General features: G+C 44.2%; 4 protein-coding genes across 4 annotated transcripts in view; 3 read left to right on the top strand and 1 right to left on the bottom strand.

Moving 5' to 3' along the window:
• The window catches only part of LOC137893571 (cytosolic carboxypeptidase 4), a 32,326-nt gene extending 5,429 nt beyond the window's left edge, over nt 1-26,897 (top strand). Inside the window, exons 3-26 of the mRNA XM_068738981.1 lie at nt 904-919; nt 1,024-1,155; nt 1,977-2,070; nt 7,919-7,956; nt 9,341-9,549; nt 9,838-10,003; nt 10,291-10,361; nt 11,626-11,742; nt 12,162-12,348; nt 12,434-12,515; nt 12,625-12,891; nt 13,479-13,562; nt 13,668-13,748; nt 13,909-14,057; nt 14,585-14,672; nt 14,870-15,002; nt 15,095-15,248; nt 16,637-16,817; nt 19,101-19,230; nt 20,898-21,029; nt 21,132-21,194; nt 21,290-21,403; nt 23,207-23,361; nt 25,624-26,897. Of these exons, the coding sequence (XP_068595082.1) occupies nt 904-919; nt 1,024-1,155; nt 1,977-2,070; nt 7,919-7,956; nt 9,341-9,549; nt 9,838-10,003; nt 10,291-10,361; nt 11,626-11,742; nt 12,162-12,348; nt 12,434-12,515; nt 12,625-12,891; nt 13,479-13,562; nt 13,668-13,748; nt 13,909-14,057; nt 14,585-14,672; nt 14,870-15,002; nt 15,095-15,248; nt 16,637-16,817; nt 19,101-19,230; nt 20,898-21,029; nt 21,132-21,194; nt 21,290-21,403; nt 23,207-23,361; nt 25,624-25,888 (3,108 nt within the window). The 3' untranslated portion in view covers nt 25,889-26,897. The remainder of the gene's footprint in view (nt 1-903; nt 920-1,023; nt 1,156-1,976; nt 2,071-7,918; nt 7,957-9,340; nt 9,550-9,837; nt 10,004-10,290; nt 10,362-11,625; nt 11,743-12,161; nt 12,349-12,433; nt 12,516-12,624; nt 12,892-13,478; nt 13,563-13,667; nt 13,749-13,908; nt 14,058-14,584; nt 14,673-14,869; nt 15,003-15,094; nt 15,249-16,636; nt 16,818-19,100; nt 19,231-20,897; nt 21,030-21,131; nt 21,195-21,289; nt 21,404-23,206; nt 23,362-25,623) is intronic.
• Nucleotides 26,898-40,049: 13,152 nt separating this feature from the next.
• Nucleotides 40,050-100,417, bottom strand: LOC137893570 (NT-3 growth factor receptor-like). The gene is made up of 18 exons (XM_068738980.1): nt 100,149-100,417; nt 83,688-83,762; nt 83,284-83,355; nt 77,267-77,338; nt 71,312-71,466; nt 70,577-70,719; nt 69,225-69,369; nt 67,070-67,182; nt 64,784-64,967; nt 63,368-63,391; nt 62,532-62,578; nt 61,548-61,650; nt 51,276-51,464; nt 48,394-48,524; nt 43,169-43,341; nt 41,405-41,648; nt 40,970-41,128; nt 40,050-40,235 (listed from the first exon to the last, which is right to left on the bottom strand). The coding sequence occupies exons 1-18, from the start codon at nt 100,415-100,417 to the stop codon at nt 40,050-40,052; spliced, it is 2,484 nt and encodes an 827-aa protein (XP_068595081.1).
• A 6,247-nt stretch (nt 100,418-106,664) lies between these two features.
• Nucleotides 106,665-109,032, top strand: LOC137893569 (serine/threonine-protein kinase pim-1-like). Its single transcript, XM_068738979.1, has 6 exons — nt 106,665-106,884; nt 107,061-107,155; nt 107,247-107,294; nt 108,205-108,417; nt 108,564-108,744; nt 108,860-109,032. Exons 1-6 carry the CDS (start codon nt 106,665-106,667, stop codon nt 109,030-109,032), a joined length of 930 nt encoding a protein of 309 aa, XP_068595080.1.
• Nucleotides 109,033-123,133: 14,101 nt separating this feature from the next.
• Nucleotides 123,134-126,342, top strand: siah1 (siah E3 ubiquitin protein ligase 1). The gene is made up of 5 exons (XM_068739744.1): nt 123,134-123,219; nt 124,491-124,547; nt 125,002-125,183; nt 125,403-125,699; nt 125,971-126,342. Exons 2-5 carry the CDS (start codon nt 124,538-124,540, stop codon nt 126,340-126,342), a joined length of 861 nt encoding a protein of 286 aa, XP_068595845.1. The 5' UTR covers nt 123,134-123,219; nt 124,491-124,537.
• Nucleotides 126,343-129,268: the final 2,926 nt, after the last annotated feature.

The following is a 129,268-nucleotide window of genomic DNA, read 5'->3' as shown; positions in this document are numbered from 1 at the left end:
GAGGAGGGACGGGCTGGAACGTCCAATAGGAAATACTAAAATCACAGCCAAAAGAAAATCAAGATTACCGAGGGACAGGCGAGAGACAGCGGGATAATCCAGTCTGATGATAGGACGATGGGTCACAGGTGTGTCTGCCAATCTGTGCTAGAGCTGCCACGCCCACTACAGAGAAAAGGGGCGGATACCAGGAACACACCCGATTAAAATAATGTGATAAACTAAACAAAGAGCCCAACCCTGACAGAGATAATATGCAAATGTTTGATGCTTTCTGCTGCTTTTTGGTGAATTCCTTCATCAACATCACAAATTTATAAGATGCCCATTTTTGTGTAAACTTGATTTGAGCTTTACTACGGTAGATTTTTATTCTATTTAAAGTAACAACTTCCAAAGTTAAACAGCCAATGCTCTGTTTTAGTGTTAAACGTATAGATTAATAGATTACATTTCATAACAGTGTCCGCCTGCTGAATAAAAACAAAAAAACAAATGGAATAAATTAAATGGCATTCAGTGTCTAGTATCGATACAGATATCCAATGATGTCTCACCGAAATATCACGTTGTACACGGACGATGTCCTGAGTGTACATGGTAACGTTAAGGAAGAATTTGATTTGCACATGTTTTATTTGCTATAACGCTGCTATGTCCCCGCCCAGCTCTGAGTAGCTGGGCGGGGACATAGCAGCGTTTTTCTGTGTGTACTAAATGTAGGTCACAGGTCCTCTCCCTTTGAACTGGACCGAGGGAATGTTGGTTTTGAGGCGGTGGGGATGGAAAGAGCAGTCACACAAAAAACAGTTATTAAAAGCTTACCAGTTGATCTCCATTCGGTTTATAAATGTATTGTTACGAGACATGCTGACTGAGCATATTTCATTCCACCTCTTGCAGGTAGAGATCAAAACCAGCTGGCATGTTATTATTTTATTGTAATGTTTTTATTTGCATTGAAATAGGCACAAATCAACAACAGACGTTAGTTTGACGTGTGAATAATTGTTTTTTCTGCAGACCGCCACATCGGTCTGAAGGCGGAGGCGGCCGGGGCCGTGCTGCCGACCCTGAATCTACTGAGAGACAACAGCAAACATGCCCGGCGAGCATCGGCGTGTCTCTGGGTCATCCAAGTACTTTCTTCAACAGGTACCCCCCCCCCACACAGTGTGTTTGTTTTTCCCAGAATATTTACTGTAAATAATCAAATCAAATAACATGTTACGTACAATTTATACAAATATCAATAAATAAGCAGCTCGTTCCCCTCCTACCTGGATCTACACAGTCCACATGGTGATCTGGATCAGCACCAGAAGGTTCTAGATTGGTCTTGGTATCTTTTTACACCAACCAGGAATAGTTCAAGTGAATGTTCATGTTTATTTTTAACTGATTCTTGAATCCATAAATGGGTTTTAATTTTAAGATGTAATATTTGTTCCTGACCTCAGTCTGGATCAGAACCAGAAGACATGTATTACAGTACAAGTACAGTCAAACAGTAGTATGTATTACAGTACAAGTACAGTCAAACAGTAGTATGTATTACAGTACAAGTACAGTCAAACAGTAGTATGTATTACAGTACAAATACAGTCAAAAAAAGATAAAAGCCATTCAAGAAAGTCTTTCGCCATCAAAATCCTAATGAAAGACTTTCTTTAAAAGAGAATTCTCGCTCAAAGTACCAACAGAGTTATAAACCTTCATCCCTTTATTTTCACCTCAAAGGCTAAAAGCTCCTGACATCATCAGGAATGAGCAGACAAAAAAAACAACAGAAAAACTATTTTGGTTGCTACCTGAAAAACCTTGCTGCACCTGCAACAAGGGGGGGGGGGGGGGGGGGCAGTCCCAGGAGAAAGCAGTAGGCTCGACTGGAGTGGGAATCAGTTCCCAGAGACCAGAAGGGTTTCCCGAAAAAGGTCACTTTGATGCTAGAATTCATGTTCTTATCCTCCTTACAGGGTCTACAGCAAAGCTGATCGGAGAACGCCACGGACTGGATATCATCTACTGCCTCCTGCCTCACTATACCACCAGACATCTGCTCACGCTCAAGTACGTATGCCTTTCTGCTCTTCCCAGAGCGCCATCGGGTCATTGTCGCCAGTGTAGAGACTTGCTTCCACGTGGATGTGTGACGTCACCTGGCTCCTCGTGACCGTTGGGTTGGACACTGCTGATGTGCATTTACACGTCCAGGGTCTGCTTCCCGTTGCATCCGTCCACCTCTCGGAAATGTGGGAAGGCTTATGGTCATGTTACGAACGAGCGTGCCCGAAACCCAGAGCCAGACCACGGAGATGGGTTTCTGACGTTCGATGGCTATTTATATTTATCCAGTCTGCCGAACTCAAATTCCTGCGGCTGGAACTGGAAAAACGTCCATTTCATCGATGTGACCTCATGACGTCCTTCATTTCAAATGGGAGCCAAATGCCAGCGTGTACGGTAGCGGCATTCTAGTTTATTTTAGATCCTGAATTCTTCAGTTTTAATCTCTATATACTTACTCAGACTGCTGGTTGTTGTCAGTATTTATCAGACTGAGGTCGTACAAAGTGTGAACTTTTGCTTCCTGGTGGATAAACTGATCAATTCTTGTGTCTTTAATGTTGTAAATTCTAATTTTGACTGAAGGATTGTTTTTCATCCTAAATCTCATTATCAGGTTGCAAAGACACACAAAAGTTATTTGGTGTGTTTCATTCACTGATTTATGTGTGAGAGCGTTTCTGACGGAGCTGTTTGAGACAGAAAAGAGGGACGCTGTCCTGCAGCATCTGTTTGAGACAGAAATGAGGGACGCTGTCCTGCAGCATCTGTTTGAGACAGAAATGAGGGACGCTGTCCTGCAGCATCTGCTAGAGACAGAAATGAGGGACGCTGTCCTGCAGCATCGGGTTGAGACAGAAATGAGAGACACTGTCCTGCAGCATCTGTTTGAGACAGACAAGAGGGACGCTGTCCTGCAGCATCTGTTTGAGACAGAAATGAGGGACACTGTCCTGCAGCATCTGTTTGAGACAGACAAGAGGGACACTGTCCTGCAGCATCTGTGTGAGACAGAAATGAGGGACGCTGTCCTGCAGCATCTGTTTGAGACAGAAATGAGGGACGCTGTCCTGCAGCATCTGTTTGAGACAGAAATGAGGGACGCTGTCCTGCAGCATCTGTTAGAGACAGAAATGAGGGACGCTGTCCTGCAGCATCGGGTTGAGACAGAAATGAGAGACACTGTCCTGCAGCATCTGTTTGAGACAGACAAGAGGGACGCTGTCCTGCAGCATCTGTTTGAGACAGAAATGAGGGACACTGTCCTGCAGCATCTGTTTGAGACAGACAAGAGGGACGCTGTCCTGCAGCATCTGTTTGAGACAGAAATGAGGGACGCTGTCCTGCAGCATCTGTTTGAGACAGAAATGAGGGATGCTGTCCTGCAGCATCTGTTTGAGACAGAAATGAGGGACACTGTCCTGCAGCATCTGTTTGAGACAGACAAGAGGGACGCTGTCCTGCAGCATCTGTGTGAGACAGAAATGAGGGACGCTGTCCTGCAGCATCTGTTTGAGACAGAAATGAGGGACGCTGTCCTGCAGCATCTGTTTGAGACAGAAATGAGGGACGCTGTCCTGCAGCATCTGTTAGAGACAGAAATGAGGGACGCTGTCCTGCAGCATCGGGTTGAGACAGAAATGAGAGACACTGTCCTGCAGCATCTGTTTGAGACAGACAAGAGGGACGCTGTCCTGCAGCATCTGTTTGAGACAGAAATGAGGGACACTGTCCTGCAGCATCTGTTTGAGACAGACAAGAGGGACGCTGTCCTGCAGCATCTGTTTGAGACAGAAATGAGGGACGCTGTCCTGCAGCATCTGTTTGAGACAGAAATGAGGGATGCTGTCCTGCAGCATCTGTTTGAGACAGAAGAGACGGATGGCTGCCTGTCCATAACCTCTTTGCATAATAGATTGTCAACATGTCCTCATTGTCCAGGCCCACAAGCTGCCTTTCAGCATCTTTGGGTGATTAAAGCCGAGACAGACAAAACATGAAATTGCACAAAAATGACTTGTGTTGTGCATTTCAGGTTAATTTATGTTACATTCTGATTTGATTCTGTCCACCTCGGATCACCCTCTCTTGGAGGAGTTTGCTCTCCTACGCTCTGGGCGGAGATACAAGCTCCCCAGGATAAAGAGCAATAGATTTAAATTTTCATTTGTCCCAAGTGCAATAAATGTTCTTAACCTGCACTAACCTTCACTTGTCTGCACTGCTCAGCAGCACTTTATTCATTAGGGCCTCCATCCCAGAGATAGGACAGATTTATTTTTTATTTTTTTAAGGTTGTTTTTATTGTTGTTTTACTTTACATGTTCCATGTCGTCCTGTGGCATTGTTGTTGTTGTTGTGACCTCTGCTGCAAAGCAAATTTCCCCTTGTGGGACAATAAAGCTCTGAACTGAACTGAACTGAACTGAACATATTTTGTGAAACCTGATCTCTTACACTAACATCAGATATAATGCAAGAAAGGTCAAAATGTCTTTGGCAGGCCGGACTGAAATTTGCTGACATGGGTCAGAAGAGTATCAAAACAGGTCATCAACTTATCCCTGGTCTCAACACATCGTAATTCCTCCTGGCCTAATGGCTCTTAAATAAACCAGCAACCATCTTCTTTCTCGTCTGGATCATATGTCTTCTTCCCATCTGTCTCTGTCAGAAAGGATGGCATTTGACTACGATATTAAGAGTCCCCCAGCGTACCTCAGCAGCATGCCGAGAGCGTCAGGGCTACCAGCCTCTCGGCTTGGGCCAACGCCAGGCATAGCGGTCCCTGATCAGCCACGAGGGAACCTGAAGCTCCATGGCGGTGTAGGGAAATCAGATGCTGTGAGCTTTCTACATTCCTTTCATACAGAAGCCAGCTGCCTGAATACAATCAAAAGACCGGGATTCCAAATTTCAAACCCAGCGGCCACTTTGGATAATTTGAGAGAAATTGTGACACCCACAGCCACAACACTAGAGGGAGCTCACACAACAACCTGATTACCCCCTCCTACAGGACTAACATGGGTAAATCATATTTTTATAATACTGCCCCCCAAGGGTGGAACTGTTTGACTCCTGCCCTCAAAACATGCACCTCTTTGGCCTCCTTCAAAACGGCCCTAAAAATACACCTACAGGGGGACAGAAACGGAGATAGTCATCACGATTCTCTTCGGATCAACCCCGCCCCCCCACCCCCTTTTGTCCACCTACGTTGCACATATTAAGTGTCTTTTTAATTTATTGTTAATTTATGTAATCTATTGCCATTCGTTGTCATTTTGCATCAGTGGTGTAATTTATTTTAGATTTATTGTTAGTTTGCATCGGTGGTGTAAAATCATTTTATTTTTCTAATGTTACTTTGCATCAATTGAGTTATTGAATATTGGTTGGTTTTATTTTTATTTGTATTGTTACATTTGTATTGTTAAATGTCGATGATTTATGTACGAAGGACTTTCAACGGAAACAAGACCGCAAGGGCTTTTTTGAAATGCTCCTCTTAGACAGGATGTTTGACTTTATTCGTACTGTAATACATGCTACTGTTTGACTGTACTTGTACTGTAATACATGCTACTGTGTGACTGTACTTGTACTCTAACATTCTATCTAATAAATATATTCATCATCATCATTGGTAGATTTGAATATCAAGTATTTAATTAATAACAACAACAACCTAGCAGGAGACATTTTCCAGAATTTCTGAATTAATGAGATATAACTTCAGAGCATTTTTTAACATTTCAGAGCAGCCATTCAAGGTTAGTCAGACAGCAGATCATTTCCCAATGTCTTAAACCAAGATGAAAATAAAAGTGAAATCAACGAGCAAGATCAGCCATTACTGGACTTAAAATAAATAAGCCTACAGAATTATTTCAACATTTCAGAAAAACAGAAAAAAAAACGGAAAAAAAAACTGTGTAGGTTCTCAGTCACGGTAAATAACAAAGTGTAAAAAAGAAGAATCAACTTGACTTGGGATAAATAACGTTTTCTGAACTGAACTGATTTGTTTGAGCTTTGTCTTCTGCTCCAACAGGAGTTTACATATCGGGACCCTCAGCCAGCCATTTAGAAGTTAAGACGCCTCTTGAATGAGAGGTGAAATGTCTTCAATCAAACAAAGAATTCTAGTTGATTCTTTGTTTTATACTCTTCGTGATTTACCTTTAAAAGAATGGTCAAGCTGTGTTATGTGAGATGAAGAAGATGAATGCTTGGAAAAGTTCATTCGGGAATAGAACTATTTTATTAAGCATATGAACAGATGACATGTTATTGATCGACTAGCTGGATATCATGGTCTGAGGATCTATGAGAGGCCAACAACTACTCCCTCTCTTTATGTGCTTTTCTAACCATAACCCGGGGTTGACGGCGTAACAGGGATTGTCCTTGAGCCGGAACACTGGATTCTCCGGAATGGTGGCTGGCACAGAAAAAGAAAAACTTCCCAGAGCAGCAACAGTGGGTGAGGTGGAGGCCATGACCAAAGACGTAGTGGCATAAAGAGTCATGCCTTGTTGAAAGTGTTCACGGTACCGCTGCTGTTTTCCCACCTTCATTTACAGATATCCTAAAATTCAGTGATCTGGCAGTTTAATTCCTTTGTCCAGTTAAAAGAAATAGTTCAAAATAACAAAGATCTAAAATAAATACCAAAATGTATTTTGTCTAAAAAGTGGATAAAACATTCATTTCTGAGAACTTTTTACATGAATCCAACTCAACATACAGCGCAATGGTCCCAGTGTTCCCATCAAGATACTTGATCTGTGTAGACACACGTCTGGAAAAATTCTTATCCGGTTTGACATCAAGACGGGGGAACGTGCACATGATGTGCGTGCACATGCGTGTGTTTGCGCCCTGCGGGTCCACGATCTACCATTTTCCCTGCTTAAAGTTTATTTTTGGTGGTAATGTTCCGGCGAAAATTGGCAACAATTGTGTGGTAAACACTTGAACCAGACGCTTTATGGAGATCCGTCATGATGAAGAGGAAGTTGAGCTGCAAGGCAAAGCTCTCGATTTACCGGATCGATCTCCGTTCCTACCCTCGCCTGTGGGCACGAGCTCTGGGCAGTGACCGAAAGAAGAAGATCGCGGGCACAAGCGGCTGAAATGAGCTTCCTCCGTAGGGTGGGTAAGGGGACAGGGTGAGATGCTTGAGAGGAGCCAGATGAGGTGGCTCAGGCATCTATTTAGGATGCCTGCTGGACGCCTCCTGGACGCCTCCTGGACGCCTCCCTCCGCCAATTTGTGAAAGAGATAGAAAGAGGTAGAACGGAGAATTATGCAATGGTGGTGTCTAATCTTAGCAGCAGGAAGCCAGCATGTAAGATCTCCAAAAATCTCACGTTAGGTCACGCAACAGTCACATCAGGTCCGTCCTCCTTGTTTGTTTGCAAGATAACACAAAATGTTCAGGACGGATCTTGATGAAATTTTCAGGAAATGTTGGGAATCTTACCGGTAAGAGCGGATAAAATTTTGGTGATGATCCAAATTTTCGGTAACATTGCAGTCAATAGAGCTTGTTTATGGAATTTGTCAGAATCATGTAGGGTGGGGAGGGGAATGTTCTTGAAGGATTCTCTGGGTTGTATAGCCTTAAGTAAGTACAGTACCCACCAATAGCCTACTTGTGTGTATTGTGATCCTCTGTAATTTAGTGTACATAATTTTTTTTTATATATCTAAATCCAAAGGAGTGACACACACACACACACACTCACACACAGTGCTGGTGTGCTAGCTGCAGCAGTGTGTCACACATACGTATGTTGGAACTTGTCTGAGACGCTGTCTGCTTCCTCTGTTTTTCTTTTAGGGCAGCGCTTCATGCCTTTGCTGCTCTGCTGCACACAAGTAAGTTTTCAACTTTTTAAAAGCGTTAATCTTCATCATTAGCCAGCCTAGACATCATCATCACAACACAACTCAAACTATCAGGTTTCTGTAAGGAACCGGCATGCAAGAGGACCCCACAATGCGGAGACAGAGACAGAAAACAGTTCAATGTTTTTAATTCTACCAAACTCAAACACTCAGAAAAAGTACTGAGGGGGGGCTGGACGTCCAAGAATGTACCAAAAGACCGCAGCCAAAGGAAAACCAAAGTAAATAGGACTGGAGATGCATAAACCAAACTCACAGTCAAAACAATCATAAAGGGGAGAGCTGGACTAATAGCAAAACAAAAACTCACAGGCAACGAAAAACCAAGGTAAGTTTCAATGGAAGTAACAAAATAAAAATTAAAAAACAGTCGAGGTAATCAGGATCAGACAGGATTATGCAGTGACATCACTGCATGTAAAAACAGACAACATTTAGTCTCGAGTCAAATCTATGTGTGACTCAAGTACAAGTTGCATAATTGAGAGTGGAGAAGCTCCATGGACAGACACGAACAGTAGTTATTGTTGTTTTCGTTAATGAGAATCCTTTAACGTAGCATCCAGGCATGCTGAATCAAGTCTTTATGTAACATTGGCGATTATTTGTTGGTTTTGCTGATTCATGGATTAATTAATGCGATTCATCAAAACACTGGAAGTCAAAAGGCAAATTGTGAGTCAGCGATTGTTAGCGGTTCAAAGTCTCGAATGCACATGCTCTGCTTCCTTCTGCCCCCCCCATCTTTGATTTCCTTATCTTATCTATTATTATCTATATTCTAGTCCCTCCAATTCCTGTCCTATGAAACTCTAAAGAAAGTTCAGTCAGGAAGAGTCTTCCTTTTCAACCTCCTCTCACAAATGCTGAGTCATAATTTCCCATGGCTGTCCGTTGGAATGTTTGCTGTTCTCTTCAGGTCATGACATCTCTCTGGGAAAGCTCGAGTCATCTGTAATCTCCCTGCTCTCTTTTCAAACATGACAGCTGCACCTTTCTTTTGTTTGATGGTCAGCTGACATTTTCATCATTTTGTCATACACAATGCAATTCTCAATTTGGAAAAACGCAGACCTCCGCCAAGCAGCTTGTTCCCCTCCGAACTGGATTGACACCGTCCACATGGGGATCTGGATCAGCACCAAAAGGTTCTAGATGGTATCTTTGGTATCTCTATACACCAACCACGAAAAGTCAAAGTAATTAACCGAGCTCATAATGTTTTAAACTTTGGGTCAGAGGAGGAGTTTTGTCGCTAAAGATGATTAATTTCATAGCCACATGTAGACGTAAACAGTAAACATGTAAATAACTGTCCTCGTCCTCCCCATGTGCTTCTCTGTGTCCCTCACAGAGGCCAACGTTTGCCTGGCCGTCTCTAAGGGTTACATCGCCGGTCTCTTACGGCTTTATGAGGACTGGCACAGCAAGGACGGCCAGCACAGTGCCACGGCTATTTGCCACGCCCTGTTGCGCTGCCTCCATGAGGCCACCCACAGAACTGCAGGCAGAAAAGCTGTAATGTCCCAAGGAGGCCTTAGAATACTCTACCAGGTTACACAGGTACAAATGTGACCGTTTCCTTTTCTTTACTGTCCTGAATGTAACTCTAACTCTCGGAACATGACATGACGAGCTCTGAGGTCTCCCAGTCAGGGAGTCCAGGATCTAACGCCTCCTTAGTCAGCCGTGATCACGAACACTGATCTAAGTCACACTTGATCCAGTTTCCTGGATGTAACTGTGCGCACGCTGACCCAGGTTTTCCTAACGTGCATCTTTGCATAATCAGACCATTTTTAGTTCGTGCTATCGCAGGAATCCTCATTAGTCTAATTTGTGTCTTGGCAGACATGTTTATCGAGTGAAGGTCTGGAGTCTCTGCTGGAGCCCACTGTGCAGCTAATGAGAAAGTGTCTTCCCAAGACTCGTGTCCCGCTGACATCAGATCAGTCTGCATACACGTTCCCCCTGCCTGGAAGACCACATTCTGTCCCCGAAACAGAGCTGGCTTCAGGTACATCTTCTTTCTATGTCAAGATTCATGCAGATTACGCTGAGGGTTAACCCTTTATTGCCAAACGTATCATATTTGACACACATGGCCTTTCTGGATTTTGAGACTTTTAATTCAGAAGTTTGATTTTTTTTTTCTCCAGAAAAAGCTGATAGATTTTAGAACAGAAGTTGTGCGGTTCAACGCGATATTATGGGAATGTTTGGACGTGTGGGATTATTCCCAATCCGAGCAGAAATAATCCTCCTGCCAGGTTTTAGCTGCTCTTTTCTCGCTGTTGTGTCCAGGTGGAAGCAGCGAGGAGAGCGATGATGATGAGGAGGCCGACGATGGCCGAGAGGAAGACAACAAAGACGATGTAAGTGCACGTGATCCTTCAACAGAACCCGCCCCCACACAAACTGACTCCATCCTTACCCCCCCCCCATTGCAGAAGAAACAGTTTGTGAAATCGTCATCAGCAATAATAAACCGATCTTAGATTTAGCACTGACTGTAGTATCATTGAGTAGTAGGTTAACACGACGCCCATTTCCTGCATATAAATGGGAGGTCGATTATGAGTCCTTTGACCTTTCTTGAAATATTTACTGATTTGTTTATCCTTTATTTAACCAGGTAAATCAGTTTAGAACCAATTCTCCTTGCAGTATTGGAAATAAACAATTTATGAATTCACTAATGACCCCCCCTTTTGTATTTTTGCGTGGTTGACTAAATGAGTCGTGTACATAAAGCATTTACTAAACACAGCACAGTGATTCTAATATTTTCGTTGTTAATACTAAAGCATAATAAACTGATTGATCATCACTGCAGCATAAAGTCCATTACGCCTATACTAAACATCACTGCCTTGTACTCACACACTGTGTGATTTGGTGCTGTTGCTGCCTGCACCCCCATCAGGGCTCCTTGTAAACGAATTGGATCTAGTGAGATTAATAATCTGATGAAGCAAAACTGTTAAAAAAGATACATTATTTGTTGCAAGAAATACATCTTTGAATTTGTATTTATTTATTTATAGAAAATGCAATTAATTATTTGCCTTGTGCCTGCCTGTCTTTACTCAACATGTATAATGGCAGGTCCAGTACATTCTACTAAATTCTACTGTGCTGGCAAGATCTTTACTGTGAATCAATGTCTCGGCCATAAAAGAACCCGGTTTAGAATGAGGTCTCGTGTGGCAGCAGGTTCAGCTCAAATGTACCGGTAGTTGACTCACCTTCTAATATCTGATATTGTAAATATGTTAAAGTAACATGGAAAAGGGTGATACAACCCACACATTTAAATACCTGGAAAAACCAGAAAGCCTTTCGGCCTTTTGTTGAAAATGGCATAATGCTGCCCTCTAGTGTTGTCAATCATGCATGAATCCCATTCCAACATTTAATCCGATGAAGTTATGAGAATCCTTTCAAGTCCAATCATTTGAGAAGTCTAAAAAAACTTCTCCAGCATTTAAAAAGAAATGTCATATTTGAAGTGCTTCTCTCTGCCTGTCCTGGTGCCGAGGATGTAATAATAATGTTGCCATAGCAACGTTCTTTCTGTTGCCCTCCCCATCTTTCTCTCCTCCCTGTGTGTTGCTGGTGTAACCTCCGTTTGTTCAGGATGACGACCTGGAGACAGATGTGAGTAAACTTCGCCAGCGTCCTGACCCGGACCGACCCAAAGAGCTTCTGTCGCAGTACGGCCGCTTCTGCCCCGAGTTCTCATGTGACTTCCAGGTAATCACGTCTCTGGCGTCTGGAGGACGAGTGGAGAGACACGGACTGCTGGAAGTGAGATATTATGCTAAAATGCAATAAATGTTTCGTTAATTTTCGGTACAATAAAGGCAGAAAAAAACTAGAATTTGTATAAATAAATAAATAAACAAACAAATAACTAAATAAATTGGACAAATTAGAGGTTTTTAAACTATTGTATTGTAACAATTTCAAAAGCTTAATAAAATTATAAATAAACCAGTTAAAACTGTAAACTTTGAACACTTAGCAACAGCCTGAATATGACAAATGTAACTAATACTACTAGTACTACTACTACTACTACTACTACTACTAACTATTCAAGCTTAAAGGTTTTAGCTTAGGAGGACACATTGGAACGGGACTGAATCCTCAACATCGTCTGTGTCTCACAGGAGGACTTGATGTCAGAGCAGGAGGAGCGTTCAACAGCATCATCGTCTTCCTCAGACAAGGACGCCGTCTTTCTCACCAGTGTCTTTCCCCACACCGCCCGGACGAACGGAAGGAGGAACAGTTCTACCTGTGAACTGTCACCCTCCTTGTCAAGGTCCCACTCAGAGACAGGAATGTCCACCACAGGTCAGAGCTTACGTCAAGAATAGCGTGGAAAGCAACAGCTAAGTGCGTGCTATTGTTGTCCTCGCCGCTCTTTCTGTCTCTGCAGCTGCTGCTTTGTTCGAGTCCCACAGCAGCAGCAGCGTCCTCAGCTCCAGCCCCGGCGCCAGGACCGCAGCGAGACAGGCAACGTACGGCGCCGGTCTCCTCACGCAGATTTAGAGAATAACTGAACGATGGATCTGGATGGAAACAATAGTGCGACATAAAACACACACAACTTGTGTGTCCTGCTTCTAGGAAGGAAGCCCCTCGGTATCAGAGGCGGGATGGACGGGATCACATGGACAAGCGTGCTGAACAATCCCAGCGCCGTACAATGATGGATCTGCTGCTGGAGAGACGGCGTGCCTGCACCCCCAACCACGAACCCAAACTCTACTGCTCTGCTGCGGCAAAAGTCAGGTCTATTCCGGGCTTCACCATCCTGGCGTTCCCTGATTTCTGGGGTCACATGCCACCACCAGGATGTGAACCCATGGCCTCTCGCAAACCGGACATACAGAGGTACTCAGTTATACAACTGTATACCGGTACATGCAGCCAGCGCTGTGAATACTCGTGCTTAAGGGTCCCATATTCTACCCTTTTTCCACAAGTTAACGCAGTTCTCGGGTACTTCTATGAAATATCTGTGACAGTCTTTGGTCAAAATAGCAAACAGATGCTGCAGGACAGCGTCCCTCTTGTCAAAGAGGATTGGTCCAGATCAGACGTTGCCTTGGGATCACTTGGTGCGATGGCCCTAATTTATTTGGCTATTGAAACATTTTTTTTTTTGAAAATGTGTCAACATTTGTAAGAATTGATGAATTCCCTTTTGTCACGAGCAAAATCCTGAAGCTGGAGCTCCGCCGCGTTTCTGGATTCTCAACATCTGAAGTCTGTTGAACACGTTTTTATCGGCGGAGACTTTTAAGAGATTAAAGAAATCCAATTAAACGTAATTTAACTTAAGAACTAAATAAGACCACGTACATGCATGTCATCAGTTCAAGTGTAAGGGATCGTTTGTGACGTCATTTTTCTTGCTTGTTGCGTCGCTTCCACGCATCAATGGATCTGATGTTTGTGCGTGTCTCTGTCTCTACCAGGCAGAAAGTGCTACAAGACGTCCAACGCTTCCTGGATGCCGAAGACGTCATTGACAGAGTGGTGTTTGATTTAGAAGACGACACGTAAGCAAACAGTAAAATGCACGCGTGGCTGAAATGTGGATCATTGATCAATCAGCTTCTTCGCTGTTGCTAATAATGCGTCCCGCACGACGTTTCCGTCCTCAGTCTTCAGGGTCCGGCAGATTCCTTGTGGTTTTTCTCAAAGTTTGAATGTGGAAACCTAAGAAAGGCTGTTCAGGTCCGCAGGTAAAGACTTTAATAATAATAGTAACAAATACATTCAAGTCCAAATCTACATCAACAAGAAAACACTTTTTAATGATCAATCTTTGATTTCACTGCAGACAGAATGAGCCCAATAGACTGAAACTTTCGGGGTCACCTCCTCTCCTCTCCTCTCCTCTAGATTTGAATATGACCTCGTACTGAATGCTGACGCTAACTGTTCTCAGCACAGTCAGTGGTTTTACTTTGAAGTTAGCAACATGGCGGCTGACGTCTCCTACCGCTTTAATATCATCAACTGTGAGAAGAGCAACAGCCAGTTCAACTATGGTGAGAAGGTGTGTGTGTTTGGGGGGGGGGGTGAGAATGAAAGGTAAAATGATCATTGTATCACACACCCACACCTACACACACACACACCCACGCACCCACACACACATAGAGGTTCACAGGTGCAGGTAGACCAGATCCTCCAGGATGTCACTTCCTACCTGAGAGCCATCTCAAGATCCAAAAGAGAGGACGCCCAGGGAGAGCTGGACATGGCTGTAGGAGGACAATGAGAGCAGGACAGGGCTGTAGGGGGACAATGAGAGCTGGACAGGGCTGTAGGAGGACAATGAGAGCTGGACAGGGCTGTAGGGGGACAATGAGAGCAGGACAGGACTGTTGGAGGACAGTGAGAGCAGGACAGGGCTGTAGGGGGACAATGAGTGCTGGACAGGACTGTAGGTGGACAATGAGAGCAGAGAGGCCTGCTACTGAGTACTATGATGAAATATGTCCAAGTTGGACCAGCCTGTGATTAAAGTGTGTGTGTGTGTGTGTGTGTGTGTGTGTGTGTGTGTGTACTGCAGGAATGCAGCCAGTGCTCTACTCGGTAAGGGAGGCTCTTGAAGGACGACCGCATTGGATCAGGAGTGGAACTGAAGTTTGTTATTTCAGGTATGAAATGTTAAAAACAAACGAAACACCTGTTTTTTCTATGCTAGACCAATTAGTTACAGTTACAGTTACAGTTACTTGAATATAGTTGCTGGTCATGTAATACATCTAAATGTTCTCATACTGTGGGCTGCCTAGTCAGCGATTGGTGCAGAATATAACTTATTGTTTGTTTTCACTTTATTTTCCTCCATCAGGAATCACTTTTATCCAAAACGTGGAAGAATGAAAGCATCTTTTTATACTCTGACCTTTACCATCACCTTCAAACACAGCGAAGACGTCTGCTATCTGGCTTACCATTATCCCTACACATACTCTGCTCTGAAGGTATTTCTCTCTCTCTCTCCCTCCATCCATCCATCCATCCATCTCAACATTGCGCACAGCTAAACAACAAACTCGTGTTTTGTGTTTGTCAGGCTCATCTGAATGTGCTGCAGAAGTCCGTGGACCCCGCCCAGGTTTTTTTCCAGCAGCAGGTCCTTTGTTGCAGTCTGTCTGGAAACCCGTGTCCAGTGGTCACCATCACTGCCTGTCCCGCGAGCCGGGGCATGAAGGACATGCAGCAGCTACGTGAGTAGCTACCTGTGTGTGCAGCGGGTGTGACATGTTTGTGTGTATCAGACAAAATTATGGGTTGGCCATCCGTCCTGACAGCGACAAACATCCAACGTTTTGTTTTTAAGACTTCCATTGAAAGCTAGTGACCGTTAGTGATTTAAAATATCCAACGTTACGGCTGGACAACAGGGAATTTCCCTCTGTCTTCTGATTATTCTGGACATAAAATGTGCGGATCACGGTCTCACGCAATTTAATAACAAAAACTCAAATAAATACAATTAAGTACAAATGAAGACGGGCAGGCACCAGAAAATGACAACAGAAAAACACTGCCTGGATCAGGAAAACAAAGAGTCCAAAGCTGGAGCAACCAAAAAACACAGCCTTACCAAAAACTCTATGAAGGGGGTTGTCGACTTACGGCGACTTACGACAGTTTGACTTTACGACCGCACGTAGAATGATCTGAGGACACGAGTTACAGAGGATAAGCAGAGAAAAACTGATGAGAATGTACCAAATTCTAACCTAACAGCGACAACCATGAAAAGAGAACATCCGCATCAGCAAAAAAAAAAAAAAAAAATCACCAGGTCAAGATTTTCAGAATAAGAAAGTTCAAAATGTAATGTAACGTTTGCATTACTATGTTATTTTATATATACAGTAGAGCAAACTTTTATAAAGTTGCAAACTCTCTCCTCAGTTGTGCTGAGTCCTGTCTGTCCAATCTGGTTTTCCACTTTGTCCGTGGGTGAAAAATCTGCCTCGAGTCCCATTTTATTGGGTTGTCTGTTTGCACCCTTGACATGAGCAGAGGAATATTGATTTGCCTACTGTGATTCCAGTCCAGTCAGGACCAAAAAGTTTTGGATCAGCTGCGGTTCTGAGGTCTGTCCTGGGGTGCAGGTCATCACCAAAAATCTATATTTGAGGGGATTCTGGGAGCTGCTGTGTTTATTTATATCCCACAGGATCAGGCAAACTGACCAAAAACAAAAACAAATGATGACTTCCACAAAATAAATATACAAATGAAAACTTACAAAAAGTTGTTGCCTCAAAGAGAAGCAAACTGCACAATTCAAAGACAAATGCTAAGTAATGCTAAGCTAAGCAACTCGAGAGCTTTAAAAAGACTAGTCAGAAAGAACAGGACAGAGAAAGTTAAAAAGAGTGCGTTAGACAAATGTGGTTATGGTTTCCCTGGGGAAGAGGTCCGGTTGACTCTGGAATGGCACAATGCTTGTCCGGTACCTTCCTCTAGGTCTCTAAGTGGAAGGACGCTGTCCTACTCATGCACTTACGCTCACAGACATTTTAAGATTCCTAAAACTGAGATGATCAGACGCGCTTGCACAGATGTGTACTGTATGACCTCGTCTGTCTTTGTCCAGGTGATCGGCCCTGCGTCATGCTAACCGCTCGGGTGCATCCTGGTGAATCCAATGCCAGCTGGGTGATGAAGGGCACTCTGGAGTTTCTATGTAGCTGTGACCTGGTAGCTCAGAGTCTGAGAGAGGCCTTTGTCTTTAAGCTCGTCCCCATGCTCAACCCAGATGGCGTCATCAATGGCATGTGAGTGGGAGGCGTCAACGCTGGTGCAAAACATCACAGAGTGAATATAGTCATGCTTTTTGAACTCGGCAGAATTAATATGAATAAATAAACGTGCAGAATAGAAATAGACAAATAGTGACTGCTATAAAGCCTGATGTGTGAAACGCGCCTGAGCTTCTCCTCAGATAACAGACAGGCCCTATTTAACAAGATTTGCTGGAAGCCATCACACATCAGCATCATTCAATTTAAAACACAAAAGCATGTGAATCACTCAAATCTTAACGTGCACTTCATGTGCCTCACAATCTCATTGTGCACCCCAGAGCCCAGCGTAGGGGATCAGGCTGTATGTGCCTGACAGCAGCTGGACCTCTGCAGCCCTACTTAAATGACATTAAGTGAACCAGAGGCTTGATCTGTCATGGGTACGATCAGAGCTACAACCGACATCGGTTGCGGCCACCTGGCTGTAAGTCGGACAACAACAAAATGGCCGACATGAGGGATATACTTTACTGTCAGCGGTCTCCAACCCTTTTTCTGTCACGGACGGTTTCATGCCGGGCAATTTTTCGGTAAACGGTGGGGAGATAATAACATTTTATAAAAGAGGAATGTACTAAATCTTATATTATACACTAACAACAACTATCCATCCAGCCATTTTCCCAGGGGTTGCTGGAATCAATCCCAGCTTGCTATGGGTGAAAGGCGGGGGTTCACACATAGACAGACAGCCACTCACACACTCACGAACACACTGCGGACAATTTGGAGTAATCAATTCACCTAAATTGCATGCTTTTGGAGGAAACCGGAGAACCCAGAGAAAACCCACAAGGACACGGGGAGAACTTCAGATAGAGACAGATTCAAACCCGGAACCTTCTTGCTGTGAAGAGACAGCACTTAGTTAGCTGTGTTAGTTTTGCCGCACCGCAATTTGTAACAGATATTATACGATTATTACACCGATATCTACTCACGCCATTTGTTGAAGTTGAGGTCTCAATAATTCTGTCCATCATGCTCACATTTTTTTCTTTAATAAATTCCAAATTCTTGTTTTTTAACACGGGGTTGTTGTCTTTTAATACAGGGTTCTTTTTTTAAAAAATCTGGGGTTCTTGTTTTTTAATCCAGGGTTCTTTTTTTTAATACGGGGTTCTTGTATTTTAATCCAGGGTTCTTGTTTTTTATTCCGGGGTTCTTGTTTTTTAATCCGAGGTTCTTGTATTTTAATCTGGGGTTCTTGTTTTTTATTCCGGGGTTCTTGTTTTTTAATCCGGGGTTCTTGTTTTTTAATCTGGGGTTCTTGTCTTTTAATCCGGGGTTCTTGTTTTTAATCCGTGATTTTTCTTTTTTAATCCAGGGTTCTGACTCCTGGTTTGTCTGCTAAAAGAAACGTTCTTTTCTTGGAGGTTGTCGGCTCCTCTTCTTCCCCAAATGGCCTTTTTCCATTTACCTAAAAGCTCTCAAAAAAAGTTCGTCTTTTGTGCTAATTTTTGCCAGTTTACGGCTTGATTTTTTTGGGGTAACGTATTACGTGAACAAGGAGATTCACATGCGATTGTTACGTTGGAGAAAAACTGTTCGGGGATTTCAAATTAAAACAACTGTCAGACTCTAATAATCAATACAACGGAAATTATGCAAACTATGTATTTTTTCCATGTGGCTCAGGAACAAATATCTCACAAACCGGTTCCCGTCGTAACTTGGATAGTACCTGTATTTCAAGGTCTACAATGAGGTTCTTTCTTCAAATTCTTGATACGCTACAGATGTTTGTTCAAACATTAAGACACAGTTATGCTGAACAAATGGTCTTGTGTCATGATGGCTATCTAGTCTAGTTTAATATTTGTTGTGTCCCAGAATAACATCTCCTGTTTTCACAGATCAATCTCCACCTTGGCCATCAGTTCATTGCGTCACCTGTGTTGCCATGACAACCTGTCCTCCATCTGCTTAATCACATCCCTTCATATACCCAGCTCTGACACCAGTCCCTTGCCAGTTTGTTTGTGACTCGTTCCTTCTTTCCAGCGCTCGACTCCAGTTTTTGATTCATGTGTTCCTGTCCTGCCTGTTTTTGGATTTTGCCTACTTGCCTGCCCCTTTGGATTTGTCTGCCTGATTATTGGAACTGTCATATTGCCTGCCCCTATCCTGATTTGTCTGCTGGTTATTTGGATTACCTCCTCTCCCGCCATGTATTTGGGTTCTCACCATCAGTGGTTGTGACTCTTGTATATCACATGTCCTGCTTGTGTCCTTTGCTGTGTGTCTTCCCAGGAATCGTTGTGACCTGAACAGCGAGGATTTGAATCGTCAGTGGTGTAAACCAGATCACGTCCTCAATCCAACGATCTACCACACCAAGGGCTTCCTCTACTACCTAAACAGCATAGGACGAACGCCACTGGTAAAAGCACAAGTAGTACTACTGTAACATTACACTGTAAGGTATTTGACTATTGATTTACAGTACTTTACATTTATTTCACATACATTTACATATTTCTAGCTTGTTTTGTTTTGGTTTTGATTATCAAAGCTGATTAAATCAGCAGATTAGATAGGAAACTACTGCCGCATCGGCTTTGCACATTTTTCTTGGACAATGGCTCATTTATTCCATTTCCACAAGATCGTCAATTGTCAAAAATCAACAGGACCATACCCAGTTTTAAGACCAAAATGCCACAGTGTGCTCACATATGGGTGGAAGTACATTTGCTACCTCTGCAACATGCTAGTAATGACAAATTAATTAGCAGATGGAAGACTCATTTAGCTATACCAGCTTTTAACGTTTGAATTTAATTCAATATCTCCATGATGAGCTGGCATCTCATCCGGGATGCACCTTACCTCCGACCCGTATTTCAGTTCTCCAGAACTTCAGAACGGAAGAAGCCTCTTGCATGAGAGGTGAAACATCTTCAGTCCAGTTGATCCTTCCTTTTCAGCGCTTTGTGATTTACCTCCACCTGGATGACTGAGAACCTACACAGTGGTAGAGCTCAGACTTTTTCTCAGACTACCATGAATGAAATCAATTGGCCCAGCTTTCCTCCAAGGGCTCCATTCCTCAGCAGAGGACGATGTAAGCTGGTGTTGAGGAGACTCGCCTAGCACTCACTGCCACACCACTCGGAACGCCCACCCTGGCAACTCTGGTGAAGCATGCAGCAGAAAAGCCGGTTTACTGCAGATCTCTCCAGCCACGCAGTCGGTCCCAAGAATTGTTCATTTCATTGGCGAGCCGCTAGAGCAGGGGTGGGCAAACTTGTTTACGAAAAGGTAAAATGAATGAGGTTTATAATAACATTTTATTTAATTATATTATTTGGGCAAGTTCGGCGGGCCGTATTACCGGTATAAAGCCCCCGGGCCTTAGTTTGCCCATGTCTGCCCTATACCCTGGCTTACTACTACTGTGGAGCTGTCCGTGGTGCTGAAACGCGCCACTTTGTTTTGGAGGGCCCCCTGAAACAACGCTTCCCCCCACACAACAAAACAAAAGAGGCGTGTTTCAGCACCACGGACAGCTCCACCGTAGGAGTACGCTAGGGTATAGGGCAGGGGTGGGCAAACCTTTTGACTTGCGGGCCACAATCGTTTCTAAAATTTGACAGAGGGGCCGGGCCAGGCTGGAGTGTTTGTGTGAACTAATATAAATGACATGTAAAACCATTAATGACAGGATTTAGCCTTTTACAGGTAGCATTACAGGGAAAAGGTTAAATGAATGAGGTTTATAATAAAATTTTATTTAATGATATTATTTGGACAAGTTCGGCGGGCCGTATTATAAAGCCTAACGGGCCGTATATGGCCCCCCCCGGGCCTTCGTTTGCCCATGTCTGTGCTAGAGTAACCATTAAGATCCATTTCAAAGATGCCAATTTTATGCAAGCCCAAGACTTAAAAGAGGAACTATTTGACTGGCCTCTTCTTTCTGTCCCCTGATCCTCCTGCTCTTGGTGAAAAGATTTCAACATTTCTTGACAGACATGTGTTTGAAGCGGGGAGATTTGATGCAGCCCCAGAAACACTCCGTCTCGTTCTTTATTCGCCGTCTTCCAGGTTTTCTGTGACTACCATGGCCACTCTAGAAAGAAGAACGTCTTCCTGTATGGCTGCAGTGTCAAAGAGACTCTCTGGCAGTCTGGCTCTGATGTTGACACCGTTGGACTGAAGGAGGACCCCGGGTACCGGGTAAGACACGCGTTGGGTCATGTGTGTGCTTGTACCATCCGGTAAATTCAAACGATCACTTTTAATATGTGAATCATTTTCTCTGTATGTCTTTGTCTCTAGACTATTCCAAAGACCTTGGATTGTATTGCACCAGCATTTTCTTTCAATAGCTGCAACTACTTGGTACACACACACACACACACACACACACACACACACACGCACACACACACACACAGTTTTTGGAACCACATTCAGCTCTGACTTGAACTTCCCAGGTGGAGAAGTCCCGGTCTTCCACAGCCAGAGTGGTTGTCTGGAGGGAGATGGGAGTGCTGAGAAGTTACACCATGGAGAGTACGTACAATGGCTGCAACCAGGGAATATACAAGGTGTGTGTGTCATTGTGTGTGTGTCATTGTGTGTGTGTGCGCCCGAAGCACTTTATGAATTTAAATCTTGTCCCTCCTTTAACTTTAGGAAAGAAACAGCAACCTTCCACTTTGGGATACTCCAGAACAGCCAATGATTGATCAGCTTCCAGATTTCACTTTGATTAGATATAATCTGTAGTTTATTAAAGTGGAATGCAGGAAAATGTTGAACTATACAACCAATTTGCTCAGTAAAACCAGCTGGCCTTCCATTGGCTTTAGGTTCAGCACTGCAGGAGGCATTTTGTAGATGGTTATCAGGGTTTTGGTGGGACCACACTGACTGGAGCGGGAGCCAGTGGGGTCACCAGGGAGGCTGGCAGGAGGCTAGCTGTAGCGAACAGGGTTTTAGCAGGCTGGGACTTAGCAATGCTTGTAAATTGTCAACCCCAAACTATTCAAGACACTGTGCAATGAACGTTTGGCCAGGGTTGAGAGGAAACCTCTGCATGCATGGCGTAGAGCAGCTTCTGGAACTCGCCCCTGGGAAGCTCTCCTCCATGCTCTAGAACAGGGGTGCCCATTACGTCGATCGCGATCGGCCGGTAGGTAATTTGGGTCGATCGCATGACATATTTTTTGATTGACATGCACGGCAACCTGTCAGATGACAACTTAATTTTTCTGACCTTTAGGTCACCGCACATGCGGAAAAAGGTGCTCAGTGCAAAGGAACTAACAAGATAGTCACGAGTTATCGCCGATCTTAAGCCCTCGCTTTTTTCTTCAAAACTAAAGAAATTTTATCACCATCGAAAATGAGTGCGGTTGCTGGACCAAGTAAGAAGGCAAAGACATATCATTTTCATACGGAATGGGAGGTGGAAATTCTTTTCACAATGTTGTGTTCCAAGTGCGTTTGCCGGATCTGCCAGACTACCATCGCATTACCAAAGAAGGGAAATGTGGAGCGCCATTTTCGGACTGTTCATGGAAAATACGACACCGACTTTCCACCGAAAAACGTTCCACCATGACTGATGAACATTTGGAAATGTGCTTGAGGCTGGCTGTCAGCAGCTACTGCCCGGACTATGCATCCCTGGCTGATTCAAGTCAATGCAAGTCATCAAAGTAAAATGTTCATAGTTAATTAAATTGTGTTATGCAATATTGGCTCATGCGGTTACGCAGGGTACATCAACATACATTGTAAATAAAGAATCCTCAATATATTTGAAAATAATTTTATGTTTTGCATTTTTTTTAGCGGGTAGATCTTTGTGACTTGGTAATTTTATAAGTAGCTCGCATGCTGAAAAAGTGTGAGCACCCCTGCTCTAGAAAGACAGGAGGAAATCCAGGAAGCGCATCCTCGAAGCACACGTCTGCTGGTTCCATGCAGGACAGTCTGTTGTGTCAAGGTTCAGACAGAGTGTTTGGATGCAGGGGAGAGTCAAAGATTTAGAGACCGTATATGAGACATGTGAAACAACAAGAACAACAACTGAAAACAAAATAGGTCAAAACCAGTAAACAATCCCAAAAGCAACAATATCAAAAGTGTAAAAAAGTTAGTTACCTTGAGATCCAGAGCTGACTTCCCATTGGAGCAGCAGAACAGTTCAACTCAGACTGCCAACAAAGCATCCAACAAAGCATCCAACAAAGCACTGTTCAAGGGGAGGAACCCGTCACTTTACTTGAGTGTGTGCGTGAGAGGTATGTGTGGCCCCACGATGTACACGTCGGGGTGTACACATTGGTGTATGATGGATGTAATTGATTCCGTCTGATCAGTTTGTCTTTGTGTTTCTGCAGGGCTTCCAAATAGGAACTAGGGACCTGCAGGAGATGGGCGTTAAATTCTGCCAAAGTCTGTTGTCTTTGACGAGAGACACAAAGTTTGTTTACAGTCGGAGTCTCATCAAGCACGTCGATTTCGACCACAACGTCCTGGGCCACAGGTCTCACAAGTAAGACACCATGCTGATGGGGCCTGTGTCCATTGATTTCAAATGGCCATTGAAAGTCCATAAAGTCCACTTGTGGACTTTATGCTGGTCCCAGTGAGTCCCACAGGATCTGGGATCTTTTCTCATCAGCCAGCTACCAATTCCAGACTTCAAATCCATATTCAACACTTGCTTTATTCTTCTACACTATCAGCCTCTTTTTTGATGCCTCTGTTTTGCAGTTTTAACTATTTTCACTTGCACATCTTGATTCAAGCAGCATAAACGTGGTGATGCCGCAGCGGAGCGTTTAAGTCTGGTCTAAACAGGACAACATGTACTTGAACACAACTGATGTGAATATGTCAATAAATTAAGACGCACATTGTTTGGGACAGAGATTCTATGGGTTTTGGATCGATTTAAACGTAACAGAAAGTCATCTCAAGGCACTTTACAGGTGTAGCAGGAAAAGACAGGACCCAACTTGTTCGACAAGAGCAAGCACTTTGGAGACGGAGGCACGGAAAAACTTCCCTTTCACAGGCAGAAACCTTGGACAGAACCTCGGGCTCATAGTGGACGGACTGTCTGGACCAGTTGCATCAAGAAAGAATTAAATGTTCTTTTTTAATTAAGATGAAATAACAACATCTGAAGGCATGGTGGTGTAGTGGATCGCGCTGTCGACACATAGAAAAAAGGTACTGGGTTCGAATCCTCTATATGCAGTTTGTGTTTTTTTCCCGTATCTGCGTCACAGTTGAGGGGGGGCAGAACTGCAGTACAACCAACAAATGTGGGCTGTTAAGAACACGTGGGACAGGTGCAGCATTTTACAAAAACAAATGTCTGCACACAGCTCTCGTGGGCCACAGAAAGTTACTTGGAGGGCCACATTTGGCCCCTGGGCCTTGAGTTTGACACATGTGCTCTAGGGGGTGCTGTGGAGCCATGTGTCTCAGTGACCTGTCAACACCAACTTTCTATTTGATGGCAAACACAGTCCTTCCCACAAAATGCCAGTGAAAGACAGTGTAAACATTTCAGTTATCTTGCACACACACACACGCACACACGCACACACATGCGCACACACACTGCACATGCTGATGTGAAGATGCAGCGTGTGAGCAGAAACAAGCCGCCTGGCTTCATTGCCATTCGTATCACAGGGCGATGCAATCCCCAAAGGAGCTGCTGCCATTAGTATGCTGGACATAAACTCTTTGTCCGTTCTGCTTTCCTCCCTTCACCTCTCACGTGGGGGGGGGGAGCCAGGATCATTTGGTAGGCTTCAGAATCCCTCACAGATTGTTAAAAGTGTTCAGGTGCCATCATAACAGCGGTGGTGTAGCGGAGACGTTCCCGTTGATCTGGGTTCCGGCTGGATGCCTGGTCTTGTTGACTGAGGTTTGTTCAAGGCAGCTATTCTGCTAGTCTTTATGTGACTCTGGCTTTGAACAGAGTTGTTAGCTTTTGTTTTCACTGGCGCCTGTTTGTTTGTTTGTTTGCTGACAGGTTTGTTTGTCTGAGCTTTATTAGGTAACACACACTGATATTTGAATATGGATTTAGTCTCATTAAACGTGGAACACTGAACGCTCTATAAATGTTCAAAATATCTAGACATGAAATATCATCAGGACATATATAAGGTTATTTAATCAAGTCATTGTTTTGCATCTTTTAATAAATTATTAATTATATTTAATAAATTCTTTGAATTCATTTTGGCCGACAGACCATGAAGACCATGTGGCAGGTATTTAATCCTCTGTCTGCCAATCCCAATATCGCAACATCTATCGTTTTACATGTTTTACATCTGTTAAATCAGCTTAAAGGTGATTTCAATAATTAAGCGGCATTAATTCAGCATTCCCATGTATTCGGGTTCATTTACCTTACAGACCACATCAAACGGTTTCACACAGTGTTCTTTCTAATTGTTGGTCGTGACGGCACGGTGGCGCAGGGGAAAGTGCTGTTGCCCCACGGCGAGAAGGTTCTGGTTTTGATTACGTTCTGTGCAGAGTTCTCCGCGTGCCTGCGTGGGTTCGCTCCCCGCCAGTGGATGGTTGTTGGTCTTCTGTGTGGCCCCGCAATGAGCTGGCGTCTCATCCTGGGTGTGCCCCACCCCCTGCCCTCAGTAACAGGGAATGAATCCCTTCTCTTGCCACTGTTTTTCCCAGTTGTTTCTGGGTAATGAAGTCCTTTAATCACGCTTGAATCGAGGATAAACTCCTGCGGCGGTTGTAACACTCCTCTTCTCTCGTGCAGCTGCTTTGAAGACGACGAACCTCCACTCATCGAGGACATTGAGTATTCCACAGATTGCACATCGCTCGAAGGCGCAGATCTGGATTCAGACGTCAACAGCAACATGGCCAGTGCTGATGACGAGGGTGAGGGTGATGAAGGGCACACGGCGACAAAAGATTGCAGGCCAATCGCAGCAGTCGGAGGAGAAGGGCTGCACATTCCATCCAACCCAGTGGGAGGAGGAAGCTGCTTGGCGGCATCAACACCAGCAGCAACATCGTGATCTTCCGGAGTCGTCGTAGGGAGCCGGGGGTCTGATCCTCCGACTTGTGAGGGATTGTGTGAATTGTTATTGATCCTGCCTGCAGGTCCCTCTGTGTGAATGCGTGAAGGCTGGCTTGCACTGTAAATCTCTTTGAGTGGCCGGGCTGGAAATGTATTTTAAAATGTACTTGTATTCTTCTAACAAATACAAGTGAAGCGAAAGCGGAACAAGCGGCGACGCTACACCTTGTTTTTTTTTAAATTGTCTTTACAGCTTGGCCTCACTTAACAACGGTGTTGCGTTCAGAGACGCCACCGTTAAACGATCTCAGCGTTAAATGAAACCCCCCCGTCGATCGATAACTTGGCCAACATTTGTGTGGTCATTTTATGTCTATACTGTGTATTCCATTTATACTGTACACATGTATGTACTCACTCACAACTCTGCTGGCGTTGCATTCAGCGCGTGACTCTGAGCGTGCCGTTCAGTGAGCGCCAGCCGTATCCAGCTTTATATTATTATTATAATGTATTTTTTACAGTAGATTAAAGCCTATCCATTTGTCTCTATGCCCCACAATGGGCCAGCGCAGCCAGACCTCTCGCCATGTCATCTGGCATTGATGTGCACCCATATGGGTGAGATCAGCACACGACGCCCAAACACTCTGATGCTCGGCTGACAAATGGCACGTTGAGTTTTATTTCGCCACACAACTTGTACTTGTTTAAAAGCAACCTTCATTCTAATGTAGTTTGGTCGTGCTTTGCAATAATTAACCTGCATCACACCAGTTAATGAAATGCACAACCCCCCCCCCCCCCACATGGCATAGTCTTCATCATAACACACACCTCTGGCCACCGCATGAAAGGATTCCTATCATCAGCTGCTTTTTTTGAGTGTACGCCGTGTGACAGGAAATGGGACAAAGAGTCTGTTCTCAGCAGTAGAAATGAGACGTGTGTCTTTTGTATGCATTTCTAAAATGAAACTCAGTTTCAATAAGGGAAAATAAAAATCTGATCAACTTTGTGGTTGATTTATTTTCTTCTTCACATAACATAAAATGCGTTTGACCGTTATTGATTTATCATTTCTGCTACTTCAAACGATTGTATTTCAATAAAGATCCGTGGATCTTTCTAGGAGAATGTGTGTACTTGTTACGGGTCCCGGATTGGTGGCCGCATTAACAAAAAGAAAGTCTGTAAAGAGACGAATCGTTAGAGAAAGGATCAGACACACCCTTTTCCTTCTCTCTTAATTCGGAACTCGTTTATTTATTTTTTAATTATTAAAATTACGTAAATATTTATCTAGTTTATAGACTACTAATTTTGGCAATTTGTGGTTGCACATGTCTGGGTGCGCCACATACTTGAACCACTGAAAGTACACACAGGGTTCCTATTTGTATGGAGTTTGTATGTTCTCTGGCGACGCATCTAAGGTGTAACCTCCCGCTCGCCTGAGTCAGCTCGGATAGACTCCAGCAACAAGGTGGATAGAGCGGCTGCAAACGAGACCATTGAGGTTGTCAACAAGAAAATGGATGGACGGATGTATTCCTGCAATTACCTGTCTGAACCTGTCTGTAGGAATTTCAACAAACAATATCAACCTATCAAGAATCCCACTGACCACTTCCATTATGATACCATTATAATGCCTACTTGTTACGCAGAGCATTCAATTCAATTCAATTTTATTTCATTTCTATTGTGCCAGATCACAACAGAAAGTCATATCAAGGCACTTTACAGGCGTAGCAGGGGAAGACCTGCAGGGAAAGACAGAACCACACTGTCGGTGCAATATGGATATTCAACACACGGGTACAAATGATCACACTTAAAGGTGAAACATGTTGGGGGGGCTTCCTCTTGGAGAATCTCTAGATCAGGGGTGTCAAACTAATTTTCTCCAAGGACCATAATTAGCATTATGTTTTCCCTCCAAAGGCCAAATGTAAACCGTAACACAGTAAAAAATGTAACTAAATGTAATGTAATTTAATGTAAAATAAATGTAACTACACCTTAACATGCTGTTAAATACCTATTTTTTTCATTTAACTCTTTAGCTGCCACAGCAATTACAATAAAATATTCAGTTTTGATATCAATTTTTGAAAAGGTTGTAACTTAATAATTGTTAGAGATAAAGCCATACTGTAAATGAGAAAAATCATAAGTCTGAACCAAAGTTTGTGATGGGAATAAATTAACACATCTAATAATGTGGAAAAGTTCCATTCAAATGCAATCACCACGCAGGAACAAAGATAATCGATACAAAATCAAAACAAAACCCAAAAAACCACCACCTTGTCTTGTCATGGACATGCGCAAACCAAACAAAACAACCGAAGTGGGCAAGATAAAGAACATTCCCCGAGTCAATGCCACGGAGAAGACGGCACTTTCAGGATCAGCACTCAGGACAGCTCCATATGTAGCCGACTACCTATGGAGCTGTCCAGTGCTGATTCTGAATGTGAACTTCAGCACTGGAAAGCTCCATATGTAGCCGACTACCTATGGAGCTGTCCAGTGCTGATCCTGAGTGCCATATCTCGCTGGGGTTTAACATGTCAGCACATGCTGGAAAAAACAAAAAAGTTCAAATAACTTTCAATAGTCACCTGAAATTGTATAAATGAGTTATTTATTCTGTGCGGCCCGGTAACAAATGCCTCACAGACCGGTACCGGGCCGCGGTCCGGTGGTTGGGGACCACTGCTTTATGGGAGAACTGCATTCTTCAATATTGTATACTGTATTTGTTGGATTGTGAGGCACGCCGCTCATCGTGATTCAAGAGCAACTCCCCAGAGAGGAATGCTATCAGGATGGTCTGTCTCTTTCTGCTTGGATACTGACCGTCTAGATATCTAGGAGTGTATCAGGTGTATCTATTTGTGCATTTATCTGTTTGTGTTGCTCTATTTTTTTGTCTGAAACTGTGCAGTAAAACCTTGTTTCCACAGCTTTTTCACTCAGTAGAACCTGGACTTAATCCAGAATAACATGCATAAAACCAAAATCTATTTTGCTTTTCCACTGCAGATAAATGAGAAAGTATTGACAACTACTCCGTTGTCAACCACATCAGTACCAGGTCGTCTTGGTTTTCTGCCTCTCTCATCAGGGTAAACTTCCCCTTGTACTCAGCAGGATGCCCAGTAACGGCATTCATTCAGGAAGGTGAAAGGCTTTGCGGCGTCTTCCAGTTCCTCTCCTCTCAGCTCCGATGTGTTGGTGCGTTGCGACCGTTGCCACGGCGACTCGTCTAATGGCTAATTGGTGCTTTGTGTACTTACGCTGACTGAGTGTGATGAGCAAACACAACGCAAGTAATAGTTCTGGTGCTGTCTTCACCACGCGCACACACACGTGCATGTGCACACACACACTCACACATTTTGCGGTTGATAAACCCATTTGCCACATTTATCTTCTCATCTCCCATCTACTCAAGTCTGCTAGGATGTGTGTGTGTGTGTGTGTGTGCCTTTTTCTCGTCACATTATCTCATAGGAGTCTCTTTACATCAGTGACACACAATCCGCCATCAATCTGATGACCCCTCGCACACAAAGTTGCAGCGACACACACACACACACACGCACACACACATAACCAACACTATTTTTTTCCTTTGTGTATCAAATACCAACTCCAATACAGAAGCTGTAAGTACTTTTGGTCTTTTGGTACACAAAGCAAATGGTATATTATTTTTAATTACCTCTGCCGAAGCGAGGGTTGGGTGATCGCCGGCGTTTCTTTGTCCGGTCTGTTAGCAAGATCATTTGAAAAGTTCTGGATGGATCTTGATAAAATGGTCATTTTCATCTTGGGAATCTTACCAGGAACAAATGATTACATTTTGGTGATGATCCTGATCCTGGATTCCGGATCAATACATATGCTTTGTGAACATTGCAGGATCTGATTCAGAATGAAGAAGAAATATTAAATGTTACATTGAAAACTTAATTTACGCTTTCAAAAATCAGTTAAAAACTCCGATTCAATGTTACTTTTCATGGCCGGTATATAACGATAACTAATAATAATTCGTCTAATAATAATAATAATTTATTATTTGCTATTTTCCATCCGTCCAATCCATTGATCCATCCTTGCATCTTCTTTCAGAGACGATCATAATTAGATGACCAATAATTTTATGACCAATCATCATCATCATCATCGTAATATATGAAATATATGAAATTCTCTATTGTGGGCAGGCCTGCAAAAAACAAATTGTAGCTTGTGACAATTCTACTATCTCCTGCTCCGTTAGTTAAGACAGATAAAATCAGCCTTGTGAAGGGACAATATATATCCCCCTCTCCATTTCCAATATTGACCATTCCATTGTCCATAATGTACTCTATTATGGGCAATGGACCTACTTTGAGACTTAAATACATTCTGGGCCTTTGATGTTTTTCAGGCTTTTGAAGTCTTTGTCTTTGATGTATCAAAGACAGTCAACTATGTAGTCTGACTATTTTTTGAGCAAACAAATCGGAATTATTGTAAAATTCAGTTTGGTCCATGCTTATGGGGTAGAGGAAATGAACTGGAAGAAATTTAATTAACTTGGAACAAGAAATTAAATAGTTACAGATTTACCAGTGAGATCAGATAATTGTGACAAAATTTGGAAAGGATATAAGGAGACCTGGTGGTGGAACCAGGAAGTGCAGAAGTGTATGGTTAGCTAAGAAGAAGTGGGACATTGAGAAGCTCCTTGGGAGTGGACCAGGTTGGATAGGATTAGAAATGAGACAATAAAATGGACAGTGAAGCTTAGGGGTTTTGGAGACAAGGTCAGAGACCAGACTTTAAATGGTTTGGACATGTCCAGAACCTTTAATTCTGGACATGTCGAGTTATCTTGCTAACGAGTTATCTTGCTAACAGACAGACAGAAGGACAAATGGTTGCAATCACAGGTAAGATGGCTCTTTAAAGCACCTGTTGCTTTGTTCTTTTGAATCCCTAAATGGGGTTTTCAATGTTATAATTAATTAATTCATCGAATAATAATAATAATTTATAGCTTATTTATTTATAGCTTTCATCCGTTCCATTCATATGCATTACCGGCCCAGTGAAACCATCATGCCACTGGTTTATTCCCACTGCCCGCAGATTCCTGCAGCAGCCATGCTAAACTGTAGATGGTAGTTGTGTTCAGGTTGCTGCACTTGAATGAGCAAATTGTCTGATTTCATGCATCCACAGGTTTATTGTCATAAATGCATTAAAAATCACATCAACTCTGATTCACTTTTACATTTCGTGGTTGGTGTATAAAGATACCAAGAACAATCTAGAACCTTTAGGGTGATTATCTAGTTCACCATGTGGACATCCTCTTTTAAAGTTTTTAAAAAAGAAAAGTACATTTTAAAAATCAATGTAATCATAAGCGTGAAGTCAGAAGACCTTGGACTTGGTCTCTGCGGTGCGACAGCGAACTGGACTTGATAGAAATGACTTGCCGATGTCTCGGTGTCTCGGCCACTGGGGCCTGGCAGGACTCCGTTTACATGACTCACTCTGCCCCCTGGCAATAGGCCTTACCGTAGGATGGGCTTTCAGACCACTAAATAATTCAGTCATCACAAATCAAAGAACAGATTTCATACCACATGCTCCAGTTTCATATTTTGTTTTGTTCAGGTGGCATTGGGCCTCCTGGGGGGTGGGAGTCCCTCCTGTCCCTCGTCCTGCTGTCTGGTCTTCCCGTGGTAACGTGATGCTCGGGTTCTACAGCATGTTGTGCTGCCGGCGTTTTGTCGATAGCCACCACTCAATAACTGATGCTGAAACATATCTCACACTCTAGATTTTCTGACCTCTGGACAGTTTTAAGACGCCCCCTCCAGCTCTTGGTCACATGACCAGCCATGTCCTGTGGACCGTCCTTCTGTTAGACGCATTTTGCTTGAGTTTTATTATCTGAACTTTATTTCCATCATATAATTATCAAACACCCAGGACTAATGTTCTGTTAGTGTGTGTGTGTGTGTGTCTGTGTGCTAATCAAATCGACCAGTATAATATAGTGCATGCAGGCGAGTGGCATGTTTGAAGCTGTCTGGTTAGCCTTTTTACGATTGAAGGAAACCCCCCTGGCTGTTTGCGGCGGCTACGTTGGCTACTGCGGTTTCTGTGTATCGTCTCTCTGCCTCTCACACACATTTACAAACACACACATCCTGAAACAGAAGCTGTGGTGGTGAACGGGCCTCTGGGATCGGCCAGTTAAATGACCAATTAGCGGACTCGATCAATAACGCTCCCTCTTGACCGACCTAATTAACTGCTATTTCAGCAGCGGGCCGCCGCGCCTCAGCAGAGACTCGCCCTCTTTTGATTATTGATCAGTGTTTTCAACCATTCAGATTTATTTGGTGGTAGTGGTCATGCTGCTTTATCCATCACTCCATTCCACCCTCCCATCCTTCCTTCCATCCATCCATTCCTCCCTCCCTCCCTATCTCCATCCATCCATCCTCCCATTCATTCCTCCCTTCCTCCCTCCCTCCATCCATCCATCTATTCCTCCCATCTATTCCTCCCTTCCTCCCTTCCTCCCTCCCTCCATCCATTCCTCCCATCTATTCCTCCCTTCCTCCCTTCCTCCCTTCCTCCCTCCATCCATCCATTCCTTCCATCTATTCCTCCCTTCCTCCCTCCCTCCATACATCCATCCCTCCCTCCCTCTCTCTTGGCTATAAAATTAACGGCATAATTTTTTGTTTTCATAATTTTTCATTATGAAATAGAAAATGTTCTCCTTCAAAGCAAACCTGTTGAGAATAGTTCAGTCACAGAATGAAGCAGCAACGTAGCTGCCGCTTGTGTTGAATTGAATGTAAGACTGCAGAAACACAGTCAGGTTGTAGATGAAACTTTAATTAAATGGCACCAGCGAACAACTGCTAACGACTAAATAAACGTGGCAACATGATCTTTTCGCACAGTGTAAAGGGTCATATGTCTGACTGGTAAATCAGGATGATCAATTATTGATAGAGCTGATTAAAGATACATGCAACAAAAGACAAGCAAAGAGTAATGAGGCGATATTCAAAGATGAAGTAACTTTTCATGAGCCAGAATAGTAAATACAGCTGCCTTAAAAGCTCACCAAACTTTATTTAAAAAAAGACATGGTATAAGATGTAAAATGAAACGTGTTGGCGATGGACACAACATGTTATACAGAGAGACAGCAGAGGAAATACACCGACTTATCACAGAGGAAGCATGTATATTGTAAAAGTATTGTGTGTGTAACTTTACACTGCATACACAGACATGGATGAATGAGTGTGAGCCAGAGGATAATAGAAACATACACAAAGAAAGTAAAAAAAAAAAAGATCAAACACATGACAGAAAGTCAAAATAACTGCTTCCCTTCACCTTAATACCTTCCGGATTACTAGTAATAGTATACATCTGAGGATCCGTTAGTGAGAGCTGAAAGCTGCAATCACTACAGCATTGTGTTGTCCAATATTAATACTTTAGAGTTTTTTTTTCCCACTGGTTTTGTTCTCCAGGAAGTTCAGACAAGCTTCCAATGTGAGACATGAGAGCAGCCTGAACCGGGACGAGGAGATGGAATCGGAAAAACGTTCAAGCTGTGGATCAAACTGCCAAGCCTGAATGCCTGTCTAAATGCAGAACTGTCTAAATCTAGAACTGATTAAATCTTGACGTGTCTAAATCCATAATTGTCTAAATCCAGAACTGTATAAATCCATAATTGTCTAAATCTAGAACTGTCTAAATCCAGAACTGTCTAAATCCAGAGCTCTTTGAATACCATCAGGTTTTCATGGCTGTTGCACCAGCTGAATATCACAGGAATGGAAGACTGCAGATCAGCTCCGTGTGTTTGTTCAATCAGATGCATTGATGTAACTAAACATTGATCAACAGAAATCCCCTGTGAAGTAAATGGTGCAATATTTCTACTGCTATTTATATACTAACACGCGCCTACAGGAGCCAATGTGCTGACACTATGATTGTTACCCACTACTGATGCAATAGTCGCTTCTGACTGGAGAGATCCCGTTTGAAGGGCGGCACCAGCACGGACAGTCCACTGAGCTACTGCTGTCTGTCAGCCTTCATCAGCACAGTGGACTTACTCCAAATAGATACAGGGAAATATAGGTTCAAGTGACCTTTTCTATGTGCAGAATAGAAATCATTGTCTTTGAATAAGAATTATTTATCTTGCGTGCCTTGTGTATAAATGGCACAGAGGTCAACCCAGAAGACCTTTGTCAGCCTAAAACATAAACCATCAGCAGCCAGCCTCAAGTGAGTGATGGAAGGCACATCGTTGGGTAGGGTTCAGTGGGGACATGTCCAAAGAGCAAATGAAGAAGGTGTCAATCACAGAATGTCTTTGTGTGACCAACACACACACAGTGGACCCCATCATACAAGAACTGGACCACAAACTTAATGTGTCTGCTCTAAGCATGTTCACTCGTGGCCGTAGTGAAATATCAAATATTATTAAATATAATATTTAAATCAAAGTAATAAATACTTAAATAACTAAATACAACTAGATCCCCAAACACCCAACTATACGCAATCCGGGATCGACTAACTGCTCAAATTCAGAGGATCAGTGACTGTAAATATTTGAGATGGAATTTACCATTCCAGTAAGTTATTCCAGTTGTGAATCTTGGTTGTGGGGGTTGTCACGACGGCAGCAGTGATCGGTGAAGATCAATTAGTGAATTGATTAGTGAACCCAAGCAAACATGCAGAGGAAAGTTCTCGTAAAGCCGTGGCTCAAACACAGAGGAGACTTCATTTGTAAAGCGAGGCTTCCTGGAGGACATAAAAGACACTTACAATGAGACAAACAACCCACCAGAGGGTCTTGTCTTTTTCAATTTTATGCACATCAGACAAGTTCAATAATTTTAAAGACATGAAGTCATGACCGGATGAGTTTCCTGCGCCTGCTGAAACACCAACATAAATATTCATACTTGTAGAAATCAATGTTTTCATCTGGTTACAGTTCAAAGAAACATTTATCTTTACATCGTTTAGAAAGACGGGTGGAGAAATTCACACTCGGGGCAAGTCTTCATACAATCACACAACAAAATGAGCTTATTTTATGCTGCCATTGTGGTTTCATTTGTACAGAAGAATTTCATGTAAAAAAAATTAAAAAATACCCCCCCCCCCCCCCCCCCAAAAAAAAAGAATTCATCTCCCTTGGCAACAGAGATCTTTACACCTGCCAATGCATTGAGATTGTTTTGGACCCTTCTTAACTGTATTACGGTTTAAACAAAATCTGGAATGGAATTTTAGCACAAAGATGCTTTTGAGAAAATATTTCTAAGAGATCAACATCGGATACATGATATGCATCAGGAACTACGAACACGCACACACACGCACACACACCTACACACAAAAGGCTTTCTCGTAAATAGATATCTGAACGTAGCAGATTTTTGGCTTCTAATCGCTTGGGACAGAAAATCTTTCTGATACATGATATCAGTTATGTAAATCATCAATTTATGTTAATATACGTTAGATGTTTTTGTGGTTTCATATGGACACATTAAGCGAGCTCCTGAGTGGAATCCAATCCATCCCAGACTCCACGTTTCCAGTCTCAATAGTAAATCCCTTTCCTGAGAAGGTCTCGCAATGGCTCCACAAAGACAGCCCTTCTCTACGCCGTGCCTATTTACAATATAAACACCACAGCAGTGTCATGGCGCCCCCCCATGAAGAACTTAAATAGCATGCCAACGCTCCACAAGCAAAAGAGGCAAAAGATACGCAGCCGTATTACCAGCGTCCAAGCGTGGCATTTTATTTATATTGAGCAGCTCTTCAGAAACATGGCAACACGGCCGTTTACCATCGCTGCCGCATGGCGTTTGATTTCGTCCTCTGCTCCGACAGGGCTCGTCTCGCGGACGGCATTTCTGCGCAGTCCCTTGTTTCTAGACAGATGCTAAACGCCGTTAGCGGTTTACATCCTGCTAGTTAGTCACATCCCTGCCTTGAACAGACTCTGGTGCTCGTTTTATAGTTACTATGGCAACAAGCTGTTGCAGCCAAACCTAAACTTCAATTGTCTTGCAATTTCTGTGGTGCAACAGAGAGAATGGAGGAATGAATGGATATAAATCATTTCTAAATGAAAAGATATGACTCTAAGAACATGTGAAGAGGACAGTGGGGGGAGGGACAGGACGAGTGCATGTGAAGAGGACAGTGGGGGGAGGGACAGGATGAGTATATGTGAAGAGGACAGTGGGGGGAGGCACAGGACGAGTGCATATGAAGAGGACAGTGGGGGGGGAGGCACAGGACGAGTGCATGTGAAGAGGACAGTGGAGGGAGGCACAGGACGAGTGCATGTGAAGAGGACAGTGGAGGGAGGCACAGGACGAGTGCATGTGAAGAGGACAGTGGGGGGAGGGACAGGACGAGCGCATGGAAAGAGGACAGTGGGGGGAGGGACAGGACGAGCGCATGGAAAGAGGACAGTGGGGGGAAGGACAGGACGAGTGCATATGAAGAGGACAGTGGGGGGGGGAGGCACAGGACGAGTGCATGTGAAGAGGACAGTGGAGGGAGGCACAGGACGAGTGCATGTGAAGAGGACAGTGGGGGGGGAGGCACAGGACGAGTGCATGTGAAGAGGACAGTGGAGGGAGGCACAGGACGAGTGCATGTGAAGAGGACAGTGGGGGGAGGGACAGGACGAGCGCATGGAAAGAGGACAGTGGGGGGAGGGACAGGACGAGTGCATGTGAAGAGGACAGTGGGGGGAGGGACAGGACGAGCGCATGGAAAGAGGACAGTGGGGGGAGGGACAGGACGAGCGCATGGAAAGAGGACAGTGGGGGGAGGCACAGGACGAGTGCATGTGAAGAGGACAGTGGGGGGAGGGACAGGACGAGCGCATGGAAAGAGGACAGTGGGGGGAGGGACAGTGAACACTATCTGCCTTTTAGATTCCAAAAATATTTCTCATCCTCCAATAGTTTGATCTTCTATTGTTCGACTGACATTAGTATAAAATGTTTAACTAAAACGTCAATGCATAAAAGCCTTTAGAATAATTTAGGACGTTCAAACTACAGCGATCAGGAGGGAAAAACAAAAGCTGAATGACTCTCACTGAAATGTGTCAGCAACACATCGATAAGCTCAGAATAAAAACTTGGGGAAGAATAAATTAAGAATTCAAGAGGCAGAAATGTACATTATATACATTCGCTTTAAAAGAAACATGATTTTGTTCAGTTGGGACTTCCGGTCGTTGTCCAAATTATTTGTACTTAAATGTATGCTATTCGTCAGTGTCGGCCGTCTGTCGCCCACGGGGGGGGGGGGGGGGGGGGTGACTTTCTCCTGAATCAGTGCCTTTGAAGCCCGCTAGTCCCCTCTTTAAATAAATTCAATAACAATAAAATATATAGAATATGCATTTTAAAAAACAAAACTAAATATGTCGTCATCTTGAGTGTATTGACGTTTTCCTTTCAAAAGGCGAAATCTACTAAATATTTTTTTGTTTTGTTCATTTTTGCTTTTACTGCAGGTATTTTTTCTGTATTTTCTTTATTAGGCCCGAGCGCCTATCTAGGCGTAAGGGGCTATTGCTTTTGCAACGCAGAAGACGACAAGTTGACGAGCGCATATTAGCATGGAAACGTCCCAAATTTGCCACATACATTCTCACACACATGCCGGTTGAAAAGGCAATGACACCCAGGCTGCATTTTTTACGCTGTTGCCATGGCAATGGCAACCCCTCCTATGGGGAAGGGTCCGACGCCAACTTTGTCGGACAGCCACGAAATTCGGTACAGACATGCGTCATGTCAGGGCAAAAAAAAAAAGTATTATGGCCACGCCCCCAGACACACAGGAAGGCGGCCATGTTGGATTGAAACTTAAAAACTCCTGATGGCAGATGGCCATATAATCCAAATAACAATTTGACTAAACTGTGAGCTACTAATGCAGCTCAAATCTAAACACGTGAAGCACTCAGGACAAAAGCGGCGTGCGTCGGCGGGTCAGCTCAACGGCCGGCGAGGGCCTACAACGCCGCTTGCGGCTTTAATTTTATTCATGTTTTTGGTCTTTTTTCAAGCTCTTCAGTGCTGGAAGTGGGCTTGTAAGAAAATTAGGACGTTTATAGTTAATGTACATTTGTTTTAGGCAGGTAAATAAAATGTAAACTTGCTCTTATTTTGAAATTTAAAAAGAAGGAGGAGGCACTTGGGTCCATCTGCAGGGTGAGATGCTAAGATAAGAGGACAGGCCACGATAAACCTGCTGTCACCGGGTTTTAGGATGTTTAACTCGGCTAATCAGATTATCGGATTGCTTGAGTTTGCCTGTTTGCTAGCAGCATTACGTAAAAACGAATGAGATGCTTCAATTTTGATTGCGACCCAGATAAGGATTACAGCTAACAATAAATGATCACATGAACCGGGTCAGGATTCTGATCGGAGCGCTCCAAGCAGGTGGGATATTGACCAATCAGACATAAAAGAGCAAGCTACAATAAAAAATATAGAGCGATGTAAAGGTTAGTCCCATAATCCAAGGTAAGAATGTGAAATATTCACATTTCATGAAAACACCATCATTTTGAACAGCTAGATCCAATTATGACAGTAGAGTTGTGATAAAACTGTTAGTTTTGTGTCTGAGTAAATAAATGGCATCTTCTATTGTCTTGCAATGTTAGTTCAATGATTTTTTATGGCTTCATAGAAGCAACATAAAATGTTTGTTTGTTTATGTTTCTATGTTGAATGGGTTTATTGTGTGCAGATTGCACAGGATTCGTCCTGTGTCTATGTGGGCTTGCCTGTTTGCTCCAGTTTCTCCTCTTACTTACAATATTGGCTGATCTGGGAACAGCAAATGCAGCTCAAAGTGTAAAATGACAAATCAGAAAAGTAGCACATTCAAGACGGATTCATCTGAGTGAGATAAATAATTTTGTACAAGCACTTGAGATAAAATAAAGTAAATTGAAGAAAATATTTGCTTGAGTATAACTTTATTCTTTCCCGTCCAGCCCTGCAGCGCTAAACGTAACACTAAAGACATTTGAAAGCAGTCGTTTCTCGTTGCTACAGGACGATAGCGGCGTGTAAAAGCAGAATGAAAAAACGTTGAGTACCTGCAGCCAGTGAGCTAAAGAGGCGTGTCAGAACACAGCTTCCTGATTGGTCAGTCACAGGTAAGGTGTGCAGCATTGGTTACCGGGTATGACGAGTACAGGCTACCTCCTAAACGAGTTATCCCGCTTGGTATTCCAGGCCTTCTAGCCTCTGTCCGCTGTAAAAAATGAGTATCAGCCCTAACAGTTTTGATTAAGACATGGCTCATACTTCAAAAGTAAAGGGAGTCTTCATAATAATTTCCTAGTACATAAAGGACTTGAGGGACGAGTCAAGTCATGACAAGACATCCTAAATTATAATCAAATACATTTGCATCCAGCATCCAGATTAGTTTTTTTCTTTTTTCTAAGGATCAGGGAAAAATAGAAACCAAACAAGGAGTTGGACTTACTAAAGAAGTTCGATAAAATAACTACAGCCAAGTCTGAATGGACCGGGCTTCATTAAGACAGAACCAAAGCTGTGCCTGTTTAAACTGGGTCCATGGGAAGAAGAAAATAATGGTCTTTTTTTTAATGAGTATGACACAAACCCAAGCCATACTGGGCCAGTAGAAACAGGTTCATCAAGCTCACGCCCCTCAGTGGAAGCCATCACTTTTCAAAAATGAAGACTGGACAAGAACATCTCCTTTGATTATAATGTGATACAATGGTGATCCAGTTCGTTCCAATTCAGCTGAAGACACATCACTGTACTGTGGTTAATTCTTACATCATCCAGGGAGGTGGTCGGGTGTGTTCTGATTCCACATTCACATGCTTCAGTTCCGGACTCCGCCATGAGTCCAGGCCATTTCCCCTTTTAGAGCAACCTTCTCACCAACGGAACTATTTTCTACAGCTGTGATGTTCTAGTCCGACCTGAAAGCCCCCCCCCCCCCCAGTCCTTCTCACTGGTGTTCTGTCGTTATCCCAGTATATCCAGGTACACTGGAGTGGCTTTCATCAGCGTAAACAGAATTTTCTGAATGTCCTTAATGTTGAGTCGCTGTTGTGGTTCCCTCTGCCAGCAGCCCAGCATCATATCGTAGACGTCTTTGGGACAGAGCCTGGGCCGCTCCAGCACCCGTCCCTGAGTAATGCACTCTATCACCTGGGGACACAGAGAGACACAGCATATATGCATATCTGTACAAACGTCCACGTTCCAAACACTTTACGCTTTTATAAAACGTAAAAGCTAAATACTAGGCGTGTAACGGGACACTAAAATGTCAGGTTTGGTTTGGTTAATTTTCGGTACAAAAAAGGCAGAAAAAAATTACTTAAAATGCTTATCTTTAAAAAAAAATACAAATAATTGAATTTGTATTAATAAATAAAAACGACTCATTTGGGTGATATTTCAAATAAACGTTTTTTTAAACGATTGTAACAATTTAAAAATCTTAATCAAGCGTGCGTTATTCCCTGAAGAACACAGGACGTCTGTTTGACAGGCTGGAGACATCCCAGAGGACCAGAACAAACAACCTGCAGATATTTCCTGACTAATCCATTTCTGCTAAGTGCTGAGTTTGGAACATGTATGTGTTTGGAGTCAATTAATAATAGCAGAAGATGCCTGAAAGAATGAAGAAGACGAGTGTCAATTAATTACCTGCTCATGCCAAAACCTTGACGTGTCCACTGATGAGTGGTGAGGGCACGGCCGGAGTGTGTGTACGTGTGTGTGTGTGTGTGTAGATGGGTGTACACATAGAACAGGGCTGTGACTTTGATAAGTTGCTGTCAGGATGTTGAGACATTTGCAACAAACAGCACAAAAGTCTAAGTCTACCTTGAATACCGACTTCCACTGTCCATCGGCTAATACTGTTAGCTTACCTCATTATTGGCCAGCTGGAACCACGGCTGTTTCCCATAGGTGAAAATCTCCCACAGAATGACACCGAAGCTCCACACGTCGCTTTCCGTGGTGAACTTTCTGTACATGATGCTCTCTGGCGGCATCCAGCGAATAGGCAGCATGGTGTGTCCTCCCACCTGAACACACCGAACAAAAACACATGCATGAACGAGTGTACGGCAACTATCCGACACTTGAAGCCTTTGGGTGAATAAACTGTATCCAAGCAAACAAACAAGGTTGTGCAGGGTCCCACCCCGATTGACAGATAGACAGTAGCAGCAGTTTTTTTTTTTATTGATGTGAACAATGTATAGTGTATCTGGTACGGCTGCTGAGTAAACCCAACACATCCAAGTACTTGTGGGTATTTTCTTTCAGCTCAACAAAGAGACAACCGTTCCTGCTCTTACCCTGTAATAGTCCGTGCTGTAAATGTCTCTGGACATGCCAAAGTCCCCGATTTTCACCAGGAGTCCATTTCCCACAAGGCAGTTCCTGGTCGCCAGGTCTCGGTGAACAAAGTGTTGAGACGCCAAGTAAATCATCCCAGCTGCAATCTGACTGGCTATATGAAGCATCTGGGACAGACCCAACTCCCCACTGGTCTGCAGAGGCTGTCCATCCACCAGGATCATGGCATCTGGTCCATGAGCTCTGAGTGAGAATAAAGATTAGGAAATAACTCAAGCCAAAGACATCACACATGACGCATGACTGACATCATTTGGTGTCATTTATAATCATGTATGATGTAGACCATCATGGTTTGATCATAGCGGCTTATCCTTACTGGTGTGTGAGGATGTAACGCAGTGTGGTAAAAGTAACAGGGTACTTCAAGTTCTCTCCAACTCCATACTTCCTACTCCACTAGTTTGACAATGGGCTCAACGAAGCCAACAGAACTGCCTAAGCATTTAAATGGCTTTATGTTCTCAAGAACCTGCAGGTTGATTGCCCTCCATCCATCCATTGGCGAGCTTGTCCCTTCAGGGCTATAGGAAGGCTGGAGCCTATCCCATCAGATACTAGATGAAAGGTAGGCCCGGAGCCAACACAGAAAGACACACATCCATACTCACGTTCTCACTTCGAGGTGATTTGGATGGGTTAATTCACATGTATTGCGTGTTTTTGTACTAAAGAAAGGTATTCATCTAGACATTCAAGATTCAAGATACTTTATTATCATTATGCGCACATCATAAAATCTTGGACATGGGGAGACGATAGCGTTGTCTCGGGGGAAATGAGGAACAATCCAGCTGGATGGCTGCACATGCTTTTACAAAAACTCTATGTATTAAAGCAGTCTAGTTATCCATCCCATTGGCATCACCACAGCCCCACCCCCACCACCACTGGTGGTTGAACTTCATGCTGTAAAGTTCTTGATGTTCCTTTTAGCCTGGATCGCAGTTCCAAAAACCCTCTGAGATGTGGACTTGTCAGAACAGAGGACTCGTTCCCCTTTAGCTTTGGCAGATTTTTAACATCTATTTGTTGATGCAGCGATGAACCGTCTTACAATGGCTTTCCAAAGAGTCGCCAAGCCCATATGCATGCCTCATAGACTCGTTCAGTTTGCTGCTGGTACAGTCTTTGCCCATTACATGCAGCGTTTTCTCATTATACTATCATCTGTTGCCACTGAACATTGAGCACCCAGAAACTTTAAATCTATTAAAGATAAACTGCACTTTACGGGACATGAAAAACAATCGCATCCTCCTGTCTTAATGTTCTACAGATTTATCCAAGAAGGTTCCCGGTGAAACTGTTTGGAGTGTAGCAGGACATTTGGTATGTACAATGGAAGTCAATGCTAATGATGCGGGTGGCGGAGTTTCAAACCGAGTGAAAATACACAGACTGAGTAATAAATACGTATCAATACGCTCAGCAGAATGAAGTCAGGTTCCAAGTAGGCCACAGAGTAGTGTGTGTGTGTGTGTGAGTGTGAACGGTGGCTTGGCTGCCAGCTATTCTAGAAGCATCTCCTGGAAGAATTGGTGGCAGCACTTAAATGGAAATACATTTGCAGAGCTGAGCCCAGAGCTTCCCTCTGAATCGTTGTCAGACAGGCGCTGAGTTTTAATGGCAGCCGGCTGAATGTCAGGGTTCCATCGCAGCAGAACACACGGCATGCCCTCACGCCGCTCTGTGGAACTCACCTGAGAAACTTATTGAGATCTCCGTGCTTCATATACTCGAACACCATGATGAGAGGGTCTCCATCCACACACACGCCGTAAAACTTCACTATGTGCTCGTGCTGGAGGTTGGTCAACAACTCGGCCTCCCGCTGGAAATCCTTCCTGGCTGCAAGAGTGGGATCCTTCAGCGTCTGGAATAATAATAATCACGCATCGGTTTTACAGACACCCAAAGCTACTGTTGTAGCCACAGCTGCCCCGGGGTAGCTACATCTGCCCTGAGTGATTGCGGGTAAGCAACCAGCCACGGTAGCTACAGCTGCCCTGGGGCAGACTGACAAAAGCGAGGCTACCAATTCGCGCAGCCACCGACATTCACTCGCTCACTACATTCACACAGGCAATGTGGGTGAAGTGTCTTGCCCAAGGACACAACAAGAGTGAACACAAGTGGCAGATCCGGGAATCAAACAAACAACGTCTCAGACACTGGGTTTGAGCATTGCTACAGGATTAAGGAGCAACAAATTGGAACGCTGGGATACGGCGAGCCGCCTTCATGCACTGAGTGTGTGTGTGGAAGCTAAAGGGAATTTCCCTTTAGCTTCCACACAGTGGTTATACACATGGGATATGATGAAAGTCCAAACACAATAGCCATCTGATTGTCTTGTAGATAAGAGGCGTGCTGTTGGCAGTCCTCGTGTCCTGAGTGATGGTGGGTAAGCAACCAGCCATCCCAGTCTTTGCAGCCATTGCCTTTTCTCATCAGGATCTCATCAGGGAATGTCAGTGGAGTGCTCACAATGCTGTATCTAGAGGATGCGACGGCATCGTATTTTAGAACAGTGTTGTGCAGGTGCTGTTTCAGGCCACATACGGGGTCGGAATTCAGAAAATGAGAAAAGAGGCTCTTCACATCTCCCTCTTTCTTCCTCTGAACTGGGGTCCCGAAACTTTTTAATGCGTCACACCCCTAGGAAACCTTTAATATGTTCTCGCACCCCCTACAAATGTAATATCTCATCTGAAGATGAAGAATGCAATTTACACAAAATTTGAGAAACACATTTATTTAAGCTAAGTGTTTCAAGGTATTAGCAAAAAACAAATATACCGTATTTTCCGGATTATAAGTCGCGGTTTTTTTCATAGTTTGGTCGGGGGTGCGACTTATAAATCGGAGCGACTTATATATGCTTTTTTTACAAAATCTGTGAGCGCAGAGACAGTAGCCTACACATTTCTATAACAGGTGTTACAGGGAACTCTGTGACCCGTCAGAATCTGTCGCGGTTTCTGGAGGTTCAGAGTTATCTGTCACACCTGTTATCTAAAAACACAAATTAGAAGGGCTGATTGAAAATGGCGCCGAAAAGAAAGTCATATTCCGCGGCTTACAAGCTTCAGATAGTGAAATATGGAGCCGAAAACGGCAATCGAGCAGCAGAAAGAAAGTTTGGAGTGAGCGAAAAACTTGTAAGGGACTGGCGAAAAGCGGAGGCTACCCTTACTGAAATGAAGAAAACAAAGAAAGCTAATCGCGGGCGACAAGCTAGGTGGCCGCAGTTGGAGGAACGAGTTCACGCATGGGTGCTTGAACAACGTGCTGCTGGGAGAGGTTTGTCAACGGTGCAGTTGCGTCTCCACGCCCAAGTGGTTGCCAGGGCGGTGAATATAAACGGCTTTGCGGGAGGACCTTCTTGGTGTTACCGCTTCATGCAGCGCAAACGCCTCTCTATCAGAGCTAGGACGACACTGTCCCAAAAACTGCCAGCGGACTTCCAAGCCAAGGTTGACAGTTTCCGCGCGTTCATTGAAAAGCATGTAAGTGATCACAACGTGACACCGGATCATATTATTAACATGGACGAGGTCCCCCTCACTTTTGACATCCCCATGGGCCGAAGTGTTGCAGAGAAAGGGCAAAAAAGTGTGAATATCGTTACAACTGGTCATGAGAGATCACACTTCACAGTGGTGCTGGCATGTTGTGGAGACGGATCAAAACTGCCACCGATGGTCATTTTCAAACGAAAAACCATGCCAAAAATCCAATCCTCCTCAGTTGAAGTCGCCGTGAACGCGAAAGGGTGGATTGATCAAGAAATGATGAACTTGTGGCTCACAAAGTGCTACAATAAGCGACCGGATGGCTTCTTTAGAGCACGCAAAGCTCTGCTTGTGATGGATAGCATGAGAGCGCACATCACACCACAGTTAAAAAATAAATTAAAAGTTCTCAACTCCATACCTGCCATCATCCCTGGAGGCTTAACCAAAATACTCCAGCCACATGATATCTCCGTGAATAGGAGCTTTAAGTCAGTTTTGCGTAACCTGTGGGAGCAGTGGATGACGGATGGAGAGCACAGCTTCACGGCAACCGGGAGAATGCGCCATGCAACTTTCCTGGAAGTCATTGAATGGATCGACAAAGCATGGGCTTCAGTGACAACCGCAACCATCCTGTCGGGATTCAGAAAGGCTGGAATAATTGGAACTGCAACTGACGACGAGTCTGATGTAAGCGACGTAGAAGAGGAAGCGGCGTCTTGTCTACCTGCCGAGTTGGGGGAGTTGTTCAAAAGTGACACCGAGGATGAAGATTTCCTTGGATTTCGTGATTCGGAATAAAACCTGATATTTTGGTAAACGTGTTAGCATGTTCTTTGTGCTATATGTTGTTTGGTGTTGGATTTTATCAAATAAATTTTCCCCAAAAATGCGACTTATCCTCCAGTGCGACCTATATATGGTTTTTTCTTCTTAATTATGCATTTTTTGGCTGGTGCGACCTACAATCCGGAGCGACGTATAATCCAAAAAATACGGTATATACCGTATTTTTTGGATTATACGTCGCTCCGGATTGTGACGGGTCACAGAGTTCCCTGTAACACCTGTTATAGAAATGTGTAGGCTACTGTCTCTGCGCTCACAGACTTTGTAAAAAAAGCATATATAAGTCGCACCCCCGACCAAACTATGAAAAAAACCGCGACTTATAATCCGGAAAATACGGTATATTTTTTTATGCGTAAACATTAAACCTTTAACTTCATTTCTTTATTCTCTTTGCTATAATGCATTATCCATTTCGCATCCCTAAAAGATTATTATTATAGAGTGTATGAATCATTACATAATTCAAGGCCTTGCACTCCCTAAATGGTTATGTCTCATGCCACCAGGGGCTGCACTCAGTCCGGTTGGGAACCCCTGCCCTTAAATGAAACAAACAAATAAAGGATAATTTTGCCCATGCAGGTGGGAGGGGTTTGACCTTTCACATTAAATTGACATTAGAGATAGTGTTAGTGATCAATGCCATGCCTGAAGAGGCATTCGACAGCACCTGGAGCACTTGCGCAGAAAAACTCAGTGGTTCATTATTATTGAGTGCATGAAGTCTGTTCTTTAAAATGTCATTGGTTCTGCCAATCGAGTGAAAGAGCCCATAGAAGGGGCAGAGTTTACTGTTGCTGGGTGACAAAGCAGGTTGTCCGTTTGGCAAAAGAAAAAGCACGTGACAATAAAGTCTCTGAAAATACTCATCCAGAGCATGTTCGATCTCTGTGTTGAATGAAATCAAATGCACTCGTAGGAGAGAGGCTTAGCGGGTTAGCGTCTCCATTTAGCCGGTCCCGAGCCCGGATACATCCAGAGAGTTGTTGCAGGAATGGCATCCGGTGTTAAACTTTGCCAGAATTAAGCTTGCAATTGACTAGAAGGTTGATTTGCTGTGGTGACCCCTGACGGGACAAGCCAAAAGAGGAAGAAGAAGATGAAGAAGAAGATGAAGAAGAAAAAGGCTCCAGCTGTGTTCCCTCTATATCCTGATATGTGGCTTCTGCAGGTCAATGTGTTAGAGATGTTTCAAATCATGACATATTACATGAACTCCTGAATACAAAAGAGACATTGTTAATGTCATTTATATGTTTTTATACAATGTTAATTGCCTCCATCAACAACAGTTGGAGTTTGTTTCTAAATTGTGAGCTGGATCTAGATCTACTGGACTGCACTTGTATTTGGAGAGGGTAATATGTATTGGATCACAGTTGAAGGTTGCTCAATCTGTGCTACATCAGGCATTGAAATGGATGAATGTAACTGTAAATCAACTTCTTCCATCCTATCTATTTCTAGATGCAGTAAAGTCTCTAGGATGGTAAAGAAAGATTTGAGGTAAGGAACACAAAATCAAAGGCAAAGAAAGAGCAAGCCCAGCAACGCAAATCAGGAATACAATTGGAAATTGAGAAGTTGGTGAAAGAGGGTAGGCTTCTAAAAAAAAGCAATGGAAGAAGGCCACAGATCTAGAAAAGACTGGCCTTGAAGTGTTACAGCGTGACACAATTTCCCCTTTGACATTCACTATGGCAATGGAGTTGATCATACTGGCATCAGCCTGGGTGGTTGGAGCAGAGAGTGGAGAATGGTCTACGTTTGCCGCCCGATTAGGCCATACATGGACGACATGACAACCATACAACCACAAAGCCATGCACGAAACGGCTGGTAGACATCTCCACAGTAACATTAGCTGGGCTACCATGAAAATAAAATCCAGTGAGTCTCGGAACATCTACAATGTTAAAGGCCAACTAACCAATGAGAGATTTAATTTCATTGAGCAGCAAATACCAACCATCCTTGATTTACCCATCAAAAGTCTTGGAAGGTGGTACAGTGCCAACCTCAATGATGCTGAGCAATAGAACATCTCCGCAAGGACGCAATCAGTGGTATGCAATGAATCAACGACACTGCCCTTCCAGGTAAACTGAAGTTATGGTGCTATCACTTTGGTCTGCTGTCCTGCCTAATGTTGCCAATTACCATCTATGAGCCCACTAAGTCTCATATCAGTCGTTTGGAAAGAATGGTGAATGTCCAAATAAGGAGATGGCTCGGGTTGCCTAGTTGCATGAGCAGCGTTGGCCTTTATGTGGACGGTGGTCTGTCATTGCCAGTATCAAGCTTGACTGAGGAATATAAGTCACTCGAAATGACTCTGACAGAATCTAAGGTTCCAGCAGTGCTGCGCCAGCCTTGAGAACTGGAAAGACGTGGCTCCTCAAGGCAGCGGTGGCAGACTCAAAGGCTGCTCTTAGACACTGTGACATAGTAGCAAAGCTTCTTTTCTTCAAGACACAATAAAGCTGCGTTTTCGTTTGCCAGTGACCAAACAACTGCAAAAATCCACACATCCCATAATTCAATTTCAGCCTTACCTTTACGGCTACCAGCATCTTGTCCTTGCTGGGGCTCAGGTTATAACATTCAGCAAGGAACACTTTGCCAAAGGCTCCCTCTCCGAGCTCCCGCTTCAAAACGATGTCCCTCCGTTTAATATGCTGAACATCTGAGACAAATGAATTAACACCTGTTACAAAACGCTGCACTTTTTTGAATCTTGTTCTGGCGATTTTAATTTAATTCAATCCATCTGCATTTATGACAATAAAACTGGGGACAGCATGAAATCAGACATTTTACTATTATTTATTATTATTACTATTATTATTTATTATTTATTATTATGAGACCTTGTTAACTTTATACAACAAACATGAAAAGTAAAAGTGAATTGGAGTTGATGTGTATATTTAGCTGATTTTTTAAAGTGTAAATTCAGTTTCCAATGTAAAATGTAATTAATTTTCTTGACCTAATTCCGGATCCGATTTTGATTAAATTTGGTGGAGAGCTAGACATCCCCACCCTGCATGACTGTGTCAAATTCCATACAAAAATAATCGCGTGTGTACACTAATTCAATCAACAAACTGCATTCCTTGTACAGTACTGGTAATTCAATTAATGCATTATTTTGCTGACTCATCAAATAGCAGCATCCTTAAAGAAGGCTTGGATTAAGTGTCGTTACTGAGTTGGATCCTTCTGTTCATGGTCGTGATGCTCATGCTGGCATGTCGATGATGATGACGATGAAGGCAGTGGACAAAAAACACACCCAATATGTTTATTACATATAATCTAACAGACAAAATATTACATTACAACCTCTAAAGGGAATAGAAGTTGAAGAAAAAATTATTATTATTAGAAATTATTATCTTAATTTCCTCTGCCGAGGCGAGGCGGAGGTTTTGTAATAGCTGGCGTTTGTCTGTCTGTCTGTCCGTCCGTTAGCAAGATAACTCAAAAGGTTCTGGACGGATCTGGATGGAATTTTCAGGAAATGTTGGGAATCTTACCAGGAACAGACGATTACATTTAGTTGATGATCCAGAAAAGATCCTGGATTATGGATCACTTTGAGATCTTCAGTAACATTGCAGTAAAGGGAGCTTCAAAATATGTTCCTCAATATCTCGGTTGACTATTGACCAAAGTTTATGGAATGTGACACAGTCATGTAGGGGGGGGGGGGGCTCTATCTCACCACCGAATTTAATCTGGATCGGATCAGGAATGGATTCAGGAAAAATAAAAAATGTAATATTAAATGATTACATGTGATAATAATAAATATGTGTGATGTGCATGCATCACAATTCATATGATGAAGATAATATATTTACTATCATAGATAAATAAAGGGAAGAAATACACTTATCGCCCCCCCCCCCCCCCCCACACACACACATAAATTATTAAAACACACAGTGACAATGACGCGAGGCGACTCGTATGACAGAGCAGCACCGCTACTGGGAACGGCATCAGCAATTTGTGTGTCTGTATGAACAGAGGAGGTCACTAGGTGCGATTACATGGACACATGTAATCAGATTAAAATCCTGATCGGAATAAAAATGCTTCATGTACACACCCAAATCGGATTAGTCTGACCCAATCGAACTCGATCCAATCACAATTCTATCCCGATCGAGAGGGGTGGTTTACACCAATTTGTGATCCGATCAGGGCGCATGAAAACACTTATTCCGAAGTATCGGTACAAGCCGCCCTTACTGCGCATGTCTGTGACGTCAGCTATACGCGTTGCTGCGATTCCCGGAAGCTAGTTTAAGCCGAGCGAGCGAAAGACACGGCGAGTGGGAGGTATAATTGTCCGGTGTCTGCGACAAACACGTTGCTGGGTGTCCTACGATGCCTTAACATCGACACCATCAAAAATAAAAGTGCAGTCTGGAGGACACAGTGAAGCTCCGTTTGGAAGAGCGATGATTTGTTTACAACGGAAGTCGCTACGGCTTCTTCTTCTACCGCTTCCGGTGTTTTTGGTAAAATTGCGCATGTCAAAATAATGTACTTCGATCGAAAGTGTGATGCATGAACACGCAAATCCTAATCGGATCGGATTTTTAGGGTCCATGAACACGGTGCATCCGATCACAATTTTACTCTGAACTCTGATTGGATTAAAGAAATGTTGTCCATGTAAACGCACCTAGTGTTGGTGTCTGACTGTTTGAAATGAAGAACATCTCATTTGGAGAAAGGTGAAGTATTTCTCATGCTGATTTTATGCAAGCATCAAGACTGGCTCAGCAGAATTTGCAGTTTCCCAACATAGTACAGACAGGCTGGCATCTATGATCACATCCCACCATTACGTTATCAGGGGGGGTACAAAGACTGTGTGAAGTCTGGGTAAATCCATTTTACATCATCTGGATGTTGTTCAGCCGCCCAAGTTATCTAGCGAAGTGTCCATTTACTGTCTCAGAGTAGTTGTCTGCAAGAATCACACCTTTTTGGGTTATCTTGACATCAAATATGGGCAAAAACCAACTGAACCAATCTGCTGCCTTCCAAATGTCATTTCTGCAAGAAATCTGTGAGCATAGAATGATGAATATGGTACATATTAGGTTAGGGGTTAAGGTTAGGATTAGGGGGTTTACGGTTGGGGGTAGGGTTAGGTTTAAGGTTAGGGGTCGGGGGGTAGGGTTAGGGGTTAAGGTTAGGATTAGGGGGTTAGATTTAAGGTTAGGGGTAGAGGTTACGGTTGGGGGTAGGGTTAGGGGTTAAGGCTAGGATTAGGAGGTCGGTTTAACCTTAGGGGTCGGGGGAAGGGTTAGGTTTAAGGTTAGGGGTCGGGGTAGGGTTAGGGGTTAAGGTTAGGATTAGGGGGTTAGGTTTACGGTTAGGGGCCTGGTTCCGTGCGGCTGCCTGAACTTACAAGTGGTGGGTTTATTGCAGTTATGTCCATGTCTGAAGTACTGTGGGTTTTCTATGACTGGGATTCTGGTCATTCCAATGACCACAGTGTCGGGTCCAGCATCCAGAGTACAGGGGCTAATGATGCCATGGTTCACTTGGTGAAGGGGGCTTGCAGAGTCTTCCTCGCCACTTATCACTGCTACTGGTCCTAAAAAGGCAAAGAGAGATGATATAGAGTGGATGAATAGCTAATCACTGCCAAACTTACACACTGAACATCTCTGTGTAGCGTCTCAGGCATCCAAGACATGGCAGATCTCCGTCTTGAATAAAGTCAGCTGGACTTATAGGAAGAGAGAAACAGATGTTCCGCTTCTCATCCAAGAGGCAGCGTGAGTCCAGTCGGCTTCATTCAACACAGATATCTCTGGTAGAAAGGTATAAACCCACACCATGATAATTATGCATACTTCTGCAACAATTGCTGAATAAAAAAAAATCAGTTTGTAATTAAAAAGGGTTGACGCGAATATCGAGGGGACGGGCGACATGAATCATCAGTTAGCAAAACTGAATCCAAGCAGCCGCACATCCTGACACACATATTCTCACACATCCATGAATGTTGTCGTAGACTAAAGACTTTCCTTTTTAACAAAGCTTATAGTTAATCAATACAATAATCAATATGCTGTCATAGGCCAGCACTGGTGGTATAACCTCCTCGACACACTGAGCTCCCATATAAGCATGGACCATATACTGTAAATTCCGGACTATAGAGCGCACCTGATTAAAAGCTGCATGCGCTAATTTTAGAAAGAAAATCAATTTCGTACCTGTACAAGCCGCACCGTATTTTAAGCCTCAGGCTTAAACAGCCCTAAAAATGAACTAGTACTGTAGTTCACGTTCATTTGTTACATTTACATAAATAAGACACTGTGTTATTCTCCTTAAGCATTGTTCAGATATTTGTTTATCCTGAACACCTGGTTCAAGTATAGAAATGTTCAATGATTGGATGGATAAATTGTTTTCTCCTGTGAACCAAAAAACATTATTTATCTGTGGTGATTTTAACATTGACTTGTTAAATCCATCTAAACTAAATATGATTGATGATTTCATTACTACAATGTACAGTTTGTCTCTCTAGCCAGCAATAACAAAACCAAGCAGAATAACTTCACATAGTGCAACAATCATTGACAACATCTTTACTAATATTATGGGAAATCAGCAGTGGTTTAATTATTTGTGACATCACTGATCATTTACCTGTTTTTACTCTCTACGACTGTAATTTTGCAAAACCAAAAGATATTATGAAAACAATGTTTAAACGGACTATAACTGAATAAACAATAATTGCACTAAAAGACAGTTTAGCCCACCAGGATTGGGGTGCAATTTATAATAAATCTGATGTGGACGGTGCCAATACATTCTTCTTCATTCTTAGATATATTCATCGGGTTGCATGATGAATACTGTCCAGTTAAGGAATACTGTAAAAAGAAAACACATATCAAAAGCCCTTGGCTCACAAAAGGAATATTAAATGCCTGCAAAAAGAAAAATAATCTTTATAAATTATTTATTAACGTAAAAACAATAGAAATGGAACAAAGATATAAGAAGTACAGGAATAAATTAACAGACATTATAAGAACCAGTAAACAGCTGTATTATAAAAGAAAATTATATGCATATAAAGACAACATAAAAGGAACATGGGAAACATTGAATAGTTTAATTAAACAAGGCTACTCAAGACCGACATATCCGGATTTCTTTACTGATGAAAATGGTGAAAAGTATCAGAATATAAGCAGAATTGTAAATACATTCTACAATTTTTTTGTAAACGTCGGCCCTGAATTAGCTTCAGGGCCCTGAATTAGCTCCTCGGTCTGTTGTCCAGACCGAGGACAACATAAATGTGATTTGAGAATTAAACAAAATCCATCATCTCTTTTCCTCTCAGCTATAACTGAGCAGGAAGTGATCAGCATTGTACACAAGTGTAGGAGTAAGCTGTCCACTGACTGTCATGATATCAACATGACGTTGGTCAAAAGAATTATTCTGAATATTGTAAAGCCTTTCACTTACATCGGTAATTTATCATTCCAGTCTGGTTGTTTCCCGAAAGAAATGAAGACTGCAAAAGTCATCCCTCTATTCAAAAATGATAACAAACATTGTTTTAATAATTATAGACCAATTTCCTTGTTGCCTCAATTCTCGAAAATTCTGGAGAAACTTTTCAACTCTCGACTTGATAAATTCCTCGAGAAACATCACATAATAAATGAAGGTCAATATGGATTTCGAACAAATAGATCTATGGCGATAGTTGAGGCAATTGAAGAGATCACTACTGCAATGGAGCTAAAAACATATGCAACTGGTATCTTTATAGATCTAAAAAAAAGCTTTTGATACTATTACTCAATAAGCTGGATAAATATGGGATAAGAGGGGTGGCAGGGACTGTTTAAAAAGTTATTTAACAGGAAGGGTAAAGTATGTGCAAATGGGGCAGTGCTTGTCACATACACCTGACATTGCTTGTGGTGTCCCCCAGGGGTCGGTTTTGGGTCCAAAGTTGTTCAATATATATATAAATGATATTTTTAATGTATCTCAAGCATTAAAACTCATCCTGTTTATGGATGACACAAACATATTCTATAGTAGTGATAATTATAAGGAGCTTGTAAATACTGTGAACACGGAAATGCAATAAAGAAGTGGATGGACACAAATAAATTATCTTTAAATGTTAATAAAACTAAAGTAATGATGTTTAGTCATCTAAAAATGCATTCAGAACTGCAAATAACTATTGAAGGTATCCCAATTGAAAGGGTAAATGAGATCAAATTATTGGGTGTTATTATTGATAATAAATTGTCATGGAAACCTACGTCAGACAAATAAAAACTAAGATCTCCAAAAGTCTCTCAATAATGAACAAAGTAAAACCATACCGAGATGAGAATGCTCTCCGTACCTTATATTGCACTTTGGTACTTCCATACTTTACATACTGCATTGAAGTCTGGGGAAATACTTATCAGAACACAACAAATCCATTATGCATATTACAGAAACGAGCAATATGGATTATTCACAAGGTTGGACTTCGGGATCATACTAATAACTTATTTATTCAGTCAAAGTTGCTTAAATTTATGGATCTGGTGAAATACAAGGCATTTAACAAATCATTACTGATTAACCTACGTTTTTTTTTACTGTTCGAGCAGCAGTTCATGATTTGAGAGGATTTGGAGTTTTTAAACTACTGTTCGAACCACACTCAAAAGTTTTTGTTTGTCTGTACGTGGGGTAAAACTTTGGAAGAGTCTGGATACACACCATAAGCAATGTCAAAGTACTCATCAATTTAAGCGAGTGTATAGACATCTGGCCTACTCACAATATTCAAACAGAGGGTCTTGAAGGTAGATCTGTTATTTGTATCAGTGCTTATTGTTTTCATTACCATTGTTGTTATATGTTTATTACCATTGCTGGTATTTGTTTATTATTAATATTGGCATGACTGTTTAAACAGTCATCTGTTACCTGGGGTAACACCATAATGAAAAAAAATATATATAACAATTATTGTTTTGTAATTTAACTACAGTTTCATCCAATATTTTGTTGTATTTTTCAAAATCATACAGTGCATATATAGTTGTTGTTGATATGATTGAGTTTGAAATAGTGGAACTTGTTATGTTTATATATTATGATAAATAGGGGTGGGATTAAATACGTTTTCTTCTTCCCACTCCCTTTCAGGCTGAATTGGCATATTATTTATTGCGATGTGGCACGGGTTGTTTTGTTTTGTTGCTTTTTTGTCATTGCCTGAAATAAATAAATACCTAACCTAATCTAACCTGCCACTGAGGAGCTTGGTAACCACCTCAGTCCCTGCATCCCGGATGATGGATGACTCCACCTCTGAGACCTCCACCTCTGCTCCTACCTGTCTCCCTACCTATCACCTGAGCTGTTGCATTCTAGTCTTCAGGAAGCCTCTCTTGCTCACCCAAAGCCTGTCACCTCTTCCCTGAAAGCCACACAACACTCTTCGTTCTTCAGCCTCCACTACTTTGTCCTCTGCTCTGCCTTCGTCTTCTTCCTTTTCCTCACCACTACAGTCATCGTACACACCACCATCTTATGTTGGCTGGCTACACTCTCTCCTACCACGACCAACCTCCTTTAAACTGCGTCTACACAAGATGTCGTCCATGCCCCATCGAGATCTACTCCAATTATGACTCTCTCACTGATATATTAGTACATATGAACTTGGCAAGTAAAATTTTTTCCAACAAATATTGTGACAATTATCTGATCTCACTGGTAAATCTGAAACTATTTAATTTCTTGTTCCACCTCCTGAATCTTCTTTACCGGTCTGAATTCATTTTACCTTGAATTTACTTGATTTTACAAGCAAAACAAGTTAATTCAATTTATTCCAGTTCTTTTCCTCTCTCCCATATAAGCATGGACCAAACTGAATTTTACAATAATTCCAGTTTGTTTGCTCTAAAAATAGTCCGACTACATAGTTGACATATTTTGATACATCAAAGACTTTAAAAGCCTGAAAAACATCAAAGGCCCAGAATGTATTTAAGTCTCATTATGGACAATGGACCAATCATTATGGAGTATGGACAGGGGGATTTTTGCATCAGAGTAATAAGGATAACTGTCTTAACTAACGGTGCAGGAGATTGTGGTATTTTCTCAGTCTACAATTTGCTTTTTCAAGGCCTTCCCACAATAGAACATTTCGCATATGTCTCAAATTACGCTGATGTTGATGATTATTGGTAATACAATCCAACAGTAAAGCCCATCTAATTATGATTGTCTCTAAATAAGTGAAAGAAGATGCAAGGATGAATCAATGGATTGGGTGGATGGAAAATAGTAACCAAAACTAATCCAAGTGGCCGGGAGGGCCACCCCAGTCTACCAATTCAGAGGCACTGTTCTCCACCATGCAATAGTAGACACAGTCCCTGCACATCCAGAGATTAAAGGGCCCCGAATGTCATCCATCCCTGGTTCCCTGCCACTGACGGAGCTTGGCAACCACCTCAGTCACTGCATCCCGGATGATGGATGAGTCCCCCACCTCTGAGACCGCCACCTCTGCTTCCTAATGGAAGACATGGCACTAGGATTGAGGAGATCCTTGAAGTATTTGTGGTGCACCGCTTTCCCCTCCTGAGGTTGTGGAAAGCGGTGTGTCATAAGGAGCATGGTCTGCAGACTACTGACCGGCTTCTAAGAAATTCAGGAGGGGAAAACGGTGCACCACCAACACTGTTTATGGTGGAGGTAGGGAGCTGCTGACCTCAACTGGGAATATTTTTGGGCGATTGAACAAATACTTCAAAGATCTCCTCAATCCCAGTACCATGTCTTCCATTAGGAAGCAGAGGTGGCGGTCTCAGAGGTGGACTCATACATCATCCGGGATGCAGGGACTGTCCTGATTGATGCATGTCTAATATCCCATAATGGTCAAGAACAGTGCTTCTGGATTGGCAGACTGAGTTGGTGTTCCCGCCTTTCCATATCTTGGCGTCTCGTTCACAAGTGAGGGGAAGGATGGATTGTGAGATTGATAAACAGATCTGATCCAGACAGCGAGAAGGAGAGAAGGGGATGCCTATATTATCATATAATGTCTTGTTATGTCTTTTTTTCTTTCTTCAATTAAAGCACGTATTAACTTCATTTTGCCTGTAGGCCTCTTTCATTTAAGCTCATATGACTTCACTTTTTAGAAAAATGTTTGGCTACAATATATGATCAGGATCACGTGATGCCCAAAGCAGCAACTGATTCCGTTGCCTGAATGAATCTCATAACTGGTTCAGGGGCGATGGTGGCGCAGTGGTTGAGAGGGTCGTCCTATGTTGGAGGTTCGATTCCCGGCTCAGGCACATGTGTGCGCTGTCGTTGTGTCCTTAAGCAAGACACTTCACCCACATTGCCTGGGCGCCTGCCCACGCGGTGACCAGCAGCAGACTACAGTTAGACTGTAACTGCTGTAAACCAAATTGCCCTCCGAGGGACAAATCAATAAAAAGTATTTAGTATTTAGTATATTTAGTATAGTAATAACAGATAATAAATAACCTTTGGTTCATTCCCTTCCAGACTGTATTACTGCAATTCATTACTGCACGGTTGCCCCAAAAGCTCTATTAAACATCTTCAGCTGATCCAGAACGCAGCAGCTGTGTCTGATCCAGACCAATGTTCCCTATAATTTTTCATGTGCCTGAGCAAACACACAAACTCCCTGAACGGACCCTCGGACAAATGTGAGCAACATCATAATAATACATTTGATTTTCCCATTTTCCCATTTACTTATAATGGAGGCTTTAAAATAATAATAATAACAATAATAATAATGTATGAGATAAACGAGATGAAGGTCAGGAAAAATATAAAGTGACTGCAGTCAAGGTTTTTCTCGTGGTTACGTCTATTATGTGACAGTGCTAAGTCCTGCTTTAATTTCCATGAACGTATTAAATGTTTGCTGGCAGTAAGTCAAATACATTTCCAGTTGGACTCCACCAGAGCTGCTGTTTCTTACCGATTCGGTTCAGAACTCTTATGGACAGAAATTCTAGATGCAGCCAGGGCGTTGAGGGGGTTCGGTTTGGTGACCTCAGGATTGGGTCGCTGCTTTTTGCAGATGATGTGATCCGGTTGGCTTTATTAGGCCGTGCTCTCCAGCTCTCATTGGATCGGTTCGCAGCTGCGTGTGAAGAGGCCGGGTTGAGAATCAGCACCTCTAAATCTGAGGCCATGGTTCTCAGCCGGAAAAGGGTGGAGAGTAACATCCAGGTCTGGGAGGAGATCCTGCCCCAAGTGGAGGGTAGCTGGAGCTGGAGATCGACAGACGGATCGGTGCAGGGTCTGCAGTGATGCGGATTCTGCACAGATCTGTCATGGTGAAGGGGGAGCTGAACAGAAAGGCAAAGCTCTCGATTTACTGGTCAATTTCCATCCCTACCCTCACCTGCCGGTAGATCTCCGTTCCTACCTCACCTGTGGTCACGAGCTTTGGGCAGTGACCGAAAGAACGAGATCCCGGGTACAAGCGGCTGAAATGATCTTCCTCCGTTGGGTGGCTGGGCTCTCCCTTAGAGATCGGGTCATCCGGGAGGAGCTCGGAGTAGAGCCGCTGCTCCTCCGCGCGGAGCCAGATGAGGTGGCTCGGGCATCTATTCTGGATGCCTCCTGGACGCCTCCCTGGTGAGGTGTTCAGGGCACGTCCCACCGGGAGGAGACCACGGGGAAGACCCAGGACACGCTGGAGAGACGATGTCTCTTGGCTGGCCTGGTAACGTCTCTGGATCTCCCCGGAAGAGCTGGAAGAAGTGGCCGGGGAGAGGGAAGTCTGGGCTTCCCTGCTTCGGCTGCTGATTCCCTTCTGCAAGGATTTGGGAGCTTTGTGGATGATAGAATAAAATAATTTGATGGTGGACATGTTGAGTTGCTGTCCATCGCTGGATACCATATGCTATGCTAATATTTTTGCCATGTGTCACACAAGCTGGCATGTCGGCTGAACTGTTAGCCGGTCACGGATGAGCAAAGAAACATAGACACAGAGACATGGAGTGACTGACAGAGACATGAGGGGGTGATGGTGGGGGACTGAGGAACGTGAGGGAATAAGAAATGGTCAAAGGTTGATGTCTAAAGTCTGGAATTTTGTGCCTTTTGTTCCTTGCATATGTAATTATTTGCCCGTTGTAATCTTCCGTCTTTCACAATGTGCCATACATATTCAACAAGAGGCAGGTGTTGATTCCAGAATGCTGTGAAACAGTGATGCTATACCAAAGCGATCTGCTGCACTGAGCAAGGCAAGGAAAGGCGCTTTAAATTATTCATTAACCCGACTGCTTAGAAGATGAAGCATAATGTGATGAGGAGGAGGCACACAATGGAGGACTCGTAGGACGTGATTCTATCTTTATCAACATTTACTGGTCAGCACTGGTACAGGGGCACGGCACCACAACGCATGCTAGCAGGCCTCTGATTGGCCCAGACTTCTCAATGAAGATAATCTTTAGCTTTTTCAAAGGCAGATTGCAGTTTTTAGTCTTTGTTTTGGATTCGATAATCAAAATTGTCTTACAAAGACACGTTTTTCTGTTCATGTAGGATGGAGCAATGCCTGCACGGCTCACCCATGATGCTGCAGATGTTTTAGAGAAGCGCACCTTGGGACACAAACATCTGTCTGGTTAACATACACCTCGCTCTACCAGTGTCTGCATGTTCCTGAGCGAAATGGCCACACATCAGTAGCGTAATTACCTTTGATGAAGCGGAACATGCATTAACAGACTGGCCTGAATGCATCTGTCACTTACAGGCACGACAATCCAATCAGCCTTAAGAATTCATTGCTGCTACTTATTAGCAAATGCTGTTTCTTAGCTTTCACCAACATGTGCCTCCCTATAATATAATAATATAATAATAATAATTAGGGTCATCGTTTATTCCATTATAGATTTTCGCCACACGTGAATCCATAATAAAAAATATTTTAAACAAGTGTTTCTGTGGCTGGGGAATGGATCAACTGGATTTACATTCATTTAAATTGAACTTTTTTTTTTCGGTCGATAAAAGTTTGGGGTCGCAACAGAAATCAAAGAACGGGTTCAATTCGTGAACAGAGGTTCGACTGTATGACAGATGATCCTCACTTAACGACGTGCTTGTTTGACGATGACTACGACTTAAAATCTGTGTTAAGCGACAATGAATCTATGTTACACCGAGTGGAATGCACGGAGGGCGGCGTTGTGAGTACGTACATACGTACAGTGTACATGGAATATATGTATTCATTTTCATGTCTGCTTTCGCTGCCTCTCAAGATGCCCCGCCTCTAACACACACTTGGCTTGTGAAACGCTGAACTGCCTTTAATAAATGATTCAGTGATACCGGGCCTGTTATATGTTGTTCAACAACACTGGACAGGAGCGACCCAGATTTTCCTTAAACTCCTCCAGAGAACAATGGATAGGCCCACATTTGCCGCCCAGTCCACACGCGACCCTTCCCTCTCGGCATCACCGCCGTCCTCCGGGCCACAGCCGCCCTGAGAGGAAGTCGTGCATCTTTGATGAGTAACACTTTAAATTTTTCAGCACAGCATGGGTAATAGTTGTGTAATCTCATGATGACCATCTGAAATATTAATCGGAGGGTTCTGGGTGAAAGAGAGAAGGAAATTGGATGGAAGAAATCACCACCAGAGAGAACAGACTTTTCACCCTCAACTGGGAATGATTTCATCCACAAAGACAGCAGAAGGGAACTTCAATCTCCCGACGTGGTGAGAGGAGCTCAGCCTAATTATTGCTATGTGCTCCAGCCTGCCTTGGACCGATGGTTCAGGCTGGTGGTGAATGAATGAACGCCATGAATGCAGGGTGTGGAAATGTTTGAGACATTCAAGATTGAACCTTCCCATGATGCATTGCCAGCGAAGACACAAAGACATAGGATGTGAAGTTGATGAAAACGTGTCCAAATGCGAGGTCAGAAAACAATATTACATTTTAATATTAAAACCCATTTATGGGTTCAAGAATCAGTTAAAAATACACATCAACTCTGATTCACTTTTACTTTTACTTTTACTTTTCATGGTTGGTGTATAAAGACACCAAGAACAATCTAGAACCTTCTGATGATTATCCAGATCACCATGTGGACGGTGTAGATCCAGTTAGAGGCAGAGAGCAATGGCTGCTTTGAAGACCTTGTCAGAGCTATGAATATAATTGTGGACTAGGGTCTTTGATCTTTGCTCTGAAGTTCAAAATATCCATGACATATCAATGCTGGCTCGACCGCAGAGAGGATATTTGCCCGGGTTTAACTTACCAAATTCATTTCACAATTCAGTCCACAGAAACGATGACCGGAGACAGAAAGACAGACGACCTCACTCCTTCACAACGGCTTCCATTGACACCAATAAATCAGGATAGCCCGTGCCGTCTGACGCCGGCCCGCTGGCAGCTCCAGCCTGACTCGGTTCTAGTACCGACCTTCACATCGCCATGGTTACCACTTCTAGCATCAGCGAGAATGAAAGTCACCCACTGTGAGCTTGATGGAAGACATGCGAGACGCCACTGATCAAGCAGGACAGGCAAAACGTACTCCGGCTCCTTACCCTTCATACCAAATTTGGATCGCCGGCCATACTTGTTGAGGAGAAGGAAGAGAACCACCAGCATCACACAGGCGAAGCCCGCCAGGCCTACTGCAATGGAAACCTGCAGTAGCCAAGAGGAGAAGAGAAGCACTGAGACACATCCTCTCCGGTTGGACGAACCCTCGGCAGCCCCCCGAGTCCAAGTCCTTTGATTTTGAACCGATACCGAGTCCCGATCCGATACTTCTTTAATACATAAAAAAGTAACGACAAGTGAAAAAACAGATCCAGGATCGAGGATGTCCCTTATTTTTTATTTTATTCATCTCATGTCAACATTTAACTCTTAAACACTTCTGTGGCGTAGCTCGAACATTCAAGTAATAAATAAAATACTTTGGACTTGGACTAGTGCAACAGGAAGTATTAATTACAAATATTTTTGTCGGCCACTTCAGAATACTTCCACAGCGCAGAGCGACTGGCTTCAAAATGCGTCCGTTGTTTTGCACCGCTTGACGGCATTGAACTAATATCGTCGCAGGAAGTGACGTCACGGCGCGCGTGCTGGCGTTTATGTCTGCAGTGCAGTAGAGAGGGCTCACTCTATCCACACATGTCCGAGTCCTGATCGGGAGGTAACGTCCGATACCGATCGAGTCCGCAAGCTCGTGATCGTACCCGATTTGCGATCATGCTCTGGCCTGAAACGCTGCGGTCGCTCTCTCGCTCTTCTTCGTCTTCCTCACTGGTCTGCGTTCTTTCTCTCTGCCCTTGTATTGTGGAACTAGACAATTAGCATTTGAACGGTCACCTCTGTTTTTATAAACAAATGTTAGCTGTATGAAACAATAGCTTCAATTGAATTCGTTCGTACCTACTTTTAATTTTGCCCTTTTTAAAATGTATTTATTTATATCTTCTCTTGGTTGTCGCACGCGGAAGAATCACAAACAAAAATAACATCAAACACCAAAGTTGTGTCATTTTGAAGCCACTCACCCCAAACGTCTCTTCCTTGGGTTTGAGCGTCTCAGCAGTCGGAGTCACTGACAGAGAAAGAAGAAGGTAGAGGCTGTGAGGATAACCTCAGCGGGTCATCGCTCTGCTGGTTCTGCCCCGATCATCTCATCACGTCAAACGTCATGATCACCTCACAAACAGTCCACATCAGCAGTCCTGCGGGCTTCCCTTTCGTATACTGTCATATGCTGCGATCTTGTGTGATTAATAGACGGGGGTCACTATGAGCGAGTCAGCTCGAAATCTAGTGTCGGCAATCCTCAATAATGAGGAGTTAATGAACGCCCTGGTGAATGTGTACTGGTAACTGGTGAATGTGTACTGGTAACTGGATTCAATACTGTTCTTGTCTCCAAATCGTAGTTGAATTAATGACACAAGATCGCAGCAGCGCCGTGATAATGTCAGTGATCATTCAATAAGTGTATATATATATATTGGCGTTTGAAATATATATATATCAGCGTTTCATATATATATCGGTACAGCATTTCATATATATATTCGGTGCAGCATTTCATATATATATATATCGGCGTTCGGTCCATATTCTCAAACTTCACTTTTTATATATATACCGGTATATATAATAAGTTCCTGAACGGCATGCCATAATATATATATATATAGCGTAAGAAATACTAAGTTTCATTCATAAGAGGCAGATGTGGAAAGAGCTTCAAAAATACAATGAGAGACGTGCAGCTGGAAAAACAAAAAGGAAACACACACACACACATATGTTGAAATTCTCCCTGACATCCGTGATGAGGCAGACCATAATACTATAATGAGACTGTTATTAAAGCACTCACCATAATCGTAATCAGTTTCTGGTCCTACGACAGAGAAAAGACAAGACAGGAAAGATGCATGGCGTAAGTACACACGTTGAAGCATAGGAATATCTCTTCTCAAAGAGAAGAGAAGAAAGTCATGTGTGAAGTGATCAAAGGGCGGTGGGTCTAAATATAGGCCGGCTCTGCACCTTATGGCTTTGACTTAACAAGCATAAATGCTTTTACGCCAAACAAGTTGGAGCTCGGTGCAGACCTGGGGGCGTTATTTTGTCTCCAAATGAGTCCAGACGCGAGACACAACCGACACTGATGACTTGTTTCTGTCAAGGACGTCCATCAGCAGAGCGATGACAACACACGGACGGTTCCCCTCTTCCCTCAGGCTTTGGGCTTAAACACATTCTGCTGTCCTCGCTGGTGCAAAACCAGCAGGAAGAATGTGGACCAAAGTGTCCCCCCGCCTGCCTCCTGACTCGGGTTCTAACCCCAGAGCTGAGTGCTTCTGCAGAATGATTTAAGGTAAGTGCTGAAATTGCACTGCATAAACATTAGAACTGAAAAAACACGAATGTGAACAGGTTTACAATTTATTGAACATCCATAAAAAAAGTCAGAATGGCAAATTACACGCTGTCTTATTAGGGGCATTGATGAGGCTGTCCTTGCAATGCATGGAGCTCCAGTGCATGTTCCTAAACTTCCTTTTTGCATGTTGCCATGTAAGTTGGTGCGCCCCGTTTCTTTTGGGGATGGTGGGGTTCTCACTAGGGTTCTAAAGGTTCATGTAATGTATTGAACTGTTTCGTTTCTGCATGTTCGGTTCGGTCCACTGGCGTACCATTTCGGTTTTATAAATTAGTTCACTCGCGTGATATAAGCGCTCCATGCAGAACTAAAGTCTTGGGCGAGTTTCCGCACGGACGCCTCTGAGTGTCCGTGCGGAGGAGGCGGGAGGGGGAGGAGCGCTGGAAGCTCGCAGGCATGCACACATAGCAAAAGCATTAGCTCTGTGTTCCAGCGGGTTTTCTCCACTGCTGGAGATGTTGTCACGGCAGCCAAATCTGTGCTTTCTGCATAAAATGTGGATAAGCTAATCTTTCTAGCCAAAACCTGTATATACTGTACATATGTACGTACTCACTCACAGCTCCACAGCCAGAGCGAGTTCTTGTCCATAAACACACGCTTTTAAATTCCGGAAAGCCCGTCGTAACTCCGAGTCGTCGTTAGCAGAGCCGGTCTTTAAGTGAGGACCAGCTGCAGATTTAATAGCCAGACGTGGAGCTACAATGTGAAGCTCTACTCATGCCATGTTTACCTAGATGCACAACATTGTATTCGTATTTTTCTGATTTGAAGACACTAACGGCACACTGCTGAGGGGTTTTCCAGTGTGCAGCACAAGAAGCAGCTCGGAAAGTCCACACTTACCATCAAAGGGCTGGTCAAGGAAGTGTCCGCACACGGTACTGACGGCCACGCCCAGGTAGTTGGTGGCCTCCAAGGTGTAATTGCCATTGTTGTGGTGTGTTGGGTTTTTAAATGTAAGGCAGCCCTCTATGTAGTCCTGATAGATATCCATATCAGGGCGCACATACTCGGTGTGGTTAATTTCCTGAATGGTAAGAAAAAAGAAAATCAGATGATAATGAAAAGCGACATCTCTGTGTCACAAAAAGTCTATTCTTAATGTTCATTTAGGCTTGAGTATAAAGAATAATAGGGATAAGGATGGAATCCTCTGCAACATCTGTTTCAGTGTGGTGAGGATGATGATGATGGTGAGGCTCTGACGTCATCACTCAGACCTACAAACTGATGAATCCTACAGAGCAGTTTATTCACCATTTGATTGGCCGCAGTTAACATTATGTTATTATCTAATTAAAAATCAGCAATATTTACGAACAAACTGTAGCAAACAAAAAAAGCACATTTGATAACTAAATAAATATTACGGTCTTGTCTTTACTGATAGATGAAGTCCATGCTATGCTCTTTCTGAATAAAAGCATTGATAACTTGTTTATAGACGGGTCAGACTAAGAGCAGTTCAAAAGCCCCAATGAAAGAATAAAAACCAAGGAGCGTGACGATGCCTAGTATGGTGCAACCGAGGCCCCACCCTGGGGTCAGGGCTTGTAAGTGAGAGTCTGGTGGCCGGACATCTGCCCACAGGGCTTGGCCAGGCTCAGCCGGAAAGGTTGACGTGGGACCGACCTCCAATGGACTCGCCATCCGCCGAGGGAGCCATAGGGGACGGGCGCAATTTGGATTGGGTGTCAGTTGATAGCATGGGGCTCATAGACCTGATCCCCAAAGACAGAGACTAGTTTTTAGGACATGGAATGTCACCTAGTTGGTGGGGGGGGGGGGGGGGGGAAGGAGCCAGAGCTTGTGAGGGAGGTTAAGAAGTACTGTCTAGTCAACCTCACCTCCACCCACAGCTTGCACTCTGGAACCCAACCACTCGAGAGGGACTGGACTACATTTTTCTGGCGTTGCCCACAGTGAGAGGCAGCAATGGTGTGGACTTGCTGAAAGCTCCACAACTCGGCCACCATGTGTTGGAGTTTACCCCAGTGAATGAGAGGGTCGCTTCCCTGAGCCTTTTGGTCAGGGACAGGTGTCTCACTCTCATTTTGTCCTACGGGCCAAACAACAGTCCTGGTAACAAACTGTGCAATACAGCAAGTGCATTTAGTGTTTACCAAACCAGATCAGTGTAAAGTATTCAGAATTCAAGTATACAGTTTAGTAGAAACTGCAAATTGTAAAAGAGTAGTACAGCTAAATATTGTCTGAACTCGCGCCGTAAACTTCAACAACACGAGTTTCAGACTTTAATTTGTATTTTTGACTGGCTAAGTGTCGACGACGCGCTCGGTGAATCCGTCTCACGCTTCATGACACTCTTCGTACTGAACTCTCTGTTGCGCTTCAGTTGGTAGAACGTCGTTGTCGTGTTCCCACCATTTGCCATCACCGTTACTTTGCTAACTTTGCATATTATGGTCTGTTGCTCCACATCTGCTCTATTAAAACCAAACCACTTCCTTATTCTAGAGGTACCTCGCCGTTTAGCAACAATTTCTTTGTCTATAGTCTCCGCTTCTCCTCTGCCTTCAGCCATGCTCATTTTCTCTCTTTTGTTGTCTCTGCTGTGCCTTTCTCCACCACTGCTGGACCACGCTGTGGTGCATGTGAGGCGCCAATGTGTCAATACAGTGTGCTGCGGCGCGCAGTCGCAGGAAAAACACGTCATCAACTCTGCTTTTTTGCATTTTAAATGATCATTTATACCGGTATATGTCACTTTTTATCATTGGAATAATTTATACCGGTATATAGACATTATTGCCCAACCCGGTTGGGACAGCTAGGCAGCTGACAGGTACAACCTCTAGCATGAGCTCTGTAGGTAATTTGCATTGCACTATCCTTACAAATGAGTTAAGTCTTTCATCTTGTCAACATTATCTTAACAAAAATTTGGAAAATAGATAACTGCCCTGCAGGATCACTGACTTCAATATTACCCTCACGTTATTTGTGGATACCGTAATACTGACACGTCAAAGGATGTAATGTTTTTAGAGAAATGCAGTTTTATTTTGAAAGCAAGTATGTATTTGTTTGCTTTTGTATATATCAATCCAATCTAATTTTAGCAAAGCACAATATTGCAGTTGCACTGATAGGATGAATCAAACGCACCTTGTCTCTGTGGAACCACCGTAAGGTTGGATGGGGTGACCCTCGAACAGTGAACTCGATGCATGTGTCATGCCGTCGTTCTGGCTCCTTCAGTTTCACAATGCAGGGAGGAACTGAGGAGACAAAAGACAGTTTGTAGCAGACGTAGAAGAAGACAGCCGTTTTGCTGTTTCACACTGGAACCTGCGTCGCAGTGAAAATGACATCAATTCAATTCAATTCAATTCAGTTTTATTTCTATAGCGCCAGATCACAACATAAAGCTATCTCAAGGCACTTTACAGGATTAGCAGGGAAAGACAGAACCCAACTTGACCCACAAGAGCACTCTGGCAACGGGGGAACTTCCCTTTAACGGGCAGAAACCTTGGACAGAACCTCGGCTCATGGTGGCTCACTTGTCTCTTAGCTCTTATTGCGGTTTCAGAAGCAATACAGTCGTCCATTATCATTTAACATGCTGGTTTCATCAAAATGTTTCAACCGATGTGCAGAGTGTTGATGTGTGACGCTCTCTGGTTTTACTGGGTCGCCCTGTCGCTTCGCAGCAAGAAGGTTCTGGGCTCGAATCCTATCTGTGATGAGTTTGTATATTCTTCCCATGACTGCGCGGGTTTTCTCCGGGTTCTCCGGTTTACTCCCACCTTCCTAAACATGCCATTTAGGTGGATTGACCACTGCAAATTGTCCGAAGGTGTGAGTGTGTGCGTGAGTGGTTGTCTGTCTGTGTGGCCCCCAGCGATGTGTCCATCTGTCCATCTCTCTCTACCTTCCTTTCCACTATATCTGTCTGTGAATGAAGAGCAAACACACCCGAGTGAACCATCTAAAATATTTTTCTTCGTGTTATCCAGTGAAGAGTTCTTGTAAACTTGTAATAGCTGAACTGTTTTGACTCCAGAGCTGCATCTCCGGTAGAGGAAGTACAGCGAGCACGCTAAGCTGCTGCAGGGGAAGCTCTGTTACCAAAAAAACTAAAAGCGGTGAAATATGTACCGCTGTGTGTAGATTTAATTGACTAAATATAATACTATAATACTTTAATCTTTTGTTCAGAATCAGCTATTTATCTCCATTAACTAACTTCTCCCTGCAGAGCCACGGCGCTTTAACACAGTCAAGCATGAGCGTCGAAACTGGACGGTCATTGGATCAATGCTGGGCTTTGTCCCGCCCATCAGCATCTCTGGGGCATGATGATTGGATGATCTATCTACAGTAGAATCCCTTTTGATTGACAGTGAAATAAGCGAATCAGCGATCTTGAAGCACAGTTTTTCATTCCGTTGCTCTGAACTGAGCCGGAGACTTTACGGATCCCCAGTGACTTTGTCTTTGTAAAAACGACTAGCGTTGTGTAACATTTATGATAACAAAATGAGCTTCCCCTCATTGAATGACCAGCAGACTGGCGCACTCCAAACCAAAACAAACATGGCAGAGGGGCGGACTTCCCCTCCTGCTTTGTCCAATCGATGAGCGGCCCTTTCAGCCACGCGACGCTGCTCCAAAAGTTCGCTTTATGAAGAAATCAGTGTCAAAACAGACCTTTCAACTAGTTATAAATGCAACAATTTGCTTCCAAGCGAACTGAGTCCTCTTGGTGCAGTGTGAAAAGGACCATACTTATTGCCCCCCCCCCCCCCCCCCCATGGGAAGCATCACTGAAACTGGCTGAGAACAACAAAGGCACAATTATGTGACTGGGAAATAGAGGGCAGTTGCGATAAGTGAGAATCGCAACTGCGATTGAGCCGCGCCAGCATAATAACATAACATAACATAGTTAACATCAAAGAATGCATAATTTTACACCACAATCACCCTGAACTAAATGTTTAACATCTAACATGCATTGGTCCGATCTTAACTTCCCTTCAACGATCCCGGTTACCATCCGTGATGCCTTCTCTCAGTTATAGTCCACCATCTGCTCAACGCAAACCTAACACGAAAGGCACGTGCTTTGATTGCTGTGATTGACTTTTGGAGGTCAAAGGAACTGTTGACGCACGTTGGGATGCCGCGGTGGAAGGAGTTCTACCTCCATCGTTGGCCCGTTTGAATAAAACTGTAGAATGCGACCAACATGGCAGCAGCTGTGCAGATCAGATGCTACCCGTGACACCGGGCCGTGCTAGGCGGGCATACTCACAGTGAACAGTCAGCTGGACTGAAGCGTTGGTCATGCCCACGACATTGGTGGCGGTGCAGGTCAGGAGGAAGTTGTTGTCATCCCTGCTCACATTAACTAATGTGATGTTGATGGAATGAATGGTGTTGTTGTCGTAGACTCGGGCCTGGAGGAAGAGCGTAATAGAAGAGAACAGGCGTGAGCAGAGGCCGGCTGAACACAGTCAACACGAGGGTCGAAAACCCACGCAGACACGGGGGGGAACAAGCAAACTCACCCAGTGGACTCGAACCTGGGACAGCGCAACCCGCTGCACCACCGTTGCACCCAGGCCCAACTTGATTTTTTCAATTAAATAAGTCTAAAGTATTTTTTTCCATCACTAATTTGCATCGGCCCAAACTGGAGTTCCACCGTTGAAACTCTGCACACACTCCGAAACAGAGCAAACGGCATCACTTTCACACTAAATGCGTTTAATTACCACTGTTACCAAAATACAGGAAGTGCTTTCCCAGTCAGGGCCCGCCCCCTGCTGAACACTGCACTGAGGCAATCACGGCATTGAACACAGCTCAAAGCACAATCAAATCAGACCCACTCTGAGTTGCCAGGTTGTTGGTTTGGGGCCAGAGCTGCCTTGAAGCCTGTTTCTTTCTTTCTGCTCTGCGCATTCTTCTGCCCCATCTGAAACCAGCCAGTTCACTGAACTTCAGGGTCTCGTCCGTTTTCAACGACAGTCTAAAACGGACGACCCCGATCTACCTCCGAACTCATTGCTAAAAGACCGAAACACTTCGGCCATGACAAACTTCAGATTGCTGCACATAAAAAAACAACCGTCCCCCACCCCCAAAAAAGATGAGATACAAGCCAATGCATGCATCTGCATTTTCCATAAAAACATTTCCAGATTTTGTAAAAATGACATTAATTAGAGCACTAATATAAAAATGTATGTTGTTTTTCTTTTTTGAAAAATGTGTCAGAAGGTTCCATTAAGACCTTATTTTCCAAAAACTGAGTGTTCTGACGATTAATTCATGGCGCAGGCTTTAAAGGGTTAAAATATGTCCATTAAATGTTTTCCATATTTGGAATCAAATTCCAAATCAAATTGTAAAAAAAAATACCAAGCTTAGAAGCGTATTTAAGTTACAAGCACTTAAGAGTAGATGTTTTAATTAAAGCTTTTCTAAGGCAAGTTTAAAATCTTATTAAAATAAATTAAAGATTTGTCGTATTGTCAGTATTCTGACTACATTTTTTTTTTTACATTTTGAACTCTCAGTGTATTTTCCTCGATATGTTAGAGGGCCTGCGTGCGTGTGCCTGTGTGCGTGTGTGTGTGTGCGCGTGCGTGCCCTTCTTACCTCTTGCGCGCTGATGGAGTGGAGGACGTTGACGAGCCAGTCCACCTCAGGTAACGGCGATCCAGAGCCGTTACAGATCGCTGTAACTCGATCCCCCTCGATCACTGTGAGGTTGCTGTGGCTGACCCTGATGTCTGGGAAGTCTGGATGGGTGGGCAGGCAGACAGGCAGGCAGACAGGCAGGCAGACAGAGTCATCAGAATAGTACGTATCCTCTGACATGTCCCACCTATTTTACAACAAATGCACCAGTGTTCAACATTTCTTTTACTATTGTGACATCGTTTAGCCTGTTGTTGTTGTTGTTGTTGACTTCTCTAACAGGTATATTGATGGGCGGAGCTTGAACTCCAGCTGACTCGGATGACCTGGGCTCCGACCAGCCAGTGTGTCCCCGCTCCTCCTTTAGTCTAGCTGAGTCTGTGTGTGTATATAGTTTGCAAATAGTTGCTTCTTTAATTAAATGCTTTACCACGAGAGTCTGGAGTCTCATTTGTCGTGACTATTATTGTTCTCTTACATGTTTGCGATGGAGAAAATGACCAGCTGCCAGTCAAACGGTCAAAAAGAAGAAACATCAAAATAAGGTCGTTTGAAGTTGGGACTTGCAGTTTCTGACATACCACTTTTAAAATGTAATTTCCATGGAAACCACAAAACCATATATATATTCCCTTCTGATTATTAAGGTGGAAGAGTTTACATCATATGTTAATTTTAACACTTTGAACTTACCACAACTGCTAATGTTCATATCCTGCAGCGGTATCTTCCTGTCGCCATCGGTACAGAATAGCTGCTGGCTGCTCAGCCCCGCCTCTCCTCTCTGTTGCCATAGCTGCAGCCAGCGGATCTCGCAGCCACAGTCAAACATCACGTCCTCCAGGTGACTGAGGAAAGGAGGCAGAGACACAGACAGCATCAGCAAAGGGTCACAGGGCAGCAGCGTTTGGTACGTGAAAAGCGACTGCACCAGATGCATTATGGTTTGTTTTTTCCGGGTCACATTGGGACTGACCAGGAGATGGAGGACAGATGGTGAATTAGTAGGTAAATATCCACAAAAGGTCTTAAAGTAGATTTGTATGAGTGCTTTTGTCATTATTAAACAGGATAGCTGACGCTCAGGGCTTGGATGTGTGGTTGGGTTGTAGAACGCCATTTGCCTTGAACGCGTCCTGAGACAAAGAGCCAATGGCAGCGGCTCTGTCGCAACAGAATAGACTTGAATAGCAGAAAAAATCCTATAAAATCAAGGACCATGACATCGCCCGGCATGGCGAAACCCTGAGCCAGACTCGTACGCGAGGCTCAGCACAGAGGCGACGGGTGCACTCTGGGTTGGGTGGCAGTCGACGGCAGGGGAGCTCAGTGACCCGATCCCCGGACACAGCGACTGGCTCTTGGGACATGGAATGTCACCTCGCTGGGGGGGAAGGAGCCAGAGCTTGTGATGGATGTTGAGAAGTACCGTCTATAGTCGGGCTCAGCTCCACCCACAGCTTGGGCTCTAGAACCCAACCCAACCACTCGAGAGGGACTGGACTCTACATTTCTCTGGCGTTGCCCACGGTGAGAGACGGCGGGCTGCTGTGGGCTGGCTTATAGCTCCACAGCTTAGCCGTCATGTGTTGGAGTTTACCCCGTTGAGGGGAATCGCCTCCCTGCGCCTTCGGATTGGAGACAGGTGTCTCACCGTTGTCTCGGGAAACAGGCCGAACAGCAGTGCAGAGTACCCGGCCTTCTTGGAGTCCCCGGGAGCGGTTCTGGATAGTGTCCCAACTGGGGACACTATCTATTTTTCCCGATTTTCCAAGCCCCACACAATATTCTTTACTAGGACTATGCACACACTAGGTGCGTTTTGGACACATTTAATCGAATTAAAAGCCTGATGGGAATAATAATGCTTCATGTACACACCCAAATCGGATTAGTCTGACCCAATCAAGCTCGATCCGATCAAAATTCTATCCCGATTGAGAGGGGTGGTTTATACCGATTGATGATCCGATCAGGGCGCATGAAAACACTTATTCTGAAGTATCAGTACTAACCCTCCTTACTGCGCATGTCTGTAATGTCAGCTTTACGTGCTGCTGCTATTCCTGGAAGCTATTTGAAGCAGAGCGAGCGAAAGACAGAACTGGTCATTATCTGAGACAAACATGTTGCCGGAGATATTAAAGGAGGAAACTAACAGCGCAAACGGGGAAAACACACAAATAACGCTAACGTTTCAAGCAGAAAAGCGCGGAGCCATGTTTTGTTTACAACGGAAGTTGCTACGGCTCCTTCTTCTTCTACTATTTCCGGTATCTTTGTTATAAATTCCGCATGAAAGTGTGATGCATGAACACGCAAGTCCTAATCGGATCAATATGTTTAGGATCCATGAACACAGTGCATCCGATCACAATTTTACTCCAAACTCTGATCGGATTAAAGACATTTGGTCCATGTAAACGCACCTACTGTAAAATACCAAATGAAAGATTAAAGTCTCTTCTTTCATCAGCAAAACAAAGTGTGTTTGTTCTGGAGTTATTGGCCGTTGAAAAGAAGCTGATTTCAATGTCAGGGTTGGCAGTGAATGTTTGGGTTATAAAAAACGTCTTTAGACGTGAATGGCAGGCAAAGAGTTAATCAGATTTTCAAAAAGTGTAATGAAAAAATATACATATATTTTTAACAATGGGACAACAGTTGTAAATAAATATTGATGCAACTGGACTTGACCAGCGCAACAGACACGGGGAACAATGTGGCTTTCAGGGAATAAAACCTAATTTGCATATTATAACATCACCAGGCGTCCAGTTCCTCATCGCTCAAGTAAACCCAGCCATCATCCTCATTATTCATGGTTGGACTGCAAACAAAACGCCTGCCTGCATTTACGGTGGGACGGTGAGCACACCCGCTGCCCCCTCCGCCATTAGCGGTGTATTTTCTCCCGCGATCTCTACCGCATATGGCGCTATTTCCACGGCTTCCCCGCGAGCAGTCAAAACGCTACCCTTAGCTTTATTGCCAACTCTGCTACACCCCCGACGTCCCCTCCATCCACCCTGGACAGGACGAAGTGAAGCAGCGGCTCCGTTATGTCCTGCTTGTGGACAGTCATGGTGCACGGACGCAGCAGAACTTTCCGTCTCACTGGACGACTGAACATATTCATCAGAGGGTGAATATTCCTCATCAGAATCTGAGTCAGCCGTTAGGTGATTCAGACTTCTCTACATGGTTCGTTTTCTCTCGCTAAAATGTGCTCTCTTGGTGTCTTACTCCAAACACTACGTTCTCGTCACCTCTCGTCGACCGGGCGGCGATCCGTACAATCTATAAAGAAGTAACTACGCACATATGTGGCTCAGGTTGAAGTGGCAGATGTCTGCCATCTGCTGGTGTGAAGTGGTAACTACATGAGGCCCCATATTTTGCTTGTCGCAGTTTTGCGAATTCGTCGCTGTAGTCGTTAATACGCGTTTTCTCTCTTCAATCACTTGTCTTACTTTTTCATACTGTCTTGCAGGGATCAATTTCAGAATGAGTTTGTTTTTATAATGCGGTACTCACTTTGAACATTTGAGATGTTTTTTGTACAAACAATATTCAATTCAACCAATCGAAAAATGATGTGAAAAATGTGTTCACTCGGGGTTTCTTTGAAATTCACCACTTTGTTACAATGTTTATTAGAGTGAGGGTAATTCTTTTTACTGTCTTTTGCTTTCATTGTCAGAGGTCTAATGTCATGTAGCAAACACATATGCACACACACACACACACACACAGAGAGCTCTATAGCATTCTGTAGCAGGCAGGCTATGATGAATGCCAGCTATCTAGTGTGTTGGTGTGTTTGCCAAAGGGAGAGGCAGAAGTAATGATCCGTTGTTAATCAGAATCCCAGGCTGATTGGAAACACACACACACACACACATACACACACACACATAGCAGCCCTCACTTGTACTCAACCTCGAGATCAATAGGAGCATTATTCTAGCCACAGGTTGATAAATGGAACAAACTGGATTGGCCAGCTGAACAAAGACATGAGAGCCAACTCAGAAAGATTAAAAACTTCCTCCCCCCAAAACAGCAAAACAATTGAGATACCGCTGGTCTAAGATCAGTGCAATCAGTTTTCAGATTCTCCTTCTCCCCTGCTGGTCCCAGAACACACTCTGCGCAGTTCACAGTGAAGCATCGCTGCTTCGAGACATTACTGCCGAATAAAAAGAAAACGCGAACCAAGAGAAAGACTGCAACAAAAGTGTGCGTTTTATTCTCCATCATCAGTGACGCTACATTTCGCACCTCTGTTTCACAGACGACAAGCTGCGCTGTCTCGCAGCGATGCGATTTTAATATTCACGAAGACAGAAAACTAGAAAATCACAGAGAGCACAGACGTCCACCAAGAAGCTCGTTCCCCTACTAACTGGATCTACACCGTCCACATGGTGATTTTTGAATCCATAAATGGATTTTAATGTTTAAAATGTAATATTTTTTTTGAGTGAATTGAAGGCATATTTTTATTGCTGTCAAGGGATTATAAAATTTGAGAGATTGATTAATTATGCTCTGTAATTACGTCAACTCGTGTTTGTGGGTGTCTGTGTGTGTGCGTGTGTGTTGTGTAGTGTCGGGGTGTGTGTGTGTGCTGCTGAGTGTCGGTGTGTGTGGGCGTGCGTGTGTTGGTCGTCATCAACAGCATTGCGAAGTTGAATGCCGAGGGTTGCGCTCGTCAACTTGTCATCTTCTGCGTTGCAAAAGCAATAGCCCCTTTCGCCTAGGATAGGCGCTCGGGCCTAATTACGGAGCCCTTCAGGGGACATGAGGAAGGAAGAGAGAGAGAGAAAAAAAGAGAAACTTACTTGGGATCCAAACTTAGTTTGTCGGGATCCCGCAATATTTTTTCGGGAGTTTCACGGAATTCCGTGAAACTTCTTCGTGGCGCGCAGACAACAACGGAGCAGATTACTCCTTACGACGCGACAATCCTTTCATGTGCAAAATGTCGCTCGCTGATACAATATCCATGTCTGCTGTTAAGAAATGAGCTCATGTCCTTATATGTTAAGTCAATCTCAAAATAAAACTATAAACTTTTCCCATCTTTTCCTCAGGGCATTTTGACCCGAAACATTCTGGACGAATCTTGATGAAATTTTGAGGAAATGTTGGGAATCTTACCTCTCTTTCCTCTGCAGAAGTAAAAATCTTATCTTGTAAAATCTGCATTCAGTTCACTCACCACAAATCACAGTCATAAAGGGCTCCGATATGAACCTGCATGATAAATGTCTTCTGGTTCTGACCCAGAATGAGGTCAGGAACAAATCTTAAATGTTAGCATTAAACCCCATTTGTGAGGGTTGCTATGGTAACTGTTGCTGCAGGCTCATTTCTGCCCTACCCTTGGTGGCGAGAATAAAATGTAAAATTCATCACTTCCTCATCACCAATTCATCACGTCCCCGTGTTTCAATCCTGGTCTCTCGCCTAATGGGTGTGTTGGGTCCCGTGTTTTGCCTCCTCCTTGTGTCCCAGCGTCTCTTTTCTCGTACTCTGCATTCATCACTCCTGCAGCAGGGCGAGGCAAACATCCCTCCTGGTTGTCTCCACTGCTGTCTTGTCCACGGCTCGCATGCAGGTCATCGTTCCATTTAGACTCCTCCCTCCTCACAGCATTTAGACACCAGCTGCACTTTGACATTTGCCACATGGTCCATTCCTGTTTCCTGCGGGGTAACTGCTCTGCCCGATCGACCCTTCCCATTGTTCAACCTTTTTCTCCGTGGCTCTAGGTTTTCCTGTCGGTGGTGTGTCCAGCCTCTTCCTGTTTCATCTTCCCAGTAATTTAACAAAGATTAAATAGAATTCCCAATTTGACTTCTGCGTCTTCTGACTGTCGCATTGCGGCTCTGGAAATTCAGTTTGACTTCACACACACACATTAAAGAGCTGTGGACCGATTAAGAACCTACAAATAGAAGCACTTTGATCTGGGGGGCTTGTGTTGCCGTTGATGGACAAGGGATGACTGCCCCTTTCTTAGGTGGAGGTTTCATGTATGCCAGGTCCACCACTCCAGCACCTATCAAAACTCGATTTGAGAGTTAACTCCGCCCACAGATCTCTGAGTAAGTGGAGGTTGCTGGGTCAGTGTTTGTGGCTCTCACTATGCTCTCCCTCTTCTTCCTCAGATCTCCTGAGACCTTGATGATCAAGACTTTCCTCCAGAGACTGATGAGAACGTGGTGTATTGGGACAACTCTTGGTGATGGTGGAAGGGATAGAATCAAGGAGCACAAATAAATCCGTTGCACTTTCTTTTCAGAACACTGTGTATTTGTCATTTTTTGTTTGTCCATGTTATATGTTTCGTGTTTCACTGTGGTGTGCACAGCCCTCTACGGCAGAAAGCTGGAATTAAAACTTAATAATATATAATAGGCTAGTCTGCCAAGAGGGCAGGTGACGGTCACAATCACAATAAAAAAAATAAAATTGCATAAAACTCTAGCAATGACTGACGTCATGTATGTTGTCACTCTTGAGCACAAATGCAGACAAGTAAATGAATAAAAAAACATGCACTTAAACAAAACGTACATTGTGTAAAGATCGACTGTGGCAGCGGTGCGGATGTGAAGGGTAAACGGATCAACTTACAGTTCAAAGAGCTGCAGATGGTCAAAGATCTGCCACGACAAGGTGGCCAACATGGGGTTCTTGGACAGGTTTCTGCAGAGAGAGAGAGAGACAGGTTACGACTAGCAGGATCCTCCTTTGTCAGGTCTTGAAGGTTGAATCAGCGACCACACACTGAGGTGTGGTAAGGGTTAATAATGGATCGAAGAAAGCCTTCAACTAAATGTAACCACATTTTGACAAAATATTATAGCAACCATGTTAACACGCACTACTGCACGTAACCTAATCTCTAGAGTAGAACCTGAAACAGCTGCACTTCTGTTTTAGGGCTTAAAGACTTTTTGGTGCTTGTCAAAGATGTCTTAAGTTTGCGTTCAGTCCAGATCGTAGATGCGCCACCAACTCAATCGTCTTCAAACTCCAACTCGAAGTCCAGGTGTTTCAGATTCAGTACAGCCGGTCCTCACTTAATGACGCATTCCAACGACCCCGTTGCTAAACGATTGCATCGGTAAACGAGACCCCCATTTACTGACATCTTGGCCAACATTTTGTGTGGTCATTTTTTTTACCTCGCTATACGCTGGCGACACTTCCGGTTTATATCCCGCCTCTTGCCCATTGAAAAGCTGGGATAGGCCCAGCAACACCCGTGACCCAGAAGGCGGGTAAAGCGTATGAAAATGAATGATTGAATGAATTTTGGAAATATTCAATAAAAACAACAGCTTGTAAGAATACTAGTGTTGGCTGGCTAAACCACTGGAATGATCTTCAAAACATCTGGCAGGAGACAGAAAACAGCATCACATTTTGGGTAGCTAGCATCTTTATAGGAGTAGATGGTAAATGAAGTGATGCTAGCTATGGCCCATTTAGCATGTAACTTATCAGCTAGCAAGCTACTAAATAGATGAAAACATTTCTATTTGATATTTGCAATTTAAACATGAAATAAATATATATCATAATATCATCAAAACTTAATTCACTGGTTGTCGTCCTCTGGCCCAAATGTGTGGCTTCAATATTCTTGTGCTTTGGGCTCAAAAGTCCAGTCTTCTAGAAATCATCTGTGCATGTGATGGAGGAATGCACAGTGCATGTAGGGGGCGTGGTCTAAATAGCCATGCAGCAAGCAGTGTGCTATGTGCATGTGATGGAGGAATTCACAGTGCATGTAGGTGGCATATATTCCCATTCATTCCAATGGAAAGTTTCCATCTTCAAAAATTCCCAGAATTTTGCAACCTTAATTTGCATACATATTAAATACGGTACACACGTACGTACTCACAACTCCACAGCCAGTGCATTCTGCTCGTCCTTGTTGCTAAACGTATACTTTTACAATTCTGAGCCCGTCGTAACACCGAGTCGTCGTTAGAGGAGCACGTCGGTAAGTGAGGACAAGCTGGACTTGATGAGATTGCAAAAGCAAAAAGAAAACTGACTCAGTAAAATAGGTGGATGATAAATTATGGGCCTTCAGGTTTCAACCCGGCGTTTGGAAAGCTGACTGAAGATGCATTCAATCATTTTTACTTCTTTAATATTTTGCATGCCAGAGGGAAGGCTGTGTTGGCCCGTGGGCCGCCAGCTGCACCTTCGGTGTAGCGTACATTTTGATCTTTTTTGTTGTGGGCAAACCAGATATCATCCAGCGATATTGGCCAAAAATACAAGATGGGAAGAGAGGATGAGTGAGAATGAGAAAAAGATGTAGAGTAGAACCCCGGGAGAGATGGTCTGGCTTCCTTTCAGTTCATCAGGTGCAGCACATCATCAGAATTACAACACTGGGACATGATAAGGACAAGAGATGGGCGTCAATCAACCACTGAGTGAATCAACCACTGAGCGAACACCTGGGGCTCCGTTCGGCACAGGAAGTTGAGGATTCTCATTATCATACCAAAACGTGTGCTTAGAATTAGAAGCATTCTGAATCTCTTATCTCAGAGGGTTTTCTGGATGGCTGGTGGGGCGTTCCAGATATTTCGGCTAGTGGGAGCGGTCGACGCTAACTCACAATGCGAGTCACTGAAACCCAGTCCCACACGTCCCCTCCATATGTTCCCAACTGAAGCAGCCTCAAGCTCATTTCATTCAGCAGATCTACCATGACCTGGATGACGATGACTCGACGCAGAGCATCCTGAATGTGCTCTTCTGAAGAACAGCTTTCTTTATTGAAAAATCTGATCGTCGGATATAGTGATGCTCGAGTGAGGAATAGTGTTTCCTCCACCCCGTGCAACTGTAGATAGACACTTCATGGTGCTGAAAGGCCCTTTGGATTAAAGCATCGTGAAAATGGAGCGGTTACAGAGCAGAGCTTGGTTCCACCCACATCCAGCCTTTTCTACATTCAGAGGATGTCCTTTGGAAAGGTCAGAGCGACAACAATAAGGCAGGATAAGACAACCTGTGCGTGTGTGTGAGTGTGTGTGTGTGCGTGCATGCATGCATGTTTCAAGAGTGTCATGCAATTTAGAATGCACTATGACAGAAATGAGTCACAACAGCGAGAAGGTCGGACACTATGTCTGCATGTGTGGACCGTGTTCAACGTACTCACAGACTCGAACCTTTCTAGAGGTGGAGGTGTGTGAGTGTGTCGTATGTCATTGCTGTGTGCATATCCATAAACACATGTGTTGGAATTCTTTAGCATATAAAGGCAATCACAAATCTCTGTCACTCTCCCAATTCATAAAATGAAGATGATCGGTGAGTCGGAGCAGCCAGTCTCTCATCAGACCATCATTAAACTCGAAAAGCACTCAGAGAGCGCAGACCTCCCCCAAGCAGCTCGTTCCCCTCCCAACTGGATCTACACCGTCCACATGGTGATCTGGATCAGCACCAAAAGGTTCTAGATTGTTCTTGGTATCTTTATACAACCAACCATGGATGCTTTTCTAGTAATTGGGTATTTAGGAACGTTATCTTCAGGTGACTAGTCTTCAAACATGAGCATTACTTTTATGTATTCACCCACACAAATTCTGTCGGAAGCACCTGTGAAGTCAGAATTCAACCCGATGACTCAGGTTGAATTGCATCAAGTTTAGGAGGGGGAGGAGGCCAAGATGAAAATAAGTTCAATAAGTCAAACAAGACCCAGAGGCGCAAAACAATCATTGTGTCCAACTATAGGTGAGCATGAGTGAGCGTGTTGTGTTTCTGCTGTGGCCACATTTCCCAGTGACTCAGCTCATCATCGCGCCTCCGATCTGCTCAGCTGGTGACGTAACCATGGTTATTATTCATAGCTGCTGAGATGATGGCTTTCATCAGTATTCCTCTCATGATGCGAGGCAAAAGACAAGAGTTGCTTCGCTCACTTCCATTTCTTTCCTCTCATTGCCATCCGCTGCTGCCAGAGAGGCAGTGGTCTCGTACCGCTAACCACACTGTAGTGGTTAGAGGTAAAGGTGTAAAGTTTTATTTATTTATTTATGTTTTATTTTACCAGTTGATTTTACATAATATTTCCCTATATGTAACTCAGGAAGACTTAAAAACTACATACTTATATCCTGAAAAGTCCCATACTATGGAATTTAGAATTAATTTCTAGGATGCTACTGTATATAGTTTTAGTTTCAGTATTTCCTGTATGATGAGACATATGATGAAGTTAAGGGAAAAAGTAGTTGAGGCTAGAGACTAAGGACAGAAGTATTTGTGAGCAGCAGTATGGATTTATGCCGAGGAAGAGTACCACAGACGCAATGTTAGCGTTGATGCTAGCAATGGAGAAGTGCAGGGAAGGTCAGAAGGAGCTGCATTGTGTCTTTGTAGATCCAGAGAAAGCCTATGACAGGGTACCCAGAGAGGAACTGTGGTACTGCATGAGGAAGTCTGGAGTAGCAAAGAACACTCTGTAGTCAAGGACATCAGGTACCTCGGGTCAACAGTGCAGAGTGATGGAGAGAATGTGGAAAGGAAGTGAAGAATCGTGTGCAGGCAGGCTGGAAAAGACAGGAGGCTAGAAGTGGCAGAGATGAAGATGCTGAGGTTCTCCTTGGGAATAACCAGGTTGGATAGGATTAGAAATGAGACAATAAGAGGGACGGTGAAGGTTAGACATTTTGGAGACAAGGTCAGAGAGACCAGACTTTGATGGTTTGGACATGTCCAGAGGAGAGACAGGGACTATATCGGTAGAAGGATGCTGAGGATGGAGCTGCCAGGGAACAGGACTAGAGGTCGCCCCAGGAGAAGAGACATGGACGTAGTGAGGGAGGACATGAGAGTGGCTGGTGTTGGGGAGGACGATGCAAAGGACAGGGTGAAGTGGAGAAGGTTGATTTGCTGTGGACACCCCTCACGGGACAAGCAGAAAGTCCAGTAGATTTATCTGTATCGGTTCTCAGTCATCCAGGTCAAAGACCAAAAATAACAAAGAATCAACTGCACTTGTTCAAGTTTGATTGAAGATGTTTCATCCAAGAGGCAGAACTGAAGAAGCCTCTAATTTTTGTATGCACAGCCACACTTTCACTCATTGCTCTTAATGTCACAATCAATATTCACTTCAATAATTAGATAAGCAGAATATTATCGTTAAAGATGCTTTGAACATAACCACGACTATCTATTCATCCATGTTTCAATAAGCCGTTCAATCAAAATGATTTCTATTCAAGTCAAAAAACAGAGGTCTGCAGAAAAGGAGCACACCCACACACACACACACACACCCCCACACACACCCACACGGCAACAAGTACCATCTGCCCACTTCCTGCTGTTCAGGAAGTCTCAGCAGCACAAAGACAGCTACCCCCCCATTTAGAGCAGGCTGAGGCCTTGATTGGCCGCTGGTTCTTCCATGGAGACAGTTGTTATGCCAGACGAGGTGTCAAGATGTGAAAGCGCAAGTCAAGTGTCTAGTATACATTCTAGCTCCAGTTCTACGTTCACTGTACGAGATACTCGTCAAGATGCTATAGTTAAATAAGAAGGCTTCAAAGACATGCAGGTTACATCCAGAGCTTTTATTGTGGAGCTGAGGGGGGAGTGAGGGGACGTCTGGCTGTTCTCACCCGGGGGGGCAGAAAGACTGATCCCCCCCCCCCCCCCCCGGGAGTCTCTGCTTTCACTATTGCTCATTTGAGTATTTACACCAGACCAATAAGTGCGTTATTTACGCATTTGTTTCTACTCATACGCACTAAGAGTGTTATTTAAAGGATGATTACTTTTTATAATTCTATAAACATGAAAATGACTTTGAAACAGGGTGAAGAGATTAAATTGATCATCGATTAGGCATTTTCTGAGTGTGTTTGATGATGGATGCACGCCGTTGTTCCATTTCACGCTTGATCACGTTAGCTTTATTTATTCTATCATTTTTAAATCCTCTGGAAAAACACGTAGCTGAAGAAGCAATGATCTGCTGTGGCCTTGTGCTACGCCTAAGTTTCCCGTATTAAGAGCGTAATAAGACAACTGGCGCTAATGGCCAATAACATTAACCTTGATCAATAGTTATGGCTGTAAGCTGATTGTCCCCACAGAGTCATATACATTACACTCGCTTAGGCGCTCTTACGCTTCTCAAGGGAGCGCAAACATGTTTGCACTGATTACAAGAGCACACCGTCATATGGGCCGTGTGAAAGCAGAGCTCTTCGCCGATGGTGAGATGTCACTAACGCTTATGCTACACCGAGTGGGTCATTTAGTGTCCCACTGCGTCCACTCGCCTCATGCAAGCTCATGAAAGCTGCTCTTCAAACTTTCATGCTACATTTCTCAAATAATATCCTATTTTATTTTGACTAAACAAAAAATATGGGTGGCCAGGTGGCGCAGTGGTATCAATCTTCACACACTATTAAAAATAATAATAGCAATAATATCACTGAAAGAGACGTAAAAGTCCCTTTACAAAAGACTCCGTATGCATTCATTACGACTTTCCTCCATGCACTGATGGCTAGGATTGATTGCATTGATTATTTTTGTATAGCATTGCAGACTCCTTTATGGCTCATCTTTATGCCTTTTGTACTCACATGTATCGTAGATGGGGGTTCTTGGAGAAAACGCGAGCCTGAACGGTTTGCAGGTTGCTCCTCATAATAGTTCTATAATAGACACACAAAAAAGAGACAAAAGGGGCTCCAGCTTGAACCGTCACCCATCAAAAGCAGATAAGAATATCAAAGTAAGACAAGTCAAGCTCGGTAAAGAGAGAAAGCAGTGAAAACATGAAGCAGGGAGAGGCCTTCGAACAGCCCAAACAGGAGAGCAGGGGTTTGGTCCGGTTGGGTCGGGTCGGGTCCTCAATCCAATGCTGTCTTCTCCAACTTCTCTCAAACTTTGGAACAAATGTGTCCTATGAAGTACTCTGATTACTCTGACTCTACTGACTACCTCGATGCAGGAGGACATAGAGCAAGGTGGCGCTGTAACTTACAGTCTCTGTAAACCAATGTAGAGCTCCATATCTACGTTCTTCAGGGTCTGCAGACCGGTCCAGTTCTCGATGTATCTGTAACAGTGAAAGAACAGACATGTTAGATGGAGCTGCAACCGTAGCAGCTGTTACCGAGCAACGGTACACATTCTAGAACAGACCTGGGCATCGTGTATTTGCATCGTGCATACGGCCCTTCGGTTGACTCGGACCGGCCAATCTAAGGTTTATTGGAAATTACAAAATAAACACATTTTCTAATTTTATGATGTATCTTTCTTAATGAGCACAAATACAATATTGTGTCTTTAGGATTCTAAGAACCTTCACACAACTCTCCAACAGTATATTAAACTCAAAATGTGTTTTAGAGTCAATGTGACTGAAAATCTTCACTAATATGAGTCACAAATGGTAAAACGTTCACATTTATTTTACCATTGTTTTGAGAAATGTAATTGAATTAATTATATTTATTGTAAGGCAACTCAGTTTTTCATTGCTTAATTATAACATATATTCTTACAAGTGTGTCAAAACAATGCAATTTACTGCTTTTTTATTAATAATATTATGCAGAAATGAGTTCAGCCTTTCGGCCCGGCCCTCCAGAATATTTTCTTTCTCTCATGTGGCCCCATGGAAAAAATAATTACCCCCCCTGCTCTAGAATCTAGATGATCACTCGCGTCCAACATTAGCATGCATAGCGCTATCGACGGAAAGCCTGCTCCTGACCAGTGACCAGCTGTGACACGTTCACCTTTAGGCTGCTACGAAGCATATTTGAAACTCTGTCCAACTAATCCTGGAATGACCCTTTAACTCTGGATCTGTTCCAGAATTCCGTCATTTACTTTGTCGCATTCCCGACTCTTTCATCGAGCTTTGTTAAGAGTTCCAGTCGCTTTGTCAAATTCTGTTACACGACTGGCAAGCAATCAAATGCTGATGAGAACATCAAAGGAAAAACGAACCAACGAAACGGGTCAGAACCAAGCGGAAGTGGGTTGCTGAAGACACTAACGGGACTGTGAGCAAGTCACAATGCAATCGACTCGTGGTATTATTGTCCTTCCTCGGTGCTCATTAAAGACGCTTTTTTCTCAGATGCAGTTTGTTGGCTGTGAAAGTTGGGCCACGTGGGAGTCCAGAACCAGGATCGAGGCCCATTGTGGATCAGCAGCGGATGGCAGCAAATCAAAACAAGCAAATCACATCACACAGAACATCTGTTTACCCTAGAGTGTCCCTCCTGCCGTCTGTGTGTGTGTGTGTGTGAGAGAGAGAGAGCGAGAGAGAGAGAGATTACAAAGGTGTGCATGTAGGGATCAGTTAGCAGTGACGCTCGTCCATCTGTCTTCCTGGAACTGACTCATGAAAGCTTTGCATATTTACGCTGATGGGCTTCTCAAACCTTTCGTCCCTTCGCCATCGTTGAGCATGTGACGCCGGAGACACACGCATGTAGGACGCGTGTAGCATCTGCAGTAATGTCACTTAATTTAAAGCTTTAACTCTGATGGAATGTTTGTAAATCGTAATAAATATGCACAAGTTTGTAGGTGGGAGGGGCATTTGTATTTATTCTAGACATTTGTATTTATTCTAGTCATTCTAATCAGATCGTATCTCTGTGGTGACACAGAAAACATTTTGATTCTACTTCCGGAATACTTCAGAATCAGTTTACTCGCCAATGCCGGCGAAAGGAGTCACAAACCAAGGACTTTTTCTTGGTCCAATTGTGCAACATGTAACATAAAATAGCAACAACAACAAATAATAAAATGCAAAACTACAGCGCTATGCAGGAAAAGTAAACAATTTAAAAAGCATATGAATACAAGAAACCCGCAAAGAAAGCAGCATCAAGATCGACTGTTGGCAGACGTTTCTGAGACGCCAGGAACCCTGTGAACGTCGCCAATGCTACAGGCATAACGCTAATGTCCAGGGATTAATGCGGCCTAATCTAATCTAACATCCCCCAACTACCTGTAGGAAACGCCTCAGGTGGAGATGCTGGTAATCTCAAATGTTCTTGGTTTGAACTTTTCCAATTTGGGACTTAGATGCTTCGTGATTCCTCAAACTGACGCTGAAAAAAGCCATTTGTCTGGACTCCACTCGGATCCTAACCGGCTTCTTCGAGCTAAGCACCATTACCTGGCCTGAACATCGAGTAAGTGATGCGCTATTTACTTTGTAAATATGAGGATGCTTAGTTTGATCATGTGAGAGGACAGACCCTCTCTTTCTGCATTTACACAGCTCTAGTGTCAAGTTAAAATCAGAATGTTAAATACGCATAAATTATATCCTTCCTCTGAGCACGATGTCCCACCGGAAGGGTTTTCGAGGGATGAGCTGGCTTAGCTCCGACAAGGCTGCTTTTTGATGCGAGCTGCATTTCTGCAAAAAGATGCAGCTACTTTGGTTCTGCAAGCAAAAAAGTTAATAATAATTATTATTATTTATTACCAAGAAAAGTCTCATTTCATGAAACTGATTATCTGACAAGTAAAGGTTTTATATTTAGAGATGAAAAGCAGTCAAGCAGAGCACATATAATGATGGAATGGATATACAATTTCAATGTGTTTATTTTACAATTCTATTTACCTCCACCAATGAGTTTATGTTTCTTTGCTTGTCTGTTTGTTAGCAGGATTATCGGACGGTGCAAATGCAATGGAGCCTGGATTGGAGCAGAAAACAGATGGACAGTTATATAACAGAACCTAGTTCTGGTTGTGTGATCTGATACGCCTTTGATCAGATAAGGCGCTGGTCTTATACGCACAGTATCTGTGACTGTTACTGGGACAGTACCAGTACCCTCTCTGGGAGACATTAGTCCACGGGTTTTTGACCTGCAGTCCAAGCTCAGGCTCGACGGGGACAACGCAGAGTCCGGATTTGCTGAGGTGCTCAAAATCATCAATTCAGATGACAACGTAGTTTGTGATTGTGAAAAAGATGTAGCCTGTCTGGGGCGTTGTGTGAACCCACGGGGCGCTGAGGACGTGGGCTAAGACCCATGTGGGCCTTATTGGACGGAAGCGAGTCTACATTCTTGGCAAACGCGTTTTCAGTGGGTTTTTCAGCGGGTTAGCTGCTTAGTGATATTTTGAGGGATGAGGATGAGGATGAGGATGAGGACCATGTCTTTGGGTAGAACCCAGCTGGAAAAGATGGGAAGCCTGGACTGAACCTGAGACAGGGGACGAGCACCTTGGAGTCAATTCTCACTGCAACATGTGTGAAACGCTATAATGGTGCTGATCTGTTCACAGGAGATGAATCGTGTGGTAGGTTATACCTCATGACAGACAGACAGACAGACAGACAGACAGGCAGGCAGGCAGGCAGGCAGGCAGGCAGGCAGACAGATAGCCGGGCAGGCAGGCAGACAGGCAGCAGGCAGACAGACAGAGGGACATAAGGTGCTCTCGGATTATTTTAAGAGGAACTTGAAATACAAGCATTGAAAAGTATGACGGTGATGTTTGTCTGCGTTTTGATCGCATTGATCGGTTTCAATCATTAAATATTCAAGAATGTCAATCAATGCACACACACTGTGTTGCATGTGTGTGTCTGCATTTATGTGTGTGTTTGTGAGGTGTAATTAAAAACGCGTTGGACACATGGGACTGTGGATCTAGAGATGAAGGACCCCCCCCCCCCCCCCTCCCCCCAAACGGTGCCGGGTCCTCAGGTGGATCTGAACCAGGTGACGGTGCTACGCACTCAAAGCAAACACGGGTCTGAGTATGAGGGGTTCGGTGGAGCAGTGGGTAGTGCAGTTGTCTCACAGAGACAAGGTCCACCGTCAACATCTATTGTAGGTGAATTGGTTGCCATAGTGATTATGATTGGCTGTGTGGTGACTTGTCCAGGGGGCGAATAAGCACCTGCTTCTTCCGTTTTGACTCAACTGAAAACCGTGCAATGATCTATGAAGCATGTGACCACATGTTGAACTACGGAAGCTGAGAGGGGTCGCAAGTGGAATAATTTATTTGAGCGCAAGATTACAGTATGAGCTTCGTTGTGTTCTCTAAACGCATCCTCCTCCTTAACACTTATAGAGAGAATACAATGAATAGAATAAAAGAAAGGGACATCATGGATCCGTTTCTTCACTCTTCTTTTTTTTATGTATTATCGAAGTCGGGACTCGGTATCGGTTCAAAATCAAATGACTCGGACTCGGGGGCAAAAAAAACACCTGATCGGGACATCCCTATTTATAACACATGGAGACAGACTAACTGAAAGAAGAGGGTGTCTGTCCTGTCTGTTGCTTCAGCACCACGGACAGCGCCACGCATCCGCCACTCAAACAGTTCCATCGCGCTTTACAGCTGTGAATAAATCCTCTGTCTCTGCTCCTTCAGGGCGTTTGAACGGATTAATGGAGTAATATCGCTCAGCTCGAGCTGATTAAGCGCGGCGGAGTAGCAGAATGTACATCTGAGAATTAACGGAAGCCACTGCAGTGTGATGAAATGCTAACGGAATATATGAAAGGAGGACGGAGAGTCCAGCATCATCCAAAGATCCCGTTTGAGTCTGTGGGCTCATGTTGTTCAGCAACTTCTAGCTCCGCCTCCTGTCTTTTCCTCCTTATAAAGGTTTAAACACGCTGAATGTGACAGGAGACATCATCCATGTCCTTTAATTTGAAAGATATTCAGAATTTCCAGTTACGTATTCAAAGGAATACTTGAATATGAAATGAAAGGCAGCATGTTACCTTTTTAAATATTCTCTCACTAATAGAATTTGTCTCACACAAACACACAGACATGCGATCCAGATCTGTTCCTGCAGCAGGATGGAAAAGCTGCTCGGAGCTGAGCTTGCTGTCCAGGAAATTCCAACATGGAGGAAAGCTGGGGGGGGGGGAATGTTTGAGAGCGACTGAGAGGAATGAGTGCAGCTGAATCCGTGTTCTCATCTCCCACCGAACTACTGGCTGGCCTGCTCTTGGTTCCCCCTGTCTGCTCTTGCAGGGGTGGGGGGGGGGAGGGGGGGGGGGGGGGGGGACAGACACCATCTCTATGTCCAAGAGAGACTAAAGACTTTCCTTTTTAACAAAGCTTATAGTTAATCAATACAATAATCAATATGCTGCCATAGGCCAGCACTGGTGGCTTAACCTCCTATGACACACTGAGCTCCTCCCTCTCTATCTGGTTATTCATGTTATAAATATATGTCAGTAATCTCTCTCTCTTCCCTGTAGTCTTGTGCTCTCTCTCCCTCTGTTTGTCCCTCTTTCTGTCTCTCAGTCTGCAGCTCCCTCTGTCCGTGGTGCTGAACCTGGACCTGTGTCCCTCAACACTGATGTCTGCTCCTGCTCTGTCTCTGTCTCTCTATCACTCTCCTACCTCTCTCTCTCTCTCTCTCTCTCTCTCTCTCTCTCTCTCTCTCTCTCTATCAACCCAGCCGGTCAGACAGAAGGCTGTCCACTATGAGTCTAGTTTCTGTCCAAGGTTTCTGCCTGTTAAAGGGAAGTTTTTCATTGCCTCCGTTGCCAAAGTTCTTGCTCTTGTGGGTCAAGTTGGGTTCTGTCCTTCCCTGCTAATCCTGTAAAGTGTCTTGAGATGACTTTCTGTTGTGATCTGGCGCTATAGAAATAAAATTTTTAAATTAATTTCTAAAATTAGAGACACAATATGCAATCGCACAAAATGAAAGGGGACCAATTTAAATTGCATACAGTACAATGCTGAACGTTTTGATGAGAAGGAAAGAATGAATGACGTCTTTCAACCTGCAACGCCTCACTCACCACACTTTGTCTACATGCTCACTGAAAATAGATCTGACTGCACCATTCCATTCCAGTTTGAATGAAACAAGTGGGATTGCAGGGATAAATTGTAAGATAAATATATCCTACTTTCATGTTGCTATAGTAACCACTGAAGTGTATCCCCTGGTTTAAATCCACTACGAGAGGAACTGCAGGGAGAGAGTTGAGATAAAGTCCTGTTTGGAATAAAAATCAGAATAACAATTAGTTTACTCAAAGCAGAACTGGAGAATGGCAAGGGCAAAAGTCGGCGGTAACCATGGCAACCGGTACGCATCCAGGTTCCATCAGCTGTCCTCCACAGCTACTTAGGATTCAGCAGCAGGAGACGCGCTCCGGGGAGCTGTTCAGCACGGAACCTTTGCGCTTTGGCATTAATAAGCCGCCGCTGATTTCTGCTACAGAGGGAATTAGGGAATTCCTGAATACCATCAGCAGCAGTAACCAAACCATTACACGGCCCCAGGTAATGTTGGAGGAGGCGTGATCAAGCGGCTCCGCTGCATGCAAGGGGAGGAACAGTTCACCCAAAAAATGATGTTCAATCATTCCCGTCTCACCTCAATGCCACTGGAAAATAGATTAAAGTTTCTCATTCAACAGCACTTTGCAGAAAAACCCGTAGAAGATGAGGGACTTAATAATAATAACAAAAACCCTCAGAAAAAAAAGACTCTATGCAGCCAAACAAGTTGTTCATTTATTTATTCAGCTTGCGGGGGGGCTGAACCCTATTCCAACTCACTTTGGGCGGGAGGCGGGGCTTGTAGTTTATTGCAAGGTTCATATTTACCTCTGCCAAGGAGGTTCTGTTTTTGATGTTGTTTGTCTGTCTGCCTGCAGGATTACGGAAAAACGGCTGGATGGATCTTGATCAAAGAAAATCTGAAGATGGATCTTGGTCTAACTTAGATCCCATTAAATTCTGGGAGCGATCCGGATACCGGTCTGGATACAAAAACATCTGGCTTTTCCCATTTACTTATCGATGGCCGAAACTCAGAACCTCCTATCTGCAAAATGATCCAGAAACGGTAGTGGAAAACCTTCTATGTGCACTTTGCAAGGCACCAATACTGAGTCGGTATTACACATGATACAGTAATAAAGTCTAAAATCAGTGGATTGTGCATTAAGTATCCTTAAAAAATAGCATTCTGCAAGAAAACAATTTTTTTTTTTTACTTTTCTCAAAAAAGAGGATTTTGCAGATCGGAGGTTTTGCGTTTTGGCCATCGTTATAATGGAGGCTTTTATAAAAAAAATCATATTTAACATTTTGATGATGATCCAGATCACCATGTGGATCCAGATTATTTTAAATACATGACTAGTTTATTTTTTTATTTTTTTTTGTGAACGCTGAATTCATTATGCTGGAGCAGTGTGCACCTTGAACGTATGTATCGGCAGAAGACATCCAGAAGTGGTTCGGAGACAAAGACGAGACGTACTCCACCACAGAGTAGCTGGAGTACAGGAAGCACTGAGATTTAATGAGGTCTGACAGATATCTGCATTTGTAGCCTCAGTTCAGAGGCTACACTGAGATTTAAGACTAAAATCCCTGTCAATAATTTAATTTAGAGAATTAAGTCAGTATCTTGTTTAGCCGCCTATATGTTACATTATGTTTTTGTCTGCTCCTGCTCTCTCTCTCTCGTGCTACAGTTCCATACCTAACCCATTCATTCCAGCTTCCAGACTAAAGCGCTCCTTGTTATTGGCAGAACATTGCAGATGCAGAACAGATGCGCTGTGGCTCTTTCCTGTAGAACAACCTTACTGGACTGTCAATGAGACAGGAATAAACACACATCAGCTGGTGGATTATCGGTGAGCGATGGAAGCAATCGCTGGCTGGTTTTTGATGTGTTAGAAAAGTTAAAAGTCGGAACAAATACACAGATTAGTCACTTTGTTGATTTTCCAAATAATTTGTAAATAATGACAATTTAATGAGTTTATTGATTTTTATTTTATTTTATGTTGACCCCTTTTTTCCCTTTTTTTGTTTTCCTGATATTCTGGGTTATTTCATTGCTTGTACACGATCGATAAAATAACCCAAAGCTTTTTTTTTATTTGAAAAATAAATGTTTAGTGCAATCATGTATAATAATGTTTGTACACAAGTCAAGTTTTGTGCTGTAGATTGTAGCCAAAATAAGCCATTCATGAATTCATTCGTTCACTCATTCAGTTGTAACTATTAATTAACAAAACAGCACATACACGTCTTCTTTCCCCAGCCTCCTGCTTCCACACTAAAACCTAAATCTTTACAAATAGCTCAGAAATGTAAGCTTTTAAATGTTCAATCTGTTCTGATAATATTAATCAAAGTTCCACAAACTCTTTGTTGTTTCAGCAGCAGGATGGAGAATGTGGATGGACAGAGTGTGTGTTCAGACAGCATGGTTCTGACGGCGATGTTACATCAGAACCATGGCTTCATTCTATGAACAGTCTGCATGCAGGTCAGGCAGAGGTAGTCACGTGATCCGAGTCGCCATGGCAGCATCCATCATGGCTTGTCCTGACCCTCGTGTTTGTGGGCGGAGCCACTATTGATGCTCGTCGCATCAGTTATGTTGTGTATTTGTGCTTTTGCTCTCATTTGTTGTCTATCTATGAGACACACCGATCTAGTAGCTCGATGGATACGGTTCTGCCGGAACGGACCGCCTCATGCATGCTGGCCATGGGCTAACTAACACCACCTCCCCGACTTCTTGGAGTCTGGTTTGTGCTTGGTTTGGATCATCCACTGAGCACAAACCAGACTCCGCACATTTTATAATCAGTCACGCTGACTGGTTGATAAATGTTCAAAGGAGTCTATTAAAAACACCAGACGTGAAGTTCGCTTAATGATGGAGGACACGCTTCTCAATACTTAATGTGGGTCCGTATGGACTGTCTCTCAGTAGATGAAGCTCTGTGGCTATTCATCCTGTCTTGAGACATTAATGGACACTGAGACAGGTCCATATCTAACCTGCACAGACTAGACAGACAGAATCAGAATCAGTTTATTGACATTGTCAATGAGGGTCCACAGACTTGGAATTTTTCTCGGTGCAACATGTAACATGAGGTAAAGTCAATAATAAAATGCAAGCTACAGCACTATGATGTTAGGGTAACTGTAAAATAAATTAAAAACATATGGATTCAGAACACAGGAAAAAAAACAGCCGCATCTGGATTAAATGTTCATGGATCCGAATTATTTCGTTTTATGCTTAAACCAACGTGAGTGCTGTGTGTTAAAATGTTCAGTCTAAAGCTAGCAGTGATACTCTCCCGGACGCTCTCCCGGACGCTCTCCCATATAACATATCACATATCACATATCTGTTCATCTGCAGGATGCCAGGTGTGACGTGAATGAAAGAAACACCTGCATCATTTTGGACCTACATCATCCTGAGGTTATGGCAGTGAACTGGTGATGACATCTTGGGCAGTGGGAAACACACACACACACACACACAGTGACGCTGAGTTTAAACTGCCGTATTCACGGGCATGAGCATCGCTCAGCAACAGAACAGAGACCGGTGCAGTGAAGCGGAGGAGAATGGGATGGACAGGTTGAAGCTGGCTGACATTTGTCTGCTGTTCCTGATGTTAACCAAACGGGCTTGTATTAAAGCCCACGCCGTCTGTCGCCTTGAAAACACTCACACATTGACCCGCTTGCGATCCAAAACTCTGGACGCTGTCAGAAAGCATTAGCACCCTTCCGACAAAAATATTGAGTGTCTCTGTTTTTCATAATTGACCACATTAAAACATTGAGAGCATTGATCCTTCATCATTGATTATGTGTCATAACTTATTCCATAAACAGCTGTTGATCTGGATTGTTTGGCTCAGATTATTCAAACGTAAACTTTTAAAATCTTAAAAAATGACTCCTCAAAAGAAGAGCTGTTGAGAGTAAGAGATGGACCGACTCATCATCACGCGTCATCGCTCTTCATCGCTCGTCATAGCTGGTCATCACTAGTCATCGCTCATCATCGCATTCCTTTTCTTGGTGTGAGGCAACAGCGCAACCCGCTGCGCCACCGGTAAAGATCATGTGTGGAAGGAACGTACATCCACAGTGCAGAAATACTCACGCGACTAGCTTCAAGATGCTAACGTGTTTAGCCAGCATTCAACCAATTGCGTCACAGGAAATGACTTCATGCCGCACGCGCTGCCATTTCTGTTGGTGTAGAGACTCTGTGCCACCACGTAACTACAGATGTGATAAAAAGTAATGAAAATAATGATCCATATATGTCCGAGTCCTGATCGGGAGCTAACGTCCTATTCCGATTGAGTCCGCAAGCTCGTGATCGGATCGGGACATCCCTAATTGTTATCACACTAAATGCATTCAAACGAGTCCACCAACTACAGAACGCCAAACTGATGCAGCACGTTTTTTAATGCGAACACACTGTTCAGAACAATTCAAACACAATTAGAACACAACAATGGAAAAAAAATGTTTCTGCTGCCGAAATATTAAAATCTCTAGGAAATATTTGTAAAAAATTGTCCGTAAAACTTTTCTTGTTATTTTTCAATCATTCTGAAGCAGCAAGTTACTGGTTTTTGAACCGCTTTGTCCGTTACCGGGTCGGGGGTCGTGCTGGAGCCGATGCGAGCAGTCAACGGGCGAGAGGCGGGGTACACTCTGGACAAGCCGCCAGTTCATCACAGGGCCACGCACACTCAAGCAATCATTCACACTCACACATATGGACAAGCTAGCGTAACTAATTAGCATCTTTTTGGTGGTGGGAGGAAGCCGGAGAACCCGGGAAGAACCCACACAGACACGGGGTGAACATGCAAACTCAAATGTAAATCGGTTTTTCATTATACAAGGATAGAGTTGGATCTGCTGGTGGAGAAGGGGGCCGGACAGACTCGGCAGACCCACATGTGTTGTCAAATAGAGCCCTCTGTCAGTGTGGTCTTCAACTCCCACCACTAGGAGTGATTTCCCCAGATCCCAGAGCAGGCTGGGGACATTTAGTCCAAGTGGACCATGTTCTCGACCTCCATTGTCGAACCGGGTGCTCGGACCTATCGTCGCAGGGTCTCCGGTGCCTGTTGCAACACCAACCCGCAGTAGTGGTGGTGGACACTGGAAGTACGCGATGTCGTCAAGCTGACGGAGTCTTATCACGTCTTGTTGACTCGTGGAACTCCGCTGACGGGTACCGTCAGACCAAGCGTACCGCTGCCCAAGCGGTTATGGAGGCAAAATCTCTTTTCAAGAAGGGGGACCGGAGGGTGCGCTCCAACTACAGGGGGATCACGCTCCTCAGCCTCCCGGGTAAAGTCTACTCTAGGGTGCTGGAGAGGACAACCAGACTGATAGTCAAACCTCGGATGCAGGAGGAAAAGTGTGGTTTTCATCCCTGTCGTGGATCACTGGACCAACTCTACCTTCCATCGGGTACCTGTGGATTTGGAGAAGGTGTTTGACCACGACCATCATAGTATCTTGTGGGGAGTGCTTTGGGAGTATGGAGTCCTGGGGCCATTTTTAGGATTTCTGGGTGGAGCCAGGGACCGGAGGGGATTAGGATTTCAACTCTGTTTATTAGCCTGGACTTTTCAGCCGAGTATGAAGCGACTGGGATGAGAATCAGCACCTCCAAATCTGAGGCCATGGTTCTCAAGCGGAAAAAGGTGGTCTGCTCTCTCCAGGTCGGTGGGGAGTCTTTGCATGAAGTGGAGGAGTTCAAGTATCTCGTGGTCTTGTTCACGAGTCTGGAAGTCCCTGCTCAGACTGTTGCCCCTGCAACCAGACCCCAGGGACCGGAGGGGATTAGGATTTCAACTCTGTTTATTGCAGAAGATGTTGTTGGCCTGTTGGCTTCTTCAAGCCTGGACTTTTCAGCCGAGTATGAAGCGACTGGGATGAGAATAAGCACCTCCAAATCTGAGGCCATGGTTCTCAAGCGGAAAAAGGTGGTCTGCTCTCTCCAGGTCGGTGGGGAGTCTTTGCATGAAGTGGAGGAGTTCAAGTATCTCGTGGTCTTGTTCACGAGTCTGGAAGTCCCTGCTCAGACTGTTGCCCCTGCAACCAGACCCCAGACAAAGATGGATTGATGGATTATAGAATAGGATCTTTACTACATTATTGTAGTATATATTCTCACAAGAATTCTTGTGATCAATCAAGCATACTGTTTGTTTGATTTTTATTTCTCATTTTCTTGAGCTTTTATCCTACCAGTTTTTACACCTCCTCTCTAATAAGTCCCCACTTTTCTCTTTCCTTCTCCAGAATGCTGCTTATTCCTTGAATAATTTAGCTTCAGCTCTTCTTTATCGCCTCTTTTTCTGGAGTTTCAGTTCACAATGCTACTTTTTCTAAGAAGCACTCGTGGGAGCAGCGCCGTCCTTGGCAATGGGACAGAATAATTAACTCAACATCCTTGTTTTTAATCAGAAACCAGGAGAAAATGCAAGCATTCATACCCTGGACGGTTTTATTGCCCCTCTGAAGGGGCAGTGCTAAATGCTGAGCCAATGTGACGCCATAACAGGCAGCACTACGTGATCCTAACTGACTGTGGCGTGTTGACTGCTGCCAGCCGACAAGCGTCACCGCGGATCTGGAGGAGTGACACTGAGGAGCACAGGAAGAACAGATTCCTTAGGAGAAAAGAAAGGAGGGAGGGAGGGAGTAAGGGAGGAAGGGAGGAAGGAAGGAATGGAGGGAGGAACGGAAGGAAGGAAGGGAGGGAGGGGAGGGGAGGAAGAAGGAAGGAAGGAAACATGGTGGTGGCTCAACATGCTTTGAATCCGAGGTTCCGACCAGCATCTTTACTGTCCTACAGTGATTCAGTCTCGTGACCTAGAACCATTTAGAACCTTCTGATGATGATCCAGATCACCATGTGGATCCAGGAACGACGTCAATGTGAATTGAATTGAAAAATGTAAATAAAGTAAAAATAAGTCTACATTTTGGAGAGACCCCAGTTAGGAGGTGAATGAGCTGCTTGGCGGAGGTCTGCGCTCCCCCAGTGCTTGTTTGGCTGGGCCGTCGGGGTGTGTTTTGCTCTGTGCTCTGACTGGGCGTCTTCGTGTGTGAGGACGGGGTCATGTCTGTGTGAGAAGCAGCAAGGTTGAAACGATCTGGACAAGGCTCAGAAGCAGAGGCGATTGTGCTTTTGGAGGAAGTCGTGGCAGCTCACACGTAAAGGCCTCCGACCGCTGCTGCTGCTGAGACGCAGTAAGCCGTGGGACACGGAAGGCTAACGAGTGGAGACAGCCAGAGTGTGTTTCGCAGACTAAATAGGAGCATATGGAACGCTGGGGATGGGATAGGGTGGCAGCCAACAGGGGATGGACTGCAGCCTCTCCGTGTGCGAGTGGAGATCAAACAGGAAGTGCACCGCTACACTGATGCACGAATCCGTACAAGTCAAGAGGAAATCCGTGTACAACACAAAGATCTTTCACAACTTGTCAACAGAGTTTTCTGCTGTGAAATTACATGGCCACATGTAAGCTGTTCCCACAGGATGCAACTGGAGTGGGGGGGTTGCGTCTGTCTTTTTAATCCTTTGTCCCACACGTCTTCACAAATTTTTATCTCTTTCGTCCTTGATGTTGTTTATAGACAATCACAACGGCCAGAGACCCACAAGCAACACACAATGAGTGAAACAGACATGAATACAAATGTGTGAATCTGAAGATGGGTCTAACTTAGATCCCATTAAATTCTGAGAGTGATCTGGATACCCGACTGGATACAAAAACATCTGGATTTTCCCATTTACTTATAATAGAGGTTTTTTCAAAACATCATATCTTGTAAAATATGCCTTCAATTGACAAAGTCAAAAAGGGGTCCGATATGAACTATTAGAAAACGAGCTGCTTTGTGGAGGTCATGCTCTCTGAGTTCTATTCTTATTGCTTTTTTAATTCTCCCCTGATCTCCCCTGTCTCCAGTAGGAATGAGAATTGATAAGATCTATAGAATTACAATTCCATTTTCGATTTCGTGAAGCGATTCGATTCTTCATCAATACTCTCACCGATGTATCGGCTGACAAATGACTCCAAGGAATTGAAACACTGGGAACTGGTTCCCCACAAATACTTTTTGTCCCCATCCCTCGTCCCCAGTCTGAAGATGCATGCAGACCCACATTAAAGACTAGAGCGTACAACACAAAGGACACAAGACTGAAGGACATCTCTCTCGCTGTTTGTCTTCCGCTCCCTCTCGCTCCCTCTCGCTCCCTCTCTCTCTCTCTCACACACACACGCTGTTGGTATTAAGGTATAATACCCCCCCAGCCTGGTGGATGATGAAGGGACCGCTGGGTATGGAAAAATGTGTACCGTCTTAAAATGAAGACTGTCTTTCTCCAGCATTTGAATCTCGTCAAATCCAGTGCGTAGTTTCTAACTCTCTTCTAACTTTTCCATATAACAACCCATCCCCGCATTCCAGCCGGCAGCGTTCCCATTCCGAGGTGTGGCGACGGGAAGCTCCACTGACAAAACCACCAGCCTAAATCTGATAGAGCAATGAGGACAACGACGTCTTCTTGACTTTACCGGCTAATCTTTACGGCATATTTGCAGACAGAACCTGAGCGGACCCTTCAAGCCGTCAGCTGTGAAGAGGTGGAACACCAGGATGGGCCAGAAACCGCATCCATTCCATCCACAGCGAGGGCCGAGCCGCTCCAGCACCAAAATCACTCTGCTGGAAATGTGCATTTCATCCTTCCTGTCACCGATGGATGAGTCGTTCGGGCCAAGGAGAGCAACACCAGAACCCTGAACCGTAAAATGATTGGACAAATTGAGATGTTCTCGTCAAACAGAGAAAACAACTCAAAGGAAGTCTTTGGATGCCGTTTAAGTTTCTTCACAGTTACGATTAAAGATCAAACTGTTTCTTGGATCTCCACCTGGTCTCCCAAACAGGGGTGGATGTCAAAATGATCTGGGACCGGGCGGCTTGCGTTTGTTTTCAGGGGCAAATCTTAGCTTCTTTCCTCTCCTCTGTCCTCATAAGATAAAATAATGAGCTAGTGAGATATTTAAAGGGACAGCTGCTAGAAAGCTTTAAATATTATTATTTCATATACTACAGTGTTTCTCTAAATACCCCATTATCAATAAACGGGCCTCGAATTCTTTTCCATTTGTTTGTTTAAAGTACAGGAGACACAAACTTTCTTTTATCTCTTCCAAAATCCACTGCTCCAGACAAAAGTGGTGAAAAATTGACAAATTCCAAATAGCTTTGATGAAGGTCAACCTGAGCAGTAAATTATTAATAACTAGTCGGGTTATATTGCTTTTGTTTTACTAACCGCTGCATTCAGGCTTTATTGTCTCTGAGAACTGAACGGGTTAACAAAGATCTGTATTTTACCATGAAAATGGAGCCGGAGAACTTCTGTTTTAAATGGATTGATTGAATATATTGATTTAAAGCGTGCTTGTGTATCCATAATGCAGGGATAGGCAGTAGTTGGGTTGAACGAAGCTTCCTGAGGGGCTGTTGTTGCTCTACGTTCTTTTTACTGCCCATTTAAAGTGCTCTGAACCTTCCAGGCGATGCGTATTGTCATGTCCATATTGTGCTATTTAACAGAGGTGATCGCAAAGGTGAAATAAAAATGATTAATTGGACACAAGCCTTTTGAGTCAAATAAAAAGTTTCCGCTTATAATAAGCACTAGAGTGTAGTGATAGTACTGTAGTACTACTGTGTCCTACACCGTAGTAGTACTACTGTAGATGTTAAGGGACACGTTGAAGGCCTTTTTCAACCGTTTTTAAGCACACGTGTTCACGTGAGCAACGCCAAGCACAAAGTGTCAGCGCTGAATCCCGGGTCCGGGGCTGCAGGGAAAGTTCTGCTGCGCTTTCCCGATTCAATCGACTGCAGAACATGAAGTTGTCGGCGAAACTCGTTGCTTCCACCTCGAACTTGTTTGACACAAACTGACAAAATGCATAAGCAGATACCTACAGATGGATGGAGCCCATTCCGATGCCTCCCATCCACTGCGGTGGCGGCCGTGGGGACGACAACATTCCCACCAGTGGATCAGGCGGTAGCAGCCTGCATGGGATTCACTACAAACACCTGACCATCGGACCCCCGGGGCTGGGCACCATGACAAGAGGCAGCTCCAAAGTTCAAAGTTCAACCATGGATGTGCTCGTGAACTGCTTGTAATCCCGCTGCGTTCCAGAATGGACTTCCGAGACATTATTCACAGCGGACCACTAATGGTTCAACTGATCTAAAGCTTTAATAATGGCCTGGTTCTGACCTCCACTCATCATTTAGCGTTGACCAAGTCATTTTTACCCCCCCCCCCCCCCCCCCCCCAAAAGTGTAGAAACACGGATTTCTGCTGAAGATTCTTTGCTCACATTACAGACATCACCAGCTACTTCCCTGTGGACCTTTATGGATGTCTTTCTCCTCTCTGCGCAGAGAGATGAATCATACAGAGGCTCCATTGCGCATGCAGTTCTAAATCAAACCGCCGACCCGCCGCTCGGCCTGGTGCCGTTCAAGAGAGCCTAAGATCGGAAGAAGGAGAAGCAGCACATACATGGAGGTGATGTTCAGGAACAGGTCCTCGATGCTCCCGGTGGTGTTGCCGGCGCTGGCCGCGCCGGGGAAGGACAGCAGCGGGAAGAACTTGCTGCTGTCGGACTTATTGCAGTGGATCTCCGTGGACGAGCAGGTGCAGGTGGGCGGACAGTCCAGCAAGGTGCTCAGGTAGTTCTGAAAGAAGGCGGTGAGGAAGAGCAAAACCTTCCAGCAGCGCCAAACCCTGCGAGAGCCGAATGCGCCAAAAGACGCACGGAAGCCGTCCATGCTGTCACGACTGAAGTCCCCAGATGTCTTTGCAACTTTGCGGCGCAACAGCAGGAAAAATGTCCAATGCCGCCGCCGCCCCCCTCCACGCGTGCGTGGGTGCACGAATGCGAAACGATGTTCTCTATTTATTTCTCACCGTGGAGTTCAAAGTGTAAAACCAATCCGGTCTTCATTCATGAGCGTGCGTTTCAGATGTGCGTGCGGGGGCGCGTGTGGGTATTTCACAGCCACGGCTGTCCGTCCGACTCATTAAAAAAAAAAAAAAAAAATACACTGACAAGGAGACAAAAACAACCGGATCCAGGTGGATGACATGAAGGCGCCGCTTTACGCCCTCTCCTCCTCGCTCCGCGTCCTTTTATGTCACCCCTCAATCTCTCTCCTCTGTCACGGTGCCGAGGCTTCTAGCAGGAGCTGCAAATGGTAGAGAGACATAGACAGAGACTGGGAGGCAGAGAGAGAGAGAGGGACACTCCATCCTCCGAGCTTCAAGTCCCACCTACTGGGCTTATTGGAAGCTGACACGTGCGCGCGCACAGAGAGGTGACCCTCAGAAGTACCACTGCGCGCACACACACACACACACACACACACACACAAAAGAAGCGACAACGCTTTCTAATTTGTTCCCACCCCTCCTAGATTTGAATTCATCTACGGATGAAAACGGCAGCGTCTGGTGTCATTCCTCGTCCACTGTGTCTCTCCGGATGCGATGCTTTCTGCAGAGTCGTTTCACAGCACCTGGGGCGGATGCAGACCCTCTAGAGATGTAGATGTCCTGCAGGAATATCGCGTTGGATAGACGTGCCCATCCACTGCTTCGCTCGCTATCTGTGCGCAGAGTTTGGTGACAGAATAGAATAGAATAGAATAGAAAGCCTTTATTGTCTTTGCATAGTGGCTATGCAAAGAGATTAGGAGCGCTGCTCCGTCCGGTGCGTCGTACAACATAATAATAACATCAGAAAATGCAGGTAAATGTAACAGAAAATTCAAGTACGGTAGGTTCAAGCAGAGTAAAAAAGAAAGACACATATTTAAAGTGATCAGTGCATGCAGTGAGATTAGGAAGTAGAGTACATTAGTTATTGCAGATAGGAGTATTTGTCCTGTTTAGTGCTGGTTGTCGTTCAGAGCGCTGATGGCTCTCGTGAAAAAACTGTCCCTGAGTCTGTTAGTCCTGCTCTTGTGCAACCTGTAGCGCCGTCCTGAGGGCAACAGGTTGAACAAGTTGTGTCCAGGGTGGGAGGAGTCTCTGACGATGTTTGTAGCTCTGCTGAGGTAGCGAGAGCCGGCGATACGGTCCAGGGGGGGCAGAGAGCAGCCGGTGCTACAGTCCAGGGGGGGCAGAGAGCAGCCGGCGATACAGTCCAGGGGGGGGGCAGAGAGCAGCCGGTGATCTTCTGGGCTGTGTTGATCACTCTCTGCAGGGTTTTCCTCTCCGCTGCTGTGCACGCGGCGTACCACACCGTGATGCAGTACCCAGGATGCTCTCCAGGGGGCTCTGTAGAAGGCCAGCAGCAGCTTCTCCTCCAGGTGGTTCCTCCTGAGCACCCTCAGGAAGTGGAGTCGCTGCTGGGCCTTCTTCACCACCGCCGTGGTGTTAGCAGACCAGGACAGGTCGTCGGTGATGTGGACGCCCAGGAACCTGAATGAGTGGACCCTCTCCACGCAGCCCCCCATGATGGTCAGTGGAGCCGGGTCTGGGCTGCGCTTCCGGAAGTCCATGATGAGTTCTTTAGTTTTCGTGGTGTTCAATGAAAGGTTATTCACCGAACACCACGCCACCAGTTTACCAACCTCATCCCTGTACAGTCAGTGGAAATTACCGGATGAAGCTGGTGAAAGACAATAAAATGATAGTAAATGAACTGTTGCTCAATCTGAAATAATATTCCTCATATTTACATAAGAGTAGTTTTGATCTTTAACAGATTTGTGCCGTTAAGGCATCCTATGATTCTAACCCTCATCAAATTCAATATCTCTGCCAAGAAGAACCGACACCAAGCGTGTCTGTCCAGCTGTTTCTATGGTCTTCTTCAACTGGGGAAATACAAATGAAATACATTTAGAGAGTATATAAATTTAAATATATTGGCTTCTTTATGCCCCACGATGAGCTGGCATCACATCCAGGGTGTGTCCCGCCTCTTGTCCATATAGCCAGGCTCAAGGACCAGGATTCCTTTTTTGGGGCGAGGCGATAAGGAGACCTGATGGTGGAACCAGGAAGTGCAGAAGTGTATACAGGAAAAGAGGTTAGCTATGAAGAAATGGGACATTGAGATGACAGGAGAGAGTAAACATGCAGGAGTACATATAGACGAGACACAAGGCAAAGGTCAAACAGAGGTCATATGATGACCTGTATGCCAGGTTAGATAGTAAAGAGGGAGAGAAGGATCTGTAGAGGAGAATCTAGAGAAGTGGAGGTCTGCTCTCGAAAAGAGAGGAATGAAGGTGAGCAGGAGTAAAACAGAGTAGATGTGTGTACATGAGAAGGTCCCAGGGGGGACAGTGAAGTCACAAGGAATAGACGTAAAGAAGGTAGAGGACTTCAGGTACCTCGGGTCAACAGAGCAGAGTGATGGAGAGAATGTGAAAAGGAGGTGAAGAATCGTGCGCAGGCAGGCTGGAACGGGTGGAGGAAAGTATTAGGTGTGCTCTGTGATAGGACGAAGGGACAGGTCTACAAGACAGTGGTGAGGACAGCCATGATGGACGGCTTGGAGACAGTGGTGAGGACAGCCATGATGGACGGCTTAGAGACAGTGGTGAGGACAGCCATGATGGACGGCTTAGAGACAGTGGTGAGGACAGCCATGATGGATGGCAAAGAGACAGTGTCTCTGAGGAAAAGACAGGAGGCGGAGCTAGAAGTGGAGGAGATGAAGATGCTGAGGTTCTCCTTGGGAGTGTCCAGGTTGGACAGGATTAGAAACGAGACAATAAGAGGGACAGTGAAGGTTAGACATTTTGGAGACAAGGTCAGAGAGACCAGACTTTGATGGTTTGGACATGTCCAGAGGAGCGACAGGGACTATATCGGTAGAAGGATGCTGAGGATGGAGCTGCCAGGGAACAGGACTAGAGGACGACCCAGGAGAAGATACATGGACGTAGTGAGGGAGGACATGAGAGTGGCTGGTGTTGGGGAGGACGATGCAAAGGACAGGGTGAAGTGGAGAAGGTTGGGTCGCTGTGGCGACCCCTCACAGGACAAGCCGAAGGAAAGAGAAGTCAGGGAAACCTTTGCAGACAGGAAGTGAAGTGAAGAAATCCCTGTGCGTTTCCATTCCTATCGATCTGTGTTTAACGTGTACTAAATGCGCTTGCACCTGCGTTCTGCGTTCTTTAATGTCTCAAAGGAGAGAATATTTCCAGCGGCCCGATGCTGACTCATCGAGCGTTCTTCTACTGTGCTGTCAATGACAATGAAGTGCATTCCATTCCATCTTCTGGAAGCTTCGCTGGTGGAGCAGCAGCAAGAACAGCTCCGCCGACATTCTGTTCAAACCACGACCAGTCGATGGGAAAGGAAAGGCTGTTCCTGCGGACCCAGCCTCCGTCCCACATGCATGCTGAACTCGGCATTGCTGAGCCGTCACATCTGGAATGCGACCTCGACATGACTATTTAGACTTACTCAGCGTGATCTGAAGACGACACCCCCAAAACATTGTCCAACAGATTAACTAGTACACAGAATCCCCTCAACATAGAAAACTCTCACAATGACAGTTGCAGAATGTGCTATCAATCGGTTTTGCTTGTATTTATGGAGAGCTGCATCAGGTTAGTTCACATTTGAAGGTCCAGGGTTTTTCTTTCTCTCATTTTACCATAAAATAAAAATAAAAACCCCAGTGTGGCCCAGTTGGTTATTTGTTCTACTTTTGGATAATTGACTTTGGTTCCATTAATTCAGATGACATCAATCCGATGTTAATGTCATGACTTCTTAATGTACCTTTGACCATAATGCATTATGGATGAACCATTGATTCCTAATGGCGAGTTAATGTACTGCATGTGACCAGACTGTGGTTTCATGACAGATGGGAAGACATTAACCTCTCTTTCTTTGTCTCTCCCTCCCTCGCTCTACTCATCCCATTCACCCTCTTTCCCTCTCTCCACACACACACACAATGAAATATCAGACACAGACTGCAGAACTCTATAATTATTATCATATAAAACATTTAACACGGCCAGCTAGAGCCGTCACAAAGTCTTTGAAGTCTTGTTTTCCTTATCTGCCCCAGTGGATGAAGAACAACGTTCTTGAAAGGTGCAATCAAAAACGGGACCATGTTGCTGTGAGGTAACGGCGCTACCCACTGTGCCACTGTGCGGTCCCACTCGTGAATTGAACATCAAAATACATTGAATATGGTTAAAATCCTGAAAGAATCACGGACCAGATAACAGATGTGGACACAGATGTTTTACAGATTTTTACCGTGACAAAGAAGATCAATGTGAAGGGGGGGGGGGGGGGGGAAAGGTTCCACTCCCAATGTGGGAGGTCCCGGATTGTTTTCAACAGGATCCGGAACAATTTAAGCCATGACTCCTCAAGGTCATATTTGTAAAAGACCAGTAGCTCTTGCACACCAATTAAATGAAATGTTGAGATATATTATTTAGAAAGGATTTAAATTTACTTTGCATGGAGACAATATCATTTTGCTGCTCAGCATATTAAAATATGGCCTAAAGATGTGGCCAATCCAGGGTTCTGAAATGATTCACAAATCACCAGAGGTGGGAGGAAGTAAGTCACAAGTAAGTAAGACTTTGCCCTCAAGTCCCGAGTCAAGTCCCGTCAAGTCGCAAGTCCTACACTTTGAGTTTCGAGTCCTTTTGGGTCATTTTAACAACAAAGTAATAATATATTACATTTACACAGACCATGTATGCTTTTAAAATCTGTATTTATTTATCAAGTCAAATGATAAAAACAAGTGCCATTGAATTTTACAAGAAAACTAACCGACTTTGCACTTTTAACCAGCACCAGTCCATTTAACTCATATTCTGCAAGAATATTCTTCCTTTCTTCAAATCTGTAAGTTGCAAACACATTTCTTTGCTATCATTTTTGTAAACTGGCGCTTTGGTTAGCATGTTTACTTCGCTGGGTGTTCTACAATTTGATTGGATGCTCTGCCAGATCACTCTCACACACACACACACACACACACACATAGACACACACACAGACAGTCGTCAGGATGAATGACAGGACCAGTGAGGGGAGGGGTTGGATCCAACTGCACACTTTCTGTCTCCGGAAGAAAAGCTGGGTACAATAGTTTTGAAGCAGCTGTACCAGTACAATAATCTGAATGACAACCAGCGCAGAGTTGTAGACACTAAAAAGAAGAACAAGATAGAGGCCCCCAACCTACATGACTGTGTCAAATTACATAGACATCAGTTAATAATCAACCGAAATATTCTGGAACAAATTCTGAAGCTCCATTACCTGCAATGTTAATGAAAATGTCAAAGTGATCCAGAATCCAGGATCATCTCCAAACTGTTCTCTGAGCAGTTTGACCCACCAGAGACTGAAAAAGAAAAAGAAAAGAGAGCGATCTCAGACTGGCTGCACTGAGCGCCAATCAAGTGGAAAACATCAGACAACAGATGATAGGCTAACAGTAATTTATCAAAGCCACACAATCTGCCCACAAAGTGCAGTCTAGTGCCGGTTACATCAAAGCATTAAAACATCAAAGCCAATCCAGGAGTAATAACTGCATGAATTTACTGTATGCTGTGTTTTTAGTCTCAGTCTGATGGTCAGTGCATCGAGTGTTAATACACCATTTGTGGATAACCTGAAAGTTGTTAGTCTTATAATAATTTAACAAATATTCTGCAATGATTTTAAGATCTGGAAAAATGTATCCTCTGCGCTCAGATATTGATTCAGGTGAGTTTAAAATCCTGATCGACACCTGGAGCTTTTAATCAAAGTGATTTTTCTGGAAATTTGTAATAAAGATAATAATAACCACAATCTCTTCTGGATCATCACCAAAATGTAATAATTTGTTCCTGCCTGGTAACATTCCCAACAGTTCCTGACAATTTTATCAAGATCTGTTGAGAACCTTTTGAGTTATCCTGCTGACGCGGCGGAGGTAATAATGATGTTCAAACATCCAGTTTAACAAGCCCACTGGGTTTTTACTTATTTGTAGAAACCACCACCAAGTCCCGGATGGTCACGAGGTCCAAGAGAAAGGCCAACGATGAATACCAGACACCCGGAGACCAAGAGTTCCAGCCATGCAGGAAGAGGGTGAGGGGCTCTGCTGCTGGTGGAGCCGCCCGGGTTTCTGTGGATGAGGTCAGGCCGATCGACAAGGAGAATCGTGATCAGCCCGACGGCAACACAGGATACTGTTGGATGAAGCCCTCCTCACACGTTTCCAGCAGCGGTGAGCTGAAGTGTTCAAGAGCTGCGAGCTCTGGACTTCGAAGACTCGAATTACGTGCTTTTACATTTCCGAGCAATGTAAAACAGTAGAAGATATTAAAGATGCATTTAACAAACCAGTGTTTTTTGTCATGGAACGAATACGATGATATGTTAAAGCTGTGTTTCTGCGTCTAGATGACTTTGAGGCCAAATATGCGCAGCTTCAGGAACTCGGGCGAGGAGCATATGGGCGTGTCTTTTCTGGTTACCGACGAACTGATAAATTACCAGTGAGTATGAGTGCTGAATTATCACTTCACACACACACATACAAGCAAATCCCTCAATTTACCAACTAACAAACTGTTCATTTTGTCTTAGGTGGCAATCAAATACATCCATCGCCAGCGAGTGCATTTTCTAAATGTCGTGAGTACTTTTAATCATACTTCTTTATACTTCTTCTTCAGTCACTGGCTACGTTTACATGGACAAAATGTATTTAATCCGATCAGAGTTCGGAGTAAAATTATGGTCGGATGCACTGTGTTCACTGACCCTAAAAATATTGATCCGATCAGGACTTGCATGTTCATGCATCCCACTTTCCCACTCTCGATCGGAATATAAATTTGATCGGATTGAGCTTGATCGGGTCACACTAATCCGATTTAGGTGTGTACATGAAGCATTTTTATTCCGATCAGGTTTTTAAGCCGATTAAATGTGTCCATGTAAACTCACCTAGTGTCAACTGACTGAATTATGTCAGTACTGGCTACTTCTTATTTATCCATCCATTCATTTTCCTCTGCTTTGGGGGGGTCAAGGGAGTTGCTGGAGTCTATCCCAGCTTGCTCTGGAGCGAGAGGCGGGGTACACCCCGAATGCATCGCCAGCGCATTGCGGGACGGACAATTTCGGGTCGCCAATTGACAGACATTGCATGTTGTTGGAGAAAACCGGAGAACCCAGTTTAAAAAAAATAGCTTTGAGGAGCTCTCTGTCCTGTACAGAGCCAGAGTAACATGAAAGAAAAGCCAAAGCTGTCCTGGCTGACCCGACTCACCCGCTGTCCTCTGAATACTGGCTGCTTGCCTTCTGGTCGTCGGTGCATGGTACCAAAGTGCAGGACAAATTCATTTCTTCCTGCATCTATTAGTTTTATCAACAGCCTGTTATGACCGGCCTCTATGCAACTTGTGCGTGTTCTCTGCCGGCTGTGCAACAAGTTGCTCCTCACGGGGAATCTAAAGTGTTCCGATTCTGATTCTGAACTGCATCCACATTTATATCAACTTATTTTAAATCATTTAATTGTGTATATTTTTCTCTCTAGGTCATAAACAATGAGAAGCATAGGATCCCACAGGAGGTGGTGATCATGCAGCTCCTGGCAGGCAGGCCAGAATCGGTGGGGGCATCAACAGCCATCACGCTGATCGACTGGTACTGTCTGGATGACCACGTAATCCTGGTCATTGAGCGGCCAGAGCCGTGTCACACCTTGAGGGACTATGTAAAGGGGCCGCTGTCGGAACATCAGGCTAGAGTAAGATTCAACGGAAGCGTCCTCCATATCCAGCCTCTCAGCTTTGCACATGAACTAAACGTTGCCTGAAACCATCACTTTCCTAAAATCAAAATGCAGAAGCAGGACTTCTTCCGTCACTCTAACTCTCTCTTCATCCATCTCAGGACATCATGAAGCAGTTGCTAATGTCGTCCATTGACATGATGTCAAAGGGCGTTGTCCACAGAGACACCAAACTTGAAAACGTCCTGGTTGAACTTCGGTCTGAGGTTCGAGTCCGAATCATCGACTTCGGCCGCAGCTTCTTCGTGGGGAAGCCGAATTTCATTGGCATTTTGATGACCGGTAAATCATACAGCTTCTCCTCTCTTGCTGTTCATCCATCCTTTATGAAAATCTTTCCCGTCCACATCCACCTGTGTCCCTCTGACGCCTTGGAAAACCATGTGATTACCTGCAGATTACCTCGAATCGACAACAGAGAGAGCCGAGTCCACTGCAGTCTGGCAGTTGGGCGAAGTTCTGACAGAAATGGTGGATAACGAGGAGGGTTTCTGTGATTCCCTGAATCCCTACGGAAGTGAAATGAATGATGTGACCCAGGGTAAGCTGATGCTGCACACCTTCCCATGACATCATGATGACATCACGCATGCGATGGGAAACTCGAGTGTCATGTTCCTGGTAGAAAGTCGTGAAAGTAGACTACTTTATATTCCCTGATGTTTTACCACATCTGTCGCTGAAAATGAGAAAAAAATGACCTTTTTCCAAGTTAAAAGTTGCCAGCCAGCAAAGCTTCAAGAGAATCTATACGTTCAACATTTATCCAGTTCACAACTACAATTCTTGTGAGACAGGAAGGCTTTGGTAACATTCTCATGAGAAATAGCAACATTAGCTTGGGACATGTTGAATGCCAACATCAGCAAATTCTTCATATTAATATAGACTCTAATCAATCACGAAGCAGGGAAGTGATGCCTTTTAAGGTTCCATATTATACCCTTTTTCCACAAGTTATTGCAGATTTCAAACACTTATCTGTGACAGTCTTTGGTCCAAATAGCAAACAGATGCAGCAGGACAGCATCCGACATTTCTGTCTCAAACAGCTGTCAGAAAAGCCTCTGAAAAGGAAAACGAAATGAAGTTCATTGCGATCATTGAATATGCATGCACGTGCACACACATCTTGTGCACGTTCTCCCTCTGTGACATCACAGGGAGAGGGATTTCTTCCAGTCGCGTTACAGAACTACGCAGAATTCACTTGATGGTTGATGTAGCTGTTTTTGTGTTGACAAGAACCCAAAACCACCATAATAGTGTAGAAACATGCGACAAGTGAGTTTTTCATAGGGACCTTTAAGATTCTTTGTATTTATCAAACCCAGGAATTAACAGTCCAACACTTCAGTTTCCCATCGTCACACTGTGAATCAGGTCTGCAGGTCAATGAAGCTTCTAACCACATCCGTGCTTTCTGTTCTCTCTCGACATTAGAGTGCCAGGATTTGCTAGATATGTGTTTTAATCCGCATTATGAGAGACCCACCACCCTGGAAGACCTGCAAAAGCATCCTTGGATGTGTCAGAAATGAAGTCCAGCAGCCCACGCTACCTGCACGGCTGACAATCAACTGTCCAAAATGAAAAAGAAAGAAAAAATCAGCTGACAGCAATGCTGTATTCTACATACTGACTGACTGTTGAGCAGCACATGAAAACAATTAGCAAAATATCACCACCCGAATTTGTGATGCTTCATATCTGACATTTTCAACATTAAAATGTTGAACGTTTTCTGCATGAAAGTTACTTAATAAAATTGTCAGAAAATAATTTGCTGTGAGATGAAATCAATTCGCCGTACTTTACGTGTCGGATCAGTGTTTTTTGGGAAGCCCCGCCCGACATGAAACCCGCTCGACGGTAAAGTGGGTAACACTCCAGCGGCTGCTGCTGGTTTCAGATGCATGTGGTTCCTGGCCACGCCCTGGTGTATCAAGCTTTTTAGCAAACCCACAATGCACCACACTAGAGCCACAGAGGGCCCTAAGGACAGCCTGAAGGCCCCGGCAGACAGGAAGCATGTTTTACTGCTCCTTTAAAAAGGAAATTGAATTCCATTTAAAAATAAATAAATAAAGGGGGCTGGTGTTGTTGTTTGTGGTTGCTCGGCTTCTTTGTGCCTCATTTTAGATTGATAAACAGGTATTTATCTGGCTGTGAATTGATGCATTTCGGCTGACTTAATGAGCGAAACATATTCCCCCTCGACAACAAACCATTTTGTCAAGAATTGATCAAATCCTGCCTAAATATATCCCAAGTTATCGTCACCAGGTAATGACAGCCAGCCAATCAGTCACATCATTAGATGAAATCATCAACCGATGACTCCACAAGTTAACGCAGTTTAACTATCGCAGGTGCTATATGTGTAAGGACTGGTAAAAGGTTCAAACTGGTACCAAAAATCAATACAGCTCCAACTAGAAAAGCACTCAGAGAGCGCAGACCTCCTTTTTTTCCTTTAATCTGGATCCGATCCAGATTAAATTCGTTGGTGAGATACAGATCCCCGTCCTACATGACTGTGTCAAATTCTATAAACATTGGTCACTAATCAACCGAGATATTGAGGAACAAATTTTGAAGCTCCATTGACTGCAATGGTACCGAAAATGTCAAAGTGATCCAGAATCCAGGATCTCTTCTGAATCGTCACCAAAATTTAATCATCTGTTCCTGGTAACATTCCCAACATTTCATCAAGATTCGTCCGGAACCTTTTGAGTTATCTTGCTAACGGTGGACGGAAAAACAAACGTTGGCGATCACATAAGCCCCGCCTCGGCGGCGGTAAATATAGCCCAGATATGATTAGGATTAGGATATTTCTTTATTATTGTTGTTGTCTTTTTAAACAATGTCTGTGTCTGTGTGTTTGGACTGGGGGAGGAATCTCTATGAACAATATCAGTAGCTGGTTTTGGAACTTTTCCCCAATAATCTGGTAAAGACCATTCATTTGCAGCCTTCTTCGTGTAAATCAGTCTGTCTGTCTGTAATCTATAATCTGTCGTGTAATCTGCGGCACCCTGAAGGTTAGTCCATAGCAACCGAACAAAACTGCCCCTGGTGATGTCACTGGAGCATCAATGTAGCCCAAGCTAACAATGTTCTCTTATCTGACCAGCGTTCCTCGTACTTCCAGCCCAAACAAACATATTTAGACGTAGACTATTGGATTATTTCTGTATCTGAGTGTCTGAAGAGCCAGAACGACAGACGGGTCCATTTAGGACCTAATGGCCTCGTGCTTGAGGTTTGTTCTATCAAAAACACACAGAAAAATACAAGCACGCATAGACATATATGCGACAACTCCATTACAGGTTGTGTTGTGTCTGGCAGTAAAAGCCTGGGCTTTAATGGACCAGACTCCCAACTGAAGATCTCTACCTACAGTATACCCCCCCCCCCCCCCACACACACACACACACCTTTCTTTCTTTAATCTCTTGCTTTCGCTCCCCTTTCTCTTGCCTCACCATCTAGATAGCTTAATGCCCCCTGTCTTCTGACCATATCCGTCTTTGTAGCGTTTTTAATCTCCACCTGCACCTGGATGGTTCTCATGTTTTCATCCTCCTCAGGCTATTTCCAATCCTGACCCTATCAGGCACTTCGATCACACAGTAAAATCCATTATCGAGGTTTGGCTGTGTTGCGTTGGACTGAAAGAACACGCCCACACGGGAGCCAATGTGTGGGGTTCGGGTCCGAAGCAAGCACAATCGCTGAGCGTGCACGTTGGGCCTGGATCACTGGGTCAATGTATGTATTCATAAGGATTCATAAGGATCAAAATGTCTCAGCGTCCCTTTGATGCTGGATCCAGCTGAAACACGGCGACACACACTTACTGGCCTGCAGACGCCAGCATCTCACCGCTCCTCCTCTCTACGTCTCACACAACTGACACGGAAATTCACATTTTAGACAGAAAATCATCCAAATAGTTCATATTAATGAGATAATACTGCAAAATAATCAAGTAGTATAAAAGTGCCGTTATCACGGACAGAAATATCACATTGTTAAAAAGAAAGGACTCAAACCCAGAACCTTCTGGCTGTGCTGCAACAGCGCCACCCACTGCACCACCACTGCACTCTTTCAATGCCATCTAAACCAAAGCATTCTCTGCAAACTCTGACATTGAATTCTGCCTCACTTCAACAGCCAGTAACTCCAGAACGGAAAATGGTAGCAACACACTGTTTTCCTGATGAAAGAAGAGACTTTAATCTTTCATTTGGTGGTTGCATAGTCATAGTAAAGAATATTATCTGGGGCATGGAAAAGAGGAAACACATGCTCCAAGAGGAACTAATAAAATACACGACGCAAATTGTTGGAAAAACAAATAGAAAAGGATTTACTATTGCTGGAGAAAGTCTACACTAATGCAAAAATGTTTGAGATAACATAAAGCTACCGCAGAGGGACAAAAACAATTATAACCTGGTCATGTGTTTAAACATTCCTGGTGGTCATGGTGATCTGGATCAGCGCCAGAAGGTTCTAGATTGTTCTTGGTGTCTTTACACACAAACCATGAAAAGTCAAACTGAATCAGAGTTGATGTATTTTTAACTGATTTTTGAATCCATAAATGGTTTCAATGTTATCATTTCATATTTATTCCTGACCTCATTCTGGATCAGAACCAGAATACATGTTTCATGATGGTTCATATCAGACCCCTTTATGACTGGGATGTTTGGTGAGCGAATTGAATGAAGATTATAAAAGATGAGGGGTTTTTTTAAGCCTCCATTATAAGTAAATGGGAAAATCCAGATGGAGCTGTCCAGTGCTGATCCTGAAAGTGCCGTCTTTCCCGTGGAATGTTCTTTATCTTGCCCACTTCGGTTGGTTTTTTTGTTTCTGCATGTCCATGACAAGACAAGGTGGTGGTTTTTTGGTTTTGCTTTGACTGTATCGATTATCTTTGTTCCTGCGTGATGATTACATTTGAATGGAACTTTTCCAAATTATTAGATGTGTTAATTTATTCCCATCACAAACTTTGGTTCATACTTGTGATTTTTTAATTTAAATACATTTTTAAGTTACAACCTTTTCCAAAAGTGATATCAAAACTGAATATTTTATTGTAATTACTGTGGCAGCTAAAGAGTTAAATAAAAAATAGTTATTTAACAGCATGTTAAGGAGTAGTTACATTTATTTTACATTAAATGACCTTAATAATAATAATAATAATACATTTTATTTGTATAGCGCTTTTCTTAGAACTCAAAGACGCTTTACAGTGTACATAGTAAAAACAATAAAATAAAACAAAAAATACAAACAATAAAAATGTGAACACGGATATAGAATCAATAAAATTCAAACAGTAAAATAATACATTAAAAGTGAACACGGTTTAAGCAGTCAATAAAAATTCCAACAGTGCAATTATAAAGTAAAAGCAATGTCAAACAGATATGTTTTAAGATCTTTTTTAAATGAATTTAGATCCGGGCATGCTCGTAGCAGTTGTGGCAACGTGTTCCAAAGTGTGGGTGCAGCAATGGAGAAGGCTCTATCACCCCAGGTTCGGAGCTTGGTCCTACAGGGGAGGGAGAGGAGGTTGGCGTCTGCGGAGCGGAGGGAACAAGATGGGGTGTGATGGTGGAGCAGATCTGTGAGGTAGGGGGGGGCCAGATTATGGAGAGCTTTGAAAGTGATGAGGAGGACTTTGAACTGTATGCGTTGGGGGACCGGGAGCCAATGAAGGTTTTTAAGGACCGGGGTGATGTGTTCACGGGAGCGGGTGTGGGTAAGGAGGCGAGCAGCAGAGTTTTGAATGTATTGCAGTTTATGTAGGGTTGTTGATGGTATTCCATAGAGAATGCTATTGCAGTAGTCGATTCTGGAAGTGACGAAGGCATGGATCAGGGTTTCGGCAGCAGAGAAGGTGAGTGATGGACGGAGGCGAGCTATGTTCTTGAGGTGAAAGAATGCAGTCCGGGTTATTTGTCTTACATGATGATGAAATGACAGTGTAGAATCGAGGATGACGCCAAGGTTGCGGATAAGTGGGGAGGGAGTCAGGGTGGTATTGTCGAAATCGAGGCCAAACTGTTGGGTGGATTTTGTGATATTTTTTGAACCAATGAGGATAATGTCTGTTTTGTCACTGTTTACTTTGAGAAAATTGTATTTCATCCAACTTTTGATGTCATTTAAACAGTTGGTGACTGTGGAATGGACCTTGGAGTCTATGGAGTTAGTGGTAATGTATAGTTGTATGTCGTCAGCACAACAGTGGAAATGGAGAGAATGACGACGGATGATGTTGCCAAGTGGGAGGATGTAGAGGATGAAGAGGAGAGGACCAAGCACTGAACCTTGGGGGACACCTTGTAATAGTGGGGCTGTAGAGGAGGAGCAGTGGTTGATGTGAATGAACTGTTGTCGGTTTGTGAGGCAGGACTGAAGCCAGGACAGAGCGGAGCCGGTGATGTTGAGGGTAGTCTTGAGGCGGGATAGGAGGATGGAATGGCTGATGGTGTCAAATGCTGCGGTGAGTTCCAGAAGGATGAGGATGCTGAGATGGCCGGAGTCGGAGGAGAGGAGGAGATCATTGGTGACTTTGATTAATGCTGTTTCAGTTCTGTGGTTTGGACGGAAACCGGACTGGAATGGTTCAAACAGACTGTTGGAGTTGAGGTGAGTCTGAAGTTGTGCAGCAATGACACGCTCTAGAATTTTAGACAGGAAGGGGAGGTTGGATATGGGCCGGAAATTTGATAGATTTTCAGGGTCAAGACCAGGTTTTTTAAGTATTGGGGTAATAGCTGCCAACTTGAGAGACTGTGGAACAGAACCAGAAGTGATTGAGGAGTTTATGATTCTAGTGATCAGCGGAGAGATTATTATTACATTTAGTTACATTACATTGGGCCTTTTGGGGGCAAACATAATGCTAATGTGGCCCTTGGAGAAAATGAGTTTGACACCCCTGGACTAGTGAGTCGGTGAACATTTAACAGGTGCTTTTACTTCACAGGACAAAGAGGAACTGAAGAAGCTTGTGTACCCCCTACCTGCCGCCGCCGGCCCACACAGCATCAGCAAATCTGTTAAAGCGCCGCTCGGCGTCATTTCAGACCTGATGATTTCAACCAATCTCCTCGTGAAGGCGACTCAACCCTCCACCTTTCTGACAGAGACGTCCCCCTTATGTCCGCACATTAATGGACGACGACTCCCTAAACTCCAGCCGTTAATGGCATCACTTTCTGACTGATTTTGAAATGTGTTGTTTTTTTTGCCCGAGAGAAATTGATCTTTGTTTTTTGTTGTTGTTGCTAAATCGACCAAAATGCACAGGGAGGCGTAAAACAATGCCTGTGGTCGTGTTATCATAGACGTCCTCAATGTGATGCATTTTATCCCCACCGTTGTTGTTACATTAATGTCTCCATCCGCTGATCACACACACGCGCACGCACTCACACACGCGGACACGCTCCCAAACCAACTTTATAACTTATCTCACCCCATTGAGCCATGTTAATGGAAGCTGACCACAGATCAGCCACCGCTTTAAATCCCACTGTTAAGTTCCCTCTGTTCACTAATGCTTCACCCCAACTCACTAATGCTCCTTTGCCACAAGCGTCCACCAGTCAGCAACTCTCAATAGCTCCCTTCTCGCTGTCTCACACACACACACACACACAGACACAGTCCCTCTGGCCCATTAAGTGGCATTAGAGCACAGGTTATTCTGACATCATGACACCGCAGTAGAATTCCAGAGTCACCCTGTAAGACTCTAAGTCTCACCACATGTTTCACATCACAAACCGCCACTAATGCACTGATAACTAGGGGTGTAACGGTTCACGTAATGTATTAAACAGGTTTGGGTCTGCATGTTCGGTTCTGTCCACTTGCGTACCGTTTCGGTTTTTCGGTTTTAGGCATTTTTTTTGATTCAATTTATTACTAGTGCGATCTTAGCGCTCCATGCGGATTTAAAGTCCTGGGCGAGCTTCCGCACGGACGCCTCTGAGTGTCGGACACCATTGACTGAGGGGGACTGCTAAGTGTTCAAAGTTTGCCGTTTTAAATGATTAATAATTGTATTAAGATTTATAATATTTTTTTAAAACTCAGTCTACTTTAATGGGCCGTTTTTATTTATTTATAGAACTTTTATATAGATGGTGACTCGAGAAGGCCTGGACAGCATTGCTGGTTTTCAATATGGAGATTCCACACTTGATCACAATATTTAAAGTACATCGTCACATTATAGCATTACATTATCCGGAAGAGGAGAATGGAAAAATATAGTTTTTTGGCTGTTACTGTAAGAAAATGGGGTGGTTCCAAATAAACAATCTACCCTCTTTCGGTTCATCAAGGTTACAAAGTATTGTCCTTTGTCTTTGTCTCATTGGGAACTGAACTGGAATAAAATTGATTCATTATGACGCTCATGGTAAATATATTGGATTTTTGCTTCTGCCATTTTCTGAGGAAATATGTGTGGAAATACATGCGATTAAATGTACATCAAATTATACCCTGATTTAGGAGGCATTGCTTCAAAAATCTCGATTAGCATACGGCAAGTCCTTAAATCAGTGTTTCCATATAATCGTTACTTTATGTTATCAATTGAATTTTATTTTATTATTTTAACTAATTATAGCTAAGATTTAGCAAAGACAAAAGTATTCCTGCATATTATTCTTCATAATAATCCATATATTAGAAATTAGAGGTAGGCATTATGTGGAGAGAGGCACATGTTGTGGCTGCATCGGCCACGGACAGAGACTAGCGGGTCCTCAGCCGACCGATTGAGGCAGCGGCAAGATGCTTCCATGTGGGGGCTCTCAGCCCTTGACCTTCACCATCTGTTGGGAGTTCTAGGTTTCAACTCTCCTGTTTCTATGATAAGCGATAAGGTTCGATTCCCGGCTTGGGCACATGATACCCATGTACACTGTCGTTGTGTCCTTAGGCAAGACACTTCACCCACGTTGCCTGTGTGAATGTAGTGAGCGAGTGAATGTCGGTGGGGGTCAGGAGGACTGATGGCTCTGATTGGCAGCCTCGCCCCTGTCATGAATAATGCACATTCAATGTAAAGCGTCTTTGAGTATCTAGAAAAGCGTTATATAAAATCAATGCGTTATTATTATTATTATTATTATAAGATCCATCGCTGGCTAACAGACGAGTGGCGCACTTAAACTACCATAGTGAGCGGGCTCATCACAAGCTACTGGATAAAAAGAACAGAGCATTATGTTCATGGCTGATAAAAACAAACATGTCATAGATGTTGAACTCTTTTGGGATGCCTAAATAGTTCTGACTTGGACAGAGCCATCATAGTATTTCAGATTTTATATGTAAAAATGTGATTTCTGCTTCTTTTCGTTTTAATCCAGCAGACACAGTTTGTGCCCTTAAAAAGTTCACCATCAATGAACATTAAATATGGAACAGAGCCCAGAGGATGGGACAAAGTCTCTGGTCCGGTCATGTCTTGTTCTTACTTAGAGAGGCTGCAGGTAATAGTAATCATTTTTGTTTGTCCACTAATGCTAACTTGTTAAACACCCTTACATTTTCCTTGCATCTAACTAACTATCTCTTAATTTGTAAATTAGCGATTTCATTTCTTTTCTGTAACCCTTTATATAAGGTCAAGAGAGAAACGATCAATCACTGCATGTTTTTGTAGATCGGAGAACCCGCAGAGAAGCTGAAGAAAACCCACGGGATAACGTGCCAACTCCGGATGGAATGGATCCTAACCGATAGTAACTGATGGTGAGCTGATCAATTGATTTAATGACTGTAAGTATAAGTTGCCATTTTTTCCGTATGTAATGTATTTTTAATTCATTCTTGTTGGCAAGCCAGTGGCAAGTCCAGAGATCTGCTGATACAGTTCTGCCTGCTCCTCCACGGATCGATCCCTGACCTCATGGCTCAGGTCCTCGATTTGGGCTACCACCCGGCCCCCCAAAGCACTTTATGATCCATAGTCAATTTATCAAGAACATCTTGGAGACTTTCTGGTACACCAAGGCAACTCAACTCTCAATTAGCAGATGCCCAGCCAACAATAAGCCAAATGTCTTCAATGTCCTCTACAGATAGGACCGCGAGAAAATAAAGGAATCTGAATCCGAATGTTCATTCATCCTTTAAAGATGAAGGTCTTCTTTCATCAGTACTGTCTGTTGTTTGTGCTGCATAGAGTTGAGTTTTCAGATTTTGGTTACTTTCCTTTTGTGCTGCTCGGCAGTCATTTATTAGGTTCTTCTGTTGCCCTTGATATAAAAAAACAAAATACTGAAAAAATGTCACGTAACTATAAAGTAATGAATAAATGAAATTATGTCATTGATTTTCTGTGACATTCCAGCTCTACAAGCATCCAGAATAAGGATAGTAAACATGCATGGATAAACCAGCATAGAGGGAATCATTGAACTTTTTTATTGGATCATGAACTCTGTGCTCAGCAGCAGGTCAGGACTTCTTCTTCTTCTTCAGTGTCGTCAAGTCCCGTTTATTGGCAGTGCGTCCACTTAGCCATGTTGGAGGCGGTCATATAATACCGAGGTTGATGACCCTGTGACTGCATGAAATCTGTCTCCTGACACTGATATACACTTCATCGTGTGTGTGGGTGTATGTCTGTGTGTGTGTGTGTGTGTGTGTGTGTGACAGACATGGTTGCTTTACACTTACAAGCCAGATGTGAGCTTCGTCCCACTTCAAGATTCCCAACCTTCCAAGTCTCCAGTTTACATCGGCCTTTGCTTTGTTGACTGCAGGCAGCAAAGACCAGATCAAGATGAAAGCTGCTAGTTGTCTTTGAATCATCAGCCTGTTCCCTGGCAACATATGATTGACACTCATTTTGGAGTTCATCCATTGTGGTAAAATACATTTATTTTCATTTCAAGGAGGTCTGATGACACGACATTTTATAAACGATAACTTGCACTGTTCCATTTGCACTGCGTGATTATGCTAGTTTTACTGCTGCTAATACACATCTGTGTATCCACTCCTGCTCCTGCTGTTTTGTGATGTGTCTGTACTTATATGTTTTTTGTATTTAGTCATTACTGTTACATGTAGCACAACTTCACCGAGAAACATTCCTAGTCTGTGAATCCTCACTGACAATAAACACCTTCTGATTCTGATTCTGATTCTGATCCTGACCTCCGGCCTCGGGTGTCCTGGTGTCACGTGCACTTACGGACTTCCCTGGGCTCGAACAAGGTGTGCATTATGTACAAACTGTGACTGGCACAGAAGTTCAACAACAGAACACCACTTGCGTTCAGATTGGGGAGGCATTCATCCCAATCACCCCCGCCCTCCAAGTGCCCAGGTGAGCGTTGAAACCCCCCAGAAGAACAAAGGAGTCTCCGGTCGGAGCACTGTCCGGTACCCTTCCCAAAGACTCCAAGAAGGCCGGGTACTCTGCACTGCCGTTGGTCCCATAGGCCAAAACAACAGTGAGACACCTGTCCCTGACCCGAAGGCGCAGGGAAGCGACCCTCTCGTTCAACACATGGCGGCTGAGCTGTGGAGCTATAAGCACCAGAGCCCGCCGCCTCTCACCGTGGGCAACGCCAGAGAAATGTAGAGTCCAGCCCTTCTCGAGTGGTTGGGTTCCACAACAATGGATCCGAAAGTTAACAGAAAGTCATCTCAAGGCACGTTACAGGAGGAGCAGGGAAATACAGAACCCAACTTGATCCACAAGAGCAAGAACTTTGGCAACGGAGGCAAGGAAAAACTTCCCTTTAACAGGCAGAAACCTTGGACAGAAACTAGACTCATGGTGGACGGCCATCTGTCTGGACCGGTTGAGGAGAGAGAGAGGGGGGGGGGGGGATACTGACGAAAGAGCTGCTATATAAAGCTATCAATGCTAATGCTAGTGATAGGGACATCAGTGTTGAGGGCCACAGGTCCAGGTTCTGCAGCACCACGGACAGAAGGACCTGCAGACAGAGACAGAGGGGGAGAGAGCACAAGACTACAGGGAAGAGAGAGAGATTGCTCACATATATTTATAACATGAATAATTTTGGACTTCTTTTTTATTTTCTCTGTGTCAGAGTGTTTTTGTTTTCCTGATTAAATTGACTCAATCCAAAGCAGCTAAACGTTTGTCTGTCTTCACAGATCTAAAGCAACAGCAACTAAAACATCAAGCCTTTCACAAATTCACAAACGCGTCCCAGTGGTGGTTATGGCACAGCTGTTCTTCATCCCTCAATCTCCTGCAGCATGAAGACTCATCTCAAGAAGCTGGATGTTCTTCAGGCGCTGAGAATCTGCAGCGAGGCTTTTAGGACTTCTCGTCCTGCGCTGCAGCCGAGTGATGGGCAAGTGAAGCTGCGTGACGCACTGAGGCTTTCAGAGCAATTGTGCCGAGAAGGGCTTGAGGCTTTGTTAATAGTGACATCCGGTGGACAACTGAGGCCACGGCAGCCTCTGAGGAGCACGAGTGAATCGCCGACAGTTTCAATCCCATTTCAGCAATAAAAGCTACAAAAAAAAAAGATTATTTGTATAGCGCCAAATCACAGAAAGCCATCTCTTGCAAGTGTTTTTGTTCCATCACACTAAATGTTACGACAAAGAGTGTCTTTCTCTCGTGTGTTTAAAGGTTCCATATTATGAAAAACTCACTTTTCCCATGTTTCTACACTATTCTGGTGATTTCGGGTCCTGATCAACCCAAAAACGGCAAAATAAACCATCCAGTCCATCCTTCGTAGTTTGGGTTGGTCTGTAATCACCTCCTGAAACACGTCTGGAAGAAATCGCTCCCCTTCTGACGTCAGGCGGGGCAAAAGTGCACAACACGTCTGTCTGCGCTCTCTTCACCGTCATGATGAAGAGGAAGCTGAGCCGGAAGGTGAAACTCTCCATTTACGGGTCGATCTCCGTTCTTTCCCTCACCTGTGGTCACGAGCTTTGGGTAGAGACCAAAAGAACAAGGTCGGGGTAAAAGCGGCTGAAATCTTCCTCCGTGGGGGGGCTGGGCTCTCCCTTAGATACGGGGTGAGACGCTCCGTCATCTAATCATCTTCAGATCTGTAAGATGTTTGATGTGAAGAAGATGAGGGAGAAAGTTTAAAATAAAGCTTTCATGATTCAAAATATTTTTTATTACGTCCTGAGATTATTGCCATCATCACGGTGTGTGTGTGTGTGTGTGTGTGTAGAGACACACTTCCCCTGATCGCGCTCCGCACATCCAGCTCTCCCTCTGTTGAAGAAGAAGAGCAGAGTGGATAAAGTTTATTTTTTGTGGTAATGTTCTGGCAGAAATTGTGTGTGTAAAACGTCCCTCACGTCTCTTTACCATGGTAGCGTGCGTGCTCACTATGAACGTACTTTTGCTTCCTGGTTTAGAGCGTTTCTGACGGAGCTGTTTGAGACAGAAATGAGGGACGCTGTCCTGCAGCATATGTTTGAGACAGACAAGAGGGACGCTGTCCTGCAGCATCTGTTTGAGACAGAAATGAGGGACGCTGTCCTGCAGCATCTGTTTGAGACAGAAATGAGGGACGCTGTCCTGCAGCATGTGTTTGAGACAGAAATGACGGACGCTGTCCTGCAGCATCTGTTTGAGACAGACAAGAGGGATGCTGTCCTGCAGCATCTGTTTGAGACAGACAAGAGGGATGCTGTCCTGGAGCATCTGTTTGAGACAGACAAGAGGGACGCTGTCCTGCAGCATCTGTTTGAGACAGAAATGAGGGACGCTGTCCTTCAGCATCTGTTTGTTATTTTGACCAAAGACTGGCTCAGATATTTCACAGATATAAGTGCTTGAGAACTGCATTAACTTGTGGAAAAAGGGTAGAATATGGGACCTTTAAAGTAATAAACAAGCAAGGGCTGTGACAGAACACCCACTGCACCGGGCCCACATGGTGCCATCACCTCCAAAGCTTTTATATCTGCTATTAACCCTGCTGCATCCAGCCACCATCCATTCTGTCTCCTGAGGCAATTTTTTTTTTTTTAGCCCAAGTTGTTAGTGAGTGTAAAAGATTTGCAGTGATTTTCACTCTTTTAATAAATGTCTTTATTTTGTTCAGTGAAAACTTTAGTTTGGTAACTTCTATGTATGGTGCAGGATATAAAAAGCTTTGTTTTCATTTATAATGGAGTTGCTGGACTGAATCAGGCATATGTTATACTATATATAATGGAATCATTTGAGAAAAAAAGAATTTGGTAATTGTTGATAATTTCATTGAAATAAAGTACTTAATATAAATGAATTAATATAAATAAAATTGAATTCATTAACAGCATCTTAACAGTTAACAGAGAGAACAGGACATCTTGTAAAATGAGATCAATAAGACAGAAGTTATTGAGCAGCTCCATATACTACTGCAGCAGGTGAGTCCATACATGTATTATATAGACTTGGACAAAATAAAATAAAATAGCGGCTGTGGGTGTTTATCTGAAATGATTCTGCTTTTTCATGCTAGTCATGCAGAGCGCGCTCCCGTCACGAACTTCAACAACTGTGCGCGCTCCGGATCAGCTGGTACTTAAGGCCTACCGTCTCCTCCGCGCTACTCGATCAGCCTGAATGTGTCCGAGCGAACCGATAAAAGACGGCCTAGCGGGCGCTTCTGGTCCTCCTCGACGGGCATTCACCCGCTAACTCGCCGTGAAGTCACGGATATTCCGTCCGAGGTAGGTCTGCGTGCTTTAGACAGGGAGCTGCGGCGTCGCAGAGTGTAGCGTGCGGCTGAATAAACACCCTGCTAGCAGGCGCTAGCTGCTAGCTGCTGGCTGCCCTCCTTAGCGCGGTGCTACTCTCGCTTGTTTGCTAGCTGTGCGTGGAGCGCTTGCTCGTTTGTTGTCGGTGACATCGTAGAATGCCTTCTTGTCTGCAGTTCGAGGTTTATCGTTTGTTTCACGGTGCATTAAAATGTTGACTTTTGCCTTCTTGGCTCGTTAATGCAAACTCCTTTGCTAAGCTAACGGCAGCTAGCTAGTGAGTTACGGGGCGCTGCTTTATGGCGAGACGGGGCCTGTTGCTAACAAGGGCCGCAGCAGACGGGCAGTTTTCCCCTTTAGCAGGCTGGGCAGAGGCAGCTGAACCTCGCCATGGTTTAACTGTTCGAGCCGGATGACCTGGTGCAGGAAACGAGAACGCTAGCGTCCGCCGTGGCCAAGAAGTACGGCGGTTTCTGGTTAATATTGATCTCAAGATGGCTCTGATCTGCTTGTGTAATGCATCTATCAATGCGTGTTTTGGGAGCGCAGTGACGTGGGCAGAAAGAAGCGAGCAGGTACGTGGAAGCTACCGTGTGTGTTAAACGGGCTTTCCATCCACACTGCATGAGACGCCACCTGATGTACAGAGTTCTTCTCTTTGTGTTTCATAAGTACCAATTACGCACCACGTCGTGAGCCGTGAGTACTTCCGAATGCACTCTGGGAGAGGACTACAAAATCTGGTTCATAAAGGACGAATTTTAAAATGTAAATAGATTCATTGCAGGCATTCAAAGTATTTACCAGCCCTTTGCCGGCACGTCTTGAGTTTCTCATAGAAGCGTGCTGTATATAGGTCCAGTGCGTTATTACTGTTTTTCTGTATCCTGGGAGCCTTTCCGGCATCGATTTGTGTTTGCTGTTTTATACACAGTCAGCTTGTGTGAAATGTTCTACGTGCTGTAATTAGCCAGAGGTGGAGAGCAGAGCAGGAATTCATTGGAGACGCAAGCAGCTTGGATGCATTGAAAGCTGATTGCTGGCGGTGCTGATCCTGGTATAAAACATTGGACGTTGGCATGGCAACCGTATCATGCGTGTCTTGTGTTAACTGACACGCGTCAAGCAGATCAACGAAGACGTTTGTTCCAGAGAATATTTAACCGTGTTTTTTCAGGTCTGCTATTGGTGACGCCTCGGCAGGTGTTTCTCACCTGGTAATGTCTGTTTCCTTATTTTCTCAGAGGTCCCCGCTTTTCAAGGGAGGGAGAAATCCTTTTTTGGAAATCTTATGGACGAAGGTGGGTAGTAGTGTTTCATCCTGAGCATCCACAGACGTTGTTCAACACTGTCTCCAGATGATTGTCCCAGTCTAGAAGAATATGCTATAATATGAGTAGTTTATTATCTCAATCATGGGGGGGGGGGGCGGCTGTCGAGACACTTTACAGGAGTAGCAGGGAAAGATGGGAACCCAACTTGACTCACAAGAGAAAGCACTTTGGAGACGGAGGCAAGGAAAAACTTCCCTTTAACGGGCAGAAACCTTGGACAGAACCTAAGGCTCATGGTGGCCGGCCATCGGTCTTGTCCAGTGACCGATAGGTCAGCGGTTCAAATGCCAGCTCAGACTATCCACATGTCCAAGTGTCCCAGTGCTCCCAGTGGGCTTTGCAGCACCTTGCAGTCGCCCACTGGAGTGTGAATGTGAGGCTCAGTGGGTTTTAACTCGCGTCTCTGGTGTCCTCCTCATAGAAATGAGTCGCCAGACCGCCACCGCGCTGCCCACAGGAACCTCCAAGTGTCCCCCTTCCCAGCGCGTCCCCACACTGTCCGGCACCACGGCTTCCAACAGTGACCTGGCCAGCTTGTTCGAATGCCCCGTCTGCTTCGACTATGTCCTGCCCCCGATTCTGCAGTGCCAGTCCGGACACCTGGTACGTACCGTCGTTGTTTCAGAAGGCGATCACGAGTAGACCTCGTGTGTATTTGTGGGCTTCACTTCGCCGAACCCAAAGAGAAATGTTCTAGTTACAAACTTCAGTGTTACTCTGCTGGAAAAACAAATGTGAGGCCATAGTGATGACCTTCCGTTGACCTTGCTCCTTTACAATATCCATGTGATGTCTACCATTGGTGTATCGCTCCCTCGACAGGTATGCTCCAACTGCCGGCCCAAGCTCACCTGCTGCCCCACCTGCCGGGGCCCCCTGGGCTCCATCAGGAACCTGGCCATGGAGAAGGTGGCCAACTCGGTCCTCTTCCCCTGCAAGTACGCGTCCTCGGGGTGCGAGGTCACGCTCCCTCACACCGACAAGACGGAGCACGAAGAGCTGTGCGAGTTCCGGCCGTACTCGTGTCCGTGCCCCGGCGCCTCCTGCAAGTGGCAGGGCTCCCTGGACGCCGTCATGCCTCACCTGATGCACCAGCACAAGTCCATCACCACGCTGCAGGTGGGGCGCCGGGACGCTCCTCGGTTCGGCCTGCTGTGTGTTAGCGGCGCTATTTTAAACACCGTTCACCCGCTGTTGGTGTCGCTGCGCCCCGAGTGGACTTGTCTCCGTCCACAGAGCCGTGAAACGGCGACGAGGGGGGGGGGGGGGGGGTAGGGTTAGGGGGCGCTGTTCCTTTCATTGATGTTATTGTAAAAGCCAACTCCTGTAAATGAACGTCTTCTAACGGGTTTAAGGATGTCTCTTGACTGACCCCGTCTGTCCCCTCCAGGGCGAGGACATCGTGTTCCTGGCCACCGACATCAACCTGCCCGGCGCCGTGGACTGGGTGATGATGCAGTCGTGCTTCGGGTTCCACTTCATGCTGGTTCTGGAGAAGCAGGAGAAGTATGACGGGCACCAACAGTTCTTCGCCATCGTGCAGCTCATCGGGACCCGAAAGCAGGCCGAGAACTTTGCCTACAGGTTGGAGCTTAACGGGCACCGGCGCCGCCTCACCTGGGAGGCCACGCCGCGCTCCATCCACGAGGGCATCGCCACCGCCATCATGAACAGCGACTGCCTGGTTTTTGACACGTCGATTGCACAACTGTTTGCAGAGAATGGCAACCTGGGCATCAACGTGACCATCTCCATGTGCTAGGAGATAAAAACATGGAGCGGATTGAAGAGTTAACTTATCAGGGGGCGTTTTAGGGGGGTCGGGTGAATCATGACCTCGCAGCGCCGCCCCACTCCTAGTGGCGTGCAACTGAACTGTCTGATCAGGCAGCCCGGAGGGTGGGGGTGAATGGACGCAGGGCTGATGAAGAAACACGAGGACACCATTGTGTAGTGACGGTAACGGACTTGTGAACGCACCCGGACACGCCGCGCCGACAGCCTGCTCGGTCTCGAGTGCGCCCCGTTTTATCGCCGTCAGACTTCTGGCATGACGCTTCACAACTTGTACGCTACCGACACACAAACGCAGCCGGCTTTCGCCGCAGGGAGCCCAAACCGGACACCATTAAGTCTCCTCGCATACCGGTGTGGGTCCTGACGGCGGTCGCCCCCGGCCGTGACCCGCTTTAGAACCCGTTTTCCTTTTGGTCCGGTGCTGGATGTTTGTTAGGTCGTCGTCGTTGGTAGTGACTAGAAGTCGGCACTGACTCTGGCTTTAACCAGGCCCTCGGCTGCATCACGCTCGCCGGCGCGGCCGCGGCGCGCTCACTCGCCCGTTCTTTGTGCGCTTTAATATTAAATCTGTTATAATTCAGTTATTTGGAGCCAAAAACACGCGTTAATGTTCTGGCACAGCTTTCGGATTTATTTCTGTCGTCTTTCTTCATTTTAAATTCTTTTATGTGTCTTGTGTCAGAGAATGTCTGTCTGTTCTGTGACCCCCCCCCCCTGCGTTTCTGTCTCGGCCACCCAAGCAGGAGCCAAGGCTGCTGTCTACGATTACAATGTCGCTGTTACTCGATGGAAAATATCACAATTATCATTGTTTTGTAATTAAGATTTTTTAAACGGTGATTAAAAGGCAGTTGTGAAATCTGTAGCTGAATGTCAGTGTTCGTAGAAAGTTTTGTCTTTATCTCGTTTGTTTTCTTTCCTTTGTCCGTCTCCTTGTTTCAGTGCTGCTTTTAAGGAGGGAAGGAGATAAAGGTCATCTTCTCTCCCTGCCTCCTCAAGCGGGGTCTGTCATGACGCTGCTCTCCCTTCTTTCTGTTTTAATTTGTCATTAAATTTATCTTTTTCAGAACCAGTGCCTTCTCTTCTTTGCTTGTTTTTTTTTTTCCCCCCCAGACCAGGGGTAGCTGAAGTTAAGTAAATGTGTTTGTGTACCAGTGCTGATCAAAGTGTTGATCAAAGTGCTGCACAACTAAAAGCTAATCAATTAAAACGCATTGAAACTAGTAAATCACTGAGCACAGACCTCCACCAAGCGGCTCGTTCCCCTCCTAACTGCATCTACACCGTCCACATGGGTATCTGGATCGTCTTCAAAAGGTTCCAGATTGTTTTTGGTATCTTTATACACCAAACATGAAAAGTCAAAGTGAATCAGGGTTTATTTATCTGGTTTTTGAATCCATAAATGGGAATTAATATTTATTTCCTGGCCTCATTCTGGATCAGATCCAGAAGACACTTTTCATGATAGTTCATATTGGGCCCCTTCATGAATGGTTAGGGTTAGTAAATTGAATGCAGATTTTGCATCTTTTTTTTAAGCCCCCGTTATAACTAAATGGGGAAAATCCAGATTATTTTGTATCCCAAAAAAACAAAGGATCTGAAACTCGTCGTATTTCTAAACTGATGATTGATTCCGTGATGAACTTTATGACGGTTAAATTAAAGTCAGTCATAGACGGTGTTCTGTGCGTGTTGAAGTCGGTGCTGCTTCAGACACAGGAAGAGACGAAGCGCTAATAACCACATCCGGATCCTACAGATGTGTTGACACCAGCGAGTAAAACACCTTCCAAAGTTATGTGATCTCTCAAAAACGTTTCAGCCACACGAGTGACCTTCGGAGTAGAGGTGAAAACTAATGACGCTGAAGTGTGAAGAGGAAGCAGCAACGAAACGTTTGCCTTCAATTGGAACATTGAGTTAACGTGGATTCCAATGTTTTGGTTTTCTATCTATATTCTGTTGTTCCAACAGAAATGTTCACAATCAAACTTAAGTCTGAGATTTTAACGCAGCATCACAGTTTACAGAAGTAACAAGCGGAATCATTTTGTTTCAAGAAACACAGTCAGATTATATATCCTGCACCAACGTGGTGAACGTGCAGATTAGAGTTAATCTGGTACAGACCGGTGTATGTCTTTATTTTATTTTATTCTGCTTTATGAGACCAATGAGAAGAAAATCGTATGGGAAAATTAGATTTTTGAGCAATACGGCGCACTGGGGAAGTTACTACAGGGAAATGTAAAATAAAGCAGGGGTTCAGAAAAGCCGAAGAAGACCGATGAAGTTTACTTCGAGCTGGTTGATAACTTTGATTATGTCACCATGGAGACCATGAAGCGCTTCAGGTGCAGGAAGGAGGAAGGGAACCACTCCCGTTCAGGTGATTATTCTTGTTTTTTATTAGTTTGCTCTTCTTGAAGAAAAATAAATTCTAAAAGAAAAAAAGCACAGAAACAAAAATCTGCACAGAGATCAAAAGATTGTTAAAGAAAACGAGTAGTTCTGAGAGTGAGTCCGAAAATGTTTCTAAATGCGTGAGTGTGTCTTTACACGCCATGGGCTGAAGCATGCAAATGTGAAGGGTGTGCTGTCAATGAAGCGGCTGTAGGCAGGACAAGAGGACAAGACGCGGCAGAATGGACAGGGAGGACAAACAAGACTTCCACAACAATCTCAGAGAGCGCGGCGCCATCCTACCTTTAATAAAGACAGTTCTTCACACACCATTCTGTTTTGCCTGCTAAAGTTGTTTAATTAACTCATTTTCAGCTCAGCTCTATGGTGAGGGCCCCAGTTTTCCAAGCCCCACAGAATATTCTTTACTGTGAGTATGCAGACACCGAACCTACCAAATATAAGATTACCGGTAACGTCTC

This window comes from Brachionichthys hirsutus, chromosome 5, assembly GCF_040956055.1.
Source record: "Brachionichthys hirsutus isolate HB-005 chromosome 5, CSIRO-AGI_Bhir_v1, whole genome shotgun sequence".
Taxonomy (NCBI): Eukaryota; Metazoa; Chordata; class Actinopteri; order Lophiiformes; family Brachionichthyidae; genus Brachionichthys; species Brachionichthys hirsutus.
Note: the sequence above shows the minus strand (reverse complement) of the source record. Positions and strands in the feature narration are given on the sequence as shown.

Bases quoted from the DNA above. Each gene is read 5' to 3' on its own strand.
- siah1 (XM_068739744.1), top strand. The intron at 125,184-125,402 runs GTACGTACCGTC...CTCCCTCGACAG, and splicing joins AGTGCCAGTCCGGACACCTG to GTATGCTCCAACTGCCGGCC. The intron at 125,700-125,970 runs GTGGGGCGCCGG...TGTCCCCTCCAG, and splicing joins AGTCCATCACCACGCTGCAG to GGCGAGGACATCGTGTTCCT.
- LOC137893570 (XM_068738980.1), bottom strand. From the start codon at position 100,417: ATGGACGGCTTCCGTGCGTCTTTTGGCGCATTCGGCTCTCGCAGGGTT. The intron at 64,968-67,069 runs GTGCGTTTGATT...CTTACCATTCAG, and splicing joins GGTGGTTCCACAGAGACAAG to GAAATTAACCACACCGAGTA. The intron at 48,525-51,275 runs GTAAGTTCAGGC...CATTTGTCTCAG, and splicing joins CTGCAATAAACCCACCACTT to ATGTTCAGCATATTAAACGG.
- LOC137893569 (XM_068738979.1), top strand. From the start codon at position 106,665: ATGGTCACGAGGTCCAAGAGAAAGGCCAACGATGAATACCAGACACCC. The intron at 106,885-107,060 runs GTGAGCTGAAGT...TTCTGCGTCTAG, and splicing joins CTCACACGTTTCCAGCAGCG to ATGACTTTGAGGCCAAATAT. The intron at 107,156-107,246 runs GTGAGTATGAGT...ATTTTGTCTTAG, and splicing joins GACGAACTGATAAATTACCA to GTGGCAATCAAATACATCCA.